This window comes from Corvus cornix, chromosome 1, assembly GCF_000738735.6.
Source record: "Corvus cornix cornix isolate S_Up_H32 chromosome 1, ASM73873v5, whole genome shotgun sequence".
Taxonomy (NCBI): Eukaryota; Metazoa; Chordata; class Aves; order Passeriformes; family Corvidae; genus Corvus; species Corvus cornix.
The window spans coordinates 86767133-86911311 of NC_046332.1; the positions used below are offsets into that span (position 1 = coordinate 86767133).

The following is a 144179-nucleotide window of genomic DNA, read 5'->3' on the forward strand; positions in this document are numbered from 1 at the left end:
GTGTTCAAGAGCATTATTAATGAATCTACTGTAAATCCTGAAAATAAAGCATAGACCTCTTCAAGAAGCTGTGTTTACAGAATTTTCTTCCTACAGACTGTCAACCAAGTCATTGAGGAGTGTGCCACTTACAGAAATAACTGGTTAATTATTTTCTGAAGATAATAAAACTATGCCAGAGACAGAAAATTCAGCAGGCAGATTTGGGAAAAAGAAAAATGAGGAAGGATCTTAAGGTTTCTGGCTATTATTCTGTCAACTACAATTTATGACTGGAATTATGGTGTTGTGTTCTTCAGCTTTAGACAAGACACACATTTACAATAAATACATGTATTCTAAATGACCACATATCAAGGCAGCATAAAATTCATCATGTTAACAAAGCTGCTACAGCTCTGTATTTATAAGTTTTCTAACCACAAGCTTAAACAACAGATACTGTTTACCACCTATATACTGCGGCTGCATTTTTAGATTATGACTTCATTTAATGCTCTTCTTATGAGTAAAAGGTGTCAATCTAGTTTGTTCCAGGCTTTCACTGAAAATATATTATTTTAAATGTTTTCTTTGGAAAAAAGCATCTCATCCAATCTGCTACTCTCCAGAAACTTTAAAAGTGAAGAGAGATTTATGCCACCCAGTGAATAATGAAGCTCTTTGTAATACAAATGCACCCATTCTGAAGCAGAAAATATTTCAAAATTGAGAGTTTTTTAAAGATGCTTTGTTTTCCTTTTGAGATGCACAACTGAAATACTAAGTGTGTGATACTTTTGAAACACCAACCCCTTTTCTTTCACTTTTCAACATATGTACACATGGGCCTTCGTTTAACAGACTCATATGCTTATTGCTCTGTACTAACTTGAAAGAACAGTTAACGGCATAAAAGATTTTCAGAGTAAATGACCGTAGCCTATTTTTTATTATCATAAACATGTGAGCAGGTCTGCAATATGTGTTTACAGCTCTGTAAATACAACTGTGTTTGCAGGATTGGACCACAGAGAGAACATTTTAATTGTTGAAACGAGATGTTGTAACACAGAGATGCCCTAACACTGATAGAGCCACAGCCTGTGAAGTCAGTCTCAACAGCATTTAGGACTCTGACTCTCCATCATGGAAAACAAATGGGAGGAACAAGAGCAGCAGTGAAAGGTCTTTGCAAACCATGCTCTTTACTTATTCAATACAAATTATTAGCACTACTTATATCTGTGATTCTAAAACCAGTACGAGCCTTTTGGTACCATGTCAACCATTTCTCCTCAACAACCCAATTTCACAGATTCCATCTTGAAAAATCTACCAAAAAATAGAAACGTGCACTTTTTTTTAGTAAAAGCCAGTAGTGTAGCATAAGGCACAAGACAAAAACATCAATATGTTTAAATAAAAACATTTTGTGTATTAGGGAAAAAGCTGTAATCAAATGCATAGGACTTAGGGCATTAGTGGAACAATTATTTTTCCCAAAGGAAGCATTAATATCTCTCAAGTAGGACAGCACTCAAAGTCCGAAGATAATTATATAATTACTTATCTTAGACAGAGTATTATGTTACACTATATTGGAATTGAATAATAGTCCCTTGAGCAAATCAGTATTTTGATACCTTTACAGTATTTTCACACTGTCCTAGGTAGTTTAGTGAACCATTAGGAAGTTTTGACACTAACATTCTATTGGATCAAATAATACACGTGTTCTGTTAATTATTACATCCTTAAATATCCAGTAGATTTCATTTTAACGCTTGATCTCCACTGGACCAAGCCAATTGCTAAAAATAACTACGTGCTGTCTACGATGTAGCAATCTTCCTGCTCCCTTCCAAAAGGAGTTGATGCAGCACCATTACCTGAGGCTTAGTGATTGTGGCTGAGAAAGGAATAATTATCACTTGAACCATCAACCTACAAACCCCCGCAGTAGGGCAGACCATGGAAGAGTCCTTGACTACCAAACCCCTGTATCATTTCCACTCTTCTAACTGACATTTAAATACCTGCCATGTGGCTTTATATTTATTTTTAGTTCCTTTTAAATTTTTTTGCCCCATGGAAAAGGCTTGTGAGTAATACTTTGGAATTAGAGTGTAAAGTTAAAGAGACTCTTATAGACATCAATTATCATTTTAGTGTATGTAAAGAGATAATATGGTAACTAAGTTGTGGAAAACAAAGGATGCTTACAGCACTTGAACAAATGAACTAGCTTCCATAGGATCAAGAGAACACAAAAATGTGAAATCAGAGTTATTTAGATGGCAAAAATAAAGTCCTACACATACAAGAAATATAAACATTCTCTGACTCATTACAGAACAGTTGCTTAAGACAGAACTAAATAGTCAACGTGTGCTCATTCACTGAAGTAATCAATTTTAGAAACAATAAGTGTTGCATGCATCTGTTCAAACTGAATGTAAATCAGACACTTGACTATAAGCTTCAGCCAAGAAAAGAAGTTACTACAGCTCTCTCCTCTCTCAGTATTTCCTCATCTTCTTTCTAATCAGCTTGTCTGAAGTTATTTGAGTTTCCACGTGTAAGAGTTACACTACATTTATTTCTTAAAGGCTTGTAGAGGCAGGGACACTGGAGGAAGAAAAAGGAAATGCTCCTCTGGAAAAACAGTTCTTAAACAGAACCAGTTAACATTGACCACAGTCATGGTTTAAGCACTACATAATGCTTCTTACTCCCATAAATCCCACTTCCTTACCAGTGGGGGACTGAAAAACATTACCATTCCCATCTATTACAGATTAATTGGGTAGAAAACCTACCGGAGAGGAAGCAGCTTGCACACACATTTTACAACCTTGGTCAACTCCTCATCTCTGAAAACAGTTCTGTTCTGAGGAACCGTTTGAAATACCCATCTACTAACGAAACTCTTCCTCAACACATCAAGTGAACTCTCAGTTCCATACCTTGTATTATTTCTAATAGTAAAAGATGATCAGAATTTACAGTAAAGTCACAAAAGACCACTTCAAAACAGAATGACACTCTGCAGCTTGTTCTGGATTTCACATTTTTATTGTAATTACATAACAAGTACCCAGAACTTGCAGCTTTATGCTTGCCTTCTTTTTAACATTTAAATGCACATTGAGGTCAATCTGTTGGAATACTCAGGAGCAGATACCTTCCACAAAAACACTGCATGAAAGGATGCAGCAGGTACCATCTTCTTACTTTAATCTCTGGTTTGTGTAGAGAGTTGATGAATCCCGAATTCCCATGGCTAGGTCTCTTGATGAGGACTTCAGTATCCCTTCCTTCCTCTGAATCTTGCCCTGGTATCCAACTGAAAATTGAAGTCAATATATTAAGAGCAGGTATTTTCCAAAAGAAGTATTGTTGAGTGTTCGTGCTACCTTGGCACTTCGTACCATCAGAACAAAGGCCAGAAGAAAGCTGAAGAAAACTAGTGATACAGCCAACAAGCTACAGGGGATTCCAATGAAAGAGACATTATATGATCTTAAACCTCACACAAAATGAAAATTATGTGATAAGCTTCCTGTGCATTCTGAAATAAACAATCTAACAACATAAATGACAGAGCAGCAAAGTAGGATAGAAAGGAATACATAAAAAACAAAGTAGTGTAACTCTGCTTAGATCAGCTTTACAAATGTAACTGATAAACTGAAGGAGGAAAATTCAGATTTGGTTTAAGTGGGAGTCACTGTAAATGTCCGTGAGGAGAGGGATAACTTAAATATACAAAGTTTCTGGAAAAAATAGAAATAAATCAGTAAAAACAGAAATAATATTCAGCTTGTAAAATCTGCAAGTTTATTCTTGGCAATTACAGGAAAAGCATTTCATGAAAGGCTGAAGATGAATGTAAAGCTAAAATAAAAGCCACAGAACTTACAGAAGCTAAACTGCAAGTTCTTTCTCAATGCAGCAGAAAAACATACTTTGATCTTGGGAGAAATCTTCTGAATTTAGATAGCCAGTCTTGAAGATGGCAGTAACAGATTGCAACTCAGCCATATTCTGATATTAGACTGAGAAGGTTTCTTCTACCACCATTAACCAACCTTCCAGAATTTAGAACTGCAGCAAAATTTGTAAAGAGCTAGACTCATGATGACACAGCTTGTCCAATAACCAAGCAGCTTTCACTTTAAACTTTGGCCCTACTTCGACATGTCAAGTGCACTAAAATTTACTCCTCTGGTAAGACTTTCTCCTTCCTTGAAAAGAAAACAGCATCTAGGCAAAACCCCTGATGATTTTAGCATACTGTAAATTGTATCTGCTTTTAGCATCTAACGTGGTTTTGCACACTCTTTAAGTTTCACTATTATAACAAATAACAAATTTGACTGAGCATGATTATTGAAATTTACAGAATTAACAGGACAAGAAAAACATCACTCATCAGCCTTAAAATTTGGGAGAGTTAAATAAAATCATTTAAGAGCCAGGCTTCTTCCTGCATGACTGGAGACATGTAGCTAGAAACTTCGTTTCATTAGGCTCCCTTAACAATCCATAGACAGCAAAATACAGGCACATCACCGGGAGATACATATGTTGCTACTGCAGCTTTACGGAGGTATTTCAAACTTTGAATACACAGCATTTTCCCATCCACAGAAATAATAATTTGTCACTTTGTGGATTATTATGGTTCATATAGGAGAGGTACAAAAGCTGCTATGACTAATACAAAATGGAAGAAAAATTTAAGGTACCATTTCAGCTGTACATTCTTCATTATGTATCACATCAGCTAAAAATATAAATAAGCCCTGCACTTCCCATGCTTAGAAAGTTTGAATGCCATCTTTACCGCGTCTTAAATATGTTTTAAATGTTATGGAAACACAAGCAAAAAAACTCTGGACAAGAAACTCCTATCAAAATAGGGAAAACTTTATCTAATTACAATTTTAAAAATTACTTGTCATTACCCTATGGGATAGTTCATCATATAAAAACACAAACTGTTATTTATCATGAATTCTAGGACTCCAAGAAAATTAATGATTAAATATGAACTCAATGCAAGACCCTGTTTCAATAGTAAAAGTCTCACTTCATTTCATTGAAACGTTCTCTATATAGATGCTTTTCAATGACCTTACAGACAAGAAATAATTTGTTGATATTCTTCCAATTACCTGATCTACTACTACTTTTTAACACAAAACTTTACTAAAAACAATAGTGAAAATACCTACCTCACTGTTACCTGTGACATTCTAAGCCTAAGCCAATCTAAACATGCCTTTTTTTCAATTTCTCCTACTCTCCAGCTTCTTCATGAGAACTGAGTACAACACCCATAATTTAATCAGGATTCAAAGGCAAGAGCTGTTCTGCTTAATGACACCTGCCTTACTGAAATAGTGTTTTCCTTCAAAAGAGGGGGAAAAGGACAGGAAACATCCAGGCCAGTAGCAGAAGATGCATCACGCTTACCATTGATCTTTTGCATGCAAAGAATGTCACTTGCAAACTCCTACAGTGTCCTTCCCTCAAGCATTGTTTAGGGCTTTTGTTCTCCTAGTAGACGAAAAAAGAAGTGATTAAAATTTTGATTTCTGCAGCTCGTCAAAGAAACATCAAAATACTTCACAGAATGATAGAACAGAGTTGCCGAATATTCTGAGTTGGAAGGCACCCACAAGGATTATCTAGTCCAACTCTTAAGGGAAGGCCAATACAGGGATCGGACCCACGACCTTGGCGTTATTAGCACCACGCTCTGGCCAACTGAGCTGATTTGGGTTGGAAGGGGCCTTTGAGGATCATTTAGTTCCAACTTCAGAGAAGTTCACTGGGGATTTCGCTTCGGTACGGTGACTTGCACTCTCCTCTCAGCTGTAATTCCCTAAGCTGCTGCAAAAACGAGGTAAGAGGCCGTAAAAAAGCGACCTGCGGGTGCCTGCCCCGGGAGGGCAACCGCGCTCACCTGCAGGACGCAGGGGCTCTCCAGGAGGCACTGCCGCAGGTCCTCCCTCACGCCGCCGCAGGCACGCCCGTCCTCCTCCTTATCCTCGTAGTACTTGGGCATGGCGGCGAGCCCGGCGCTACGCCCCGCTGCCGCCCGCCCTGCGGCCACCGCCAGCCGCGGCCTCCATCCCCAGCGCTGCGGCCGCTTCCGGCGGGGGCAGGAAGGGACGGGGCGGCTCCGGGAAGGATCCCGAGCGCCTGCGCCGCGGACGGTGCCGGAAGGCTGCGGGACGCGGCCGTGGTGGCGGTGCCGGGCGGGGCGGGGGTCGCGCTGCGGACCGGGGCAGCAGGTGAGACCCGTAGCGCGGGGCGGGGCTCGGGGTTGCGGCGCTGCCCGGCCCGGCGCTGAACGCGGGCCCCGCTGAGGGGGGGCGGGTGTTTGTCAGCAGCGACGGCCGGGCCGCTCCTAAGTCACGGAGTCGTACACTGTTAAGGACTGGAAGGTACCGTAAAGATTATCTGGTTCCAATCCCCCCACCATGGGCAGGGATGCCTCCCACTAGACCAGGTTGTTCTAAGCCCCGTCTAAACTGGCCTTGAACGCTGCCAGGGTTGGGGCATCCACAGCCTCCTGGGCAGCCTGTGCCAGTGCCTCACCACCCCCACAGTAAAGAATTTCTTCCTTATATCTAACCTAAACTTCCCCTGTTTCAGTTTGTACCCATTACTCCTTGTCCTATCGCTACAGTTCCTGATTAAGTATCCCAGGTTCCCTGTTTTCCCCCTTCAGATACTGGAAGGTACTAGGAGGCCTCCACGCAACCTTCTCTTCTCTCTCTAGGGCTGAATTGCCCCAGCTTTCTCAGCCTGTCTTCATAAGGGAGGTTGTCCAGGCCTCCCGTCAACTCCATGGCCTCCTCTGGACTTGCTCCAGCAAATGTCATTGTTTATACTTGTGCTCAGTTTTTGTCACTTCAGCATTGTGGCCTTCGTCACGTGATTTTATTTGTAGCCTTTATTATGTGCAAAATCAAATACATCTTCTGAAATTCCTTCTTTAGCAAGATGCTGCCAACCACGCTGGTTAATTCTGGGAGCCAGGGCAATGGTGTGCTGAGCCCCCGAGATGCTGCGAGGCACACGGCCGGAGCAAAACGCTACAAGTACCTCCGGAGGCTCTTCCACTTCCGGCAGATGGACTTCGAGTTTGCGCTTTGGCAGATGCTTTACCTGTTCACGTCGCCCCAGAGGGTGTACAGGAACTTTCACTACAGAAAACAGACAAAGGACCAATGGGCGAGAGATGATCCTGCTTTCCTAGTGCTGCTCAGTATCTGGCTCTGTGGTGAGTGCAGGAGAACAGACAGCATAAGGAAGAGGGAGGGAAAGTTTAGGGATGAATGTTTATTTTCCTTCTAGTAACACACACAGAGAAAAGGCCAATTTTTATGGATGATCTTTTAATCAAGGTAGAACAGAAGAAAAAGGCCTAGCCTTTTTGAAGTTAAGGTGGGAAGTAGAAATCAGAGTAGGCTTAAGTAGTACTCTGCAGTTTTGAATTGATCTCTCTGTTGCAACTCATTTTTTGTTGCATTTAAAACTGCATAGTTCACTGTAACTTTACAGACAGTAAGAAAACCCTATGCCACACGGCAGTGTTTTTGTTAAAAAATACTGAATATTTGGTTTACCTGAATATTATGGATAAAACACTGTATTTACCATAAAGGCCCTGATGAGATTCTGTATATTGCAGAATAAAGCAATAAAAAAAGGAGCTCATATAAATGACTGAACTACAAATTAAATAAGTATTGTCTCAGTTGCCTTCTATTAAATAGTGTATTGCTGTTCGTAATAGAAAAACTCTTAACTGAAATAGAATTACACATGTGGTTTGGGTTAACAAGGAACTTTTATAAAACAATGTTCTATTGTAGCATTGTGTGAATTTAAAAAAAAATAGTTTGGGTGGAGCATTACAATTAGACCCAAGTACAGATGAGCATTCATATTATGAATAAATTGCATTATATCTAGTTTTTGGTGGAAAAAAGTGAGCTGTTGGACTGAAAATCTCAGGGGAAAAATAAAAAGGAAACTGGAGATTTTGTAACAGGATGCTCAAAAAAAACCCCATCAGTTTAAGATCTGATGCTTTCTTTTCCACAGCTGACTTTAATAATCTTTCTCTGCTTTCAGTGTCTACTGTAGGATTTGGATTTGTGCTGGACATGGGTTTTTTTGAAACAATAAAACTGCTACTTTGGGTTGTATTCATAGACTGCGTAGGCGTTGGCCTCCTGATTGCAACTCTAATGTGGTAAGTAGTGATTTCTGAAGCCAAATTCACTATTGCTGTTCAGACACAGAGAGTCCTCTGCTGTTTGTGAGACACTTGGTTCTTTCTTGGGGTAAACTTATACACAGGTATTGACCATAGGTTTTATGCTGTTGTAGTAATTGTTTCAAAATGATACCTTAAAAAAGAACACACCTCTTTCTTTACTATTTCCTACAAAGATAAATGGTCAGAAGGTCTGTATTATGATGAACATTCCAGCTTTTTTTCTTTCTTCTTGAGCTGGTTCAGTAGTAATGCCAATTAAAAAAAAGGTGGTTAAAAAAAAAAAGCTGTTTAATCAAAATAATGAGTGAAAAAGTCACGTAGCATGAGCCTGAGGATGATTCTGTTTATGTAGGGCGATATACACATGGCCCATGCTTCTTGCTGAAGATTGTAGCTAGTGCCACTACAGCCACATCTGTTCTGTCTTGTGCTTGGCAGCTTTTTGCTTTGTTGGTAGTTGCTGCTAGTTTTATCCTCTGCTGTCCAGAGACTTGCAGAAGTAGAGAGGCAGGAGCAGGTCATTTCACAACCCAGGCCTCATCAGCACCATAGATGTGTCCTGCAGCAGTGAGGGAACCATGAAGTGACAGGAAGCCTGTGTTTCTGGGGCAAGGGGAGGGCACCAAAGAAAGAATTTTTATTTTACAAGGAACTTCAGAAAGCAAGGGCATTTAAGAGTTCTTAGTGATGGAGCTGACATCTTAAAGTGATGATAGTTGGAAAAGGGATAGATCCTGACAGTGGCCTCAGGAACTCCTGCTTGTAATTGCAAAATTGAGAATGAGGCACATAAAAGAAATATAACTGATAGACGAAAGGTCCACCTGACCTATGCTCCTGTCTGGGACAGCAACCCATAAATTGCTTGGGCTAGAGCTTATAGTGATGCTCCCTGCCACCATCCTCAGCAATTTGTGCTTCAGGATGCAGTCTCCTAAGCCATGAAGACTTCAGCATCTGCTAATTTTCCTCTGTCTTTTAATCAGCCTCAATACCAGTCACCTGGCTCAAGTTTGGTTCAAGTCCTTTCTTCCAGTACAGGCTCACCTTTTTTCCCAAAAGCTCCCCCCATTCCTAATGAGTCTAAACCCCTTCTTGCCTCACCTCTCCTCACCTTGCACCCAGGCTCTGCCTCTTCGCAACCCCACCCTTGGCACAAAGAGTAGGTCAGAGGAAGCTTCCATGAAAACTCTGGTCTCTTATTTCTGAGCATCTATTGACTTCTTGTTCCTCTTCTAAATGGGATAAATATTTTGATGTCAGCAGAACTTAAGCTGAAGGAAAGAACCTTGAGGTTCATTCAGTAGCCTGTAATACTGGGCAGTGCACATTGCATTTTGCACTTATTTTCAGTAAGAACAGGCACGTTATGACCACTCTCCTGGCCTCCTCCTGTCCTTGCAGTGCATCAGTTCTGTAGAGATGAAATAAACCATCTCTGTGTGAGGTGTGCTGATCCTGTACAAGCACTTCACTGGTCATCTCCCTGTGTGTACAGAGAGAATGAGCTTGTGGCTGCACTGATAAATTGTAGCACTGATCTCTTCTTTATAAAGAGTTTTGTTTCTGTATTACCCGCAGGGTATTTCAGCTGCCTGTAGCATGCAGGGGATGTGATGATAGTTTTAACAAAACCATTTTAACCGTAGTCTGGTCTGCATGATTCTTGCATGTTTTTTCTCCCAGACAGCAGAAACTTTGTGGTGGAGAGTTGGGATCACATACAACTTACTACATCAAACCTATGTTTTGTCAGTCAGCTTTATAGCTTCATATTAACAACAGTCTCAAATATCTTTTCATGTAGGTTCATTTCAAATAAGTACTTAGTGAAGCAGCAGAACAGAGATTATGATGTGGAGTGGGGATATGCCTTTGATGTACATCTGAATGCTTTTTACCCACTTCTAGTCATTCTGCATTTTATCCAGCTGTTCTTCATCAACTGTAAGTAGAATACTTTGAGCTCTGCTTCAAAATGGTACACTATCAAAACAGCTGAAAGCAGTTATCTCTTGCAGATGTCATCATATCTGATTCTGTCATTGGGTATTTTGTTGGGAATACGTTATGGCTGATTGCAATCGGCTATTACATCTACGTGACGTTCCTAGGATACAGTGGTGAGTAACATCAACTTATTTTGTATTTGTTTGACTAAAAAGAAGAGCATGTTTCCAGGCTATTGATTTGATCTTAGCATATTATTTGTAAAGCAGAGGCTTAGCTAAATGTTGAAGTAATTATTTCTTTGTGGTAAATGAAGTTTGACAGAAATGTACCAATCCATGGTTGCAGGTGGGTGGACATATTAACCAAAGAATTTATATTCTCCACCTCACCTTCTTTTGTTAGACCTGTAGCACCACAACTTGGTTTTCTTGTTCCTCTGTAAATCCACTTGAAGATGTTTGCATTAGATAAAAATTCTGTGATGAGTTTAAGACCATAGTTTTAGGTAAAGCAGTTCCCCAAAGCATTTTGTGGTAACAATAGGACTTGCAGGGCAGAGATGTCAGAGGAGGAGAACAGAGCAGAACTATTTTTTATTGCTGCCTTGCCCCAAGGCTACTCTACATGAAGCACATTTTTAAAGAGCACTACTTTATACTTGCTTCAATATTGCTTCTGTTTCAGCATTGCCCTTTTTGAAGAACACAGCCATTCTTTTGTATCCATTTGCACTTCTCATCATGCTCTATTTGATCTCATTAGCATGTGGATGGAACTTCACCAAGATGCTTTGTTCCTTTTATAAATACAGAGTGAAATAAAACCAGGACTTCATGTATCTAATGTTTATTTTGTTTCTACCTTAGCCATTTTGACAGTAAAGAAAAAATTAGGAACATTTTGTAAATGGTTGTAAATTTCTCTTTATTGTAGATAACTGTGTAAAAAAGTTTGAAGTGTCCTTTTTTATTAAAATATTTACAACAGTAAACATGTTAGCAATTTTGTTCAAATACTTTCGCAGTACATTCCTAAAAACAAGTTACTTGTACGTTTCTGTAGCTTAAATTTAACTGCAACAAGTCTATGTAGCATAACTCTTACTGCAGATACTTTGCACATACTGGCATAAGCTCTACATTATGAGGGGTTTAAGTGACATCAAATAGCAGTTTTATTGAAGAGTAATACTGGAATACCTTGCCCTGGGACTGTGTGAAAGTATAGATCTTAATAGTGTTGCGATGGTAAAGCAACAACTGTCTCTAGATACAGAGAGAGGACAGGAGACAAGAGATCTGTCCTTTCCTTGTATGAAAAATTGTGAGAACAGATTCACTTTAGTGACTACTTCAAATATACATGGACAATTCTGGCACACAGAAAAAACAGTGATGAAAGGCACAATTAACATGACCCTTATCAGGTTTCCAAAGATAGCAGCAAGTTTTTAAACCCAATCTCTAGCAGTCCGGTGGGTATTACTACATCCACCATTTGGAGTGGCAGGTCAATGAATATGGAAGGGAAGTACAAGTTGGTTTGGCTACAAGGGTGGGCTCATGGCAATGCCTGCAGCTGTGAAGTCCACAAGGCAGAAGTATAAACTGACCATTACAAACAATACCTTATGGAAAGTGAAGATGACAGCTTTCCAATGCAGTGTTCAGCATGAAACATGAGCACTAGGATTCAATTTCCAAAACAACACAAGAGTAAACTGGTTACAGTAAGACAATTTCAATACTAGAATCTGATCTCTAAGGAAAAACTATAATTTATCTTAAAATACCAAATATGCTGGCAGTGCATCTTACAGTACTGTGTGTTTCAGCCACTGTTAAGGCTTGAAGAGATTCATGTTTCCCTCTCAGCAGATACTGAGCAATGTTCTCCTTTAAACAAGGAAAGCCACTGAACTGCTGATCCATGGAAGGTGAAGGATTCCGGTCAGGATCTGCTCCGTCCCTGGCTAACAGCACGAGCTCCTGTCCTGCAGGCAGCTGCAGCCTAACTGTACATCTTTTCCCTAACAGGAATCCGAGCATCAGTGATCACCCACTTCAGTTCAACAGTAAAAAATACTTCATATTTAGTGCCCTGTGATGTGATACCATTGAAGGACTCAGGGCCTGTGTACCTTCCCTTTAGAAATATCGAAGTTTTTCCCATGGAAAGAAGGTTTCATCATTCTCAAGATTAAGCTACTTTAACTTCCAGTAGCTCACTGTTCACAGCAGAAATCAGCAAAACCCTTTAGTGACCACTAAGGTCGGAAAGGTGACACTCAAGGACTAATTCACCAGGTCTCCATGGGCTGTGTGTTTTACATCAGCAATCCATGCTAGCCTGAAAACACCAGTTGTTTAATAGCTTTTCAGCCTTATGCTGGTGATTGTAAAGATGATTTAAAAACACAAGGACTTCTTTTTTCCCCTTTCTAGCTACAGTTACTTGTTCTAGCTTTTTCAGAATACATCCTTCCTATTTTAGGGGAGCAAGGTTGGAAAAGATTCCATTTTTCTTTTCCCCCACAAGACTAAAATAATACTTTCCAAGTTGGAGGCAAACTACAAATTACTAGGATACTTCATCTGGAGGAAATATTTCCAACAAAATACAGAGATTACTGAAATTATAATATATTTGGGGGAAAAAAAAAAAGAAGGAAACTGTTACACAGTTGTTTAATTTTTCCAAAGACTAATTAACTCCAGGTCATTCAAGGAACTGTGTTTCACACAGGCAAAGTATAAATTGCTTTGCTCTAATCTGACTCAAGGTATTTAAAAACTGCTTTGAAACAGCTAGACAAGCAGTGATACAACAGAAGACTCCAGTCTTTTCTTGATCCATGAATCACATCTATCTGAATTTTTCTAAGCCATCATTAAGTACAGAAAAAATGAATATATCTATAGGAATTTTTTCCATCAATGAAAACACACAGTTGAGATGCCTGCAAAAGCTCAAAGCCTTATACAGTGCTTTAGAAACACTCTTTAATTATCACATCCTGTTCACATTATTTACAAAGTTTTCAGTAGGATGACCCACTGAATGAGCAAAGCAAGATTATACTGACAGTCTTGTGTTTCCTTGGTCCCAAGCAATCCTTATCAGCTCAGAAAAGCAAGTGTTAGCATCAGCCAGTCTGTTTGGCATCCAGTGTAAGAAGTTCATTTGCCCAGATAATGAAGGTTTCTGGCTATGCCTTTGATTTCACAAAAATTTGCTTTTCTGAAGCTTTAACAGCATCAGAATGAGCTAACAGGAGCATAGGATAGTGCAGTTCATTTTGAAACACTTTCCATTATTGGATAACTGTAAGATTCAGCGGTCTCAAGGGGATTTTTAAGGTCACAACAAAAATAACTTGAAACTGAATACATGTAGGGAAAAACTCCCCCAAAACAGTAATAGGCTTAAGATGCTGTTTAAGATCTCTTATGGTAATACTGTCCCTTACAATGGAGACGTGCAGGAGACACCGGCCCCACTGGTGCAGGCCCAGTCACAAAGAGTGCCCGGGCTAGAGGCTGATGAGCCAAACAGCCCAAGTGTTCTTACTTCACTATACTTCCAGGAAGGAGACTTGCACTACTTTAGCCTGACTCGGGAATTGGAATTTAAAGGTACAAAGCCCAAAATAGCTGTCTGCAGAAATAATTAAGATAGAAAATATTTTCCTTGCTTTTTTCTATTTCTCAGCAAAATTTCCAAGCAAATTTGCGGAAGTAACTGATTACACCAGCTCTGAATTTACCTGGATCTATGAAATACAATTTTTATTAATGTGGCACATTTATCCAGAGAGCCTATAAGCTCAGGAACATTGAAAATATTAAAGCAGCCCAGAGTATTTTCAACTCCTGCTACTACGACGTAATAAAAATGCACCAATCTTTAGAAAACAACCCACATTTTACCATGCACTAGTTAATTTGTTATCTTGGATAAATTTCTTCTCAACGTTTTTGAAAACTAAATATACTACTAACCAGAGTCTTGCAGTCAACGTGGTACAGATTCTATGTATTTAAATATATTAACAGTGATTAATCTTAACTGCTGTGAAATACAGGAACAGTGATGCTTTGAGAATAAGCACACAGTGTTCTTAAACAAGTGGTACCAGTAAACTTCTGGACTCATGGAAAAATGGAAAAGGTCACTGTCAGCAAAACTAATTATATTAAGAAACTGCAGTATCTAATGTATTTCTGCAGTCTGGATTGTAATAAATAACCCTCGTTTAAGTAACTTGCAGCATTCATTCACAGACTCAGCTGAGAAGAAAACCTAAATACTTTTCTCAGACCTTTGCTAGTTAATGTGTGATAAAAAGCCATCGCATGTTGATAATTTGATGGCAGGGCATTATACAGGGAACCAACAGGGCTGTAGCACCACAATAGGCTAAAAGTCACACAGGATTCAGAGCCTCGTGACCCACATTCCAAAATCCAAGAATAAGCTCCATTTATGTGACCAGTGCTTAGCTTATGCCCACAGTCTTTATGGGCAACACAAGCTTTCCAAGTAGCATTTTATTTACATCACCTGATGCAATCAGGAAAAGTAAACAAGGCTGCCTGGTATCTAACTTTTCTTGAACTTACACCAGTCGGTCTAAAGAGAAGGTCTTACCTCTGTGTACAAATCTTGACTTCCTGTGTCCCCAGACAACACAGATAATCTGTACAACAATCTGTAGAAGTAGTTAAGTTCTTCAACTTGAATATTGCTAAACTGTCAAAGCTATGGCACAATTCTCCAACAAGGCAGAAGAGAAGACAGGTTGATGCTATAACCCAGTGAAGGCTTGCAGTGCTAGAGAGGCAGGTTTAGGCTCCTGCTCCTTATAAACATATCATGAAAGAGGCCAAATCTATCAGCTGAACTTTAATGGGGAATTCAAGACCCCTGCTCTAGATCAGGGAGCATGCAACAGGTTTTGTGCATCTGTGCCCTGATCACAAAGACATTAAAGGTCTTTTCCAACTTAACTGATTCTATGATTCTGTGTTGGGGGTAGCAGTGTTGTTTTTTCCACAGAGAAAGCTGGCCAGGTTTTGAAATGTCAATTCCAGTAGGCTGGTTCACAGCACAACTGAGAGTACCTAAGCCAGCGTGGATGCCTCCCTCCAATGACAGTCAGGTACTTCATTCCTATTAAAGGAAGGAATTCCTGCCTCTTTTTCCAGGCCATTTCTGACTAATTGAAATCTTGCCATGCCTGAGTCCTTACACATAAGCACCTAAGCAGAAAGACTCTTAAGAAAAGCAGCAGCATTAGTACTGCAACAATTCCACTCTGACTGTAGTCCAGATCGTGTTCTGTTCCTGACTGAATTTCTGATTCATTTAAGATCACTGCTGTTTCCCTTGAAACAAAAAGGCAGGGTACTAACTTGAGGCCAAATTCAGTTCCTACTATAAAGTTAGTGCAAGTTACCATACTGATCCATAAAGGAGTCAAACTAAGACCTTGTTCTTGAACAAAGGAAGAAAAAAAACTGTAACTACTCACTAACGTGTCCAAACTAAACACTGCAATAACAGAACTTTTTAAAAGGAGACTCCTGTAGGTCAAATATATCTACTGTTCATTCTTTTGATAAAAGGTAACCTCTTGTCACTCCAAAGCAAAGCTGGAGAATGATTTTCTTCAGTACAGAAAATGAATTTGTTCAGCCTAGGAAATGTTTACAAATATTTTTAGAAAGAACTGGTCTGGAGTAAAAAAAAATTATTCTAAAATGCAATGGAATCAAATCTAAAATCACTGCAGATTTAGTACATAATATGAAACAAGACATTTCAACATGCTTTTTATGTGGCTACAAACTGTACATACTGGAATTTCATAGCCCCAAAGAATAATGCTCTTCAGAACTCTGTTTATGCCTCTGAACATCATTCAGATTCTGTGTATAAAACTACATAATTTAGAAACTTAATCTTGTTTTTTTTAAACATGGCAGTATATTTGAAACATGGTATTAATTTATGTTTGCATCTCCAAAGAAAAATGTAGAAAGATAACTTAAACTAGAGAATTCATAAAAAAACTATATCAATTTAAAATTTTACTGCATAAAAATATGTACTTTTCAAATTATTTTAATAAATTAAATATCCCTAACATTTTTAATATATATCCCTGACAGTCTATAAAAGAGGGTTCTTGTTATAGAAAATAAATGGAACTCCGAAAGGACCCCCTTCATAAAACTTATTTAACAATAATTATATTTTTTTCTTCTTCAAGGAATGTAATAATATGTACAACTCTATATTACTATACTATCAAAATAGTACAGGTTAAGCGTAGCAGGGTTCTGTAATCATAAGATGGTAAAGTCACATTACAGTGGAGGACAACTTGGGCCTCGGACGAACGTTATCAGTGTGGAGCATCAGTTTCTGGATGGATCAGATAAGAAGGGGTAAATACAATCTTCTCATCTACAGTAGATTTCACAAGAGGTAGAGTTCAAGTGAAAAAGAATGACATTTGGAATAAGGTGCATGCTCAGTATTTTCAATGTGTGACTTGCTAAGGATGTCAGATTTCATAGGAAGAGTTTTCAAGGATTCTTTTTTTTTCCTCTAAAGCAGATTTCCACGATCAGTTTGTAATCTTTTTAATATGAATCTGAAATAGAAATCAGAAAACATAAGTCATGGTTTAGTGTATTACATTTCTGAGTAATAAGAAGTAACTAGTGTTAGCCAAAAGTCTGAGCTTCAAAACAGAATGAAGAAATCTCCCATTCACCAGTTATGTTTTCAAATGTTCTACCACTTCTTACCTCGTTCAGAATTGCCCACACCGCTGAATTTTGTATCACTGAAAGCCGGAATGATGAAATAGGATTTAGGCTGGGGTCAACTGTTCCTTCAGCTACACCATTCTCAAACTTCCCTACAAAAGAAGCAAAAGTACATTCAGTTCAGTCCTGTTCAACAAACTGAAGTATGAAATCCAGAAGATGTATCTGTAGTATCATAATTCACAGGTGAAACCAGTATCATTCCTGAAACAAAAGGCAGTGAGTGATTTTGACATCAGATCCAGTTCTGCAGCAGCAAACAATATGGGGCACATCATCAGCACACACCAATCTGAACAGGATTGCACAAGAATAAAAGCTTTGAAACTGTCTAAAGGCATTGACACCTCAAACTCTGTGAAGATTTTGGCACAGGTATTCATTTAATATCATGGAACTAAACATGATGCCTTTGGCTTATGGGTTTTCAAGGAGGATTAAGGACAAGGAATATCATTAATGTGTAACATATTCCTATTTAAAGCATCTTCAATTATATTAGGGTGAGTAAGAATTCAATTTAAAAGCCCAGTTAGACTTCACAGTTAAACCATATAGACAACAACTGTAATTTATTATGACCAAAAAATGTGCTTCCAATATAACAGGATTGCCCAAGCTGTGTCCAGCAACTAATTAAAATCCATGAGTAAAATTTCTCTTCCTTGACAACATGTATCCAGGCACCTTCCCCAACAGCCACTTGGCTGTTGAAATGCCAGTCTCATCCTACGATGAGACAGCTGATTGTCTGTAGGGTGGATTCACATCCAGGCCAAGCACACAGCTCACACCAAAGTACTTGTGCAGTCACAGGACAGAGGAGGTGATCTTACACAACCTGGAAATGCCTCTACTATAATCCAGGTGATCAGTCCTGGCAGAAAAGTTGGATGTAGCTGCACTACAACTAAGAGTCACAAGAGATCTCTGTTTAGTACATCAGTCTCTGAAAAGAAATAGTGGACACAATACTAAGTAAAGCCTACAGGGTCACATACCCAAAAATGAGTGATCAAAACTCAGGTTTAGGTTTGTTTTACTTTTAATGAAGATGTCTTTAACAGTTGCAATAGTAAGAATACACTTTTTTTTCTACTGTTACATACCTATCCTGAAGTAACCATCCTCTAAGCGTTTGTCTTTGGTTTCTTTGCTTAATACCAGTTCTTCATTCTGGAACAAAAAAGCATAAATGAGATAATTTATTTTGACATATGACTTTGCCAGAGAAAGACAAATGTGTGTGCACTTTTCTTATATATTCAGCATCCATTTTTTCCAAATAATTAAAAACCAGCGTGGAATATAGTTATTTATAGCCTTAGACAAGCCAACACAAAAAAATTAAGAAAGAGCAGCAGTGTTCCAGAACTGAACAATACTTGGCTTCAAGGGAGAAAAAAGAAGTACTCCAAGTGCCCCATGTAACTTGCATGGTAAGTGCCCTGTGAACAGAATACTTAGCAGATACTGGCATACACAGTAGGAGAAAAGCAAAGGCAGGATCCTGCCTTGTTTTTCTATGACTTAACAAGAGCTTTCTCTCAGACAAATGAAAACTTGCAGCTTACTTTTTGATCTAAGACTTTGGGTGAGATGGAAAGCATCAGACCAGTGAGGGAAGCACTGCAATTATCAGTGCCTCACTAATATGGATGGGGATTTTTTTAATAAGCACAAAAAAAAAAGTAGAGTAGAGCTTGAGAGACAGCTTGAAAATTACAGCCATGATCCAATACTGAAAGACCCACTCCAAGAATTGCCCAGGAATTAACTAAAAATGCTTGACAAAACAGAGATTAAATTGATCAGCTTTTTTTTTTTTTTTCCTGTTTTGAAGTGAGGCAGCTGAAAAAGTGGTCGGGATTTTTTTTTATTTATTTGGAGGACAGGTGTTTTAGTTTTCTTTTGTTGTTGCTGTTGTTGTTGTTTGGGTGTTTGGGGAAGTTTTTTCTTACAGGTTATCTTGAGGGTTTTTTTAGTGTGCTGCTTGAGTCCCAGGCAAATCCAGTCTGGGGGCACTCTGGTTTCTAAGGGTTGCTTTTTGTTTTTCTGAATTCTGCTCAAGGAAGATCAGGGTTAAAATACCTGAATGGACTTCTAGCTCTACTGATGTCCAGGAAGGAGAAACAGGGCCCTCAGGAGCTGCTGTCCTCCCACTGGCAATATTTTCTGCTGTCATCAGTGGCTTAGGAACAGGCCAGCTGCAGAAATTTCTGTTTACCTTTTCCACAAATTGCATCAATAGCAATACAACCTCTGTAGCATTACTTCCTTAAGGGATGCTCCAGTTTGATGGACATTTAACAGCCAAGTAAAGCCAAAAACGATGATGCCTGATGCCATTTTTGCTCATTACCTTGTGCATTCTTGTATCTTGGGCTTAGATGAAGTGAGGGCTGCTGCTGTTTTTGTGGTTGAATGTATTTCCAGAGGTCTTGGGAAACAAACCCCTCAGATCTTATAATATCACACATCATGTTGTATGATTACAATTAAACTAACAAATTTCTTTTTAAGTCTGGGAATACTAAGAATTTCCTATTTTTGCCTGCTCCAAGGAAGGCAGACTGGGAAAATGGAGATGTGAACTTCTCCATGATTCTTTACTTTAAGAAAATAAATTAAAAGGAAGTGGGAAAAAAAAAAAGATTCAACACATGGCAATTTTGGCATAGATTTCACGATTCCTATACCGCATATATGGGAGAAGATAGAAATACTTTGCTGTTTTAATACTAAATAAAATAAACTTGTCTGAAGTAGTATCATAATCCTCTCAGACTTTTGTGATATATATAGTTAGCTGTAATACCTAGATGAAGAAAAAGAACCCATACCATCTGACTTCAAACAAGAATATACTTTAGATAGTGTAGTGCTCTCCTGTGGTAAAACTGACTGATTTATGGGGGAAAAAAATCAGAAATCAGAGGAACGGTACAAATTCTGTTTAACAATCTACATATTTCAGTATCTAATGGGTTTGGATGTGTGTCAATCCCTGAACTAAGACTTTCTTACTAAATCAAAAAGCAGATTGATTTAGGTTTCCCATTTCCCAAAATACACAGGAGAGGGAAGACTATTTTTTTTTTTAAATAGTAGCAATGAACTAGAAGAAAATTACCTTTTTCACCTCCAAATTACCAACAGCACTTGTGCAGACTGCACCCTGAATGAACATCTGAATAGTTACAATAGTGTTCTGTGAACATATCCACTTAGAAGAAGGAAAAGTATGAGACCATCAAAACATCAAGTTCATACAGTTAAAAGAAGCATTTATGTCTCCTCACCCTGTTAAAAAAGTCAATAAATAGACTTTGCTTTTATCCTGTAATGGAGAAGACACTAATCAAAAAATTCATACCTGAAAAGGCAAAACTTCTACAGTTGTGTTTAGAAGTATGTCTCCTGGATGCTCTGGATTGCCACTGTGAAACAAGTACCTATAAATGAAAAGGGAAAAAAAGACAGTCTACACACATCAGTCAGAATCAGCTGTGTTACTGTCTTACATGTTAATTGTCACATACAGATGTTACAAGGATAAACATTATTTTTATACTGGGCCTACCTCAGCTGGGGCTAAGATGGTTTCACACGTTACTGTAATTGGAAGGGGTCAGGTTTTTCAGTTGCTAAAGAATAGTTGGGCAATGTTGTACAGAGGAAGGGAGTTTGCATCATCTGCTCTTCCCAGATTGCATTACACAAAGCTGTAGTCATTACTGCCTGGCACACACTGGTATCAACTCCAGAAGCAGGAGGCCTGCCTTCCTTCAGCCTCTCCCCAGCACACGTCACCTTCTCCCTGTGCCCACAGGATGAACTCTGCAGATCCATTCTGAAACAGTTCTGGGAACTTAGCCAAGTCAATATTTTGCCAGGTGAGTGTTCCCCAAATGCATCTCTCCACCATAGTTCATTGCAAAATCCCATTGATGATTGTGCCAGGAATTCCCAACCCACATCCACACCCTTAATGTTACCTGAATTCAAACTTCTATTCCAAAGACAGATTTAAGAAAAAAAAATTCCTCAAAAAAACAAACCAAACAAAAAAACCCCAAACCACAAAAGCCTGTTTTTGACATGTATACACACATAAAAAGGAATTTTTAAAACCTGTACAAAGACCCTCACTCAGTTGTACAATTAATTTTTTTTTTTTAATTGGACAGAGTAAGTATGTTTGAACCATTATCTAAACCATCCCTGTCAGTATTAATCAGTGAAGTGTTCAAATTCTAGCTGCCTACTCTGAACAGCTTTTGCAGGACTGCACATGTGTAGATAATTTTACAAAAGAGACAGTTTAATTCCTCTTTTTTTATATATAACAGGAACTTCATGTTATTCTGAACACATAGTATGTAAACCAGTAATAATTTTTTTTACCACTAGGTGGAATCAATGCTTGAAAATTTTTCACTGCTTACCATTTTTTCTAGTGGACTAGAGTTAATTCAGATTACTGTCATAAACTAATTAGATCCTACACCTACTCAGATACCACTTTTAAGAAGACTATTTTACTTTTATTATGTTTGAATGAATATTTAAAAATCTATCAACACATTTCAAACCTTTCTTCAATTGGAACTTAGATGGTGCTTACTGTTAATTTCTCTTCGACATTAACTATGTCACCAGCCAGAGACAAAATTAGTTCAGAAATTATAACTTGATTAAAATTACAAACATTAGCTCAATTTGGAATTTATTAAGATGCAGTTAGAGATGTAAATTCCAGTTTGTCTTTATCCAATATATCTGAAGCCAGGTTAAGTACCTACCATTAATCCATACTCCATACCTACAAGACAAGTAGAAGAAAACTGCGCTCTAACCCTGCCTCAGAAATGTCTGTGATGATAGAAGTATTTTAAGAAACTGCACGCACACGTAGAACATTTTTTTTATCAAGGCTCAGGAAAGGAGTAACACCCCACATTGTGATACAAGAAAGCCACACTGATTTCTATTGCATGGGTTTCAGCAGAACCACACAACTGTACTGCAAAACAGAACTGGACTGAATAAGCCTCAGCAAAGTATGTGTTTCAAGAAAAACAATTTCCACACTGTAGGGTAATGTAAAGGTTAGTCAATTCCAAAGTACACAAGCTACCTAAAACATCCACAGTTCTTCCAAGACAAACCTTGTGACCTTTTCTAGACATTAAAGACATCCAGAAAACCCCAATGCATTATTTTTTCTAGGAACAAGTGTTCATTGTACATTTCAATAGTAAGCAAAACAAAACTCTCAGGAAAGCTGACCGGAAAACTAAAAGTACATTCTGCTGTCTTTTGACCTAAGAGATCTAACCAGCCATTCCTTAGTCTGTCAGTTATCCTAAGCAGTACTGGACATTTTTTCTCTTGAAAACACTGAAAATTCTAAGGAGACTTAATTTAAGATGAAAAGTGATCAAACATTCACCATCTAAGGTACTCCCATCAAATGCTCCACCCAAACCACAGACATGCTGCTTTTCCTTAGCACTTCGTTCTGAGAAGACACACCTAAAAATCCACAAAGAAACTCCCTGTGATCACTGTGCTCTCAATGAACAGTAATTGGTTTTGAAGGTTTGGATGGGTTTTTTTGGGGGAAGTTGGGCAGGAGGGAGGCAGTAGCAGTGGGGGCTTCATTTGTTTGTTTGTGAGGGGTTGTCATTTATTTATTTGGGTTTGTTTGCTTGTTTTTAAAAACAACCCTGCAAGCACACAACCACAGCCAACCATTTTTCCTACTGTGCTATCTTGAGACTGAGACACAGCTTCCTCCCCTCAGCAGTTGTCACTCCATTAGAGCAATGCACTCATGAGTTGGCACAATGCCAAAACAATTTACAGCAGTAATTAATCAAACCCAATTTCCAGATTTCCATGTAATCAAACCTGTTATTTTAGTGTGTTTTCTATAGCTATCTGTTAATCCATATGCAAACACAAATGTAACACATGCACATGTCACTTTTTAAATTATGTTTAGAAAGGAAGGGATATTTTTATATCTGAGTCTTGCTTCAACACTTGACAGATAACACCTCCTTAGACATTAAAAGTTACACAGATTGAAAACAGAAGCCTAAATACACATACACAGTCAATCCACAGCTATGATAAATATTTTGTTTAGAGATAAAATTTACCAATTAGAAAATTTAATTTAAAATAAAATTTACCTTACAATCAAACAGATATTGTACAGCTCCTAAAGTAAGTGTCATTGGCTATATTCTGTCGTAAAACTTGCTTTCCTGACAGGGGAGATTTTCCATGGAGATTCACTGGAAATGGGTTGAGAGAGTAAAACTCATCTTGAAACAAAGGTCAGTTAAACCTCCCATCCCCAAATCCTTGAAATGGCTTTTAGGGAATCTGTCTTTACCTCCCTAAACCTTCTGGGTTTGCACTCTATATATTCCAAGACCACTTTTACATGACTTGCTGTCATGCTAGATATTTAACTAGACAAGAGAGTATTATGGGTTTCTCCCTCCCAGGTGGGGGAAAGACTCTTATGTCCTCTAACTAATGAACTGATTTATTCATCTGATATTTCTTAAGTAAAACAGACTTTTCTAAAAACCACGGAGTCATTTGCAGGACATTTATGGTCCTCATTAAATCACTAATGTAGAGTAATCCAGCTGATAGCCATAGTATTACAAGGTTGGGGTTGTTTATTTAATTCCTGCACCAGTAGTAAGATGTCTGGCCCATTCCTTTTTTCTTTCAAGAGAAACACTGGTTTATAATTGGACTGAATGATCTTAAATGCCTTTTCCAACCTAAATGATTCTATGATTCTAAGGTTTTCAGACTATGATAGGTATTTCTCAATACAGATACTGAAAGACTTGGAAATAGCTTTGCTTTCAACTGTTGAATTATTTTGACACCTGTCCTGGGATTTACACATGACAGTCCATGTAAACAGTAAAAACATGCTTTTTTTCTTCCTAATTACTTGACATTTTTCTTTGGGTAGAGTCACTAAGATTTCCTTGTCTATCTGCTGCTTAAACGTAACACCTTCTGAACCATTCCTTCAAATAAAAATTCTGAAAGCCATGGATCTCTACATATAGTAATTCCAACCAAACACATTCACCTCAAGTTAAAAGAAACAAACCATACTATTGCCTTATGGAATATTACTTCACTGCTTTCTTAATTACAAAATACAAACGTGAACACAATTGAACATTTTTGATCAAAGTCATCAGAGAAAACTAACTTACAACTTTTACGTATAATACTAATGTATCTGAATCTAAGAGAACCTTTTCTGCTGGCAGGTTCTTTTTGAAGAGTCACAGGTCAAAGATAATAACCAGCTACTCTAGATATTCAAACACAGACAAACCTCCCCTCTACCACAAAATACTTAAATGTATGAACTCACATACATTCTGCTCGTGACCTTAATGTGGTTTGAGAGTAAGAGGATGCTAAGCATTAATATTTCATGTAGCATTAAAAAATACACAAAATTTCAAGAGCACTGAAGGTTTAAAAACAAACAAACACAGAAACAGAAAAAACCAACACCAATCACCAAACTAAATGGAGCAAAGTCAAAGCTGCAAAGAAAACTTCTGTTTCCATACTCAGTGACTTCAGTATTTATCCAAGTTGAGAGGTTGACTTGTTGCCATGGAGCTAGATACACATATAAAATCAAGACAAATAGAGGGGGAAAACCCCCCAGCCAATAACCTGAAACAAATATTCATACCTTCCACGCACGTCCTAACACACAAAGGGAGGGGAAGGCAGAAGTGTGATTATCGTTAATACACTGACAGAAGATCCCATTAGTTTGCCAATGCAGTTAACTCTTAGGGTGCTTCAAAAGCCTACACTCAGGTTCAGAACTCCTCCAATAGTGAGCACCCAGAAAGATTCTCACCTTTTGTAACATGCCCCAGAAAACGTATAAATTAATATTACTAATCTGATCTGTTATCTTTAATATACTTTTAATAGCTAAATTTTTTCATTACCTGGGCTTTCAAAAAAACAAAACCAAAATAACTATACCCATTTCTACCCTTCTCCTATCTTGCTTATAAAGGGATGTATATGTATCTCTCTTCTTTCTGTCACATCAAAGCAAATTTAGGCCTAAAAAACTATTATTCTCTCTATTACCCAATTTTATTTTTTTCAGGTGTTAAAAAAACTTTAGTATTTTATTTAAATAAAGTGACAATTATTTTTTAATCTATAGAAAGTGTTTTAATTAAGTGTTCTAATTAAAAAATAGAACTCAATACACAATAATTTTCTTAGTAAATTATGGCCGCTTTATAAAAGGAAATAGTATACAAAAATTCTATAAACAGCATAATTCACATCCACTGTCAATATATCTGCATTTTGTTTTGAAGGAAACAAGTTATCTCACCTGATACTAAACACAAATATTCTAAGAATATAAGAATGCAGGTCTTTGTGCTCTGTAAACATTACAAATCAAATTCTTTGCTTCACATTTTCTCCTTACATCTCTTTTTAGCAATCTGATGTATTTTAGTATATCCCATTTTCAGAAAAGGAAAATAGGTAGGAAGGCAGAGAGGAAATGTTTCCTTCCACATTTGAACAAATTATCCATAGCAACATGCAGCCTAAGAGTTTTTAATTCTGCACAACATGAATTTTTATAAAAGCAATATTAAGTCAGCAATTTTTTTGCTCTCTACAGATGCCATCATCCACTGTAAGAGTCATTATTCACCAATTCTATCCAGCATTTTTGATCACTGGATGCAAATGTGGAAAAAGAAAACTAATCTACCTCCCTTGTCTCACTTTCTCAGAATCCTAATTAGGAAGTGTTATTCTACTGTCACTGGAAACCAGTATGAACCATGCACTATGTCCTCATGCAAAATACAAACAGAAGATGAATAATTTCTTGTCCTTGTCTCAAGCTCAATTTATTCTCCTATTCTTCACCTCTTACTGAGTCATTTGAAAAAATTGCTTATAATTCCAAAAAAAGTGTAATTCCTCCAGTCTCCATATATATGCATCTGCCAAATACTCACAGTAGGTAAGCAACATAGTGGGAGCTTTTCCATCTTGTTATAATTCCCAATTTGGGAAAAACTTTTCTGTGTTTGTTTGGGTTTTTTGCTAGGGGTGATTGATTGTTTTTTTACAAGGTTATTTCTGCTGAATTTTTAATCCAGTGAGATGCAGAAAGGCTTTGTTGGGGTTTTGGGTTTAGTATGTGTGCGAGTTTATATGTGGGTGTATGTACATGAACATTTTTTACCCGTCCAGCTTGGCTGGGGAAGCACAGATAACTCCATTCAATTTTATTACACCATTTGAGATTGCACTTGGGTGTGTGACCTCATCACAGGCCAGAAAGATGCAGTTATGACATCTCAGAGACTCCAGTCCTTCTGGAAGTCACGTGAAGTATTTTAGAGTATCTCAAGTGGCATTAGAGAGCTAACATTTTGGCAACAGCATTAAGCCTCCAAGATTTCTGACTAAGAACTATAAAGCCAGGAACACTGCCAAATACACAAATCTTGGATATTAGTACCATTAAGGAAGAAGCAGCATGTCCTTGGCTTAGGCAGCTCTTTTCTTCTGTCTCTGATCCATACTTTGAGGTTTTTTTCCCTTTTCATATAAAGTCCTTGCCTCATTGTTATGGGCAGAATTCCATGCCCGGAGCAAACAACATCAGTGCCTGGGAGCTTGCCTGCCAAATCCCTGCTGTCAGTGCATCCATTTGAGGATGCTCTACTCATCAGTACAGAAGTTTATGTAAACAGAGAAACCAAAGTCCTCAAATTCTCTTTTATGTACACTAAAAATATTATCCCGCCTGAAATGTACTGACAAACAGCAAAACATTTAAACAGAGATTTTCAAATATTTCCTATCAGCTGACATGACCATTACAAGCTTAATAAAATGGCATTGCACTTTAATAGCATATATATTTAGAATCAGAATCAAAGATTACTTCTAAATCATACACTCTGTGTATGTGCACTTCTATGGTTCTTGAGCTAAAACTGCCCCTAAAAGGTTTAATGTATTGGACTGAAGGGGAGATTCTACACTGAATAGTGATTATGAACGAAGAACAGCTTATACATCAGTCAAGTCACTGCTGTACTCATCTAAAACCAAAACAATTTTGCAGTTCCCTACGTTTTGAGTGGTTGTTACTGCAAAAGCAAATGATGAGGAAGTTCCATTTCCAGTTTTGGAAAGCTGTTAGAAAGCCTTTTTTTGGTTGTAATGCATTTGACCTTGTATCTCTCTAGCCACAGGAGGACTTGCATCCCATAGGATGGATAATTTATTACATTTTGGATACATACAAGACTGACTGCTATAATACTTAATTGTAACTTTTTTTTTACTTAAAAAAAGTTCATTTTATTTTTCACTGCTACAGAACCTGTTTAAAAAGCTGCCTTTATTTTCCTTTCCAAAATATCAGCTGCCCATCTGTCACTTTTTATGCAGCTGTTTTTCAGCACTGTCACAATAATTTCAAAGCAGGCAAAATAATGTATATGTTTAGTTACCAGTAGCCCAACAAGACACTCAATACATTGATTTTCTAGCTTAAATAGTCAAATATATATTTTCTTGCATGACTATTAATTTTGTGTTGTGAGAAGATGCCATATAATGTAAGTGAGGTTAACATCATGTATTCCCTGCAATTCTAATGCCAACAATATAGAAAATTAGATGAATAGTCTCAAATACTGCACATCCAGTATCTACGCCAATATCAGAGCAGAAGCTAGTAAATGTAATCTACAAGCTGGTTTGTCAAGGTATTAAGTTTTCACTTTAAAACTGACATTCCAGTCAGCAAGTTGTACCTTATAAAATCACTTTATTAATAGTCAATGTCACATTAGGATGACTACTCAGTAAGTTGCTAAAAGAAGAGACCAACCAAAGATGGGGCAACTACAGAGTTCAAAGCAGTGATGGGGGAGAAGGGGAAGGAAAAAAACCCAACACCACAAACAAAACCACATGGCCCCTCCCCTAAAAAAAGCAAACTGCTAATCCTTTTGAAAATATTCAAAGTAACACTACAAAGCAGTATTGCAGAAGAGTCTGGAGCACGAGTCCTGTGAGGAGCAGCTGAGGAGCTGGGGGTGTTTAGCCTGGAGAAAAGGAGGCTCAAACTCTCTGCAAATGCCTGAAACGTGATTGGAGCCAGGTGAGGGTCAGTCTCTTCTACCATGTCTCAGTGGAAAGAACATGAGGAAACGGCCTTGAGTTGCATCAGAGGAGGTTCAGATTAGATACTAGAAATACTCTTTTCACTGAAAGAACAGTCAGGCATTGGAATAATGCCCAGAGAGGTGATGGAGTCACCATATCTGGAAATTTCCAAGAGGCAACTGTATGTGGCACTTAGGAATGTGGTTGAAGGGGTGCTGGGTTGATGGTTGGACGAGATGACCTTGAAGGTCTCTTCTAACTTTGATGATTCTGTGAAGCAGTTACATACAAGAAACAATGAGCCTTATATTTTAAAAATATAAAGCAAATTTATATATGTATACTAGTGAGGTTGGGGTGAGTTTTGGTTTTTAGTGATTCTTTTTTTTCCACAGTATAAATACATGCTTGTCTTTTCCTGCAGCTTTTTTCTTTTAAAATAAAGATCAGCATTGAAATCCATTTATACTGAAGCAAACCTGAAGCTCTTTTTAAACATATCCATTCTAAATTCCTATTGCAGAAAAGCTGACAAGTGTAAACATAGTCTAATTGAAACAGCCATAGGTTATGCACTTCCAAGGGCTTTCTCAAAGTAATTAGTGCATATGTTCTTTGAAAACAACATCAGATTTGTGTCAGTCATACCTATAGAGAAACTTAGTCAAAAAAGAAATGATTGTGATGATGATGGACACCAGTACACTTAACTGCTGCAATGGAATGTCTTTCTCAGATGTGCTTTGACTGGTTCATAAAGAAACTCTTAAATATAACTGTCAGTTTTAATAGTTAAATCTGTGCTTGGAACAGCAGTGTACATACCAAAACAGCAAAGTGAATTTCAGTAATTATGTAACAACCTGAGGAAACAGAAATTCATATTTCTTATCTTTACAATGTAGGCTGTTCTGAGCATTTAGAGAACACTCCATCCCTTTATTTAAAAAAAAACCCAAACAAACCAACAAACCAAAACCAAACCATACCTTCAACACTGTTGTGCAATTTGTTTTTGAGAGGAATATCCTTCAATCTACCTTCCTTCCCAAGGATCTTCTACTGAAAGAAATGTATGTATTTTCTTATTGCAAAGGATGAGACCCTAGATTACTTTTCAGGGACTTTAGTGTTTTGGCTGGAGAACTTTTGCTTGGAAAAAACCTAGAAAGCTTCAGTACAAGAGCTGTTACTAAAGTAAGCATTAGAATGTTTCAATTTACACATCCCTGTTCTCCAGGTATTATTCAGAACAAGCACCATCTATTTCACTGTTCAATATTCAGCAGGAATCTGCCAGCCAGGTCTTGCATAAAATAGGCACAAATGTACTTTCTGCTCAGTGAAGTGAGTTCAGTTCTCACTTTAAGTTATTAAGAGATCCTTGCCAGTGTTACCCCTGACAATATTCTCAGATCTCAAAAATTAAATATCTAAAGACTTAATGAAAGCTAATTACTGAACTGCAGAAAACTCAAATTCAGTCCAGCAAAACATTTGGTGTGGAAAAATAAACTACAGGAACAAGTCAGTGCTCTGTCACAGTGTAATAGATGTGCCATTTATTCAGTCAGAGCTGTGGTCAGTATTTCCATTAAAAACCTTCTTCATCAAGAATTTATTATGGGAGTTACTAAGCAGTTACACCTCAAATTGACTTGGCAGACAAAATTTCCTTTAAATTCAAAGAGCTTTTCTTTTACTTAAAAGAGAAAAAAAAAAGAAAAAAGCTTGTTGCATCTTTTCACAGACACAAGATCACTATGAAAAGTGTATTTTCTACTATTAATTCCCACCATCAGATGCATTTCCCCACCAGGTTAGTCTTCCTAATGCTCAGTCCATTTTCCCTTTTCTGTGTTACAACCTGCCACTCACAGTTTTATTTTTGACTGCCTCAGGAAGCATCCTTGAAATATCAGGAAACTCTACTGCTCTACTAGACCTCCAGTTGCCAAATTCTGCAGCTGCTGCTCAATTTACACAAACAAAAACAAGTCCCCAACAATTTGAAATTACAACATCTGTAAATCTAATCAGTCACTGACTTCAGAAAGGCAAAATACTGTATTTTTGAGGACCCTGTGGCAACAAAAGCTAAAATTCATAATAAACTTTGAAATGGCTTACAATGATAGCTGAATAGGTAGCATCATTCTAACTTGTGGACTTCCCTTGAGGAAGCAACAGAATGCAAGATGTTTCCTTACTTCTAAAATTAATATGTATTTCTTCAATAAATAAAAATAACAAAACAAAACAAAGAAGGAAAAACCAAGAACAACAAAAAACCAAACAACCACGCAAAAAAACAAACCAAACAAAAAATCCCCAAACAACAAAGAAAAAAAATCCCACAAAACCAAAAAACCTCCACAAAAAACACACAACCACAAAACCCTCCAAAACAACAAAGAAAACAAACAAACAAAAAAACCCTAAAAACCAACATTCCCCCTCAAAAAACAAAACAAACCCCCACAAACAAAAAAACCCAAACCAAACAAGACCTTGAAAACCCCCACTTCTTCCCCCAAAAAACCCAAACATATAATCCGTTACTGCTGAGACTATTAACACAGCAGGTAGACATAACTACCTTAGGCCGGGTCACAGTTTTCCAGGGCACAACAGTGAACATTATTTTCCCACCTTTTACACAGATAATTAGTACTTTCTCATTCCCCTAGTTCCCTTCAGCATTAAGGCAACAGGTATCAAAAAATGTATTTTTTAAACTATTGGCACAGAATAAGTATTTTGCCTTTAATCTAAAGAAATATGGCAGTTATGTTCCTCAACACATACACCTCGGGAAGCTAACCAGGAAAGTCTTAAAGCATAGCAAGCAACTGAAAGAGTAATCTGACATCTGTAACAACAGCCTTAAGTTTCATAGGTCAGACTAGTTTGGAACAACATAGTAATAAGGGAACTACTGATCCTCACTGTTGTGCTAAGCCAAGGTGAAGACTTAGCCTTTGATTATGTACCAAGGTACATGAGTTGACTTATTGGATTCAGTTCAGGACAGCAAAATGGGCTCCTTCACAAGAAAAACATCCAGTCAAATTAATTCAAAGAAACTTTGTTCTACCAGGCTATAGGTACTGGCCTAAAAAGAACACATAAGGTGTGTGAAGTAAGGAGAAAAGGAATCCACTAGCATAACAACACTTAAATAGACATTAAATAAACCATGTATTTTATACATCTTGGATTACTATGTTGGCAAGACAGTAGCCAGCAAAGCAGCAAATGAGTCTCATTAAAACTAAAGGATGACTACTCTCTACAGTGCTAACTCTATGATCCTTAATTAATCTGACCAGTAGTTAAAAAGAAGTCACCTTTAGTCCTCCAACAGATCTCAGATATTTGTATTTTGAAAGCACGCACCCCCCTTTCTTTTTTGTTGCATTTTAGTATCTTTTAAATAGGTCAACTTGGAATCTTAGCACAGTGACTTTTTTCAAGCCCTAAAGCTACATCTTAAAATTATTACCCTTCAGAGTTCCCAGCTTTCAGGTCTGGAGACATCCTTACATGCTCCAGCAAGATTTCCAATATGGACAACCAAGGAACCAAGGCCACAGGGCACAACATACTGTACCACATACCATGCTGTACAATTGCTCTGTAATTAGAAGCAGACTAACCAAATACAAATAGAATCAAATTGGCTTATTTTAAGTTCTCTGTGTCAGAGAAGCACTGGTTTTCCACTGCATTTTTCAAAAAGGCTCCAGATTAAATGAAAAAAAAATTTTAAAAGCAAGACAAAATTTACCATAGTAAAAGAATTAGAGGAAGTAATGATCACAGTTTCAGCTGAACTCCAAAGGTCCTACACCGTTTCACTTTAGGTTATGACGACAGCCCCAAATTCTGTCTTCAAGCATTCTTGGCACAAGCAACTTCATATGAGACCAACAGCAAGTATTTACTAACCTTTCTACATTGACTGGCTTGTCAAATTTAAAGAGAATATAATCTCCAGCAACTGGTGTGACAGCCCAGAAAAAATCTTCCCCTACGTAGGTTTTTTCTAGCGTATGCCCCTGGTAGACTTTTAAAGATGTCGAAACCTCTGCAGGTGGATTCACGTGGATTTTATGCAGTAATGGTTTCAGGAAGTCTTTATCCTAATTGAAAGACAGACAAACATGATGCTGGTCAGAAAACCTTGTTTATTATGTTCTTTTCCTAAGTGGTTACACTTAAAACAAACATTGGCATAAAATGGAAAATGAATGCATTACTCATTTTAGGTGCACCAGATCTTGTACTGATTAGTAAGATGGACATGCCATTAAAGTAAAAAAAATTAAAAAAAATATCCCCTAGCAAAAATCCACATAAATAAGCTTGACTAGCACTTCTTCTACTTTATAGTAACCAGTCTGTATCAGATTTAATTCCAGCTGGAGAAAGGTACATCATGCTTGAAAATGCAAGACAACAAGAAAAGGCAGGCCTGTTTTCTTCATTGCCACAATGTTTTTCATTTAATCAGCCTGCTCTGTAAAGGAAGGGAAATACTGTCTACTAACTGTGAGTTTCTGGATCTTCCCTGCTAGAGAAGAGTGGAGGCCAACATGCTGGAAAAGAGAAGGCCTGAAGCGTATCCGTAGGTTAGATTTCTGTCGATCACAATGTTTCTGAAATAGTGGGGGGAAGAGGTAAGGGTGGGATAAAAAACAAAAACAAAACAACACATTAGTATAAACCAACACAAGGTAAGAACCTAGGCCTATTTATCCAGTTTTTCTTGTTTTCTTTCCAGAAATCTACCAAGATTGCTGTACAAATATAATACCGTTCAGGGTTCTTGCACAGAATCCATTTATTCAGTCTTTCAGCAATGGTGTTACTTGAGAAATGAAGGACCAAAATCTGAAGTTTATTCCCCATTTGGAACCTTCTCCAAGACTGCTATCCAAGCAGTGGCATTTTGCAGACCTCACTGGTGATTACATGTGTAAGTTTATTTTAGGACTGTTACACACAGAATCTAACTAGACTTTTGCTTTTCATCCTTACTGCACCCATCTCCAAAATCTTAAGCAATAACAGTTATGATGCACCTGAGAATTGTCTCTCTAAAGTTCTTTTTAAGATAAAAATCTTGGCAGGAAGAAAGACTCTTCCAGAACATGCAGTAACCATAATGTACACTTATGCTGGCTTTCAGTTCACAAAAATCAACTCATTCATCATCGTGAAAACATTTTAGAAGCTTTATAATAAAAACAAACTTACAGCATCTTTCTCAGGGTTACACACTTTCACCCAGAGAATATGGTCCAGAAGCCAATCAATAGGTTTCTCCTTATAAAACATAAATATGAACTCTACAATAAGAGTGATATCTGGAGACTGGAACATTTTACCTGTGGGTGACATTAAGAATAACTGGAGTTACTTTAGATTAGAGATAACATTGTCTTTTGAAATTAATGAGATAGCAGATGATACCTTTGTGCCAAGACAAGAAATGTTAGCAATCAACAACTTGAAATTTCAATGTTATTTGAAATTCCATACCTTTCAATTAAATAAAATAACTACTCGAACAGAACTTGTTGTCATATATCTTGATGCTATCAAAATATTCAGTGTATATTCAATGTACCACAACACAGTCTCCTTAAGAATAGAAATTATCAGTTTGAAAAAATAGAGAAAGAAGAGTTATGGATTGGCATCTATTATTCCCCATGTCATGTGTAAGCTCAAGCACCTGAGATGAGGAGCTGTTGCAAGTGTTATCTGCCCAGTCATACAATTTCAGCTTCTGCAGGTACAAAAAGCAGGGATGGAACACCTACCACTAATTTCAGATTCTTTTGGGCAGAAAATCAAAGGGAAAGAAGGAAGCTACCAGAACATATACAGAGACAATGCAACTCAAAAGGAGACATCCCAGAGTGACCAGTTTTTTTCTGCAGTGCACAGGCCATCAGCAGGACTTCTGTGTGGCACCGTGCAAAAGGATTCTCTGGAATCCTGCAGACTTCTTTGCAAAAGAAGGAAACTGACTGTTGATGAAGAGAGTCTATTTAATATCAACATGAGCAATCACCTGCATGGTTGTGGAATACACTTCTCTACCAGCTGAGGTCTCTGAAGAGAAAGGTGGCCAATACACCAGGCTATTGTGTCAAATTGAATGCAGCACTTGAAAAAGGTGCCTTGTATGAAGACATGGTTACCAGGAGCAACACAGCTGGGAGTGGGGCAGTCCAGGGCTGAAGACAGACTGACAAGTGCTTGTACCAGGGACTGCACTGAAGCACTGAAACAGGCTGCTGAGGGGAATGCTTAAGGCACCATCCCTGGAGGTATTTAAAAGACGTGTAGATGTGGCACTTGGGGACATTGTTTAGCAGTAGATTTGGCAGCGCCAAGTTAATGGTTTGACTCTATAATCTTTGAGGTCTTTTCCAACCAAACTGATTCTACAACCACATGCCAGCTAAAATCCCAAAGGCAGTTGCAGATTTCAAGGCAGATTCAGAAAACACCAGGTTTGCAGATGAAGTCTGAAGTCTTTGCTGGGTTACAAGGGAGAAGGCAAGGAAGAAAGACATTATGTAACAATGGATCTCTCAGGAAGACACTGGCTGAAGTGATTCAGTTCTGCAGATGTTGCTGAGATGTGAGCAGCGCTGGACTAAACAGGGATGGGTTCTTTGGACATGTGTGCATCAATGGATCCGAGTCCAACAGAAGCTCTTCTCCAATGCAAGTCTTCGGTCCTTCCACATTTTGGAGTCCTGTACAACACACTAACACACAGCACTCAGGCACAGGAAATGTTTTGGGCTTTTTTTCCCACTTGTGAAGAGGCCTTCATAGGCTTTCTAAATAACAAGTTCCACAAGTGGTAGATGTTCTAATCTTTTCTCCTACTCTTAGGAAAACCAGCTGCAGTAGACGTTAAGAGGAGATCACTTAAAGAACCTTGCCCTTTTCAGAAAGCAGGTCTGATGAAATCTCTTTTTGACTTGTGTGAAATTGGATAAGAACAAAGCCAGTGAAAGAATACTCAATGGGAATTCTGAGATGAGTTTGGAGGTGTCTGAGTGAGACTACATCATTATGCCATGCAACAAATATGGAAGAAGCATCTCATTAAAGTACCAATTATTTCACCCATTAGAATGATGCTAATACTCATTATAGTAGACCATTTACACACTGGGACGGAAAAGTAAATGTGGTAAAACATTAACTGATTTGACATTACTATATCAAAGTTGTTCCTTACAGAAACTTTTCATCCAGCTCTTTATAAAGCAAAAATATCATCATCACTTTTAAGTGGCTGTTGCAATGAGGTCCTCAAATGGGTATCTCCACATGAAAATACTCAGTAACTAAAATTTGAAACTCCCACTACTAAAGGGACAACTCCTACTAAGCTAGGGATAATTTCAAAGCTTTATTCTTTAAAAACATAAGAAAGATGTTATTATTTTTATTAGTACATTGTTAGTATTTACACAGTATATTGCCACATTGTTTAACATTATTTGTGGAAGTAAATATTTAAAAATGGGTAGGAAACAATCATATGATTAGTTAAATGTTGTGTAAAATAGTCATGCAGAATAACAGCTTTCAGCTTGTCACACTTGGAACTAAACAGACCCCAATTTTCCTGATGATTCATCTCTGCCTACTGCTTTCAGTGGCATAGGGCAGGAGAAGAGAAAAATATGGTAAACTCTAATAAAAGACCAGCTAAAAATGGGACTAAGCAGATGTTTCTGGGATTTTTATGGGACTGAAACCATCATTCATAGGTGACACCTGCTGAGGCAGTCTGTCAGTCACATCTGTTTCCACAGGAAGTGCACTTTTCCATGTGGTGTCAGAGAGAGGCACAATACGGTGAGAGTCAGAAGACAAATATTCCCACAATATTTCTCTAATCTCAGTGCAAGCAGACTGAAGAGACAGTTTATCCTCTTCCAGGATCTATACACAGCCATGATGCTCTAGAATCTTTATCCTTTTCTACTCAAAGACAGAGCAGAAGAATCACACTGACATTTCTTCCTTTGACTAGCTCATCTTCTGAAGAACACAAGGATTATCATCTTTACTTGTTCCCACTCACAGACCATGTCACTTAGAACTTGGCACAAAGACACAGGATCCTACAATTAAGTAAGCTGAGAACAAGACTGAAGGTAAGAGTAAGAATTTAGTCTTATCCCTAATTTAAGTTATCCTAATTTTATCTAAAATAGAAACAGGATATCAACAAATTATTTACTTCCACATGGCAGACTTGTCTAGGCCCAGAGGCAGTTTCCTCTAGGCCAGCACTCTACTGTCCACCATGCAGTCAACCACCCCAGACTTGGGAAATAGTCTAATTTCCATGGTGATGTCACAGGGCACACCAAGGAAAAACAAACAAGCAAACAAAACCCAATCAAAGCCCAAGCCACGCTGATACATCCAACTACAGCTAGTCAGCATAAGTGAGGTAAGCCGGCTGTACCTGCATTGGCATCTTTGGACCCAAGTGGCCTCTCTGCATTACACTGCCCAGCACCATGGAAGTGTTCAACAGTGGAGACAAAGTCTTCTCACATTAATTCTAATGAACACTGGAGCAAAGATGAACAGGAAACACCCTGATCCCAAGACAAGCCCTTGTGTTCCTTCAGTAACCAAGGACAGACACCCACACAATCACTTTCTGAAATGCTGTCACCACCTTCCACACACAGCTTGGCACAGTTTGGCCCCAGCCCCTTGTTCCTCTGTATAACATTGCCTCATTCATCTGTCATTTCTGTCTCAGGACACCACCAGCACAGCAGTTCTGCTGTGGATCCATGTCCCCCTTTTTTCCATCAGAACAGTCTTCCTAGAGCAACTCCAAACCAGAGCTCTGCAGTGAAGTCTCTGGTAAAACAGGTCTTCAAAGCTCTGGATCCCTGACTGTCCACACCTCATCCTTGTAATGGACATCAGCCCAGTACAACTCCTGCTGCACTGATCCAACACCCAGCCCCTCTGAAACCAAATCAGTCAAGTCCTTGCCTAGTCTCTCCTAAGCAAGAGCAGCAGCAGCAGCCTGGTTTCCCTAGGGCACAGCCACAGTCCAAGAAGTGGCAGCATTTGCCAAGGTCCTTCTGTCCTGCAGCTCCCATGCAGCAGCATATGAGGAAAGTGCTGTGAGCCACAGAAATACTGAGATGCTGCCTAAATCCAGCCTACAGATTGCCTGCTGGCCATCCCCAATATGCGCTCAAAAATTGTCAAGCCAAAGAGACCTAAGCAAAAAGCTGCACTCAACACACACTGCCGCAAACTGAAAACTCTGAAAGAACTGAAGCAATGGCTCATCTTGCACCATGTTCATGCACTTGGTATAGTACATGGGAACAGACATAAAACAGACATAATTTGCTGACAAAACTTCAGAGCTTTCAGATTCTGGGTGCTTACAACCTACCATTGTGAAGAAACGTCAAAATCTGAAAGAATTAAGAGTCAAGAAGCAAAGCAAAATCTTGCTCCATAAAACCCCAGAGATACAAAATGTAGACTTTCTCCATATTATTGATCTATATTGATAAAATTGACAGTCAGCACTGAAAAAAAAAACCCACCTGTGGAACACTTTCTGCTATTTACTGTGCCCTGTCAAGACTTCTATTCATTTTTCAGTCCTTTTAAAAACCATCCTTAGTGAATCACTCTGGCCCTCGCAGTATTTTGCTGGCAAATACAGGGCACACACAAAATGAAACACTTTGTTTTCTAGTTCTTTGAACTGCAAATATCTAAATCATTCATTTTAATTCTTCCACATGAGCATCACTAATACTGAGTCTACACCAACAATAATTTTACACCTGCAAGCACATATTCTAGCTGTAGTTGATGTTTTCAATGCTTTCCCTGTTAATGATATGCAAATTACTGGCATTAAAACCAGAACCTTTTGAAGTTATTTAAAGCTCAAATGTTTGACTTGATCTATTCTTTCCCAAACTTCAACTATGTGCACAGCTTCAGCAAAACTGCAACCAGAACAACTTAAATAATCAGAACAACAGGCCTTTAAAACATCAGGGCACAATAAGACTCAGAGAAACTGTATAAGACAACCAAAAGGCCATTTCAGACCACTCCATTAAATGCTTGTGACAGCTGGCATTATAGCTACAGTGCAAGGATTGCAGTTCCTCTGGAAAACACTTCAGCTCACAGGCAGTTAGAAGACAAATCATTATTCCTCATGAAAAGCTAGTAGGACTTTCCTACATTATGTCACAGGGCTCGCAGTGCAAACCAGAATCCACAAGAGCGAAAGATACATCTCCTTCCAGAGAGCTTCTTAAGAAAACAGCATACATCTCACCCATTATTTATTAGATACTTGACAGCACTTAAGACTATGCTTTCAGTATTAAAAAAAACCCAAAGGAACAACGTCTGTTCTGTGGCAGAGGTGACAGAATTCTATAATCCTGCTGTCAGCCTAAATAGCTACATTTGCCACTTCCTCATGTAGCACTTGCATAAATTAAATTTTCAGTTCAGAAATACACTACAACAAAAAATCCCACATTTTTACCTCACAAACTTTCAAGCTAATCAAGGTTTCCAACAGCTAACAGTGAATCAGCCACATCTCTCTTTTTATTAATAATTTAATAATTAGAGATTATTTCTAAATCAGTAGCATCTAGACAATAGTTGCCCAGGGAAGCTGTGGATGTTCCACCCCTGGAACTGTTCAAAGCCAGATTGGATGGAGCTCTGAGCAACCTGGTCTTGTGGAAAGTATCCCTACCCTTGGCAGGGGAGTTGGAACTGGATGATCTTTAAGGTCCTTTCCAAACCAGGCCATTCTATGATTCTGTGAATTGAGTGCTCTAGATTCTCTCTTGGACATCTACACATAAAACTCACCCTCAGTTACAAACTCCTGTTGCTCTTCCCAAAGCTGTCTGCATTACCAAATTACCACACTATCAGTCTGCATCAAGATCCATAAAGGGATAGCAGAGATGAGGCAAATCTACATTACTTGCATAAAATTTCCATGCAATATATGGTTATAGCACACCAATGTGTCTCAGAGCCAAAAGTTTTAGTTGCTTTCATGAATACTAATTTTTCTCTCAAAACTTAAGAGCAGGATAAGTAGCTAAATTGGGAGAAGAAAAAAAAATCTAATTTAATTTTCTAGGTAGAAAAGCAACATAAAGATGTGTAGCCATAGCAAAATGCATCTGAAATCCCACTGATATCATCTAGTTAAAATGAGGCAAACAAATATGATACAAGGAACAAAGAACAGACATGCAAGCAGCAGGAGCTAACAACTAAATTTAACTACAGCTACTTTCAGAGCCCACACTGACCAGAAGTACACAGACAGTATAGAAAAACAAGATATTTTTAAACAGTTGTGCTTTTGATTAAGCCAAGTCTCAGTATTAAGAACTATCTACCTACCCTACCAGGCTTAAACACTGTGCCCTCTATAACAGCAAGAGAACACAAAACGGAGGGTGAAATACACAAATACTAAAATACACAAATAAGCAAGTTAAGTGACCTGAAATACAACTGCACTGCGTACACAGTGTTTGTCCTAAAGTGTAAGTTGGTTTTATGCACATTTGATGTGTCATTCTTACGAAGTGGCAATTTGTAAGTAAGCACACTCTACTACTAAATCAGGCAAATGTAGAATAAATGTAAATTCTGTAGCCCCAGAAATGCCATACAGAATTTACACTTAACGTGCAATTAGACTGGAGCTAAAACTCAAATTGTGGGCTTAGTCTGGGTTAGTGTTTAACTGTTCAACAGTAGAAACAAAGTCTTATCAGATGCTGTATTCAACCGGTCCCTGTTAACATACAATGTTGTGAGGGGTTCCCCAACCAAAGAGACAAGTTTACTTAGGGCAAGATGTCAGTAAACTACTTAAATTCTTATTTTTCCATGTTAGGCAGCACAATTTCCTATTTCTCCCCCCTCTGAGGCCACAGAACCAACCCCATAATGATTTCAGCAACAGTGTATTTCTGACAGTAGCCCAAAGCAGTTACACGATGGCCAGGTGTATAAGGAGACTTCACTCAGCCCACTTCCTTTTCTCCTCCCCATTGTTTCCGTAGGTTAAACTGGCAGACAAGTCTATGAAGTACTATTCTGTACCATAACACAGCATGTATGGAGGATAATTACTGTCTGCCTTTCTACTCCAGGAACCTCTGAGACCCCGAAAGTCAGGGAACTATTGCACACCTGATGCTGAGCTGGAAACGGGACAGCACTTAATCGAGTAGTGCCAACATTCTCAGTTCTCAGTATGACCATTATGGGTGACTGAGCTAAAAATGAAGCCATTCTCTGGCAAGTAGATCCAAAGGAAAGAGAACAACAAGAATTTCCAAGAGAATGATAGCATTCAGGGCTGCACTTTTATCCATTACACATAGGATTTCCTTTCTGTTCTGAACTCAACTTACAGCCTTCATATTGGAATTGTTTGTGTTGACCACAGGAATCTCCAAAGTCTGCCCCAGCTTTTGATTTTTCCTTGCATATCTCCAGCTTGTCACTTTTAAAAAGATCATGACACATCACTGCAGCAATGAAATAACCTTTTGATTTGTAAAATCCCTTCAGAACTTCTCTTTCATTGCTTTTCTGTTAAGTCTAGTATCTCTCAATGAAAAGATATTAGTGTAAGAGCAAAGAATTGTAATTTCCACAGCACCCTGGCAGTCAATCCACAACAACCCGAGATCCTGCATTAACTCCTCTCACTGTTGCTCACTGCAAATGACAGACTCTGACTGCATCTAGGAAGGAGCAGATTGTCATAACTTCTTCATAAAGTAGAAAGATGGAGATAGAATAGGCTTTGCAACAAACTGATGCCTGCTAATTCTTGGAAATTTTGGCACAAACACCAATGAAGTTATTTTAGGTGGAGTTAATTTTCATGGTTTTTCTTTACTTCAGTCAGTTGTGTTTTAATTACACTTTCATTTTAACAGCAGCTAAATTAAAAATAAGACATGCCTTGCAGTTTGATTGTTAGTATTTTTATAAATTAACTTTTGGTTATAAAAATGCCCTCTTTTCCAACAGTTTGAGTTTGCTTCAGTCATACAAAATTATATTAAACAAATGAGGGGCAAAAGCAACAACCATGAGCTAAACCAGAGTTCCTAAAAAAAGGCCATTAATTTCTACTTCTTGGCCTATTTCCAGTACAAAGAAGATAGCTTTGAAGTCAGATCACTATTAATTCACAGTCTGAGGATGACTCAAACTGCAAAAGTGAACATTTTCTTACCAATGAAACCCAGCTGAGAAAATTCTAGAATCATCCAATCTTCAGAAGCGAGCTGAAGTGCAAAATTTTTTATTGTGCTGAAATAATTCTGCTTGACAACAATGTCATCTTCGAGCTAGAGGAAAGTAGAAGTGATATCAAAATAAATAAATAAATAAATAAATAAAAGCACTAGCAAAGCAATAGAAGAAAGTACAGCTAGGAAATACTGACTTATAATATATTGCGAAGACATAGCCATATATTTCTAATGCTAGCACTGATATAAAACATAGATGTCATAGCCTGGAATAACTATTGTAGGGATCAGTCTGTCTATTTGTGGAGAACTAATCGAGTCCTTCTGTAGTAAGACTCCACAAACATATCTCAACTTCTTACTTTAGAATATTGCTTTTCCAGCTTCTTTCTTCAGAGGAAAATCATTCATGAAATAATGTTAGTCTAAGTGACATCATCAGAACAAGTAGAATATCTGCATTATTTGTACACAAACATGTCTGTTTACTCACAAAAGAGCACTGAAAGAGTTTCTCCTCTGAGACAAGAGGCTAAGAGACACAATGTCTGCAGAGGTGGGATTCATTTCATCTGTCCAGCAAAAGCACAGGTGCATAGTCCATAACCACCGAGTCCAGGCAGCAGAACTGCCAACATGGGGTGCTACAATCCCTTTAATTCATAGTAAGTGCAGGCTATTGCTGCATTAAGGATCCTGCTTCTCCTGTCCCTTCTAACAATGCATTCATGCCCTCCCCCTTGTGCTGACACTAGTATTTGTGCAACTTCCTGGTATCAAACCAGACTGTCACATGTTATTGGCTCTGCAGCTTCCCAGAGAGCTGAGACTCCAATACGCTCAGAGAGGAGTCAGCATAGCTTTGTGAAAACTAGATGAGATGTGTGGGACTTTACACCCCAAGGACAGAGGCACAAAATCTAAATAAAGATCATTAGCGCAGTTACTACATCTGCAATACCTGTAGGTAAGACTTCTACTTCAAAGCAGAAACACATGATAGAACAATTCTGAACTAAACTAAAGAAGAACTGCTTAACTCTGTAGTTGAAAACCTCTTCTAAAAAAAAGAAAAAAAAATACAACGTCTATACACAACAGTCATATTAAAGTGACACTGCACTTTCAAAAGAAAATAGATTTTTGCTTCATTTCCACTCAAAATTAAGCTGGCTTTTTTTTGCCAAGGCAACTCAACAATAATTAATTTGGGGGACAAGGAAAAAACAGTAGTTAAGCTGCTTGGATTCCTTCACTTTTTTTGCTAAGCATCTTAAGATATGTGACATAAGACAAATTACTTTCTACTTCAGAGACAGTGAGAGTGTCCTGCTCAAATTACTTCCCCATGTACCATAACCACCATATTTAATGCTCCCTTTAAATTATAGGATCAAGTTATCTCTGTTCTGTGTAGGTCCTTTGGATGTGTCCAACAACATAATTTCTAGAGACTCATTTGAAAACTTGTCTCAAAATAAAGAAGAGAAATTTACCTGAATGTAATAAACCCCCTTTTTCTGGGCATACATCATAAGAAAACAATAATCCAAGTTTTGTTTTGTTCTCCATCTGAAATTAAATTGAAAGCTTAAGGTTTATGAAAAAAGGTTATTTCAATACATGCTGGCAATATAAAGTAAATTTTACTATGAAGAATGATGCATACTAGTGAAATGTTAGAACAGCTGCTTTTGGCACTGTTCCCTCAGGAAATCCACTGTCTGAAAAAAAAGGAACAAAGCTTTCACCTTAGGCTTTAAAACAAACATGAAACTGGTTTAATTTGAACCTGACTTTGTGACAGCTACCTGACATTTCAATAAAAACACATGTGCATTTAAAATGCTAATTCAAAAAGAACTAGTTGGTTTTACCCCGTATTTCATGAAGAAAAACAGTAAACAAAAGAGTCCACATACAAGAATAAAAGTATATCAAGTCTCAGTTCTCCTCCCAAAATTTAACCCTAAATGGATTCAACCAAGCATAGGTGCTGATCATGCACAGACCAGCATGTAGCTAGGAATGAGATGGATTCACAGAGCACTTTTAGCATCCCCACACTTGCAAGAATTACAGTACGAAAACATTTCAAGAATTCACATCCCACTTGCTGTTTTATAAACAACGAAAGTGTGGGTGTGGGAGGAGATGGGAAAAGATCTGGGGGAATAAACCTACCTCACTCTCTCTTTTGAGTCTCCAAATGTTTCTTTCAAGTTTGTCAAGTCGGGATAATAAGTTGCAGGAGGGGCTATTACTTCCACCAAGCCAGAATTGATCTCTGTAGAAAACCTGTCAATAGAAACATCCTGAAGTCACATGAGAGATTCTGAGTTCTGTAGACTTCCTGCTCGCTTGCTGTTGGAACAGTTATTGTGTCTGGTTATGAGGACTTGTTCAAATGAGGCATATAAAAGAATAGTAGTATAGAAAAAAGTATTGTTTTCCTTAGCATGTCCTTCCACTGTTGCCTCTTGCCAATCAGAATCAAACTAGATTCTAAACATTTTTTTGCCTTTTTCCCAGAACCTAGTGATTTTTTTCTGCAGTTCTCTTTGAACATACAGAATACAAGGCGCTAACACAGATGTCACAAATTTCCGTTCATGTTTAAACAATTCCATCTGTTTATGCTGCATCAAATAATTTAATCCCACTTAGTGTTTTACAGTTTAACTGACTGAATCACTGCCTCTTAATTTGTCATCTCTTACTTTTTTGTTCAAAAGTCCAAAGCCCCAGGAAACAAAAAGGCATGATCTCTTATTTCCAAAATATTTTTTAATTGCTTATTACAACCTGATTTAGTTTATCATCAATAAAAAAAGAAATCCCCAGTTAAAACTACAACTTACTCTCTTTCCAGGCTTGCAACAACACTGTTAACATAATCAAGATCAGTCTGCAAAAAAAAAGAAACAAACAGAAAAAATTAATAGACAGTTCTGAACTTATATGTCAATAGAATGATGTAAAATAAAACATCACAGGTAGCTGTCCTTGAAAATCACTTTCATTGCATAAGGTATTGGAGCAATACAAGAATGCATCACACATGTAACTGTGTCTTACCTCTAATATGATAATTTTTTGGGAAATAATTTTCTCAAGACATGCACTTAACAGAAAATTGTTAAAACTCATGCTCTTGATGACAAAATGATCACTGAGTGTTTGTGTAGGAAGAACTTATTATTATACAATAATAATAATATGTAAGAAAATATTACCAAAGAAACCTTTCTGGAAAACAGTGCATTGAACACACACACACACACACACACACATACACACACTCCCTTCTTTCAAAAGTACATCTCCTAAACTTTGGATTTACAGCAAATTCCCTAACCACGGACAGCAGTGAACCTGCTGCCTTTCTGACCAAGGTTGCTTTTTTGCATCAGAGACTAAACCTGAGGGACTACCAATCCTATCAATCACTCAGTTCTCATAGATGCAACGATTCTAAAAATTACTTGTTGGTGAAAATACAAATAGTGACATTCTGGAAAAGTCTAGATCATCTAAATTGCCAGCACTGGACAATTATTCAACCTGGCTGTACACACGCATTCCAAGAAAAGAGTTTGTGAACTCATAAATGACTGAAAACCCTGGTCTTTGTTATATTGTTAATCTAATGATTTGACATACTGTTTACATTTTTGAAAAGAATAGTCTAATCAACTAAATCAACCCAGATTCTGGCTCACAAGGATTCTGGAGAAAGAGTTGTCTTTGAAATGCCAGAAACAAAGGAACAGTTCATATTTTTTCTGATGAATTTGTAACTTAGGATATCATTAAAGGATTATACACAGAGAATAAATCCCTCCCAAGCATTTCTATAGAACTGTTAATCTTGTTTGATAAAGGTGCTTACCCTTTGATCTTAAAAAAAATCACCATTTCTATATTTTAAAGACTTATTTTTATGAAATCAAACATAATGCCAGTGATGCACGCTTTTCAAAAAGGACACCAACAGAAGTAGACTTCTTCCAAAAGCAGGTTTTAAATACCACAAGAACATGTGAGTAGAAAGTATTTCTCATAATTTTGTCATATGTATTTTCTTCCTAAGTGCTATGCCTAGTGCTGGGCAGAAGTTCTGGTAAGCTGGTAAGGTGTTCACAATTTAAACCTCATCTTGCACTGAGTTCCACACAAAGAGACTCACAAGTCCATATGGACCTTGATATATCATTGTTTAAATACTTTATGGATTCTTCATACACATTTAATTAATAGAATGGAGTTAGACATAACTTTTTCTGGTTCGTGTAACAGTTGCAAATCACAGTAACCTAGTGACTACCTAAAAATAATTTTAGTATATCCATCTTTAACTGAAGCATCTTTTTCTCTTTTCAAAACCCTTTAAACATCAAAAATACAGAAACTGCAATTCAATCACCATGTGAAAAGAAAAATTTGCATTTCAGTTGGCATGCCAAACTTCAATTACCCAGTTCAGCATTAAGAACTCCAACACATCCAACAGAGTCCATACCGTAATTGCATAGAGAGATACAGGATTTGTATATATCTACATACACACACTCAGCAGAAACACAGCTAGTTTCTATTCAGTTTTTCAGAGATTAAAATAAATGCCAAACTTCATGCCAACTGGAATCATATATTTGATCACAAGCCTGTGCCTCAGTGCACATCTCCTTAGCAGGAACATAGTTTTGACCTATTTTCCACACTACCATGAAGCCTTGCTACTGCTTGTAAAACCTTACACTCTTACACAGAAAACCGTCACCATCAGAAAAAAAAGTCTGGAATAAGGGTTTTTTCCCTACTTCCCACTATTTGTTTGTGTGCTTCACATGAAAGGCTGGCAGTTTCCCAGACAGAGCTGCAATCACAATAGAATGACATTAAAAAGATGGTGCTTGTAGTCTTCCAGCCTCATACTGTAGTCTTGGCTGCTGTCACACAAAGTCAAGAAGGTCTGGTCTAGCTGCTATGAACATGAAATACAGCAAATACCACTCCTGCTTAGTAGGTAACCTCTCCTTCTGAATCAGCAATCACTGCATCACTGCAATGCAAAAGCAGATGACACTTTTAGAATGAAAAAGAACATGTAGATTAGAAGAGTTGATGCCATTTTTCACATGATCAAATGCATTAAAACACTGGTATTCTGCCATCATTTTTAAATAAGCAGTTGTATTTATATCTACCAGCAGCATACAAGATTCAGAACCAGGATTTCAACACAAAACCCTTCCCCTCAGAACAGCAGGTTGACTGTCCTCTTTCCACATCAGAGCTTCAAGAGACAACTCCTCTCATTGCCCAGTCTAACACTAAGTAGGATCTTTGCCAACACCCTTTGCTATGGACATGTCCCAGAAAGATGGCAATTCTAAGTTAATTCACACCACGTCATGAAATAAGCATGAGAATATGCAGTTAATGTGACCAAGCTGTGACTACACCCAAGGGAAGAGTTAAGTAGACAGAAGACTTTGCAGGGTAGCAATGGAGGGAAATCTGGAATAGCTAAATTAAATCTAAGGATCTTTCAAGCAGTATCAACAAATTTAGTCAGCAATTTAAAAGCAACAGAAAAAAAATGCATTATTAATCAAAATCTATTCCCCATTTTCGAGGAATAAAGTGCTTACTGCCTTGACAAAATAAGACACAGGGTCCTCTTTATCAGTCTGAAGGACACAAGACTGCTTGCCTCCAAGAACCTTAAACTGGACAAGATAAAGCCAGATTAATAAAAAGAAGTCACCCATGAAAGAAAATGTGTAACTGTTCTTTGGGCTTCCAGCGAAAATCATCTGGTAGATACTAGATCAACTTTGGAGTACACATGATGAACTTAAAATCTGTTTCATGGTATCAGTGCTGCTTGTAACTATTGAAATGAAATGTTGCTGGTGATCCCAATGATACAGTTATGAATGCTTTTTGTCTATCAAATCCAAAGCCATTACTAAAACTGTAATTTTTTCTTACTAAAACTCCTAAGGTTGAAGATCCAAAAAAATCCCTAGGAATTTTGGACCCATAAAAAAGAAGCACAAATGAATATTTTAAGAACAAATCTCTTTAAAGCAATTAAGTGCAAAATTGCGTTAGGCCCCAACCAAAGCGTTAGCACCGCCAGCCACAAAGATGCATCTTATCAATGAATTACATGAAGCCTTACAAACAACTTTGTCCTGGTGAGTGGATCTCTGACAACTTCATAATAAAAGGCATAAGTAGGGATGGTTATTTTAGTATCAGCAGATCAAATCTTTCGGTCTGTTCTTTCTTCCTAGTCATATGAAATTACTGATCTTCAAAAGAATGCAAAACACTTGAAGTGAGACATCTTCCTTTAACTATTCATACCAGATCAACGATTGATCCCCCATCAGCATCTTGCTTCCAGCAGAGGCAGCCATGAAAAGATACACAGCAAAGAATAAGAACAAGACACACAACACTCCCCCCGACTATCATCCACGTTCCAACTACCTTCAGTTCAGGTTGCTTCCTGAGACAGATGCGATTTTGTGTATTTAATATTCCTCAGTAGACTCATGTTCAAGCTACCTCATTAGCATCCCCCTGAGCCTATGTAAACTTTCAACAAGAAAAGAAGATTTTTAGCTTGTGAGATCTATGGAGTTTCATAAGCCTGTGAACATGGCTGTATCTAAGGTTTAACTCTGCATCAACAATTTTGATGACAAATGCATATAGAGTGCTTTGATGAATCTCTCTTTAAAAAAAGCCTCACAGTCTGTTGCAGAACAAACTAAAGTTGCAGATTGTCAGTGAAATAAGTTTTACATTTCCTCTGTTTTTGTAAAATGCTGTACTCCAATTCTCTAAAGCACTTTTCTGTAGTGCAGGTGAGGCTGCACATCAAGTTTGTGATTATTCCAACATCTGTCTGAACAGACATCATTATTCACAACAAACACAGAAAGAACCAGAGAAGCAGTGAAATTTCCAATCTTCTTTACTGACTTTTAGGAGTGTGTGCACAGCAGAGCAGCAGAATACATTAGCTATCAGACAAAACAAGAGGTTAGAAAGTTCTGATGAACAGCTAGCCAAACATCATACAAAAAAAAGATTTCTACTTTTAAGAATCAACCCTTTCATATTGTTAAATCCTAACTTCATACCCTCAAAAATGACAGAAGGTAGACTGTTTCTCAAAATGTAAGAAAAACCATGGCATTTAAGACCAAAAGGTTCATTTACTGTCCTAAGTGGCAGATGCATAGAAAAAAAAAATGCAATCATAGAAACTCTCAAGTTAAAAAGGACCCAAAAGGATCATCAGGATCAACACCCAGCTCCTCACAGGACTACCTAAAACTAAACCATATGACTAAAGCATCACCCAAATGCTTCTTGAACTCTGACAAGCATGGTGCCCTGACCACTTCCACAGGGAGCCTATTCCCATCACTGACCGCTCAGTGAAGAACATTTTCCTAATGTCCAGTCTGAACTTCCCCAGTTCACACAGCTTCACACCATTTCCATGTGTCCTGTCACTGGTCACCAGAGAAAGGACATCAGCATCTCCTTCTCCACTGACCACCTCAAGGAAGCTGTCACCTGATGAAGTCACCTCTCAGTCTTCTCTTCTAAATTTAACAAACCAAGTGACCTCAGCTGCTCCTCCAAAGTCTTGCCCTTGAGATTTTTCACCATCTTGGGAATTTATCTAGTCTGTTAGATTATCCAGATCTCAATTCTTAAATTAAATCTATTAGAAGTAAGTCTTAAAGTTCAAGAACACCTTTCAAAGAATGAGAAAAGTATCTGAGAAACAAGCATGCTAATCTACATAGTGTGGTCATTTCATTGCTTACTAATTACCATTTTATTTGATCTTTCATCATCCCCATAGAATAGGAGTGGGATAATTTTATCACATATTTCATATAATAACAAGCAATATAAAATTACAGCCTTCAGAAAAGGCAAAGTAAATGTTTATTTGCCTTGAAAGAGTGAAAGTACATACGAGTATCATTACCTATATACAAGGCACTAAAATTTACATAGGAAAAATCAGCCACTAATGTGGCATTTGGACCTATTTTGGGATATTTATGCAGTGAAGACAAAGCCCTAAGGAATAAAAGTGCAGCAGTGGCTTCAGTGGTTGCAGTAGTGTGTGTATATAAACAAAGCCTGTGGAAAAAGGCAGTATCGTCTTTTAGAGTTCAACAAATGCAGCTGAAAAAAAAATTATTTTCAGGAATACAGTGCCTTCTTTCAAATCTGAAGCAGTGAGTTCAAGTTAAATACAGAGAACTTGAGACCAAGATGCAAAGCGAAGAACTGGAATGAGAATACTGTCATAACATAACCAGCTAATGTTACATAAGCAAAATGCAGCCTGTGTCCTACATGAGTTAATGACTTCATCTTTCCCTTACTGAAATTCCCCGCTCTACCACATAGGCAAGAAATTTCTTTCTGTCTCCAGTAATTTCTAAGATTAACCCAACTCAGTTCAGGACAGGGTTTCACCACACAAGTCTTTGGCAGCAATAGCAGGAATACAAGTATAGTCTTGTACCACTCCACTCTTGTTTCTCCCTACCCTTGTGCCCTGCCTGTCAGATCCTCAACCATGAGGGCACACGTCCATATGGATTGTGCTATGAACCACAAAGCTGTGTCAAAGAACGAGCTGAGTTTTTAAGAAGGCCAGCCAGAGAAGAAAAACATCACGGGACAATTCAAGACCAGACATTCAGATGCAAGTTATGCTAGTGTCATGTAGCCACTACTAGTTTTGTGCATGTTGCAGATGAAGTCTGGTTTGTGGAGACTGAAAGAAAGCAGCATATACTGCCTTGAAGAATGGGAAACCTTTTGTTGTCCTTGGGGAAGCCTGTAAATTGTTGAAACAGTCTAGACAGCTTATCTTCCAGAAGACAGGCAGTTGCTGTGTACAGTCTGAAGCACCCTTCTACAATTTGTGCTCTTTATTTGGAGGACAGAAGGAATTTTTAGGTCAAGGCAGACCACTGTAGCAAAATTTGATAGTGTTGTCCAAAATTCAGTGTCAGTTCACTCCACCATACAAGTATGAAGTCACCTGCTACAACGCTTCTGAAATAAGATTATTACCTCCCACCTCACAAATACCCTAGATGTCACCAGAGAGATCAGACATAACTCTGGCTGTCAATACGGATGTACCCTTACCAGAAGCATCAGGTAGTTACTGTGGCCCAGCTGCACCTCAGCAAGTATCTCAAGAAGCACTTCAGTCATTCAAGCCTGGGCTTGAGGAAAGAGCACAATCCTGGATTTTATCTTTGTGCTGAGATACTAAATTTGTCTCAGGTACACTGAAGTTTTCAAATCCTGTCAAGGATCTTTTCTTAGAACTAAGAAGGATTTTTATCACTGGTTTAATTCCTTATAAAAACTTTGCCGGCCATTGACATGAAAAGAGGAGCATAAAATCCTATGTTGGTGCCCAGTATTAGCAGTCCATACTTCTGTGTACCAAAGCTTAGGTGACAAAGAAGCAGGGACTGCAAAAACAACATAAATATCTCAAATTCTCACGGACAGGTCAAGCTACCTTTTCAGATACAAGAGCTGCCAGTGTATCTAGAAGGTGTGTTCATCCTGATGAGTTTTGAGTGAGACGTCCAAAACAAAGATTCCCATCTGTGTAGGCCTTTAATATTATTTGGTGTAGATCATGTATCTTGACACAACAGCTTTGATTTTTTAAAAATATATATACATTACAGACATACATATGTATGTACACACTAAGATCTACCAGATTTTCTCCAACCCAAGATGCACAGTCAGATCTTTTAAGGACTAGGAATACACTCTCCAGAGCAGTTCCAAGAAGGGGCAGCTCACAAGTTTTCAACAATTAGCAGAAAGCACAAACATCTCTGTAGCTGGGGTAATGCTAACACATCCAGGTTGAGAGCAAGACAGTCAAAATACTCTTTTGTTTTCTATCAAGAGAGCTGCTGATCAGAGAGAACTATAATTCAGGCCCAGAGCAAGAAGAGATGAAAATACAGACTCATTTATTTTGTGGAGAAGGTTTACATATTGCACTACAGTGTTAATAACTACAAAACAGGTTCAGCAAGGTTTGACCCAGTATGTGGGCATGACCCAGTCCTTAATTTGCTGAGGCTTTGTTCATACCAGTGCACAGGATGGTACCTTGCTGGGTGCTTGTGTCACACTGACCCAACCAGGACAGAAACTTTTCCAAAGAAATAATAAAGATTCTCTAAAGAAGGAGCACAGAGAAAACACTATTAAACATCTTTTAATTTAGCAGTCACTGTAACATAAAGACATAACACAGTGACAGAAAAGATAATCAACATATGCAAATTTTTCCAGCTTAAGTGAACTGTATATACATGAAACAAGAGTAAGATTTAAAGAAGCAATACGTAAGAAACTATAACTTGTGGCCTAAAAGCAAATGGCTGGTCAATTACTGCCTAGTCAGATGTAGTCAGCAGCACACAGAAATAGCAAAATGTTTTTGCATACCTGTAGTGTCTTCCAATTCTTCCTGAAATGATTTGTCCTTCTGATTTTTTTCATCAAATCAAGGGCTTATAGTCTTTCCAGCATGCACTGATTACTGTTTGTACAAAAGACTGTGCTAAGTGCAGTCTCTGATTAACGGACTGACAATAATTTCTGATATATTTAGAACAAGTCTAAGATACATTTTCTTCATTGTAAATGAGATCTCCCCACACAAAAAACCCAACATTTTGTTTAGATACCAGGAGAGTAGTCTAATTTCTCTCATATTCAGTAGTGTGTATATGTATGTCTGTTGTTCCACTATGATCATTTAAAATACTTCAAAATGATGTTTCCCATGTTTATTACAAACCCTATTAAATAAAAATACTAGACAACAATTTTAACCCAGAGTTTATGGTTTCTTAAACCTAGAGTCTATGGTTTATTCTGAAAACAAGTTCTCATACAAAGCAGGTTGAGATTTGAATCGTTTGTTTTCAACTCATATGAGCTAGAAACTAGCTACATAGTGAGGGGGAATAAAAAGATTTTGAAGTACTAAGGTAAAATGAATCATACCTATTTATTAGTCATCCTAATGAATACCTGCAAATTATTCTGCCATAAAGTTATTTTAACAAATTAGAGAACACAGACATATGTCAGTAACTAGCACAGTTTACTGTCAAGCAATTCTAGTAATTACTTAAATTGGTGATTAGTTATCACATCATCTGAGATATTTCAGAGTTTCTTGAACTTCCAGTATGGAAATTTACTGTGTATAATTATACTACTGAGAAATATCCATACAGTAAATGAATATGCAGATCTCTTTATTTAGCAACCATAATGCATCTATATTTACTAGCTCATCTGTTTACACTGTTGATGCTGTTTGCAGAAGTCCATTAGCCTTCTAATTTGTTTTCTAGTAAAAAATGAAATTGCAAGAAATGAGTGAGATTGAACTACTAAAAAAATAGCAGTATTAGAAGAGTTTTGTAGGGTGCTTAGCACAAAGAGATTACAGTCCATGACTATGGCTCCCACCAATGCTCTTAAACACTAAATTTGATTTCTCGAATAAAGATAGCAAGAAATGTACTAAAATCCTTTTAAAATACTACTTTTCCTATAATTTTCTTGTAAAATCATTTTTGCAGTCTTGTGCTTCTTTTTTGGGTTGTTGCTACAAGCTATAGACAAGACACAAATAGTAATTTTAAGCTTATTAGCAAAATTACATAACCTCACCCTATGACCATTTCTGGCTGTACTTAAACTGCACATATGTTTGAGCAGAGGCCATACCTTTTTTTAGACACTTTTGCCATCATTTTTAATACAAGCATAGTTGGTCCAAGTTCTAATGTACTTAAAAATAAGCCTTTATTATGGCACGTGTTAATGACAGCAATAGCCTAATGCATTTTAAAAGACACAGCTTTTTGGTTAAGGAGAAACAGAAGTCTACCAGAGGAGTAGGCCTTCCTTTACACAGCCAGAGGAAATGCTTAATAAACCTACACTTTTCATCTTGCAGAAGAAAACTGAAATACCCAGAATAACTCAGAAAAAACACAGCATAATTCAGGGTGAAGCATTTCGTGCACCATATTAATCATTTAGAGAGTTCCCTGTAGCAATTACAAAGCAAACCATAAGATACTGAGCTTAAGAAAATAAAAAAACATGGTCCAAGAATAAAGAAGGAAAGATAAACTGGATGTAGTAAAGAAATGCAAATCTAACAAATGATTACAACAGAACAAAAATTTAAACTTTGTTTTTTCAAATATTCCCATACATTCATGACTTGCAGTGCCCAAAACAGGTACCCGAGTAAGCACACAGAACTGCTCTCAAGGAGATGGGATAAAGAAGTAAGACACAGAGGGTAACTGTACCCCACTCCAGAGCCAACCACACAATTCTCCATGGGTACAGGAGCAGTAGCTCCCATGTTAAAATGTTCACTTCACCTGCGGTCACTTCTGTGAAATCACTCCTAAGGTGAGGGAATTCCACACTACCTCGAAGGAAGAAAGTTATTCAGCTATGCAAAACCCAGCTACAGCAATACAGCTTGTCTAAGGCAACAAAAACATTGTGCAGATGGGGACACTTCACTCCTATTCCAAACTTTGCAGAAGACAGGGAATCCAATGACAACAGACAGTCTTCATAGCTCGGACCTCCTTAAGGAAAACAAGTGAAACTTCAGTTTTAAACCTTGAAAAGAAGCCACACTAACAGGCAAAGAAATTTCTCCAACTAATACAGTGAGGAAAAACACAGCATTCCAGTAATTCAGAAAGAATTCTGTTCCCCTGATATTCTCCACCAAGAGATGTTTTAAAAGCACTTTTTTTTCAGAAAAACAGTATCTACCCAGAGAGATAATTTTTGACTGGCTGTCAAGAAAAAGAAAATAGAGCAATTTGCATTGAAGAACACTAAGAAATTATTTTATTTAAAGGAACACTTTTATAATAATAAAAATATAATAAAAGAAACACTTTTATTCTCAGATAAAAGCAAAATGTTTACAAACTTTCCAAGGAAAGTTTTAAAATATGTTGATAATAGAACCAGAAGTATTAAAATGCCTGGTTTTCCACTGATTCCATCCCTGAATGGACACTGGCTCACTGAATTAAAACCACTTTCAGTTATAACTGGGGACTTGAATTTTCCTCTGTGAGACTTATAAAAGACTATTTCAGCAGACCACTACAGTTAGATGGATGAAGGTCAAACATAAATATAAATTTCCCACTGCCCAAGTCAGACTTCCGAGAAAAGCATAGAGAACAAAATAGGTACATGCAATTCCCAGCATCCAACAGAATTATTTCTGAAAGTACTCTATCATTTTCCTAAATTTGATTTCCACTAAATCAGAGCCAAGCTGAACAAACAGTCCAACTGAACACTGAATTAATCCATTAAAAAGGTCTGGGCTTCAAACATCCACATTGTTCGGAAAATTAATTCGGTAACAATCTGTGCCTCACATCTCAAACTGCAGCACTCGTTTGACAGAGGACTAAGCAGTAGCATAAAAAAAATGGGAGGAATCCTCCCCCACAAGAGAGTTCCTTAGCCATTATTCTTATGTTGAAGGAATTAGCACATCTTTGTCACTGTGTATAAACATAAGAAGATTTGCAAAATAACCACTCCACTGAATCCATGTCCACTATTCCCCTGATAAACAGAAAAAGCTGGGCTCTTCAGGATTGTGTCTCAGAAACCCAAGACTCCCTTCTCCCGGAAGAAGAGAGTCATCTCTCTACATCTTGAAGAAAAAGTAGATCCTCATCAGTTCCTGAAAGGAGTGTTACTTGTGATTAAAGGCAGGTTAGAAATTGTATAAAAAAATTTAAGTGATTACCTCTCCTATAAAGACAACCATAACACAATCCAGTTTTTCTTCAGGGGACAGCTTATCAATAAGGGAGTGGAGAGTTTCTGTAAGGTAAGACTTGACTTTTCTTTTCACTGTAGGTATTCCCATTACAATGGAAACTGAAATCAAACAAACCAGAAAGGTACTTTCAGTGATTTCATACACAAGACAGAAAACAAAAATCTTGCAATAAGGCACTGCTTAAGAAATGCAAAGGATTAAAAGGTGAAGATAACAGTAATTAAAAATTGTTTAAAAATATGCCACCCAGCATCAGGAGCATGACTAACAATCACCACCAATGCTCAGAACAAACACAGCAGCCAAAAAAAAAAATCCTAGACCTGCCAGACTATTGGGTAGGGCTGATCCTGACTGGACACCAGGTACACACCAAAGCTGCTCTATTGCTCACCTCCTCAGCTGGACAGGGAGGAGAAAATGTAACAAGAGGCTCATGGGTAGAAATAAGGGCAGGGAGAGATCACTTGCCAGTTACTGTCACAGGCAAAGCAGACTCGAGGAAGTTAATTTATTACTGATCAAATGAACATAGGGTAATGAGAAATAAACCCAAATCTTAAAGCACCTTCCCCTCACCCTTCCCTTCTTCCTGGGCTCAACTTCACACCTGATTTCTCTACCTCCTCCCTACCAGGAGCACAGGGAATGGAGGCTGGAATTCAGTTCATCACACATAATCTCCCACCCCTCTTTCTCCTCAGTGGAAGGACTCCTCAGACTCTTCCCCTGATCCAACATGGGGTCCCTCCCATGGCAGATGGTCCTCCATGAACATCTCCAATATAAGTCCTTCCCTCAGGAGGCAGTTCTTCATAAACTGCTCCAGCATGGGTCCCTTTCATGAGCTGCAGTCCTTCAGGAACAGACTGCTCCAGTGTGGGTCCCCTGCAGGGTCACAGATCCTGCCAGCAAACCTGCTCCTCTGTGGGCTCCTCTCTCCATAGGTCCACAGGTCCTGCCAGGAGCCTGGTCCCATGTGAGCTTCCCATGGGGTCACAGCCTCCTTTGGACATTCACCTGCTGTAACATGGGATCCTCCAGAGGCTGTAGGTGGATTTCTGCTCCATTTCTGCAGGGACACAGCTGCCTCACCATGCTCTTCACCACGGGTTGCAGGGGTCTCTCTGCCCCAACACCTGGAGCACCTCTTTCCCCCTCCTTCTGCACTGACCTTGATGCTTACAGTGCTCTTGCATGTTCTCACTCCTCTCTCCAGCTGCAATTGCCCTTGAGCAGCTTTCCCCCCCTTCTTCAATCTGTTATTCCAGTGGCACTGGTCTGGCTACTGGTTCTACTGGACACAGGGAAAGCTGCTGGCACCCTCCAACAGAAGCCACCCCTGCAGCCTCCTTGTTGCCAAAACACTGTCACACAAACCCCAATACAATAGGAAATAATCATCAACCACGGTATTAATCGGGTAAGATACACCAAGAATGATTAAACTCCCTAATTTAAGTTTTATTTTAAACTGATATAACCATTCTTCATAACTCAAGTACTTAACATCTCAGAAGTCATCTTTGAAAACAATACTGCTGAAAAACTCTGTTACTTTCCTTGCACCTGGTTTTGGTTCTTCTAAAAAACCAAATCCATGACATCAGAATTGCATGGAAGTTCCTCAACAAAATTTCTTATCTCTGACAACAGCACCACAAATGCAAAGTAATATGTCCCCAGCGACAATGTTAACAACACCATGTTTCAGCAGGCCATTTCACTCCTGTGTTCCGTAACTTTTCCACAGTTTTTCTTCTGCACTGTTCCCAGGGCTGGTTACCAACTGGGAACACCACACATAGCAGCAGGAATGCAGTGAAAGGATAAAGCAAACTTCATGAAGTCCTGAAACCCTGAATTTCCTCCCTCTGTTTAATTAAATAAACCTGATTCCAATTTCTATTTTGTAATTCCAAATTTCTGACATATATTCCCAGGGGGACATAATACAGACCTCACTTATAACAATAACAGATTATTAGATTTTTCCTCCCTTAATAACAACATTGAAATAAAAGGTATTTATAGTCAGAAAAATACACCTGTGGCCTAAGCCCACACACCTATCATGCACGCATACTTTCTGTTAAAAGAAGGAGCAATCAAACTTACTGAAGTAATGAGCCAGGAATAACTACAACACTGAATTTTTTTCCCCCTCCAATGACTGTCCAGATTTTATTAATGCAATTATATCTGATTATCTTAGTTCTCTCCACTTTTAATTTATACCTTGAAATACACTGTTCAGAACAACAGAAACATCAACGCTAAAATAAATATATCCATGCACGGTTACCCCGCAAATTTGAAAAGCCAAAGGGGTATATATCCATTGGCAGTTCAGAATCCGAAATGCTGGAGCTTTGTTTCCTTTAAGTTACAAAAAATTGATCCAAACTAAATGCTTCTTAATGTGTACCTTAACACAGCATGGGGTGTGACTGAGATTATGCAGAAAAGAGCAAAGCTGAAACCAAGCTCCTTTCATCTCAGATTCAGTGCAAATTCAAAGGATATCAATATCACACAAGTTAAATGAGATGTCCTTGATCTACCAAGAAATGAAGCAAATTCTGTGTCTGAGCCTAGAAGGTCCTCCAGATATAAAACATGAAATCAACATCATATCAGCATACCTCCTGTCCTTCCAAGGCCAACCTGCACAGAAGGTTGAAGGCTTCCTTCATTTTTCAACAAATGAGGCAAATGGTAATAGATATTTGGCACTTGAAGAGATTTTCTACTTGTTAGCTCTTTTAACAATTTCAGCGTCTCATCTGCAAACATACAGGAAATCAGTAATGCAGAAAACAAATAATATGAGTTTTAAGCAACAGTAAACAGAATAAAATTCCAAGCTTGGTCCTAAATGAAAGCCAGAACAAACCTTTCTGAGGCATTGTATCTTGTCTACAAAGGAAGCCTTTTCTTATTTTGATTCTTTTTAATAAACGATGGCCAAGACTATTTTGCACCTATAACCTTGTTACAGATACAGTGAATACTTACCTGATCACATCAGATTTAGTGTGGACTTTCAGAAGTAAGAATGCTCCATTCATCTGGCGTGTTGGTGGTTTTGTTGGATTTTTTTCCAGTTAATCAAATGGGAGGCTTATTTACCTAGATAATCTTTTACTTTTGCTAACAAAGGTCATCACCATCCAGCAAATTTGCAGCATCACTGCAAATAACATTTCAGACCTACGAATACGTATTGGAATATACTGCACATACAGATACAAAATAAAATAGCATTAAATATACAGCTGATATTTTGGGTATTCCTGCAAAAAAATAAATTTTAACGTGAATTTAATTTAGTCCATTAGAATAAAATTATCCTATTAGATTCCATTAGACTCATTCTTGCTCTTTCTGGTACAACTGCCTCTCAGTATGTCCAGGTGGCTCTGAAAGTTGCAAGTAACAGTTTTTAAAATTACCCTGCTGTGCGTGTTGATTTTCTTGCATCAAGTGTGAAAACAACTCATTTCAAATGACAAATATGATAGCATATGGATCTTTGAAAACTTATGGGCTTTATAACATCAAGTTAAGTAAAAACTGCACACAAGGTTTCTTGAGATAAAATTGAGAAGAAGTAAGAAAAATAATGCCGTAAGTGTAATTTCTCTCAGATTCTGAGCAGAGCTTCTGCAAAGATAGATGTGTTTTGTTGTGGATTTTGGTTCTGTATGTTTGGGGAGTTTTAAAATATTTATTTTTAGGTGAAACTAAATTCCTAACCACCTCAAACTTTGCAAAAAGCTTTGTAAATAGATGCCATAAGTAGATATGTCTATTTTGATAGATTCCAATACAGGCACATTTTACTTTTCCTGCTAACATTTCTTTAATTTCAGCTGCAAACCTGGACTAAATTCTGTCCAAGTATGACAGCTCTTTGTCTGAATGAATAAGGATCTACACAAAACAATCTGGAATACTTTCAGCTTCAAAGAGACCAAATAATATTATGTATACTTAAGTGTATTAAGCTAAATAAAAATCTATCTAATACTACATTCTGAGCACAAAAGCTCAGTAATTCAGCTGGCTTCCTGTTATGGCTCTACATGGAAAAACATGGATGCCCATCCCAGCTGGGATCCTGACATGGTAGAATATTAAATGAATTAGTACTTTCAGCTACATCAGAAGAGAGTAACTCCCTATAATTATATTGCCTATAAGCAAACTAAGTCCATTTTAGAAACAAATGTGGTAAGAACTTAATCCTAAATCCAGAATCAAAATTATTTGACCTCCTCCACAGCTTACTTTAAAAGCAAAAACACACACATGAAATAGGAAGACAAGATTTATAGACCATGCTAAATGTAACCTTTATCTGTGCAATTCCTGGAGATCCAGGGGACTATTGAGACCAGGCCATTAAGTGTCAGACAGCAATTCATGATTAGCATCAGCTCTGGGGCCTATAATTATAACCACTTCCCCACAAAAAAAAAAAAAACAACACAACAAAACAAAACCTATTGAAAATAGTAAATCATAGCACAAATGCAAGTAGACAACAAATTCAAAAATCTTGTTCCAGGTTTCTGATTTGCAGAACACTTTGCGTTTCAACTCCTTATTAGAACAATACAGTGAGATTTCTGCAACCTACCAAGTCAGACCTCTTGACAGAAAATTTGTACTTATTCCTTATTCATTTTCCATCCACAAAAATCAGAGCAACTAAAGCAGTAACACTGTGATTTTAAAAGTTAACATCAGTAGTCTGGTGAGTATTGCAGTGTCTTTCTCTAATATTGCCAAACAGCTTTTTATAAACCTGAGCACCAGTCTCCAAAATGGGTAAAAACTTTTGGAAGACTTTAGCAGTTTAATCACTAGTTATTGAAAAGGCCACTACCTGTACTTTATACAAATCATAACCAGTACTTTAGTCTATATGATTTTTACCTTCCATTTGACTTTTAAACATATTTTAACTGCTTCAAGTTCAGCCATTTCTTCTGTTTGCTTACTTTTCCCCTCTAACTATTTAAAAAGCGATGTAAATTAATTGTCAAAATACATTCAATGTATTAAATAAGTAACCAGAAGCTCCAAACTTTGGGAGCTAGGTGTGGAGTAAGTAATTCTTACCACTTTAGGGACTGAATAAAGGTGGATGAATCATTAAGAACAACAACTGGAAAAAACAAACCAAAAATACCCACACCAGATATAACATATTACACGTTCTTTATTCATACTGCTGAACAGTTTCGTTTGGCTTTCCTGGTAGCAATTTCTTTTTCTATAGTAATAAGAAGAGATACTGGCATTGCAGAGGTATAAAAAAATATCTCAGTCAGAGTGTGTACCTGAAAAATTATTCATGGCATTCTTACTGCCGTTTGTCTCTGCCACCGCCCGCCTGAACTGCTCCAGGATCGCGTTGAGCTCGGACGAGCGCTGCAGAGTGCGGTGCTCAGCAATGCGCAGACGCTCCTTCAAAGCGTGAAATTCCCGCTGATATGCAATCAGCTTTTCTAGGGAGAAAAAACGTGATCCAGGTTATTTTCAGAAACAAACAGTACTGACAGATCTGACACTGCTCAGCTCTGCAGCACCTGGAACCCACCTGGGAGGGCAGAGCCCAGCACGGTCTCACCCGCGGAGCTGGGCGCATCAGCACCCACACAGCACAGCGAGGGCAGAGCGAGCTGCACCACACTGGGATGCAGGGCAGGCACTGAGCAGGGGATGCCCCTCACCACAGCCACACACCAGGGCAACACTGAGTCCCCAGCACTCAGCACCACAAGGCAGCTCTGAACCATTTCTTGGAACAGATGCCCACAAACCATTTCTTTTAAGAAGCCACACAAGAGTGGCCCCTTACAAGAGCGGCCCCTTACAAGAGCACAGGTTACGTCTTCTAGGAGACCTCTCTGAATACTTTGCAAGAATGAGTGGAATGAGACAATATTTCAGACATACCAATTTTAAACCCAAGTTTTAACTTAATGATATGGTCAAGTGCCTGACAACTGAAGAACAAAACTTTTTTTCTAAATTCTGCTAATGTTGATACATACACATACTCTTGAAAGGGGACCAAAAGGAGATGGAAACACCAAAACTGATTTGCTGATACATCCCCTTTGCCCTTGACATCCAGCAAAGTAAGTGTGCCTAGATGTTGTATCCTTCCTTCTTCCTATTGGTAATTTCCTCAAATCTGCTCACCATCATCACTCTCACCCTCCTTCAACCAATCCACAGATACCAACTGGATAAGTGAATTTGTAACTCATAATCAATACTCCAACCACTCAGCTGACATCCATGGACATATCTCTTTTGTTATTTACCTATCCATTCCTGGTATTTTCACATTGCAATGGTAGGGAAGCAGAAGTTTAGCAAGCAATTTGAAACTCTTCCTGTTGCTATATTAGTCAACTTCCCTTGTTAATAAGGCTGGTTTTCTTCCAAATTCTTTCAATTTCCTTTTTTTTTTTTTTTTGTAGTTGAGATATACTGCTCTGATTATGTTTAGAAAACATAATTAACTAAAATGCCCTCTGTTTTAAAGATGGAAAAATAAAAACATAGTTCACTACCTCTTAAAAACATTCCCCTTGCCAGCTTTATTTTCCTTCTTTCATTAAAACCAAATGGTTATTGCTTTTGTGCAGATCCTGGCCCACAACACAATGCTAGGCACACTACACACTGCTGACTGAATCCAGACTGTTATTTGAAATAGGAATTGATACTTTAGTCAGCAGCACTTAGAAGACCAGGAAAATTTTTTGGAGTTTCTGGCAAGAAGGACATTCTTACTTGCCAATGATAACTAAAAAAGTAGTTCAGTCCTGATGCTTCCAGTGAACTGTACTGGTATTGCATTTATGGTACTTGAGAGCTCAAACGCATTAACTCCTTTAAGAAATACTAGACAAGTAGTCAACTTGTCACAGTTCCTTCAGCCAGACTTATCTGGGTTAAGGAGGCTGCTCTAAAAGATACATAAACTCCTGGCAACTATCCTTCAAAAATATATGGCGGATTTTTTTTTTGTTAGGCGCAATATTATTCATTCAAGTAAAACTAGAAAATCCTGACATTATAAATACAGTAATATTTTAAGTCTACTACCCTATGAGTATTTTTCTAGTTATTTATGCAAAATGACATTAAAAAATAATTCTTTGCTTAAGTGAACTTAGGTGATCTAAAACATTTACATCTCTAACACTGTTAGAGCTAGCACTTTTCATGTTTTTGGAGATTAAAGTGTAATTTGGCATTTTTGTACTTGCTTTATGATATGGCTGGCTGTACTTTTAAACTAAACAAATTAAATTTAAATGTCTAACACTTATATCTTTAGCATACTTTCAGTACCTCAAAGATCATCTCGTCAGATATTTATTACTTACAAACAAACAAAAAACACACCAAAATTTATCTCATACTGAAAGGAACTTGCAAAGGAGAAAATACTTCTTAGACTCTTACAGTACCACCATCAGTACTGATCAAATGTCCCAGACTTTAGAAAAGCATCCCTTAAGGCATCAGGAGCTTATAAATGCTCGAATTTGATTTTTCAGAGTTCCTAACTAAGTACTTGGGAATGAGCCTACAAGATTACATTTAAGAATCTATTTTTATTTAAACTTTGACTGAGCTCAAGTTTGGTAGAGAAAGTCCTATTTAACTAATTTGGTATCATTCTATGATAAAATCGCCCTCCTCATGGATGAAAGCAAGATGAAGGAAAGGCAGTGGATGCTTTTTTCCTTTTTAAATTCTTAATAAGGATTTTGATACTGTTCCTCACAGCATGCCTCTGGACACGCTGTCCAGCTGTGGGATGAGCAGGTTCACAGTGCACTGGGTGAAGACTTGGCTGAATGGCAGAGCCCAAAGGGCTGCAGAGCTGACTGGTGTAAGCTGGGGTTACAGCTGACTGGTAACCAGGCACGAGCAATGTTCCTCAGGGTTCCTCAGGTGATAGGACACATGGGAATGGTCCTAAGCTGTGCCAGGGGAGGTTCAGATTGGACATTAGAAAGCATTTCTTTACTGCGAGGGTGGTAAAACACTGGAACGGGCTTCCTAGAAAGCATAAAGTATTTAGGAGGCATCTGGACAATGCCCTTAATAATATGCTTTAGCTTTTGGTCAGCCCTGAAGTGGTCAGGCAGTTGGACTAAATGATTGTTGCTAGGTCCCTTCCAACTGAGACATCCTATTCTGTAAGCATTGTATATACAAAAAAGTCAACAGTGTACCTGATATTTTCAAAATACATTTGACCATTTAGTGTTTTATTGTTCAAAGAGTTCTCCAAAACCGAAAGAAACTGAATTGCTTTCTTGTCCAAAAGTATGAAAACACTTTTTTTTGATTGCTATTACAGTAAAAAGGAAAGTACTGAGCCTAAAATCACAGAGGAAACAGAGGTCAGTAACCACCATCATGAAAAAAAGTTTCTTTTTCTACAGGATTACAAATTACTGTTCTTATTTTCATGCTGAAATCTAGTGTTATTTAAGAAGACAGAGGAAGGAATTCAGACAGTAAGTTATTGCCCTTACAACACTGATGAAAGAACCCCAAACGTATCTGTTCTCTGACAAAAAAAAAAAAAAAAAAAAAAATCCCCTCTAACAGCAGCTATAGCCAATATCAAAGACATTTGGTGTCCAATAATTTCAGCATATTTTTATTTAAGCATATTTTTATTTAAGAATAATATACTATTTTACATTGAAATGAGAAGGTGATGTTTTTCCATACTTTTCTCTGGAAGCCAGAAAGATCGAATAAAATAAATATCTTGTTAAGAAATTACTTGAGAATTGAAAACATTAATTCTTCATCATTTTTCTCTTAAATTCTAGTTGGTTTAGCAGAACTCCAGAAGCTAAAACCTAAATATTTTAGCGGGCTGAATGCTGTGCAGTTCTCCCAATACTATGTCAACTGTATCAGTACCTTTTCAACTTTCTTTCCTTTGTTGCATTATGTTCTCTTTAATATGCAGAATCTAGAATTTAGACAAACTCACTTGAAAGTTGATGCAGTATCTTGAAAAGTGAAAATTCAAATAAAACTCTGGAGATTTGCAAGTTCTTGACCAGAGATGAAATCTCAGCTCTCAGCTGAGATTTTACGTTATTTACGGTTCTCCTACTAAATAACTGCTAAAAAAAAAAAGTTATTCCAAAAAGACACCACTAGCCCAGAAGCACAAACTCAGTCCATTCTCCTCAGCCACAGACAATCTTGACTACATAACTTGTTTAAGAGTTGTCTAAATTTGAAGAAAAATTCAAAGTTTGAAAACATGGAGCTTCTGAACATCTTAGCATGCATCTACTTTCTTAGTCTGGGCTTTTGTACTTCTTGAAAAATCTGTTTATGTACTTCAATGTCTGCTTTTTTTAACAGCAAAGAGCTTTCCCTTGGGATAAAAAGGGACATCAAAGTAAAGGAGTAAGAAAATATGCTGTAGTTTGAGTTTAGAAAAACATTGTGCAGAGTATTTCAGCTCAACTGAAATAGCCTGTCTGAACTGCAGGTAAATTACCAGCACTATCAGAACACTTGCTGTATTGTAATTCCAAATGAAATATCTACTAAACAACAAAACAGAAAAAATACTGTGGAAACTCAATCAAAGCAATTTTAAGGCTACACAGCTTCAATATCAATAAAAATCATCAACAGCTCAGTTTTTTGCTCATGCTACTTTTCTATCAAAGTTAGATTTTTTTAATGCCCCAAGCCTGTCAGTGTTTAAGGGGCATTTGGACAATGACCTTAACAACACATCAGGCAGCTGCACTAGATGACCATTGTAGTTCCCTTCCAATTGAAACAGTCTATTCTCTAGCATGAAAAGTTTTTGAAGAAACTATTTGAGTGCACTTCTAAACTGAGTGGAGTGCACACATCTATACAATCACCAAACTGCTTACATTGCACCAGGGAAAGGAGGTACAGGCAGCATGTAACCAGAGATGTATTCAGCCCCTGTAGAAACAAGCTGAATGGTGCACATAGAAAAAGGGCTAGAAACCATCTAAAAAGGGAAGCTGTCATTCCTGGCAATCTCTGTGAAGTCTGACTCCATGTAGCCTGCACCAGCCATACTATGATACCTTGTGAACACAGCCAAAGCCCCGCCAATCTCTAATTCAAAAAAAATAATAATAACCTGTGGCTGCTGTGTTATATACACACACCCCTTTTTTTTTGGGGGGGGGGGGGGGGTATGTAAAAGGAAACAGAATTGCCTGAAGACCCTTTCACAGCCCAAGAATGTTTCAGCGATTCTCAGTTAGTATTGCCATTATTCCTCAAGGAAAGCCTTGACTGTCTGCTAAAAGAACTACAGTCTACAACATAAAAAGCTGTATGAAAGCTTTGGGAGCTGTTATTTACCTTATCAATCAAGCAAGTTCACAAATACATTAAATCATGGGCCGCTTTCACAACTGGAAATTGAACGTGTTGAACTAAGATCACTGGACTAAGGCAGCTGTATTCACATAAATAAATAATTACATAAATAAAAGACAAGCTATCATTTACTCAAGAGCTCTGTGTTTGTATGGCTGATTGTACCCAAAGGCAGATGCATCAGACAAGATTAGGAAAAGCTTTATGACCTTCCCATATCACAAGCAGGCAGTTGAGTCTTCCTTCAAACTCCAAACCAGCTAAACACTCAAAGTGATGGATCTGCCACACAGACACAAGGTAACCAGCCACAGACTTGGCACTCAAAAAACACAGCAAGCCAAGCACAGAGGGCTTAGCTTTGCCAATTAATTGTAGGCCTGATTTATATTTTCTGCTCTTACCCAACTGAACCATAGCAACTTCACCCCCTTTTTTCATTAAACAACAACAGGAAGGGTTGACTGTGTCTGACACACAGACAAAGGGCTCTGGTTGACAACAAAGCATTGTACACAAATACTCAATGAGTAAAACACGTAGAGAAGGCACAGATACCTGGTAAAACACGACTTTTCCTCTATCCAAGGGGGGAAACTTTAAATCAATATTCAAATCAACACTGTATTACTGGCAACATTCCTAAATTCACCAATGTAACAGTTTATGGCCCACCCTAATGACAACCCTTTCAGCTTTTACAAGTTAAAGGTGCCACAGCAGATATCTCATTTTTCTGTACACCCTGTTGAAGAGTTATTAAAATGCCATTAAATAAATGTTTGAGTCTGTGAGAACACACTGTAGTAAGTGCTAATTCAGGTATTTCTGTGATTAGTTATTCTACAACTCATTTACTCCCATTATAAAAACCCTACAGTAGTTACCATCATGCCATGGGTAAGAGACACTAACAAGCTTCATGTATTAATTCATTACACTCCCATCAAGGATGTTGATCGGTTTACAGGTTGATAACAGAATGGTCTTAATTGGCAGCGAGCTTCCACACTGGGTTTCATCCAGAGTCAGCGGTGAGGCAAGAGGAGGTCACTCTTGAGTGAATTCGGGATTTGTCAACATGCCAGCCAATTCACTCTGGCACGGCTCTTACAGGAACATTTCTTTGTTCAAGCTACAGGAGGTATAAAAATCAAGTACTGCATTTCCCATAAAATCAGTTCAGACGCTTTATGTGATTCATGAAGTGGTAGTATCAAGTAAATCAGTATCCAGTAAGTCACGATGATACCTGCACGGTCCTCCACTTCAATCCCACAGATGTAAGCAACATGTATTTTTAGACCATGCTTGGTTCATAATACCCAAGTACCTTACAAGCCATCCTATTTTTAATATTACTGATAAAATACTCATCTTCATGTCATAAAAGCAGATATCATTTTAAATTAAAATCCTGCTATGCTAATATGTGGCAGACTAAATTATTTCAACTGTCAGCCAAAAAAAAAGTGAATTCCTCTAGTAAATAAAATAAAATTCTTACTATGCTAGCACTTAAGTAATTCTAAACTTCATCTTAAAACTGACACTTTTTTTGACATAGGCTACACTTCCTCTTTAGCACAAGTTTTGCAAAATATAACTGCAAATACAATTACCCAATACTGTGATACAAAATTCTGTTCCTATTGCACTGTACACTCATCCAATATCCACATAGTGATGCACAGACAAAAAATGCAAACATTGCTTCCGTTGCCCTTTGGAAGTGACTCCAGAGCTCAGGAGATATTCACAAGGCACAAATGAAGCACTGAATTCTCAAATGTCCGACCAATGGGAGGCAAGCAGAGGAATTGTCAAACCTACCACACAGGCACAGACAAAAAGCTACGTCCACACAAGACAGATATTAAAGATGTTCCAGAATCCTCCTGTGACATTTAGACTTACAAAAACAGTGAAACCTTGTAGCAAGCTGAGCTAATTACCAAGTGTCAAAACCTGCACATAGGCACAAATTATATTTATAACCAGCAACGTCAAACAGTGAAGAGTAAAGAGGGTGTTAACAAAATTTTCCCCCAAAATTTTAACCTCAAGTGTGCTTACAAATCAGATACTGACTTATCTCAAAACTGGCAAAAAGCTGATACATGGTGTCCTTGAAATGTTACAATATATTACCATGGATGACTACTCAACAAAAGCTAATTAGCTTCCCTGCTCTTAAAGTGAAATTAAAACCTTTTATAAACAAGTTATCATGAGTTATAAAATCCAAAGCAGAAAAGCAATCAACCATGCAAACACAAATAAAGCAGTATACTGTAAAGGCTAACAACAAGACATGCTATAAATAAAAGCTCTTAAGAAAACTGCTCAAGGTCAAATTTTATTAGTCCTCTTCGAACACTTGATTCTGTGGGCCTTTCTAGTTACAGAGTTTGTAGCTATTCATATTCATAAAGCTATTTCATTATTTTGAAGGGATCAGAGAATATGCAATTTTTTTAAAGTATAATACTCTGTGAAATTAAAGACAGGAAAATACGGTAGATGATTTACAAAAAAATACATCCTACTAATCATGACAAAACATCTTCTGCATCAGGAAACAAACAAAATCAAGATGCAGGAAAACAAGTGGGCAAGTCATTTTTTTATCCCTAATCTTGTTACTCAAATTGATGGGTCATTTCAGCAATTCACTATTTCAATCTACCAAAACAATCCAGCACAACTACTGTTTATTGCCCTTGTTTTCCACATAGGATTGTACTTATTAGGACTGTAACTATTTTAAAAAATGCTTATTCAAGTAAGCATCTTCATTGTGAAGAACAGCTTGTTTTTGAGGGAAGGTTCTGCAGGTTTTCCTAGTTTTGTTAGAAAAAAAAACAAACCTCAATAATTCTAATTACTTAATTTCTCATTGCAATCTTTTCACATTTTGCACTTCAAGGATCTCTATACAGTGTTTTTTGTTCTCTCCAATTTTAGAGCACTAGCACAAGTCTGAAGTGCTTGCTTTGAAACTTTCAGGGCCTGATCCAATCTCAGTCTAGATACTTTTGTTTAAACATTCCTTTGCAGCAGGAGCTGAAGTTGTTTTCTCAAAAATTTTTAAAGCAATCTGAATACGATCCTTTGTCATATCAACTGGTAAAACCTTTCTATTTTGAAATGTAAATTTCAGAATCCATTTTCTTGTAAACAGTCCTTTGAAAAAATAAAGCCCCCTGCCTTCTCACAGATTCCACATACACAAAGCAGAAAAATGGGAGTACAAAAGAGATCAGACTCTGAGAATCTGCTTCCCCTCCATTTTTCCATCTTTAATATAAATACCCTAAAAATGATGTAGCTTACCAATCAAAATGGAAGCATGAAATGGTACATCGTGTTTGTTTGATTTTTTTTTTTTTCTAAAAAGCCACAGAATACAACATTTTTCTAGAGGAAAAACAATTGTAAGAAATTAAAAAGCCAAAGAAGCCAAACAGAATTGTGACAACTGATGAATGATTTACTTAATGAGTATTTTCATAGCTGGATAGAACAGCCAGGAACAGTTTTAAATGTCTCCAGATGCAATTGCACACCTTTGCCTCTAGATATAATTTTTTCACTAGAGAAAGGTCACAATTCAGAAGATTTCCAAAACCATTATAAAATCTAGTATGACACCACATCCAAATCTCCCCTGATGAGGGCTGACAGAGAGTCTGAATTCCTTGTTCCTTTGGACACAAGGAATAAAAAGAATACTATAACAGAAAATCCAGACACCCACAAATAAGGAGGTCAAGTCAACAGAAGCATATGGTGTTCTGTCTGTGCACTGGCTTCAGACAATAAGGATAATTAAACACATGATTTGTTTGAGAAGAGTTATTGGCAGCAGTTGAGCTGAAGGTCTTCTTCTAAAGCAGAGAACAGCAAGCTACAGTAACGGGGAAAAAGCAAACAAACAAACAAAAAAAGAAATCACACATTTGCAAATTATTTGTCCTGATCTGACTGTTAACTTTACTAGGATTCACACTTCCATGACTAGTAAACAGCACTGCCCAAGACTCTTTGGATAAATATAAACCTCCGGGCTTTTTAGGTTCCAGCTATTCGGTTCTGATTTTATTCCCAGTGCTAAGAAGTACAGACACCTCTACTGGCATTTCTTCTTTAAGGGGAAAGTGATATAAAAAGGTCACTGAAATCATATGCTAAACCTGTCCCACAATAAGCAATCAGTATTTAACACATCTCTATCTCTGAATAGAAACACTAAGGAATAAATAAAAGCTTCATATATTCTATTCTCCAAAAAGCAAAGCAGTACAACAACTATTGCAACTTCTGTTGTAGAAATTCATTGCATAAAGAGTTCAGTTTAAGAAATTGATAAAAGAAAAGCTCAGCCGAGTATACAAACCACTGAATTCATGTAACCTGAACAGTAACTCTTCACAGTGAAAAAAAATTACCTTCAAGTAATTGTCATAAAAACCTCCCACTTTGACATTTCTGACATGTCTTGCACAAGATTTAAAGTGTACAACAGTATAAAAGAAACTAGGAAGCCTTCAACAACATCACAGTATTACCTCAAAACCACAATTTACAGCGACACCTTTTACAAAGATCATTATGTCACAATTATTTTTTCAAACTAACTGCCAAATAAAGAGCAAGACTGTAACTATACTGCTCAAGCAGGCACAAAGCTCCAGTTTAAGCAAACATTACAACCATAACACTGAAATACAAGATACAGGACAGGTCAATAGCTAGCCTGCATTCTTGGCAACACTGAAGGACTGAAGCATATAAGGCAAAAGAAAGCATTTCTACTGCATTTTTTAACATATTAAAATAAAAAAATCCATTCTACCCTTCTGCAGAAACACATGTATTAAGCATACACGCTGCATTCATTTATTATGTTCGCTTCCATCATTTAGTTTTGATGTGTGTCTATACATACATTTTATTGTTACCAATGAACAAGAGTATCTTCTAAAAATCACAGAGCAGCTAATTACACTCATCCCTAACACGACATATCAAAGAAGTCGTAACTGTTGATCTGATCTGAGCAGTGTGGCTTTATAATCAGCATCTCTGTGGGGTATCATAATTTCAGCATTAAAATAAAAACAAAATCTAAACTTGATATAACACATTTCTTTCACATCTGTTAAAAGAGCACAAGAAACAACACCTTCACCTGAAATACTTACAGATTTACTGACCATGTAAACAAATGTAATTACCCTGTAGGTAACTCGACCTCTTACAGTCAGTTTGACTACAAGTCATCTGTGACATCTCGTGTTTCTCCTCAGATCTCAATCAGACAATAATACTTTCAGCTACTTTCTACAAACAAGCACATATACCTATATTAAGATACCAAAATATTTGTGCTATCTAGTGGTCTCAAATTCCTAGGCAGTTCTTTTGTGTTTTTTTTTTATTTTAAGGAAAAATATTTCTCTGCATACCACTTTTAATAACCTACTGAACTTCTAATTCCATTTACTAATATAGCATGCTCTGCTGTAACAGAATTCACAGAAGCAGGGGGTTTGATTCTCCTTGTTACTGACTTGGTAAGTTAAAACTGGAAAAGGGATCTGAAAGAGAAAACAAGTTACCATAAAACTACCAATTTGATAATCATTCAAGCTCCCTCTCATCCTCTAACTCTCACCTCTTGCAAATAGCCAGACTTGTGCAAAACATTTGACACTGTCCTGCACAACATCCCTGTCTCCAAACTGTAGAGGCATGGATTTAACACATGAACCACTCAGTGAGTAAGGAATTTAGCTGGATGGTTGCAGTCAAAGTCTCAATGTCCAAGTGGAGACCACTGATGCATGGTACCCCCAGGAGTAAATATGGGGACCAGCACTTTTTACCATCTTTGTCAGTGACACGGGCAGTGGGACTGATGGCACCCTCAGCAAGTTTGCCAACACCACCAAGCTGTGTGGTGTCTGATGCACTGGAGGGAAGGGATGCCATCTAGAGGGACCTGGACAGGCTTGAGACACGGAACCAAGTGAACTTCATGAACTACACAACCCCTAATGTTGTTCCCTGTGTATGTCTTCCCACACAGACCTTCTACCCATGAGCAGCATCTGCCTTCAACCCCAGCAGCAGCAGTGCTGCAGCAGTTCTGCACCCACTCAGTCAGCAGAACGTGAGCAGTGGCTGCACAGACAGCGAACCCCCACACTGCTGCTGAGCTCCAGACATTCTCCCTTTGCCTGACCAAGAAGATGCTCTGTCCTCGTCCTAACAGCCTGTGACAGAGGGAAAAAGAGGATACAGCAGCATGTTTTAATGCAAAAGAAGCTGCAGTGACATTTTGAATTTTGAAAAAAAGCCATCCTATGCTCATTATCCAAGACATTAGGTTATCTTATGACTGCACTTAAAACAACTTAAAGCACTTACTACAGTATATACATACTGTAAATGCCCTAGCATCAATTTTTTCCTGCGTAAATACAAATTCTCAGCTTCACCCAATTCAAACCTTTGATCACTTTAATCTGTAGCTAAAATACCACAAAACTCAATTCAACTAATTGCTGGATCCCCAAAATACAAGAGAAGTCTTCCATTCAGTTACAGTTAAACACTTTCCTGAGTTAAATACCATCAGGTCTAAAGCAACATACTACAAATACAGAGTAAAGCATTAATCCCTTTTTCAGGGTCTTTGTGCAATATAAAATTGCATTCTATACAACTGCCTTCTCAGTAAATCAGGGTGGAGGAGAACAAGGGAAAATGAGCCCTGACCTGAGGGAGTCATCTCTACCTATGAGAAAGCAGTTTTCTACCAGCATGTGTGTACACACGTGAATTCCAGAAAGGTCTCCCCTATTTCTTCCAGAGCCTCTCTCATCAACAGAGAGTGCAAACAACCTTTGTGCAAGGCAAAAATGTTTAACCCTGATGCTTCCACACAAACAAACTCTACAACACACGCACCTCTAAACATCCTCCAGATACAATGCCAGTATCTCACAGCACATAAAGCAACCAACTGCACAGTAACTGAGTGGCTGACCCCTCTCAGACATCCCAAAAGCACATGGACTTGAGCACTATTGTATAATTGCTCAGCAACTACTTATCACAACTATGCACTTACATAAAACTTCCCAAAGGTGTCACTTACTGTGCACACTTGATCTGTGTGTACACAACTGGAATTTCTGGTCATGCAGTAACCTTGTGACTAACAGGATGCCTGTGCAGCAGCATCCACCCATCCAGGCTGCAGGCTCTGCATCTGAAGGATTTCTGCCCAGGCAAAATTTCCGTTAAGAAATTGACGTCATGTCCAGGAAAAGCCAGGTATATCTGTCTCAAACCTTGTCCAAGAATTATCACATTAATATGCTCACATACTCTTGAACATTCAGGGCTCAAGATTTTTGAGGGTTAAGATGCTGAATAATCTCAGTATAATTAACTTAAGAGTCCAATGTGGCAAGGAAACAAAGTACACAGCAAAGCAGAACGCTAGCACGCAGAAAAAGCAACTACTTCTGACAACAGGAAAGCTTCCAAACACTTTAACATGATTTGTTTCTACTACAGAATTGTCAGTAAATCAGTGAGTTTCTGTACATGTAAATCAAGATGCTCTTACTTCAAACTACTCCCTTCCCTCCCCTCAGAAAAAAAACATACACATACAAGGCAGGAACTACAGCAAGAAAACGCAGCTTCCTAAACTAAAAAGAGATAAGTAATGATTGATCTACAGCCAAACATTTAACATATTAATACATTAGAAGAAAATTCACCTAGTAAAAATAACTAGTCAGAAGAGTGCTACAACCTCACAACTAATGGCGCTATTTTAAGAGCTGAAACTTTTAGAAACTCTTAATAGCCTGGGCACAAAGTTCAAGCCACCACAGAAGTCTGGTTATTGTTTCCATACATGCTAGCAGGTTGAGGTTGCTGATGCTCCTTGTTTCTTTGTGCCTTGACAACTGTGTTGAACAAACTGACTCTGAGAACATATTCTTTCTAACTTGTCCTCCTTGCAAGCAACTCAGGATCAAAGCTTCATCATGCTCACACATTGCTGCAAATTAACAACAACCTTGTAAGTCAAATATAATCCCATCACTTTTGTTTTATTCAAATCTTTAACAGTACCTCTACAGTGTGTCTCCAGGGGCTGTCCAACCAAGTATGAGGGCTGTTTATTGGCACAAGTACTTCACTAGTAATTTGTAACAGAAAAAAGATTTAGTTCAGCCTATCTCTGAACTGTCTGAAGAAACTTACACATTCATGGCATTGATATGTGTCTGCAAGCTACTATAGCAAAATTTATGCTTGATAAGCACTGAAAACTTTTAAATTCTTTTTGAGCATTACATAGTAAAATTATATACTGTCACAAGCAAAAAAAAAAGGGGGATTCTGCTGTTTACAGTTAGATGGATTGGTGGCACATCTGTGAGAAGCATCCACAGGAATAGGCAGAAAGCTGCATGAAAGCTGAGGAGACTACCAGAAAAACAGCTGGAAGCACAGTTCTAAAATACTGTAGAGTAATTGCTTTTTAGGCAGAGACTAGCTGGAATAAAGCCTTGCACTGTGAGCAAGGAAACTGCTTTCTATTCACTTTCTGCCATGCTCAGGAAAACAAAATAAAGTGCATTATAAACAAAACTAAATTATAGACTTACCAGTGCCTCATCTTAAAAAGAAACAACTTTCAGGACTCTAATCCTAAAGATTGTATCAATAATGAAAAAAGCTTTTTTGTTATCACGGCAGCAAATAAAGTCATAATTACACAGCAGGGATACTGAGTCAGATACTACTCTAAACTGTGAGAGTGAGGGGAAAAAAAAGGAAAAAAAAAAAATCACACTTGAAAATAAAAGTAAGTCATTTTTTGATGTTTTTCTAACACTGTATGTTCATGGCTCCTAGCTATAGAAGTGGCTGTTTATTGTTAATAACAGTAAGAGATTAAAAATAAACAGATAAGGGAATCTGCTAAAATACAAGCAAATATTTTATGTATTTTAAGGGATCAAATTATATTATAATAAAGGGCAACTCTCACGTATCTCATGCAAATATCAATATTATTTAGTAATGAAACACACTGTCATGTTGCTCTTGGTATAAGGAGAGATAAACCTGGCAAATGTCAAGAATAATTTAGGTTAGAAGGGACTTCTGGGGGTCATCTAGCCCAATCACCCGCTCAAAACTAATTTCATCACAATTGCTACTTCAAAGCTGGAGCATTCCTGCCAGCTGTAGGTCTTCCCTAGCTAAGATTTATTTTGGAAGTGTCATATTGACTTTAAAAATCAGTGTAACTCACTCTTTTTGTGCTAGCGCAAATCTCTATTGGTACCAATTATGGTACATTTACTTGTCATTGCTGGTTTAACTTATTCTTGAAGCTGCCTACATGGAAATTCTTCACCATCAACCCCTCCCCAACGATCTACTCCAATATGTAACTATACTTACCATTACAAAAACTGTCCACTGTCTAACCTTCCTCTCCCACTCAATTTCAGTCCCTTATATCCTGTTATTCACTATGGCCACAAACAATAGATTATGCCTTTTTTTTTTTTTTCCTCTGTTGGCAAGAAATTCTTGGCAAGAATGTTTAAAGCATTTGAAAATTATCCTCCTGACTCTCTTCTCACACCTCTCCCTTAAAGTAAGGAATGTCAAGACACTGATCCTTCCCTTACAGGGTAGACCTTCTGGATCTTTGGTCACTTGTTGCTTCTTTGAACCCCATCTAATGAATGTATTTTCTCTCCAGTGCAGCATCCTGAATCAGACCCAGCACAAAGCAAAGCAAAAAGAACACTTCCTGTGTCATGCTGGAGCAGTAGACGTCACACTTATTTCCTTACACCTCTTTTTTTCAGCAATAATGTGATGAGTCACACTTAACATGACCATCATTCCTACCTATAATGCCAACATCAAATTTCTTCCCAATTCTTCGTGTATACATTTTATTTTCTTCTTCTTCTTTACTGAACCCCATGTTTTGACTGAGACACTTTCACCTACCTTCAAGCCACCATTCACCCTGCTTCCGGACTCAGTCTCCAATTTGCCTAATCTATTTTAAACTTCAACCTCTTTGTCTACCTTTGTTGCTCCTCCTATCGTGGTGCTGTTTGAAATCCAGTAAGAATTCTCTGCCTCTAATAATCTAGATTTACTAAGTATCAACTACTGTCAAAAAATGACAGATCATTGCAAAGCCCCTTTTACTCACTTAAAAATGTTACAGTAAGGTATGAGCAGCTGTGTCAGATGCAACTGTCTTTCCTGGCTTGGCTAAATTACCCCTATGATAGTCTCAATAGTCTCTGGTTGCGAGCAGCAACCAGCATTTTGGAGGAGTTGTTACCAAAAACTGGTAAAAATAAAACTCCTTAACACCAATGTAGCATTAAGAAGCAGGCAGTCTTTATTTGGCTGGGTGCACGAGAGGATATCTCATGGAAGCACAGAAGACTCAGGCTGAAGAAGAATTAAGAGAAGCCACACTGGGGAAAAGAATGGGCTTTCCCCAACTCTAACACTAGTCTGTAATCAAGAGCAGTACCTCAAGATGTTGGCTGAGCCAGATCCCATTAAATACTCTGGCAGCAACCAAGTTTTATAATCCCATAAACTGATGAGCTAACCTAGCTAGCAGGTTACAAAAAATGCAAGGAACAAGGCAGTGCTGCAAAACCCCTTTGGTAGCAATCCTTTTCACTGCAGTTCTCCAAAAATCACTGGTGCCAGATGTTATAAACGCGTATCATAATATTGGCTTCTCGCAAGTATTAAGGTGAATATTATACAATGTTAGAAATGCTTTTGCTGTTTGGATGTAATTTTCTATCTTTTCAGCAAGAATTTAGCAAGTGTGAGTGGGTAAGATAACCTCCAAGCAAACAGAGGATGAGGCCAAAGCAGCTATCAACACTCTGCCCAGAGAACAAAGAGGCCTAAAGCTGCTATCAACCCTGACTGTCTGGGGAATTAAGAGGCCCACTCTACTATCTACTCTCACCTATCGAGCCCAGGCCCAAGAATCAAAAGAAATAAAACCGCAAGGCAGAAGAATACGCATGCTCTAAAAAGGTGGAACCAAGGAGTGGCCATGCAGAACAGTTTCTGGAAAAGTTTGAATATGCATAAAGAACAGACAGTAAAAATGGTATAAAAAAGGACTATCCCCGAGCATCAGGCGTGCTTTTGGCAGAGTGCCAAGGCACCCGGCTGTTACCTCTTTGCTTTATTTTATGTGCCTCTTATTGTGTTTCTATTAAACTTTTAAATTCTCACAGGAGAGTGAACCTCGTTTTTCACACAGAGGAGATGTGCTGCAACAGTCATAAGACAGACACAAAGATGCTGCAGACTTAAACACTGTCCCACCTGAACAGCTATACAGCTTTTCTGCTTTATTCACCTAGGACAGGGTGCTCACTACATGTACAGGACTCCCAGTAACCATACCAAATCTACATCGGCTGATTGGCTTTAATGAAATTCAACTACTTTTAGTATCAGTAAGCTATAGGCCAATTTCTTGTTGAAAACAAGCTTAAAGTGTATTTTAGATAAAGAACAGAATAACATTCATGTACTAGTGTTAAAAAGAAAAAGGAAACTCTTACTTCCTTTAATTTCAGCTCCTGGAAGATCTGCAACAGAATTTCCAAAGGAAAACATTTCCCTTCTGTTTAATAGAAATGAAAGAGCTCTCTCTTCTCCAAACGGACGTAAATTGTTATAAGCACTTTCCACTTTAGCATCCCAGCCTGTCCCTTCCCTTCCCTTTGCCTGTCCTCACTCCTCCCAGTCTGTAGTCCCTTTAACTTTTTTGATTGGTTGCTCTTAACTCATATCAGTGGGAAATGAGTGTCTAACTCCAAAAATCAGAACACGCAGTCAGAAGGCTCTAGCAGCATTTACACACATAACAGCTTCTTTTAGGATCCATGTAAAAACTAAGGTGGGTTATGGATGCAAAATACTAACATGCAGCTCTCAGATTTCTCACCTTTTCTTAAAGAGAATATGCATAACTACTGCCAAGGGTGAAGACAGATAGATAGATAGACAGACATATAGACAGATAGATAGAAAGAACAAACAGATTCTGTCCTCCTTGCCTTGTTTCCTCTGTGGTTCTTCCTTTAGGACTCTTCTTCCTCCAAGGATAAATATTCCTGTTTCTTACTCCAAAATTAGCCACCACTGGCTGAGGCTTTTTGTTTTAGTCTCAGTTAGGTTTTGTTACCCTTGCTAAGTTTAGGTGCTTTTGAACACTTACGATTATTGTGGCTGAGAACCAGCATGGTAATTCTAATTTTGTGAAAACAGAGGAGAGAGAAGACATTTTTACTATAAAGTCCAGGCCATTTTCTCTCCAAACGAGAGACATCATGCTTAAAAGAAAACACGCTCAGCCTTCATTACTTAAGCATGAGTGAATGTTTCATGAACTAGGAAGCCAGACAAATATCTCAAAAAGTTCTCCTGGAGGTCTTCACATGGGAATTTGCACGGGTGCACCAAAATAAGCCATCCCCATGCAGTGAGGAAATCCTGCAGTTATGACAACACCCTTGGAGGAAGGGAAAACCAGAAGTTTTTCAACTAATTCTTCATCATTAAAGAAGAATGATGAAATACACTAATGGTTTCAGGGTGCTATGAAAACAACATTGTTTAGCTAATCTTGAAGCACTAAATTGCATCAGGTTTTCACAATACATATTGCATACCTGCTCTTACCACTTCAAGTAGCCAAACATCTTCTAAAAGTGATGCAAGACACTGCCAAAAACTGTCTTTGACTGAGAATAAAAGTCATATACTTAAAATGAAAAAATACTTGAATTTCATCCTACCATGCCTGACTAATTCAGTAAAGTTGTTTACCTTCCTTCCCAATTTCCACAGCCATCAAGAAGTTTGTTGATCCAAGAAGGGGAAGTTTTTTACCATTATGGAACATAGTGCTCCTCCTGGAACGTTACGTACTCAGACCAGTAGTCACATTAAAGATCAACGCACCAAGACTGCACACTTTACACAGCATACAACAGCTTTGATGTCATTTTTGTGACTGGTCTAATAGGTATACAGTACTGTTCTGTACTGGTTAGATCTTCTTAAGAGCAGTGTCTTTAGGGCAAAAAGCCCACCACATTTCTAGAGCTCACAAATGAGGTGGTGAAGACCTGTGACCCTGAGCAGGTCAGCAGTACCAGAAAACACGATTCAGTCAAAAGATATGGTATTAAGCACAAAGTTACTCCTTGCGTAAGAGCTCAGTTTTAGGAGGAACTCAAGGACATCTTACACTGAACTAACTGTGAATGTGAAGTGACTGCAGATCCTTTAAAAGTGTTTCTCCTGTGCACCACAGTAATCAACATTTTTAAGATTCCATTTCCAACATCTACTTCATACGTGCTAACCATAGCACAATTTTAATGCTAGAAAGTGGTCTTGAAACTGATGTGCAAGAACCCCCCAGGAGAGGTCTTTCCCAGGTGCATTCAGGGCTTGTACTGCTTCCTTACAAATACCAGTGCTTCTACACATGGCATAAAGTCCAGAAAGCCACAGAGATCTTGGACTGATTTTGAAGACTCTCTCCAATGCCCAAAGATATTTCAGTCAATCTTCTTCAAACACAGTTATATTAAAACCAAAACCATGTAATTGGTCATTTCATGCAAACAGCAATATCTGCCTTGTGAAATGTTATTCACATAATCAAACCTCTGGGTAAGATACAGCCATGCTCTTTCCAGCAATGGCACTTCAAACAGAGTATTTCCTTCAGCTCCTGACAACTTCTCAGCATATCTTAAAGTTTGTAAAGCATTGTTCTGCTGAGACAAACTTTTGTGCTTTAAGGTAGTACCACAGTCTGTATCACTTAGAAGTGTCTAAATCCTATCCTGCATAGACAAAGACTACATATATTTACTAGAGAAATATATGATCTACAAAAATATCACATCATCCCAGTCTAATTGGTATTCTACAAATGATGCTGCATTTTAAGTGACAATTATCCAAGATCTTAGTTTCAAATTAAAGTAAATCACTTGAAAACTGATTAGGGTTGTTAAAAAAAAGCATTATGCTTCTGCTTTTAAAAGCAGAATTTGTTTTAGTTATCGTTGAGCAATTTGAGGGGGGTTGCTTTTCCTTTAAGAAAGTGTAAAATGGCATTTTCTTTCTAACTGTAGATTTAACTTGCTGTCCAAAGATTAACAACTAGCTACAGGAACCTAAATGTAATATAAATCTAATGAACAATAAAATATGATGATCAAAGAATGTGACATCCCACAGCCTTCCAGTGAATAGGAACAGCAAGCTATGTCTGCTTCTAACTCAGCCACTCAAAAATTTGTAATGAAAACGTTATCAATGAATTAAAATATCATCCCACAAGGCTATAAAATTACATTCAATTGGAAAAAAAGCCTTAGCAAATATTTATCATCACATTCTGAAACTTTTCCATTGTGCATTGATTGGAAATGTGGTACTGAATTAACTCAAGTTTGTTTTGATTTTGAATAACCTGTGAAAAAAATAAAAGGAATGTTCTATGTACAAACTTCTCTTGTACAATATTATTTAGACTTTAGTTTCATAACTGTGATTTATGATTAATTAACACATTATCGATCTCATTACACTGATTTTTATTTCACAAATTATCATCTTAATGCTCAACAGCAAGATCTCAAAGAAGATAAACGCAGAACTTTCATACCAACATTAAGAAAGTATTGATTCTGAGCATTCAGATGGAAAACAAAAGTATAAAAAAAATAGAGCAGTCTAACTAACAAAAGCTTAAATTGTTGCAAAGTGCCATATATTGTATGCTCTCCAAATAGCAAGTTTTTGTTAATTTAGGAGCGACTTTTCTTTGTGTCATGCTTTACAAAAGAGAACAAGACTTGTATGTCATGTATCAAGTAAGAAAGAAAAAAAACTGAGAAAGAATGTCATAGATAAATATCTGCTGAAGTAAAAGAAAAACTCTTATCAGGTTCTGAAGCAAGAAATTAGTAAAAATGTAACTACTGAATTTGTCATTGGTCAAAATGAAGAAAGTACTACTTACAGTGCTATTCAGACACCCCTTTCTTCTCTGTCTTAGGCACATCTATGCTTTTGTTGTCCAATTAAAAAATCTATATATTACCATAACCTTGAGAACTTGGCATTTTTCCTGCTGCTTGCATTCAGAAGAGTAGCCTACCAACCAACTGCTACAGCAGAGATTGCACCACAAAGCATCTGCTTCTGCCACAAGTGCCCAATGGAAAAAAAAATTCAGCATGCCACAGAACTCAGCTGCTTCTGTTATACTTAAATAAGGGTTACAAGTTGGCCATGCTACAACAGACAGTATTCCTGGAAAACCTCAGCTTCCTCTAATTTGACCTGAAGCACACCTGAAAATATTTTCTGCAGAACAATCAGAAAAAAACAATCACTGAAGATGAAATTAGTTTTAAAATTACTTGATCTTTAAAGGACATAGTCTGCTATTTTTCAAGAGATCAGATGTTTATAAAATAAAAAAAACCAATCCTTTCTTCTTCTAGAAAGCATTGCTGAATGAGTTTATTTGTTTTACTGAAGGACAAGGACAAAACCAAATCATCTTATTATCATAAACAATCCCAACCCTTAGAAAAACTGAATTCTTCAGGGTTCACAGGGAGTGCAGTAAGATCAAAGATAGATGAACAGGTAAAAGTCTACTACACAAAACAGTTACTTAAGTATTTTATAAAATTGCTCATGTTATTTTAATAGATGCATTTCCTATTGCCTAGTACATTTGCTCATATTATTTAACTTCTTATACGGTACTTTGACAAAAAGTGTTTTAAATAATTTTCAAAGACAGCAAGAAAAGTCTTTCAACAGTGCTAATTGGCAGTTTGCCATTGCCATCAGTAAATCACCAGGGAAGACAGAAAGCAGCACCAAAAATAACATTCTCTAGTTCGGTCCATTGGCCATATGGTACATGTGAAAAAAAATAAATAAACCACCAACCAAAAACAAACATATGTTTCTCCAACAACCATAAACCAGGAAACAAAAAATAATAAAATCAAACCACAACTCTTCAGCCTTGACCAACCCCTTCCTCCAAGAGCAGCATTTGTTTTTATTCAGGTACTTTTTTTTGTTTCCTTTTTAAATCGGGACCACTCAAAGTTAATCTTCCTTAACTTACTAGCAAGTGTTTATTTCTCACCAAGGCAGTACCTTCTGTAGCAGAGCTAGCCAACAAGCAATTTACAGATCGCTAACATACAGCAGCAGCACACAGCCATATGCAGGTCAATTTGTTTTGGAGCTTTTTACTTACCTTTCCCATTTTGCCATGCAGTATACCAGGACAAACTGAGGAAAGTAGTGATGAATACTAACACGGTGGCCACAGTTCCATTTCGGAGCCTCATCTCATTTCAGCATCACACTTGTTTATGTTCTGTTAGTGATGAGGACCTATCTGTTGGGCTTGGTGCAATGAAGTCAGCTGAAGTACTCCAGCAGCAGCTGGACAACAGTGACACAAAATGTAGCTCTCATGTATCAGACATATCATAAATCAATCCATTCCAAACTGTTGTATGCTTTCTTATAGTTCTCATCAATCCAGCTTCTCTTTATTCTTCTAGTACTGTTTAAAGGAAACAAAATTTTAACAGATTATGCCAAAAATACTTAGAAGAGTCCCCCAAGAACCGAAATACACTACACCCTCATTGTGTCTTACACGCACCTCCCTCTCACTGGCTAAGAGAATAGAACTTGTTAGATTATTGTGTGCCTTTTCTAAGACTGCATCTGGGGGAGCTGTATTTCACAGGAATTTGGTCACTGAAGGACAAACATACCCATCACCAACACTACCATTTTATTCTCAACTCAAGGCAAGGTCATGTGTCACCTGGCAGGTGTCAAACTGACACAAGAGCTGCTCTCAGGATGCAGCAACTCAAGGCCCTACTCCTAAGACCTCACTTCAACAAAACCCCTCGGAAATCAGTGAGGCCTCATGTAACTGCAAAAGCAGAACTGCCTCCAGTGAGCTGGCAGACCAGAACTTTGAACACCATGTTCAGTTTTACCCCTGAGGAAGGTTCCATATGCTGGTATCAGAAAATCATCAACTGGCCGAACACAGCCAGCATCTAATCACATTGTCCTAAGCAAGACAAAGAGAGTATAGGGCAATAAATAAACCAACTTTAAAAGAGAGGGGAGAGGTTTTCAAAGTGTTAAATCATCCTTTACAGTAGTCAAACACTAGCAGTCAACATCCTTTCAAGGCACTGCCAGGTTCTTTCCCCCACTATAAACTGTATCTGAAACAAGTATGTTACTCAGCAATAAGTAACTTGCTCTGCATTTTCCTTGGAAGCAATCTCTGTCACCTTCTTGCCCTGCTGCATTCAGAACAGGGGAAAAAATAATTTTTATTATTATGGTACCAAGAGATTCCAGTCAAATCTGAACTACTCTTCCAAGCTTATATCACAGTACATATTACCTTTACCAAAGGGCTCGCAAAACAAGGCATAACCAACAGGCATGGTTAACAAAAGAAGAGAAGCAAACAATAAAGTTGCAGAACTATACGCTCTTGTGTTCAAACCTTGGTCACAACATCCAGGTTACAGGAAGTGTTTACCTTTGGACCACAGTTATCTCACGTATAATGCTAGTAACGTAGTCTGCTTTGAGGAATTTCATGCACAGATAAGTTTGTGGCTTTAACTCAGAAAGCCCAAAGTACCTACGAGGAAGGGAACAAATGCAAGTACACAGGAAGCAGACAGAATGGATGGTAAAATTCAGTGAGAAACAAAATAATCAACTGGAATAGAAAGAACTGCAAAAGGCCTTATGATATGAGAAACCCGAGCTCAACACAATGAGAGATAAAGACAACTGAGACACCTATAGAGAGCTAACACAGAAAGCAGAGTGCCAGGAAATATCATCAGTACCAGCACTCTGAATAGGAGATGGACATAATAAAAGCCAGAAGTGTTAGCAATAATTATCAGGTGATAAGATAAAAGTCTTGATGAACTTTAACAGCAAGGAGAGGCAAAGATCCCAAGTCCCAAAGTTTTATGAGGACTGTCTATGTGAATTTAGGAAGTTCATGTGATTCCCACACTACCAGAATAAGCAACTAGGATACTGACACTAACAGTTTAACTCAGATGAAGTGTCTCTGAAGCAAGGATGGCTAAATTCTTATCTACCTTCCCCATTATTTTAGCATCAGTCAGATCTCTCTGGAGCAGCTCAGGTGTGCACAAAGGACCAGGCTGCAAGCCAAAGGGATCATCCCAGTGGGGGCAACTGACAGCTGGTCCAATGTGCTAACAAGAGAGGGCAACCAGGCGAGTAGAAATATTATCTGATAATGCAAGGAAAGTGAACCATCTGCCTTGCCAGAAAATGTGGGCATAATTTTTACATTTGCTGCAACAAAATCAAGATGTTGCGATCAGGGCCTCTCACTGTGCTATCTGAATCTTCAAAAACACAGTCAGAAAAAATTCAGAAAGCAAAAAAGTAAAAAGAACAGTAGCAACATGATTCAACCAGCAGTCAGTATGCACAAAATTGTGTCAAATCAATAATTATCATGGGTTTGAGTTGGCTGGTTCTGCTTTCATCCTTCTCTTCGAGTGTTGTAACCATTCCTCTTAGCACAGGAACCAGCAGCTCAGCAGTACTTGGATGATTATTCAAGCATTTCGCTATATCAAACTGCGTACATCAAGGCCATGCATGAATCAGACACGTTTCAGCTTTTAAAAATGCATATACCTAAACCAGCAGAAATACATGTGTAGATGCACGTAAATTATTTAACTCCCAGGTGGTCACTTTAGGTTTGTTCAGTAATTTACAACACAATCTAAACAAATTTAACTGAGGGGTAATCCAGTTTGAGATGACAGTATGATAGGGTATAACTAGAGAGATGAAGCCTATGAAATTTGCCAGTGCCATTATGACCTGAACCTTTCCCACTGCAGACTGAAGGGAATGACCCGGCTGGATGCTGAAGGCCATGGGCGCTGAAGGTGCCGGCACCTCTCGGACGCTGAGCGGAACCCTACTGAATCACATCTTAAGTAAACTAAGAAGTTTCTGCTTGTATCCAGACATTCCCAAAATACATACAAAACACATTCCCAACCGCAAAGCATAAAAACTGATACACTCCAGCGCGCCTGCAAAGGCTCTTCACATAGTTGCTGAAGGGTTGGATGGCGCAGTAACGCAGCACAAAGAGTGCCAGACTTCCGAGAGGACGAGCCAGACCCCATCCTGCCGGGAGGGTGCGAAATCACCTACCGCGGTAGCACTGCTGCACTGAAAAGAGTGCTCTTGAAGGCACGGAAGAACGGTCCATGAGGAAACGGCAGCTAAAAGGTAAAGGCGGCGGGAACCTGCTACACAGGGGCTTTTCCACCTTATTTCCACTGACACGCTCCACAGCACAGCCCGCGGCGCGCAACCCGGCGCCGCCACCCGCTGCCCTGGCATCCCGCAGCCCTCAAAACCGGGGAAGAGGGATCGGCTGCCTCCGTGGAAACTGTCCCGAGTTAGTCAGGACCTTCCACGGTGTCCCTCCGCCCCCGGTCGCAGCTATCTCGCCGGGGAAGCGAAAAATCGGGGGGGTAGGGTACGGGCACCGCGCGCCGCCAGCTCTGCCGGGCGGCAGAGGGCGAGAGCTGACGGGGACGGAGAGAGGGAGGGAGAGAGGGAGGGAGAGAGGCGGGGAAGGAGAGCGCCGGTCCGGGAGGTGCGCGGCGCCCGGGGCATCGCGGCGAGGCTGCGGGGAAGGAACAGACACAGGAAACTGCAAACTCTGCCGAACGCCCCTGCGATCCCAGCGCGCGGGGAGGAGGAAGGGTGAGAAGAGGGCTATCCCCCAGGCACCCCAGCAAGAGAGGAAGAGGGCGCAGCGCCGCTCTGCCCCGGACCCCCGCGGGCAGCCCCGGGCAGCGGGCGAAGGGAGAGGGCGGCAGCAGGTCCTGCGGAGGAGCGGCGGGCGCTCCCCGCACCGCCACGCAGGTGCACGGGAGCGCAGAGGGGAGCGGGCGGGCAGATGACGGAGCAGGACGGCCCCCCAGCCTCCCTCCGGCGACACCGCAGAGACCCGCGGGGAGGCGAAGCGCCTCCGCCGCACTCCCGCTCCAGAGGGTGCGAAGAACCGCCCGTCCCTGGATCCCTCCGGAGCCGAGCCGGCGGTCCGCCAGCGGCGCGGAGCGCGCAGGGGCAGCGAGACGCGCTGACCGCCGCTGCCATCCTCACCTGTGCGCGGCGCTCCGGCACGGCGGACCCGCGGGGCACGGGGGATGTGCGGGCTCCGCCGGGGCTCTCGCTCCCCTTCCCCGCCCGCCCCCGCGTCAGCGGCGCACCCGGCCCCGGCGACCGCCCCCGCCCCGAGCACCATGGAGCGCGCGGAGCCCCGCCCCGCCCACCCGCCGGTGCCGCGGCAGCCAATGGGCGCCGCCGCGGATGGCGCCAGTCATTGGCTGGGCCGCCTGTCGCTCTCTCCGGCCGCGGCTATAAATGGCGCTGTCTCGCAAAGCCTCCCTCAGCGGCTGCGGCGGGAGCCGGCAGCGGGGGTGGTGTTCTTGAGTGGCGGTTTCGACAGCGTGTTCCCTTTTTTGGAGCCGCTTTTGGGGGTTTAGGGTTTCAGGAGAGCCCCAGGAAAGGCCTAGCTGTGTCACCGCTTGGGTGCTCATTGCTCCCTGGTCGGCTGCGGGTACCTTGAACTTTGGTCCGGGCTGAGCCCCTGGCCTGCTACGTGGGTGTTTCTCCATCTGCCTGTCAGTGCCACACAAGCCACATGTATCGGTGCCCCGTGTGACCTGCTTGCTCACGATTTACAAGAAGTCACAGTCTTGGATTTCACCGTTTGAGTTCATACCCTGCTAATAAACACCTCCCGGAGCTTAGATTGAGAGCTGTTGAAATTAAAGAGCAGCTTGTTTCTTCATGCCAGTAAAAGAAACCCTCTGTGCTTTGTCCCGCTCTGGGCAGAGTGTTCTCATGCAATGGCATGTGGACTGCCCACGAGGTGGTTACACAGGTACAGCCGTGTGAGTATGGAAATGTACTCGGTTTCCTCCAAAGGTTCCTGCACTGCGCAGTCACTGAGAGAAAGTCAGTGGCAGCTTTACTCTATGGGTTCACTATTGAGGGTCGTGATGTTGCTGTTCTGTAAGTAATCCCCTATCTTCAGTGGTTCGTTTAATGTGTTCCAGGAATTCCATGCATCTTTTAGGGTCTGAAAACTCCCATTCAAATCAGATGGCACCCTTAGCTTAGGGTAGGACCCTATCTACCTCACAAGAGCTCTGCTCTTGATGTGTGGTGCTAGCGGGTTGGTGATGTTCAGTCCTTTTCATGGACTTGATTTCTTCCCCTTCTCAGCTTATCTTCCCCCTACTTCAAAGTCCATAGTACACATTTTAATCTCCATAGAACTATAGAATCATATAATGGTTTGGATTGGGAGGGACTTTAAAGGTAATCTACATCCGATGCCCCTTGCCATGGGCAGGGATACCCATCACTAGACCATGTTGTTCAAAGTCCCATCCAACCTGGTCTTAAACACTGCCAGGGCTGGGGCATCCACAACTTCTCTGGGCAGCCTGTGGAGTTTTATTCTCCATTAAGGCTCTTAAGCTGGATATAGTGTGATAGCTCCCCACTAGAACTTTAGAAACTATGGAAAAATCTTGCAATTTATTCTGTCTGAAGAGTGACATTTAACAAGTTTCCATATGCTTTCATTTTTTCTTACCAGTGCTTCAACACATTACAGTATTTTTACACATTTGGGTACCTGCACAGTAGCCCTCAGTGATTTTTCTGTCTTTCTCAAAGATTTCAAAGAGGGTCTGGTGGCAATTCAGGCAGATCGCAATAAAGAAGCTCAGGAGAAGTTTGCAAGGTCTTGACACCCAGGCTGTTCTGTAATTTTACTCATTGAGTGGTGAGAATTTATTATGTAAATGAGTGCTTCAATCCTCCCTTTTACAAAGAAGTGGAATGAAGTGGATTTTTTATTGAAAAACAAATTTAGCACAATAACTTTCAAACAAAAATTAGAGCGTGCATGTCCTCATGCACATGGACACATCTATAGCAGAATTTTCTATAGAGATCCCAACGAGCTAAAAACATTAAAGGCACCATTGTTTGCATCTAATAGATTAGTGCTGCTTAGGGATATGAATTTTTGCATTTCTGTGCTGGAAAAAAACTGGCAGAGACATTTTCACATAAAAGTCCTTTTGTCAGGAGAGCTTAGTCTGCTGAAGAAAAGACTCTGTTACAAGATGAGTATAATGACAGTTATTTCACAAGGACTCTCTGAGCTTTCCTACTTTTTTGTCCTTTCACTGATTGAACGTTTGCATTAGGAAGGTTTACCGACTGGACCTTGACAGTATCCAATTAACTATTAACTACCCCAAACGATAGAGTATGTGTAATGTAGTTGTTTCTCTGACATCTTCCCCTCTAGTTAGTTTCCTGAGTTAGAAGGCAAAGTTCAAAATGGGAAAAAAAATCAACATTGCCCTCATCTGACCTACTACAGCAATAATCAAATGCCTCTTGGCGTATTCCACGGCTTGATGCATGGACAAAGTGCACAGTGAAGGAAATGCTGGAGATGCCAGTGGAAAGGAGTTGGGACAGGCACACTAAAATATCGCTTACTTCTGGTGAGGGTGGAAGCCCCCTTTTAGGCCTGAACAATATTTAGTGCCAGCAAATTTCTGAATTTGTTTTTCCTCCTGAGTTATTCTTTCCTCCTACAGCCGCTGCTGTTCAAGTGGAGAATCCATCTGAAATGGGAGATGATTAAGCAATCCCAAACTCCCAAAATTGTATTTAAATACAAGTGTAAGGTACATACACTATAACAACCTCAACAGGGGAGACTTGAGGGGAGAAAATAAAATTTTAAAAATACAGGAAGTTTAAATTCCTAGTGTTTCAGCTGTGGTTGCTGGAAAAAAATTTCCAAGGAGCTTGCTATTCTATATCAGCAGGAAATACAACAACACAAGAGAGAAATTAATAATAATATTTCAACAGAGGGAAGATTTCATGGTGAGAGATTTTTGCTAAGGTATTACCTAACTATTAGAGTAAGGACAAAGTAGTAAAAGATGCTCCAGGCCTGCCATAATTTTGTTTATACTGCAGTGGCTGCACACCTGGACTGCCAGCTTCTACAGAGCTGTGTGGTTGCTTCCATTCATCAGATCTGGAGCTTATTTTATCCAAGCATTTTCCTGACTCCTTCAGAATCACAACACTGTTGTTCTTGCATTTCACTGTGTTCATGTTCTGGCTTTCCCAGACACTGGGAAAGATGCAAAAAAGGTAGAGGTGGTTGGCAGTGGCAGCAAAAATCTTAATGGTTGTTTGGCTGAAAAATGGCCATCTGAAAATTGTCCGCATCTCCCAACCAAAAATCAAGCCCTCTCTTAGAGACAGGGTTTATTCCCAACCTGCCACTTACTCCTGTTTTTTAACAGAGCGAATTCCTCTCAGTGCTTCTACCTCCATTTCACCTCAGTTTTTCTTTTTTCAGCTGTAATGACCAAATCTTTTTTGCTTTATGTTAGCTGAGCACCTCACTCAGAGAAGCTGTATTTCTGCTGGGCCTTTTCTACACTCCCACATCAACAATGAACAAAAAGGGGCACAAATACACCCAGTGTGTATCTCAGAAGGACCGGCCATGGTTGCTCACTGCCCCTGCAACTGGTCTGGGCCCCAGGCTGGCTCCTGCTTAAGGCCACGTGCCATCCCTACAGTACATGGATGGGGGAAGTAAAAGCCAACTACCCTTCAACCACCTTCTTAAACCTGGTGTGCTGAGGAGCTGAGCGTCAAGTCATGGCACAGCACAGGAAGGATTTGAGGCCCTCACCTGGCACCATGGCAGGGCAGCAGAAGGCCAGGCTCGGGAAAGGAAGGCAAGGCAAGGCAAGGCAAGGCAAGGCAAGGCAAGGCAAGGCAAGGCAAGCTTTCCCATCCGCTTCCTATGATTAGGTTAAATGGTGTATGCATGACCATACAGAAGATTTTTCCATCTCACAGACCGATTTCATGCTCATGCAAATTCAGATCTCATTCCAGTTTTGTAGATGTAAATTGAAACGAATATCTCAGTTGCTGAGCTAGTTTGAAAATACAGTTTTTGGTTTGTAGTATTGTAAACTTACTTTATACACAAAGCTGCTGTAAAGTTCATGGCTTGTGTAGCACCTGTTGTAGTGCTAATAGTCAACAAGTAAACAGATGTAGAAAATCATATTAAATATGATTGTATATACAAATGCTTAGTAACCATAAAATGCCACATTTAGGTAATCTTTATTCTGTCTTTTCTGTGGCAACATTATGAAATAATCTTCTGTGTTGTGATGCCGCATTTCCGTACAGAGCTGTTTCACTCAGAAATCAGGTGTGATCCTTTCCAGTAGGTAAATTGTTGTTCCACTTTAACAAGATAAAACCTGAGGTGTGTGAGAGAGCAAATAATCTGTCTGAGAAGTCTTTTGGGAAGGTAGGAGCAGAGCTTGGTCTCCAAACTTACAGAATCATAGAATCATTTAGGTTGAAAAAAGACCTTTAAGATCATTGAGTCTGTGTTTCTTTACTCTCACCCCCACATCACTGTCATTTCCCTCTCTGTGGAGATTCTGTCTGAGCTACAAATGCCTCTGCCATATGCTCAAAGGTGAGGAACATTTACATTTATTCATCTCCTTCTGAAGGCAGAGGCTTTTAAACTCATTTGTACTGTTACATAAACATGAACCCGGAAACTGTGAAGTTCATATTGTGCCAATATTGCTGATGGTAGCTGAGGTCCAGTGTCTGGGTAAAGAGCAGTCAGATACACTTATATTGAAGAGGGAATGCAAGTGAAAGGAAATCACATTAGGAATTAAGAATTTTGACTGCCAACTCATTTTCCAGTTGCCTGCTTCATGGTACTGCTCTCCTACAATTAAAAGAAAAATTTTCAGAGAAATCTTGATAAATAGACTTCACACACTGGACATCTTCATTGTAAGCGAAATCCACTGTGAAGGTGCCTCCTTTAACTTACCTCAGGGTAACTTGGTGGATGATCCACTGATGGCCAGGAAGCTGCAGTTAAAGGGAAGTCTGAATTAGGTCCTCAGCAAGTGTGGGTTTCTGAAGCTCTTCTTCTTCTAAAGGTCTGTTTCACTCTTTCCTAGGTAAACTGAATATAGGTCTAGACAGCACGGCAAAAGAATCCAAGGCAACTTGCACAGGCAAAAATAAGATATTTTTGAAAGGTCTGTCAAAATCCAGCATATTGTCTCACTGATAGATGAGCTTTGAAAGAGAGAGTCTGTGTCTCCTGTATAACTCTTAATTATTTTGTGCAGAATTTTTACAAACGATATAGGTTTTCTAGCTCTACTCACTGCAAATGCCCAAATACCTACTTGAATAATGCACAGTTAAGGCTCTAGCATATTTTCCAAAGATGTGAAGATTTGTAAACCTGGATCTAAAATTTGCAAAAACAGTGCCAATCTAAACAACTGACTGCCAAGGGACACAAACTGAAACTTTATACTCCAGACTTCTGGCACAGGCTCCCCTGCCAAAGAGTGGGCTGGTTGCACATTAGTCTTTGCATCACTTTCTTCGTCTCACCTCTCTTCTTGTCTAACCCAGCCTGCCTCTTTATCACCGATCCTTCTTCCCACAGGAAGGTGGGGTTATTCAGGACATGGTTCAATCCACTTTGTTAGAATCAAATATTAGTGTCAAAACCAGGCACCAAGCTATTGGCTAAAATCTAACTCTGGGGCAAGTAGTTCCCTCCTACTCTTGCCCTGTCACCCAGATGTCTGGAGAGTGGACGTCTTTTCCTTCCGCTGCTGACTGAATGGCAGATCTGGACATCTCATGCAGACCAAACTGGAATAAAGCATTTGCTGCCACATCCCTTCACTTTATGTTCTGTTTCTGACGGGGGTTAATAGCCTGTGAAAAGCCTCATTATGACAAGAGCTCTACAGGTGGAGGAGCAAGGGAAAGCTTCCTGTGCTTCCTCTTGTTGACCTGACCTCTTTCTTTATGGAGAGGGAGCACTAGGATGAACATTTTCTGCTACTAGAGACAGCATGGGGCAGGGAATGAAGATCCCTTCTCACAGCAAAAGATTGACTGGGAGGTGGGTAGCAACAAGTTAATAATGGAATGTTTCCAAGGATAGAGCAGGCTGCATGTCCATAAATGACTCTAGCTGTATGGCTATATGCATTTGTGCCTAGTGACCTAATTCCCAGCCCTAAATGTGTGCGTGGAACCTGATGCTGGAGATGATGGTTGGGTGAAGATTTGCGCTAACCGCAGTGATCACCTGTGGCCCACCAGCACCTGAGTCTGTATCACCTCAAGGGGCAAAGCAGCAGAACCCTTCCTCTTGTGCCTTCCTTACCACACCTGCTGCTCTGATCCTGTGCCACTCTCCTGTCTTCCCCAACTGCTTTGCTTTCATGATGCTGTGCCAGTACTGTGAAGAACAGGCAGAAGTGGTTGATCCCATTAAAACTGGTATGAGTGGAAGAAGAGACAGATTCGTGAGCACCTTGACAAAGCATGACCCTGAAGCTTGCACTCTTCTAATCATGTCCAGCCCCATCCCATCAGATATGGATAAAAAGCTCAAATCCAGTTCATCCCTACTTGTTGGTAAGGGGTTTTTGGTCTCCCCATCAATCTGCCTGCTCTAAATTTCACCCTGAACAGTGTATTCACTGTGCAAGTCATTCCATACCACAGCAGGGCCATGGACCAGTGGGCTCAAATCCAGCCTGGAGAGGATGAGGTCTGTTGCTTGAACCTGAGGTTTATCTGGGGTGGGGGGAGAAGAAATAAAAGAATTTATACCTTTAGACCCCCTTGCTCAACCTGTAGTACATATTATTAACATTAACTTCTGTTCCTCCAAGACACATCAAGTGTCAAGATAATCACTGTGAGCCTGTGAACTACAGCACTGAAAATAATTATCAAAGCCACTCTCCATTTAAACTAGAAGAGCTGTTGCTCTGCTGTAGTGAAAAGATCTCATGCTTTGCCCTATCACAGCAGGGATCCAGGCTGTATTAAGTCATTCTTACTGGCCTTAAAAGCTTTAGTGATGTTTCTTTCATTTGAGCGTTATCTTTCTGCCAATTTAGAATCCCATCTCCTTCCCATAAAGCAAACCTGTAGTTATCCAAGCAGTAGTGGAGGATGGTACGTGGCAAGGAAAACATAGATAGCACAGGAGCATTCTTCATGGCATTTAGAAATAATGAGTGCAATTTCCCAGGTCTTAGGACTTTTTAGACCATGATTTTAGGAAAAGGAGAAGTGAACCTCAGTCAGACAGGAGCCCTAACTATATAGCTGTTAATACCATGTAAGAAGTAGCAAGCTAGGCACTGCTGCAGCTCCAACAGGCAACAAAAATTATAGTAATAATATAAGAGCTTTGGGACTATCAGGCAGCTCCCTCTCCCAGGAAGGACACTGAGGACATGCATTTTTTAATGAAGCAGTGTACTCCCTTTCTTCACTGATTTAAAAGAAGCTTTAGATTCCCATCTCCACTTGCAAAGTAGGTGTTCAGCCTCCTCTCAATTGCATGCAGATTACTCTCCTGGCACACAAAGGGAAAGCAGCAGTTTAAGAACAATGTATTGATATTGTATTTTATTCCCAAAAAGTACTTTTCATAATGACAGCTCCTAGTGTGATCCCACGTGCTGTGTAGCCACTTGGGCAAATGCTAATTCCACCCACCAAATGTGCAGGCAATGAGAGTGAATGGGACAGGGGTCAGGAGCAGACTCCAATCAAAGCTGTTGAGTACCACTGGCAGATGGAGCACACTGAGCAATTAATAAACCCTTTCTGAGGTTGGTACCATGTTGGTGATGACGAGTTTGATAACTGCAACAGCTGTATCACTGGTGTATTGCATGTCATGCGTAATACTGCTGTTCTCCCTATCCTGAGAGAAACAGAGCTGTAACAAATGACAAGACTGACACATGCAGAGTCCTTTGGTTTTTAAGGTGATTACAGGCAACAGAGTTAGGGCACATGTGCAGCAACGTGGTCCAAGGATGACTCCTGGTAATGGATAATTAAACTTTAAAACCATCAAGGACTGGGTGTTGTCCCTGGCTGCCAGAGCTGAAGCAGGGGAAACGCAAGGACAAAACAGAGAGCTTCACATTGGGCACAGGTGAAGTGGACTTGTCTGGAAAGCAGTGGCTTTCCTCCCCGTCTCTCCCATGCTGCAGGCTGTATCTCCTCTTCCCGCTGCATTTAGGTGAGGTTGCTAAGTGCAAGGGTGTGAGCCCGGGGCTGGTCTTGCTTCTCAGGGAGGACAGCTGAGATGGTATGTGGTCAATGGGGGAAACACATCTGACTTTCTTCTTGCAGAGCATGGCTGCAGCCTGGCTCTCAGTCTTACCATTGTGCCCATCCTGTTCCATTAGAACCTGTTTATATTTTTAATACTGTACCTGCTGCTAATTGCAGCCCAGCAATACTAACTCAGTGTGAAAACAAGGCCATCATCCAAATATTGTTTTGCATAACCAGAATGCTGGGGTTGCAAACATTTGCATAATGTTTAATTATTTAGTCAGAACATAAAATTTGTCTTCCTCTCACAAGCATTTTTGTGAAATGTCTCAATAATTAAACACCACTATGTTTATTAACAGCAGGGAAGATTCATGAAATATATTAGTCAGAAAAAAGCAAGTAGCTGCATCTACAGTAATCCAAATATGCCTTTCCAAAGTAGGTCCCCAAGCACGGCAAACACCAGCATGAACTCCTGTGTGCAACCAAGCAGAAGACAATTAAAAGCGTAACAGTTCAGCAGCTGTAACTTGGAGGGGTCAGGGAGCCAGAATTCAATGGCTTAATTCACTCTTTAATCAATATGTAACATTTTGAGAAGACTGGTTCAATTCTATTGAGCCAGCTGAAGTGAGCCTTTTGTCTATGAGAGGTAAAATCTGAGGTCATCTGGAGGCCCACACATGGTCCTGCAGCCTGGGAAAGGCGTTTGCAGGCTCCTGCTCTGACATGCTGCCCATTGGAAGGTGCCTGGGCCCATGCACCAGGTGACAGGCCCACATTTGTCCCACCCCAGTGGGACCTGGGACAGGGGGTGGTTCTTCATAGGGTTCCTCTAGGCACTTGCCTAACAGGCTGGAAAAAAGCAAAACAGGATCTAGTAAAGTAGCCAGAGGCACATAATAAAAAGATCAGCCTTGATGGCATAAGAAAGGGATTCCTTCTGCAGCGTTTTTGCACTATTGCTTGCTGACAGGGAAGAGGAACCAGTTTTGATCTCAGTCATTTTGGTGTGTAAATAGAAAAATTCCCCTAAAATGAATGGTTGGAGAAGGGGCTGAAGTTGACAAATATGTTGGGATATCCCAGCACCAGGCAAGACTCAGAGGTTCTTTCAAGCAAGTAAAATTTGCAGGCTGCAGAGGAAGAGACAGGCCCTGGCTGTCACCTACTGGACTCCAATTTGATCAAAATAGTTTCTTTTGCCCAAGTATAAAAGCTCCAAATTGTAATAAGCTGTTTGAAAGGAAAGCAGATTTCAGGACCAGAAATTGTGTCTCGGTTAAAGGAGCAACTGCCCACTAAATCAGGAGGAAGTATGTCTTATGTCCTGGAAACAAGCATTCACCTCCAAAATCAAATATTTTAATAATTTGAAAGGATGAGCTTGCATATAAGAGAAGCATAAAGTTAAAAGGTTATTTTATTTGAGCAAGATTGAGGTTTTTATCCTCTCTTTTAAATCTGACTTTATACTTCAGTTGTATTTCAATAATGTTATGCAAGAAACTAAGCTTGTGTCCTTCTGCCCTCTCTGAAACTCATCTGTAACTTGCTAACAAGAACTCTACATTACTCCAGCCAATTTCTGAGACATGCATATAGTTAAGAGGCTCCCTTTTTGCCCATCAATTACATAAAAGCAGCCAAGGAAACCACCTCTTCTCCAATACCCTTGGTGTAACTTCCAGGGCTCAGTCTGAACATTACTGTTTTGTAGCAGAAGGACGGAGTCCTGTCACCCAGGACGTGGTGAGGGGATGGCTTACTTTGGTAGGTGAATTTGGGGAGGTTTTTGTGCAAAAGGATAAAGCAATCAGGGAAACCAGCACAAGTCTACCTGCTGGAATAACCACCCTCTTCTTTCCCTGCATGAAAACCTGGGCCCACATAAACAGGCTCTGACAGCAAATGCTGTGTTTTTCCTAAGCCAAAGCAAAACTCTCCTTCCCATCCTGCTTTCAGGAAGTAGGTCACAAATCAAGATCTGCTTCCCCAATCTCTTGCCCATGACCGCAAGGTAAGATAAGATATATTCCCACATTAATTGGGGAAGTTGGGATGTGAGAAGGCAATTCAAGGGCTCTCTGGTGAGCAGCTGACAGCACCATCCACCATCAAAAGTCCCTCATAACCCTCTGCCCCATGCCTTGCACTCCGCTGGTGGACCAAGCTCAGTAGCTGGATCTGATGCTGCAGAAACACAGGCAACCTTGGGTGACAGGCAGCTCACTCTGGGCTGCTTCAGCACACATGGAAAACAAACAGAAAATCACAGAGGAGGAAGTAGCAAAGAAACTGGGCAGTCAGAATTCCTAGCTGAGGTGGAAAGGTTCCCTCTGTTACCTCTAGTTCAAACTTCTTTACTTTATATTGCTTTTCTTCCTTCCAAGATTGTAGCACCACTGTAGCCAAGCTGTGCGCACCACATTGCTGTGCTGCACAAAAGCACAGGCAGCATGTCAGGTGTTGGAGCACATCCTGTGAGCACTGGAGCTGGATTTAGTGAAGGAGCTTTGCAGTGCCACAAGGTTGGGGGCCAGGGAGTGACTGGTGCCATGACTTGTCGTACTTGGGACTCTCATTGCTGTGGTTCAACATAAAGGCATAAACCAATCTACAGGCTTCATTAAGCAAAAGCAATCCTTTCTGTGTACTTGAGGTGAGTGCTGCAGGAAGAGGCAAAGGAGTTAAAAGAAGGCAAGTCTTGTTTCAAGGAGTGGCTAGATGGGGAAGATGATGTCTGTTTTGCCTGGACAGGCTCAGGACCTTATTCTGCTGCCTTGTCTGCAGGCAGCCTGCCCATCAAAATTATCTCCTGTGCTGAGTGCAGAGAGGATGAGCCAACAGCTTATTAAATAGGAGTCTCTGTTATTTCTGCTGAGAAAGGTGGCTTTTATTTTCCTGGAGGGTTATTAACCTGAATTCTTCTCTTGTCATAACTCTGGTTGTTTTCCTCCACTTTTTCCAGACAGTTCTCCTTGGTTCTTCAATGTAGGCAATGACTTGGAGGGATTTACTGGTAGTCTTGTTAAATTTGGGGCAGGAGGAATAAAAATAATATGGAAATAGGATTTCTTTGGGAGACACAATCACCAGAGCCTGACTTCGAGGCAAACTTGGCTCTGCAGTTCAGCAACTGCCCATTTCTGATAGAGTGTTGAAATCTTCACAGCACCTTGGACTGCCACCTGCACAAACAGTCCCATGACTGGAGCTGGACCCTGGAGATATGTAAATAATGTTGGCCTCAGCGCAGTGTGGTCTGGGGTTGCTGGCTGGGGAGGGCAGCACAGATCGTGGTGGGCAATAGGAGGGTTTTGCCAGATTCCTCTGCCTCCTCACCAGCTCTGATGGGGCCATGGTTTTCCACTACTTGGCCCAAGAGCAGCATGGATGTTGTCCCAGAGCTGCCAGCATGGGTGACAAGTGACAGTGTAAAAACCATGTGCTGGTAATTGTAGCAGGACCCATTGGTGCAAAGTGTCATTTTTCAGTAGACAGTGAACAGAGAATTCTTTCTTTTTCCTTTTTTTAATTAGAGGTTTCTCAGGAAGAGCTGACTCTCAAAGGCAGGGTAATAATTTGCATGTCAATTCTAAACTTAAGAAATCAAGACATATTTGGGAAAAAATGGGGACTAGTTGTTACAATGAGTTAGGATACCACAGTACTTGGCTCAGCAACCTTGAATAGGCTTCAGTAGAATTATGAACCTGCAAAATGACACCATTTCACACTTATTTGCATAGGTAAATGAGCAAAGCAAAAATGAATCAACAATGAAAGTATTCAATGTGATGGTGTGTGAGATGGAAGGAAGGAAAATTGTCCTCAGTCACTTTGCTTCAGTAATATCTTATATGCTCTTAGCTGCATTCCTAACAATTCTTAAGAGAGAGATTTGGGATCCTGGAGAGGGAGATAGCTCAGCATTTCCCAGAATGATCTCCATTTAAGCTGCCTTAAGTGAGCTAGAGTGGTTTTCTTCTGGGAATACAGCCAGTGTACACAGAGAGTTAGAATCTGCAGCAAAGGTGCTGCAAGATACTGCAAAGGAAGGAGATCTGAATGGTCTGTGAATACATGTCCCATCAGTCCCCAGCTTCAAAGTGAATTATCTGGGAGTAATAATCCATTAAAAAATCTATACGTGGTTTTTATTTTGTGAAGTCAGACAGTAAAAGATCCCATGCTATAAAAACTCAGTGGTTTCTGTCACTTGTTGAGCATCTTGGCAAACATGGGGAGTACGTGAGCCTGAGTGAGACCTGTGCCCCATTGGAGCTGAAATGTCTTCTCCTGCAAGAGTTAATCCCATGCAGCCCCATTGTGCAGGATCACACAGGGTTACATTCCCCCCTGGGGTTTTTACAGACATGCAGCACTGCCCAGCATTCACATTAGGGTCTGGGGTTTTCTTTGACTCTCTAACAGTACAAAAAGTTATTTTCTAACCACAAACACAAAATCCTGTAATTAAACCTTTGTTACCCACAGCAGAGGGCTCATCATGTATACAAAGCAAACATTTTGGCAAGTTTATTGTGCTCCTTGAGACTAAGAGGGAATTAATAGCATGGCAAAATTACAGCAAGCTGCTTGCTATGCTGCTGCTGGATATTTTCACTGGCAACAAGATTTTGTGTTCCTCTTCATCTTGAAAAAAAATGCAACAGTTCTTACTGTCAAAGGCAGCACAGTGCAAAACACTGTATCAAAGTAAAGACTAAGGGGATATTTTGGCCTTAAAAATTTGCACTTCACTGTCCATTTAAAATCATTTAGTTGCAAATTTTTTACATACAATTACTAAACATTGGGAGGTAGCTGATTAGGGTAATCCAACTAGTAAACTCCATAAATCATCAAATTTAGGGGTTTTGTGCTCAAAGACGCCTGATAGATGATTTCATTTGCATTATATTAGGCCCTTCTCTGCTGGGAAGGCACCTTGCTCATTAAACAGAAAGCCAAAGGTGTCTCATGCAGCACTTCTGGGAGAGGAAACTTCTATTTTTTCAAGTCCATTTTGTTGTTGTTCTTTGACTGTAATTCCAACTCTTGTTAGTTTATGTGCATGAGTCATGAAGAAAAGGTGAATTTTTACACTTTATTTCCCTGTTAGATGTTATATTCCAACAGTGTATATTGCAGCTGCCTGAGCAAAATGGATCAGCCCAAGTTAGTCATATTGCCTCTCAGCTGGAAAAATATAATGATGTCCTCAGGAAAGCTGATTGGATCTGAAAGGCTTTTCTGGTGGCATCGAGTGTGAAACATAACTCACTGTTCATGCAGAGGAGAGAACTATATTTTTATTTGCATCTTTCTATTTCCACAAATGAGCCATTTCCCCAAAGAAAAATACATGAGTTCTAAAACTATTTTCTGCCTACCTGTTGCAGGACACCTATAGCAAGTTCTGCTTGCATGACCCTTTGTCTAAGAAATCTGGATACAGAGCAACACTGTGAGAAAATAAAAATTCCTCTGGCTGTCATATCAGAGGTGCAAGCAGCCAAGTGGCTTCTCTTGCACAAAGGCCAGGGCCATTTCAGTGGTAGGAGAATATGAAGAAGACCACTGATACTGCCTCCCAAAGACTTTCACAGGCTCCCAAACCAAGGCCTTGGCTTTTGTGTTGAGCAGCTTCAGGGATTTTTTTCTTCCACTGGTTTGTTTTTTGGAGCCAACTAAACCTTTGGTGTCTACAACCTCCTGTGGCAATCACTTCCATTGTAATTGTGCACCATGAGAAAAGAAGCACACAATATTAGTGATTCTCTGAAGCATATTTTGAGACACTTGAATTGGTCCATAATTATGGCAGAATTGGTCAAGATCCTGAATTTGTTTCAGGTAAGCCTGAGCAGCCTTCAGGGCTCCAGTCTTGCCTTGAAGGTCAGATGAAGGTTGCTCATAAGCTCATAGGAATCCACAATGCTGGTTGTCACCACACACAGCAGTCATTGTCACCCACTTGGCACTGGAAACTTGAAGGCGAGCAGAACCACTGGAAACCCTAAGGCAGCAATACCTGGATCATGTCACAGTCAAAGGCAAAGCAGAGGCTGATGTGCAGCCCATGCTTCCCGCCTCGGCATGCTCCCAAATCTAGATCCCAAATCACACAAGGAGGAGGCCTGTGTCCAGTGAAGAGCCGGTTGCTCCCTCACCTCCTCTCCTTGACACGTCCACAAGGCGGTTGGACACAGGCCTTGTTCCCCTCGAGGTGGTGCAGGTCTTGCCATGATACCTCCACCTTTCATCTCCATTATTCCTGAGCAAGAGATTTTGTACTCTTCCCCATACAGCTGCACAGATCATGCTCCAGGAATTCAGTCATGATTCAACACAGTTTTAATTGTTTTAAACAGGGAGGGAATTGTAAGAACACAGAATGTACCTTTAACTACATTTCCTGAAAACCTTTTCATGGGGTGGCAATAATTAGAGGGTACAAATTTGGTCTTTTTTTACATGTTATATTCCTTTAATAGAGAAACTGGGTTTTTTTCAAGACTCCTACAAAAGGTAATAGCATATCGTAACATTACACTTTATGCTAATTAGTTATTTGTTTCAGAAAGGGTGTTTTGGAAAGAGAGGGAGTTAAGATGGTTTTTATTGTATCTGAAAATGTGCCTGTTTCTACTGTAGGTCCTAGAATATGAATACCAAAAAAGAAAAAAATATTACTTGAGATTAAGGATTGTTCATGCTTGCTTATGGGGGAGAAGTGTGAAAGTTTTTTGCACAACCAACCTTCGGGCAATTGAGCCCAAGGTTGCAGATCCTGTAATTAAGTTACTATTTCTGGTGTGGATCTGGTGTGGACAGAGAGCTGTCTTGCCACTTCTGATTTCAGTGGGTATCTCACACTGCCTTTTACCATCTGCAGGAAGGAGAAAACCCTGCAACAGCTGGCAGAACCCTGTTTGGGTCGGGACTACTGGCAGCTCTGTGATGGGCTGCAGCAGGTCTGTGCACGGCCCCATCCAGGCCCCCAGCAGCCGTGCAGGCTGATCCCAGCAGGGATGCAGGCTGACTGGTTCTGTCCTAAGGCTCTGACAAACACAAAACTAGTTTTTCCTCCTCCTATTTTTAACAATGAAAGACAACCTGACTGAAAGCCTTTAACAGTGTCTTGGATATTCACGTGCCCAACTCTCTGTTTCTTTATTCATTGCAAAATGCAGTTGTCATGACTGAGAGGGCTCGGGTTTTCCTTCCCACGTCTTCAAAATTGCAAACGCAGGTGCTAGAAAATCCTACATTTCCTAAAGTCTCCCCACATATTTCCAAAGAGAATGTAATGTGACAAGAAAAACAAAACCACTAATATAAATATAAATAAACCTAGGGATTGCAGTGCTAAGGTAGTACTTCACCCATGCATACACAAAACGAAATGTTTGTCTTAGCAGTGGGGTATCACAGGGTTTGTCCTTTGCTTCTGTAACTCATAGGGAGGTCTTAAAATATGTTCAGAGTAGTTTCAGTCAATCAGCAGCAAATGATTTATCTTGTCAATCTTGTTAAATAAGCGAAGGTGAAGAGCCTAGGAGACTTCATGAGTGGGAGTCACAAGCTGGTGGGGGAGACTCAGGCCAATGAGCACGAGGATGTTACATAAAGGTAGTCAAGTACAGATGTGCTATCTGTATATTACTGGATTTTAATGAGAAGAATTAAGATTATGTGGGGGGTGATATGTGAAGCTGATGCTGTGATGAAATTCACAGTTTTCCCCAGCATTTCAGTTTGAACTTTAGCTCCAGGATTTTCAGTTCTTATTTTTTAATTAAATTCATATTGACCATTGTTATTAACACCATCCTCCTAACTGGGCCTGAGGTTTGACATAATGGAAAGCCAGTTGCAGCCAGATGAATTCAGGTAGGAAAGCAACTGTGAATGCATTGATGAGCTTCCAACTGCAGTTCAGTCTCCTTACTGCACTGTGCAGCCAAGGTTGCTCACAGAAAGAACTGAGGAATTTTTTTCATGGTCACACATAAATGTGTGTATTTGTGCCTCCTGAAAGGCAACCTAACCCCAGAAACTGTACCACTGGCAAACATGCAGCTCAAGCAACACATTTTAATGGAGTACTCACTAGCAGCTATTCAAGAATACCTCCATGGGCCTAACAGCTTTGGTAGAAAGTGTGTCATGTGATTCCAGTGAAACACATCAACAGAGTCAGGACGTTAATGCACAGTTTATAAATGTAAACAGAGAAAACCATAACAAGAATTTTCCAGCAACAACAGGAGTTCAGCAAAGTTTAGCAAAGATCCTGTTTGGATGCAAACATCATTAAAAGCAGAAAATGCAGGAAATACGTAAGGCAAAAGTTTTATTTTCCAAAGGGTAAGTATGTCCTTAGCATAATTTAAGTAATCCATTGCCATTGCAATTCTGATTGCTACAAAACTGAAGGTAAACTCTTTGACTGCACCTATTGCACACTTTCTCCACAGCTGTATAATAAAACCCTTCTGTATCAAGAGATTCTTCACTGTGATTAGCTGGTCTGTAGGAGTTCAGTTAAGTAGTTGACTTAATTATGAAAGATGCTACTTGTTTGCATCATTCTATTTTATAATCTGTGGCATATCACTCCAAGCTTGAGATTTCTTTTTGGCCAGCTCCATCCATGATGGCTGATCTGGAGCAGCATTACTGACTTTCTTCAAGTGGCTTATTTCCTCCTTATCCACCAGTGCAGGTGATGGAGCTACTGTGAATAAAACACATGGACATTTTACACTTACTTGCTGTGCAACTAAACACCCTCTTTTATTGAATACTTCCCATGCCTTGCCCTGTGGTAGAAAATCTTTACATTTCACATGGAAGCTGCTTCTGCAATAAGTTATTGAGGAAATTACCATTCTTTGCTCTAAATAATACAGTTTTTTCATCACTAATATCTTTTGATCCTTAAATTTACCAAAAGTCAACATGATGACTTGGATTCCTTACTGTGCCTTATGTTAACACCCAGGTCAAAGAAGAGAGTGTCTTTTCATTAGCTAAAGTATTCACTTGTGAATTCCTCCTTTACTCAGCCCCCACCTCACAGGAATTTTATTACTTCAAGACTTCCACCCTTCCTTGAAATTCTAATTTACCAAAGAGATTTACAACAAACTCATTGTGGGAGGACTGATGGTCAGACAGTTTGTGATCACATCATTCCAGCTTGCTTAGGAAGCCACATTTAAATTGAATGCTACGGAAAATATTCCTGCTTACATTTTACACTGGGATAGTGCATTTGGGCTTCTGTCCTGTGAAAGAGCCTGGAGTTCTTGATTCACATTTCTTTCAACACAAGTTTTTGGCTACCCTTTGTTACTCTTTTATTTGTAATCAAACTGGTCAAAAGAATATGCCACCAAATAAAACCCCAGACGTGAGTGCTGAGAAAACTCTTTGCCCTAGCTGATGTGGGGCTGAGGAAGAGATTAGGCTCTATCCCCTACTCCTTTTGCAGCACACTCAAGCAGGATTTCTTCTGACAAGGTTGTGAGATAACAGCCTACATTTTAAGCATTTTGTTTCTTACCAGGGGCATCATGTGACAGTGAATTGGTTCTCAGCAGGGACTTCGCTTCAGACTTTGTGTCTTTCCTCTGCTCTTCAGAAGTGGTTTTAGGTGCCAAGTATGAAGGTTTGCTCCATTGTGGCTTCACTGGCCCCTAGGCACAGAGAGGGATAAAATCCAAGTAATGCAGGGAGAATGAGTTCAGTTTGGAAGAACATGAGCAAAGGTAGCGGATGGGGTGCCTGCCACAGTTCAGCAGACATTGGTCCCAATCGTCTCCCGTGAGCTGATATCTGTTCAGAAAGTTACAGTGTTTTCATGTTAACATCCATGATATTCAATTTTACAAATTAAAACTATCCCTCTGTATATCTTATTCATAATGGTGTGAGTAGATAATGATAGTCTTCACTGCAAAATGTATTCCAAGTCCTTTGCACATCTCTACTAGCATACATAGGATTTGGAAAAAGCCTCATTCTCTCATGTTTTTCTTCCATCTCCCAAATTTTGTGGGCTGGGGCACTGTATTTTTGGACAGTTGATGGTAAATGGATTTTTCATAAAGAAGAAATCAAACACATCCTCCAATAGATTTTCTTGCCAGTATCAAAAGCTACCCTAAAGTGATAGTGCCTGGTGCCATGTGGGAGAAAGAGAAAGTGGGAGTAGTACAGTGGCACCAAGCCTCACATGCTGCAGTCAGAAGCATCTTGGCATGCTTCTCTGTTAGCTGCTATAAGGAAATAAAGTGCATGGCATGAATTTCAGGGATCATTGCCAGCTAAAATCTGGAGTTTCCTGTTCTGACATAGAAACTATTTTGGGATTATGTTGGGCATTACTGCAGTTCAGAAGTTTGCCTAGACATCTTATTAGGTATTACTTCTTGTTAATCTAACCACTGCTATTTTTCATCATCTAGAAATCTTCTCTTATTCCAGGATATAATACACCTGTCTGGGGTTCTAGCAGTACCACCTGAAGCAAGAAAGTAGGCCATTTGCTCTGGGTGTGCTGCACCGGTACAGGACACACATTCTCCTGCATCAGACCAGGGTTCTTACTTGTGCAGGACGCAAAACAGGCAGCAGGTTAGTGTTCTGGATTCATGCCAAGCACTTCTGCTGGCACAGCTTTGTCATCTGGGAAGATCATTTCCTACAGGTATCACCCTGTTTTGCATGGGATCTCTGAAGAGGCAGTGTCAGCCCATATTCCATGGTACCACATGGGCTTCTGAATTATCCATATACAGGGAACCAGAATTTATATCTTGGCACTCTCTGCAAGTGTGAAAGTTATTTTTATCCTATTTCACTTCTCAAGGCTCTAAAAATTCTTACCTAGGAGCTTCTGGGACCAAGCTGTTCATTCAGTGTTAAATCAGTCAGGAGGTATAAGAGGTTCAATGAAAGGCTGTGCTTAGAAGGATAGTTAGAGAGAACATATTTCCTCTGCATTGAGAAAGATCAGAGACTACAATTTAGCACCTCACTTTGGATATTTTAGCATGCAATACACATGTTAGATCTGGTAGGTATGCCAAGAAATATTACACACTTCACATAGTTCCAGGATTTCTTGGAGATACAAAATTACATATCTGAATAGTCAGAGAACTTTGAATCTGTAACACATTTATGAGAGCAGTGTCTTTGTTATTATAGTTGCACTCATTAAGTATCTGTAATCGCTATGGCATGACTGGTAACATAGCAGTAGATCCAAAGAGTACTACAGGAGGTGATACAAAAGCATCACAAATTTGTGCTGCAAGTACCTCTGTTTGTTCGTTTCCTTTATTCTGTTTCTCTGTATTCAATTTATTATTTGGAGCCCCAAGCTTTTCTCTGTCGAGTTCCTTCTCCTGATGCATGCCCCTCTGCTTTTGCCTTGCAATGGAAATCCAGGCTGGTTCTGTAGGAGTGTCAGGATCTCTTCCAGAGTCTCTGGCAGCCACGGGGGAAGGCATGCTTTTCTCTGTTGACAGATTATTTATGTACATGGTTATAGGAAAAAGAGTTGTAATCAGCTTCAGCTCATACTTTCTCAATATACTGATTGGTCCCAGGATATGAAATCAGCCTGGGTAAGTAGGAATTCCGTTTAGTTTGGTCTCCAGAGAGCAATTTTCCTGTGCTCACAGGTTTAAGTTATCATTCTACTGATGAGAAATGCTTTGCATCTTTCTTCAGCTGGAGTCACAGTGTCACTGCCCTCACATGCGGGAGATACAGAAACATTAATCAAACTTCACTAATCTACCTATTTCCCAAGGTCTGCCCCTTCTGCTCCCTCTTCCATGGCATCTTAGAGACAAGCAGTAGACAATTCAAAGGTGGACACAGAGGGACTGTGTTGTTGCAAAGGCAACCTCTTCCCCCCACTGTGGCTGCCCTTGGCTCCTGCTCTTCTGATGTCCACGCAGCAGCAGCCCATGCCTTAGTCTGGTTCCTGCTTTCCTTCCATCCCTTCAGGAGCAGCCTCCCTCCCCAGCTCCCGGGAGTCTGCATGTGCCATGGGTGCCTGTGCACAGCAGTCTGTGGTGTCTGAGCACACAGAAGTACTGCTAAAACCTCAGAGTGGCTTCCTGGTCTTTTGATGTGAGGTTTACGTTGATTTATCCCTGCTGATGCTGACCATGCTCTTCACTGGGGCCAGTAACTTCCATTGTGCTCTACCAGAACTGAGACTTCAATGACACACAAAAAAAGAGACAATTTCTGGAGAAGAAAGTTAAAAGTGTTACCCTGCTGACCTCACAACTGCTACCCAAGGACATGCAGAATCCAGGGTTATGGGAAAGAGAAATACTCTGTATTCAAATAGTCTGTGGCAGGAAATCCTGTCTATTCACTGAACAGAACTGGGTCAAGAGAAGAGCCTCAGCAGCTCCATTGGTTCCATCCCCCTGGTTCTCCATTTTTTGACTCACACTGAACACAAAATTAAGTTTCCCAGCTAATGGTAGAGCTTCTCTGTAGTTTAAATGAGGAACAAGAACAGGACTAACAACCTTAGACCCAAGAAGGTTGATTTTACCTTTCCCAGCCATTTCTGGCCACCAATGTACCAAAATTTACAGAAGGCTCTTTCAGAACAGAAGTTAAGCTTCTTGTCCTCAAATCATGTGTGGTCCTGCTCTTAGGAAAAGTTTGTTACTTAGTCAGCACCCTGTTCTGGGACCTGGGAGGAGGCAGACCCAGCCAGAAAGGATTACTGCCCTAGGGTCCCTTGGGGGCTCAGCTACTCTGCTGATGTAGAGCCAACCATGGGACGCTGTGGAGCTGTCAGACACATTTGTGGAGCGCTATGGGCTAGTTTGGCAGAATGTGGCCCTGATCAGGAGAGCAAGCAAATATCTCTGAAGGCACATTTGAGATGCTCCGGAAAGCATGGGAGATGAAAGGGATGATGCTCTCCCAAGAGCTGGAGTCTGCCAACACAGGCATATTATGAAAGCCCACAAACTTGCTTTGCTCAGGGATTTTCTCAAGTCATTTTTATACCTCACCAGAGACTAGTTATTTGAACAAGAATACATTGTAAAGCCTATGTCAGCTGAAAAATGAAAAAGAAAAAGCTCCATGCTTTAATGCCAAAGCAAGATGTTTTGCGAGCTGATGCCTGCATTTCCTTTCACATTCACCTCATGCCATCTTGCAGGAAAACCTCTGGAAGAAATAAACCAGAAGTCCAGCTGTGCAAATGTGGCACAGATAAAACAGAGGCCCTGAACACTGAAGGAGCTTCTCTCCCTCTTGCACAGCCCGTTACTCCAATTCTCTGCATCCCACCTAACCCCATCTTTGCATGACAATAGCTGCTCCTCCCATAATCTTTTTCCCATCACTGTATTTTTTTGCCTTCCATTGGCTCTCGTCACTTCATTGTTATCTCATTTTACAGGATGGTAAAGAATAAGGCTGGGAGAGATCTCAATATGTCATGTAGTCTGTCCCTCAACTGCAAGGCAAGATCAGCTGAAAAATCAGTTTCATAGAAACTGTTTCCTTACAAATATGTATCTATATAACTCTCCAAAAACAGGACAGGTCTCAGAGTCTCCCTAGGCAACCAATCCTATGGCACAGCTCTTTTTTTCTACTTTTTTTTTTTTTTTGCCTATTGGGTAAGTTAAATCTTCCTTGCTCTAATTCAAATCCTTAACTACTTCTCCTACACACTACGGACACGAGCAGATTACTCATAGTCTCCTTGCAACAGCCTGTTATGCATTTGAAGACTTAGACCATGTTTTCCGTATTTTTTTAACTTTTCTGATTAATCATATTCTCTAGATCAGTCTTTCTTTTGTAGGAATTGTCCTAGTTTGGTTCAAATCTTCTTCAAATATGATGGTCAGAACTGGCACTTGAGATGAAATGGTGTTAGCATCAGCTGACATGGAAGGACTACACCACTTCACCTGGAATGGTTTTTCTGACATCAGTCAGTTCCTCTTAACTTCCCCAGCTCTCCAAGACAACCACTAGTAAGTCAAGGTCTTCTAGCCCATCTTCTCTCAGTATCTTAGGACAAACCTCATTAGGATCTTCATAAATGAACACACACAGCTGAAATGATGTGATGTCTGCTAATGCATCTGCCATCACATTCCCTTCTTTGCTTGCAGCCATGCTTGTCATCTGCACGTTTTTAGGTGATGGGCAATTTGGGCAGGAGCTATTAGTGCACTGCCCAGTAAAACCAGGCACTACACTTCAGCAGCTCCCAAAGCACTGCTGTGGCACACGGATGAGCTGCCATGACTGAAGGTGATATCCAGAGTTCCTCAGAGCTGAGGAACAGCTCTCTGGCTGTACAGCTGCAGACACACCACCACATGCATCCTCTTCTACCACCTCTTCACCCTCCTTCACCGTCTGTAATGTCTTGGTGCTCAAAAACTCCAATGTCTTTATCCTGAAGGTCCTTTTAAATCCACCCACACTTTTTGATGATACTGGGAACCTGGCTTCTGCCTTGATGCTGCTAATGATGTACATCTTAGTTGCTGTGACTCCAAATCCCCCTTTGTGTTTTGTCCTATTTTCCCTGTCACACCACAGGAGCTTTATGTAAACATCAAGGTTGTTCCTCCTCTGCTTCCACCACACAATCCACACTGACAAAATGACTGTTATGCCCAGGCTCTATTTCTGACATGTAATGGTCTTACTGCTACCTGTGCTTCCATTTCTCTGTCATCCTCATGAACTTAGGATTCATCCTGCTGTTATTTCACTGTGCATTGCCTGGCACAACAGGGTTCCCAGTCCTACAGTGATGTCTGGAGGCTGGTATTATAACAATGTTTTTCATAAGGCAGACACTCTAATGAAGTCACCAAGCACCCTTACTCTTCAGGCAGTTCTCTCTCATGAGATGCCAGACATCCTAGTCATGCCTATTAGAAGGCAGTCAAATTAGAGCCAGGTATCATTCCATAGGAGATGGTATCCAAATGTCGCTTTGATAGTAGGGGACAAAAGCTCTTTATTATAATATTAAAGATTTTATATATATCTGTATGGGCCAACTTAGGACAGCAGAGTAGTATCATGTACAGAGGATCAAGACCTGATCTGCTGCTGGGAAGGGCTTTCTTGTGTCTTTAAGCAATTACATTCTGCCCTCATTCCTTTGAGAGTCTTTGCTGCAGAAAGCCAGACAGGCAGACAAGGCAGGGGAAATGCCTTATCTTCAGAAAAAAAACCATCAGATGCAACCCACGCAGGATTTGCTGCCTCATCTGGCAGCCAGAATTACTGTAAGGGGTAGAAGAGGCATATTCACTATTTATTATCTTTCCCATTGCCCACAGGTCCTTTACATCCTCCCACCTCCAATTAGATAAGGTTTCTTGGCAGCATATATGCACCATTGTTCCAGCCAGAAGGATGAAAGGTGGTGAAGTAATCCATGGTGAAGCGAGCTGGCAGTTTAAGGTGACCTGAGACTGTCCTAGGAAGCTCTTGGGACCCTAAGGGACACAAAGAGGCAAGAAGCTTTCTCAGGAAGTGACCGTTCCCAAGGGAAGTGCCATTCACACATCTTTCTTGGTTCATGACTGATCACCTTGAACAAGCTTTGTCTTATCTAGTCATGGGATAGTCCATGTGCCTTTATGGTTCACCACGTGGCAAAGCACAGCATTTAAGGAGCTGGGTAGCCAGAGTGGAACCAAAAGTACTCAAAAGGATGATTTTAATTCCTGCATCTGCTGCATGTCACATGCACAGCAGCTGGCACAGAAACTCCCAGCTGGTAAATGCCACTCTTAGGGAGATAACAAAGAAGTACAAAATGCAAGCATTGGCATCCTCCATCCAAAGCTGAGCCAGTTTTGGCAGATCACAGCCACCACAAATGCCCTGTGTTTCATTTCTCCTTTGTCGAAGCAGGGCTGTGCCTCATCCTTCCGTGTTACACTTGGGAGATTTTCTGAATAAAACTAAAGTCTAAATTATATTCTTAATTTCATATTACAACATGTTATTTTAAACATTGTGCTATTCAACTCCTTACTTAATAACTTCATAAGCTAATAAAGGATATTGCTGGCAGCAATTTGTCTCTCATTCATTCAGTTTTAACCTCATGATTGCTTCTTTCCCTGGTTTCCTTGGAGCTGGCTTGGCCTCAAGCTTTCTTGAAAGAGAAGAGTCCCTTCTTCCCCTTGGGATAAGCCACCAACAATGGAAAGATACCAGGTCCGAACTTGTCAAGCCAGTCTGTGCATAATGTCACTAGGTATTAAAACCAGCAATTAATGTAAGCTGCTGAGGTCTTTTGCTGCCACTTGAAACCACACCCAGAGGCTGCTGAAGCCTTCATGTCTTCCCCACAGCCACCCAACACACATGGGACAGTCACAAGATCAGCTGTTCTGTCTGCATTCTTCACCACTTCCACAGCTTCCAGATCAACCACTGAGGATAGGCTCTGAAGCCAAGTGAACCACAGCCACCTTCTCAATTCCCTCCTGCAGCTCAGAATCCCCTGAGCTCTCCTCCACAGGGTTGGACAGTAGCAGGGCTGGCTGCCTCAATGGTCCTCCAGAGGGGGGAAATTTCTCTGTTGCAACCCCATTTAATGCAGGTATCTGTTTCCCTTAGTATCCTACTAAAACTTTTTTTTAATTAAAACTTCTTTTTTTCCTCGGACTAAAGCTATGATCTTACAGATGAAATTTCTTCTGCATAAATATTCTGGAAATAAATGTGTACACTTCTCATTGATATTTGGATATTATCCTGTAATGTGGGTCAGACTGGTTGTATGAACAATAAGGTGAAGATAAAACATTAATCTTTATGTACAAAAGGAGCTATGATTGACTTGTTATTGTGCATGGGTTTATACACACACATAGAAAGTGAAAGAAAAGTATGCATCTGTTTCTGTCTATTGACAGACAGATATACTTCATGTATTCAAATGTACCTTTCTCTGTGTGCTGCTTATATGGATAAACACAGCAAAGAGATATTTAACCATTACCCTCAGATTTAGGGATTAACTTTGTCTTTTTTAGAGATGGCCTCAGGTTTCTTTGAAGCTGAGACATGTTTTCTTTAGATCTAAAAGCCTCTGTGCACACATTGTAGCAGAGGTTCTTTATGACATGTAAGTCTCATACCTGGAAAAGAACATCTTATGCCTTCAAGGACTGCAAAGAGTGGTTACTCTTGCTGTACATCTGTGCAGGCGAAAGGTCAGAGCCAGAATTTAAAGTATTTTGAAAGTCAAACCACTAACAGCAAGCAAAACTAGCTTGTGGATTCCCTGAGTGTTTTAAAAGCAAACATACTCAAAACTAATCCAAACAACGTTACACAGGGAGATAACACCCTCTGCATGTAAGTGTCATTGTTTCAGAACACTGCTTATGCATGCATATTTAATTCCACACTGTTGTATCTTTGCTCATTTATAAAACTCCAGTTATTTTAAGAAGGGCTTTACAAATGCATATAGCATTTAGAATATCCTGGCCTACGTATTTCCCTTGTTTATTAAAGCACTACATGCATTCATGTCAGTATACACACCCAATTCCTTAATTTCAAACAAAGCTATTCTAAAAGATTTGGTTAAGTATTTCTGACATTTCTTTCTTCCCTAAGCTGCTCTGTGAGGTATTTGACTTTTGATTGGATCTATACCACTGATGCCAAAAGAGGTTTTTTTACACAAGAAACTGCTGTTTGCATCAAAGTCTGTTTCACTGCTGGAAAACAGCCATGTTGCAAAATAGCCTGACACAACTGAGAAAGCAACTTCTTTTGGAAGGAAAAAAAAAAAAAAAAAAAACAAAAAAACGATGTCTTGTTTTTCAGCTGTAGCCAGGACAGCATTAAAGCAATGTCTTTTTGATGTAGAGAGAAACATTTTTCTTGACATTTCAGAGCCTGTATTTGCCAGACAATACACACCAATTTCTTTTACCATTACATCCATCATTCTTCCCTGCGATCTTTTTCTCTTTTTAGAGGATGTCTTCCCACTACAGCTCCTCAGTCACTGGTTTTTGTTTATCCCAACATGCAGATTCACACAAGAATTGCTTATGGTTTTGCTCTTGTAATAACCTGTTAACATATGGTAATTGTTTCTGCCCTTTATAGGATTTATAGCAAAGTGTATCAACTCCAAACAACACAGCTTAACCTTTTAAATCTTGCAAGGACTTGAGCCTTTAGCTCCAGAAACTTAAAAATGACTCCTCCTGGGGTGACTAATTTCACACAGACATTAAAGGGCCTCCTTGCAGCCTGACAGAGGTAAAGCAATCCCTCACTAATTCCCCAGAAAGCTCTGGGGAGCAGGAGTGCTGCTTTCACCTGGCATGGTAAGCCAGCATCCCATCAGCTCTCCTGTTCCTTTGGTACCAAGAGTGCTGAAAAGCTGAAATGTGAACTGAATGAACCACATTGCTCCTACTGACCTCATGATGCAGCAAACTGAGTTTTTTGAAATGAGTGTACATGAGAAGGGAACTGCATCCCCTTGTATCACCATTTCACAATTGTCTTCTTGTTCAGCATGGGGATTTCCTAACTGCGGGAATAAACTCCCTGACAGCATAAAGTGTCTCCTGATGGTGATTGCAGCTCTTTGAAAGGGCTGATGAACTCAAGGGCTAGGAGAGGGCTAGGTGGTTGTAGGGGGAAAAAAAAAGTGTGTGTCCATGCAGATCAGGAGGCCAGAGATGCCTGATAAGACACATGAGCCATGAAGGGCTATGTTGATTGTGTTCATCAGATTTCTCCTGTTTGCAGTTGCAAAGACACAGTCCTGACTCACCAAGCTGAGAGAAACTTTTCATAGATCTTAAGATGACGTTTGGGCAGGGCTATTGCCCTGCTAAGTCCTCACTGCATCCAATGTCTCTCCTATGCCTCACAGAGGGATATCACTTTCGGGGTGACTGTGCAATTTTTCCCAATAAAGCTGGTGTGGTGCCAGGGCACTCAGAGGAGGTGGGCACACCTCATTCACCCATGACTTCAGGTGGCCAGTTCAGGCTGATGTGGCAACTTAGAAAAAGGAGGTGCTTGGTCAGGTGTCTAAAGAGAGAGGTCTGCAGTGGGTCAGGTCAGCTTGGAGAAGACTGGTTTTTATTTAGAAAACTCTGAGTCCTGGCATGTGCTCATATCAAAACCCATTACCAAATAAACCAAAGCTGGAAATACATGGAAAACTGTCACAGCAAACCTTTTAGCAAAACTATTTGCTTAAGTTGATACAATAAGTGTGGCAGTAGATAAGGAAGAAAACTAATTGCCATCACAGACCAATCTGAACCATCATTTTAAGCAACCTCAGGCCAGACAGATTTGTTGTAAAACTCCCAGGTGGAGGGGAACAAAGCAGGGATTCTTAACCTTGTTTCAAATTCCAGGTGCAGGCATCCCTACCAGGGAGACCGAGACTCAATTCTCACCCACAGTTCCTATTTTGCAGAGGGCAGTCCTGCACCGCAGGGCAGGAGCCTCCTTCCTCCTAGGGCTGAGGAGCCACAGAAGAAGCCTGGAGGAGAAATGTGCTCCCCGGCTTCATTTCTTCCCCTCCTTCCTTCTCCAGCACTCATTGTCTTTCACTGCAGGAAGACACTCCAGTCCATCTGCAGGCACTCTGGGACTCAGCAAGAGGGATGTGATAACGGGCTGTGTGAGGGAGCACTGGTACTCCCACTGCTCTCCTCCATACCCTGCCAGAACAACCCTACTGTGCTAGGTCTTCTCCTCTCTTGTCCCACTATGACCCTCCCCAAAATCTCAATCCATCAGAGATGTGGGCATCACTACAAATAATCAACTACTCAGGACAGCACAGAGAGGAAAATGCCTTTAAAGGGAGTGTTGGGATTATATACACATATATATCTATATATCTATATATATCACCTGCCTTGCCTGCAGGGTGTGGGGAGGTTCTGGCTGGATGACTGTGGGGACCTCATCCAGCTGTGGATCTTAATGAATCCCCTCCTTTATGATGGCAGGGAGAGCAGGAAACTGTGGACGTGACCAAAGTCCTGCAAAAATGTCTGTGATGCTGCAGCAGAGGACTGCTGAAATCAGATGTCGCTCAGGGCATCAGCAAGTTGCCTCTGGGGCCAGGAAGAGACTTTTGTCACCCTAGAGGACAAGAGAGGGGAAGCACCTTCTGTCTTGGTCAGAGGTGCTGACCAGAGACTCTCAGAGAATGACCCCAATCAGAGAAGAGCAACCAGATGGGGGGAAGCTCTGCAATGACACAGAGAAACTTTATCATTTTCTTGGCCAGCATTATCTCACATTTTTAACATCAAACCCATGCCCAGACAGGTCCAGGACAGGGAAAACATTTCTTCCACGTATCAGAAGACCTAAAGATTCTTTTTCCATTCTTGGCTGTTCTCTGAAGTGAAGAGCAGAGGTCTTCTGCTAGAACTGCTTTAGTGTGTTTCACCTCACTTGTTTACTGTCACTGCAAAGAACTCAGCGGTGTCACTTCCAGCCTTTTCTGTTCTCTGCCTGTAACCCACAGTATATTAGTCTCCAGACGTCTGATCATTTTTTTAACTCTAACCCAATTATATAAGACAGACAACAGGGTGAAATATAACAGTCTGCAGTAGACACGATCTTGCGGTCTCTCCTGGCTTTAAACTCCAGGAAGCTTCAGGGTTGTTAATTTTTGTTTTAAACAAGGAATGACTAATGATAAAGATGGATAAACGAATAAGAAAAGCTCACAGGAGGCAATAAATAAATGGTGCGTTTACCATGGCAGGCAGTGACTGTCCTCATTGCATTTCTGCCTTAATGCTATGGTGAAAAAGAAGGTCTAGAGGTCTGAGTCACTTGTCCCACACAGGACACTTAATATGTGCTCTTGAAATTTGAATTGTCATACAGCAGCTCTAAATGGGGACACTTAGTGGCTTGATATTTCTGTTTTCCAATATTTGCTAGTGTACTTTATTTTTTGAGTGTCACTTTGAACATCCTTTAAACAATACCCTGAAATTTAAAAATCAGAGGTAAAAATATCTTATTCTGTCTGCTGTTTCTTCCCTGCTGACATTTTGATAATCTTTTCAGCAAGGGAAAATAAGGGAGCAACATCACTGAAGGCAGAGCCATCAGCTCATGCTCACCAGACAGATACAACAGTTCTGCCTCATGCTCTCGCACGGGTAAGGTCACTCTTTGCAAGTGAAGGTAACTTTATAAAGTTTTGGGAGTCTTACCAGGCACTTTACAAGCAGTTGACTCTTTCTCCAAGTCTCTGTCTTCATTTCTGGATTCAGGAGAGTGAACAGCTTTGTCCTGCTTATCCTTGCTTGCAGTAGTGTTTGGAATGGTTATGTTTTGCAACGCTGGCTTTTTAGGCAATGGAGGTTTGCTACTAAGCTGTTCAGAGGACTTTGCTTTGGGTTTGATCTTTTCATTAAAAGAATCACCAATATTTGTACTGGCTGTTTTTCTGATCTCTGCCTTATCACCTCTTAGAAAGGAAGTCAATCCCTCATTTTCTAAATTAAATTCTGCACTGTATCTTTTAATCCCTTTTGATTCTGGTGGTGAGTTGTCTCCATATTTCAAGGACAGTGAGGTGGATCTAAGTTTCACTTGTAAAGGACTTTTATCTTTACGACTTGGCTGATTCTGAGATACCACTGAAGAATTGCTTGGCATTGGTACTCCATCAACAGCCAGAGAAACATAACCAGCCAAAATTTCTGTAGGTTGGCCTGTGTTCTCAGAGTAGGACTCTGGCAGCAAAGTCTGCTTTTTGTTGCTACTTTTTTCCTCATCCAGATCTGAGCCTTTCTGGAAGTCTTCTTGCCACTTCTCATCTCTTGAGGAGACCTTTGCTTTGGACAAGAAGAATCCAGTATTTAATGAGCTTTCCAACTCTGATCGTTCTGGGAAATGCAGGCTTCTGGTGCTTGGCCTCTCCCGTGCAGAGGAAACAGAAAACTTTTTGAAGGCATTAAGTTCATTGGCTGCTTTTTCAGCTTTCTTCCCCAACTGTTCCTCCTTGTGGACCAGTGACTGACTGTTCTCCTTACCAGAAGCAGCTGCTTCCTCTGCAGTCTTTATTTTCTCTAGAGAGCAGAAAGTAGATGATCCCATCTGCACTGAGGAAGCAGGATGTGAAACATGGAATGAGTCTGTGGGCTGAGAAGAATCCATGAAAAACTCCTTGCTGGACTCTGACAATAGAGTAAACTCTTTCTTTGCCCCTTCATTACAGGGCATTTCCACAGGTACCTGATCATCCTTCTGTTTATTTTGTTCCACCCTTTCCAAGCAAACAATACTATTCTTACTAATTGAAATATTTTCTTCAGATGGTAATTTATTTAATGGAAACACAGTAGGAAGCTCCTTATTTTCTTGATTTAAAATATTGATTGACACATCCCCAGACAACAGAACCAGTGTTTCTGAAGAATCTTCTTGCTTTTGTACTTCCCTGTCTGAAATGGAGTAGGAAGAAGTTGCAGAGCCTTTGTCTTCTGTCAGCAGTGAGGACTCAGACTCCTCACATGTCATTTCCAGTGGTGGTTGGCAGTCCTCTGGCTTATTCTCTGGTAGCAGGGTTTCCTGTACAGCAGCAGACTCGGAAGCAGGCTGAGTCATCACTGGTCTCAAAGCAGGGGGGAGGTCCTCAGGCATTATGGGCTTTGGCCAGGAAGCCACATTCTGTGTTGCAGCTGTGCTGCATGGCAGTTCTTGATTGCTGGGTTTGAATACAGCATCATCTTCTTCTTCTTCCTCTGGGGTACAGCTCAAATCAGTCAGAGATTCAGACTCGGTCCTCTGTAAAACAGAAATTCAGAAAGCCCCGTCACCATGTACAGCTTCACTTTTTTTCTTATTCACCATTACATTTACAACTGAGATCTCAGAGAGAAAGGCAATACTTCCCTCCAATGCTGAGCTTGCAGTTTTCTTAACCTACTGACTGGATGCTTTTTTAATTAAGCAAATCCTGGAATAATGCATTTAACCAATATAAAGGCAATGAGTGACATTTCCTTCTGCACAACTAGTGCTTTCATGCCTTTGTAGATGGGAAGTGCATCAGAACAATGGCCATTCGACTGTCCTTGGCAATTGGTTCTCCAGAGCATACTGCCTATGTTGTGCTGCTCTTAGGCAAAAAACACCACTTGAAAGAGAAAAATCTGTCCCTTTGTATTTTGCTACTCCACACTAGCATTAAAAATAAAACAACCCATTCTTCCTAAAGCATGACTCTGAAGAGGAAAGAGTACATAGAAGGAAGAGCAAAAGCCTAACAATTCCATCTGGTTATGACACTCCATTCCAGCTGAGTATCTGACCCGTATGGCAGTCTTGTGTCTAATCCCATTGTCATACAACATTACCGCCTTGCCTCCTTTGTGTAAAAGTCTTTTTCTTTCAAGAGTTAAACTATCTGATAGAAGTTTATAAATTCATATGTAGTTAAAAAGTTTACAATTCATATGTAATTATCTGTGAGGTCTTGTGATTAAACTTGATGTGAGGACTGGCTAAATACACAGGATTATATGAAAGCACAGTACTGAGCTGCTGAATATGCCTTTTCGTATGGTGTCTGTATTAGCTCACTGTTTCACTGTAGTCTGTTGGGTAAATACATACTTTGGATGTGGGCCCTAATTCTAAGAACACAAAAACTGCACTTCAAAAATATTTTAAGGTGCTTGTGACTTCTTGTTTTGCAAATGCAACTGCAAAAAAACCAGTTGCAATGCCACCTGCATTCACAATCCATATACACAAGAACATAAAAGCAGAAGATATCAGTTAGCCAGAAGCAAGGTGCACAGGCAGAGTTGGGCAAGAAAATATTAAAAATTGTATTATCAAAATATGTGAACACTCTCTGTGGGAATCCAGATGGGCTCAGTCAGCTGGCAGTGTATAGGCAGCCTGGACAAAGCAATCGTATTTCAGTAACCACGTTAGAGTGGAAGAGGAGGATTGATCGGTGAATTGTTGCGTTACATGTTTTTCTAAATAACTGGCCTCATCATTGTGCTGCTCACAGCACTGCTCTACCGAGCTGAAAGGTCACTCACAGATTTGGAGAAATACAGAATATCAGCTGGGTAATATTTTGAGACAGAGGGAATAATATTTCTGGTAATAAGCAAGCCAAATTAATGGTTTTACCGTATTTAAAACATTGAAAAAACCCACAAACAATAAAATACAAATAGTGTAGTAAAAGCTGAAAACTTCAGTGCTAAAAGAGAGGAAGGAAAGAAAGAAAGAAGAAAAACTAAGGTATACCCTTCACAAAATATGACCAAGAATCAGATAAATGGTGTTTAAAAAGATGGTTTACAAAAAAAGATTTTTTTTTTTTAAGACTGTACACTTTTTAATAGCCTTTTAAAAATAGTTTTGATGACACTTTCATTTTTATTATGGGGTTTTTTTCCTGTTAAAACTTATTTAATATCACTGTAGGACACGTAAAGGATTTACAAGTTTTGGGGCAGGGAGAGGTCTGAATTTAAAACAGTCCTAATGTACAGAATTTGGCTCCAATTAATAGGCCAAAACTTGCTCTTTCTGTACTTTTTGAAAATACAAGACAAATTATATTTTGGAAGTCAAAACAGCTCCTCCATGAGTAGTCTCCCAAGGACTCAAGATTTTACAGGATATTCCAGACTAGGAAAAGTACACAAGTTGATCATAACACTTAAAAAAAATCTTTTAAGTAAGAAATGAAGCAGTCAGTCCAACTTGTGCATCACAAACAGGATACTAAATTGTATTGCACAGTGAATGCAAGAAGAAATTGTTATATAAACCACTGCATCAAGAGCTAACAGGTAAACTCATAATGTTTAATCTGTTCCTAGTGTCTAGTTCAGATACTCATCAGATAACAGCTATTAAAACCCAATGAAATATCCATGCTGCAAACTGACTTTATAATATCTGAGTTTGAAGTACAAAGTCCAGTAAGAGCTTTCTGGCTCTGTGTCAAAAGTGGCACTGTTTATTTTCACATGTACCTGAGAAAATTTTCTCATTCTACTGGATCTCTGGTTCCGGGGTTTTATTAAAAGCTTATGTTTAGCAGCAGAACTATCCAAGAAAGCAGAAAGCTCAGGTGGAGTGTCAAAATTGGCTGTAGGGGAGATGGTACTGTCAGATGTCCGGGGAGATCCAGTTTTGGTACTTCCATGTCTAGTGAACAGCTGACCATCTGTAGAGTGAGATCTAGAAGAAGAACCCAATGTAATCTGAAAAGAAAGAAAAAAAAATCCCCAAACGGAGAATCAAACAAAGAAACAAAGACACAAAAATAACAATTCTACAAATAAGTAGCCATGTTTAATACCATTTTAAGTTTGCCTCTTTTTCTTTTTGACATTTCTTTAAAATACATTGCATTTCCTAATGTTGCATGTGATGTACTGGTGTTAGCAATTCTGCATTTTTAGCTGCTTCAATATTATGATATACTGTCCAGTGGGAAGGAGCAAATCCCATCTAACTGGATGATTTAAAGCACACAAATACATGGCCAGAATGTTTTAGAAGACAGATTTATGAAGAGTGCTCAGTTACAGAACCTAAAGGGCCATTTTCCTTTCTGGGTCTGTCCTCCAGCATCTTTGTCTAGGCTCCTACCCACAGTTGTTTTGTGCTGAGCATCTTTAGCTTCTTATATGTCAACAGGTCCCTTCCAACTCTACAATACCTTCCTAAAGACAAAAGAATTAAGAATTAGTGGCATTGCCAATTAATTGTGTTTTCCCTTCATGTATTTATGTCTGCATTTACTGGAAATGTAAAGTTTCATTAGTAGACTATTCTGGGTAAGGAAGTGATGGAGAATTCCTACTAGAGGTCAATAACCCGTCCAGAAACAGCTCCTGAATGCTGCAAGGGTGTCGTACTTTCATGAAGTTGGAATTCAGCTTGCCTGTGAGCTTCACCAAAAACTACCGTAGTTCCAGGGATGATGCAAAGAGGACACTGGAAAATTTATTAAAAATTACTCTAAAAAGGGGTCTTCCTTTCTCTCAGATTCAGTTTTGCAAATAGGCAAAATGGTATTTCCAAACTCTGTCACAGCATTAACATGACCTTTGACAACTCATGACAGCACTCATTTTGTAGGCTCGAAATTCTGATTCATTTCATGGGAGGAGATTTCCTCCTTTGTCATGCTTTCTTCTGTGGGAATTTGTCTTTCTTATTCTTTCTTTTTTTTTTCTGGAATTGGTATTTTACTAAGGAGGTTGAATGGGAGAAGGGGAGGGCAGGTTGGTGTTAATTTTATTTTGAGAGGGAAAAGGCATCAGTATTTTCTGCAAGTAGAATACTGCAATATGCACTGCAGCCAAAAGATACTCTGTAGTGTAGTGAGGGCCTGCTACAGCTTGCTCAATGGCCAGGGGAAAAGTCCCATTCCTTTTAGCAGAGGCTGGATCCACACCTTCTACTCATACTTTCTACTTAAGACAAAGAAGGTAGCTCAGACATGCTGAATAATGGATGCTCTCATTAATTTTAACTCTACAATATCGGCAGTCTGGTAGTCAAACATGACTAATGTACAACAAACGATAGGTGGCTGCATTATACGTTAGTGCCTAACAGTGAATACATTGACATTTCAGCTCCATGATAAAGACACAGCACATGTTCTCTTTCAAGGCACGTCATTATTTGCCTGCCTTTCTTCTGGCTCCTGCTTTTCCTCGAAAACTTTGCATGTCTTCTTGTTGGCAGTGCGCAGAGTTGGCCATTACACTGGAAAATCCAAAATCTGGTTTGTTACTTAAATTTCAGCAGCCTTAGTGAATGCTAGCTCTGAGCCGGCTGCAGAAGTTGTTTGTCCCATGAAGTCTGGCTTTGACAAAGCCTACTGGAGAAGGAAAGAGCTGGCAGACCCCTTTCTCCAAATCATGGCTCAGTCATCCTTCAACTGGTCATGCGGGGTGGCACAAGGTGGGGGGCCATGAGGAAACCCCATCCCCAAAGCCCAGACAGGAGAGTTGTGATTCCTTTCTTCAATCCCAAAAGGCTGCCAAGATGCAGCAAGGTGTCACTGCTGCCCAAAACCTCAGGGCTGTGTTGTGAAAAATTCCTCAGCCCTGTTAACTGCTCTCCTCTGATTTCTAGAAGCAGGGCTAATTTCTCCGAAATGCCAGGTAGTAGATCCTGTGGTTTGGGAAGAAAGCCTTCAGATGGAGCTGCATTCTGGCTGCACTCTCAAACTGGCATGGGATGAAGAGAACTCTGAGCTAAATGATAGGGCATGTGGAAAAAGCTAAGCAACTGTGTAGTCAGCGCCACGACTCAGGAGTCAGCAAGTGAGTCAGAATGTAATGTTAATGGAACAACAGGGAGACATAAATCCTCTTTTAGCAAACATGCATCTGGACTGGACACAATTACAGTAAGACCATAACAACTTTCATGAAATACTTTCTTCATGTGTTCTGTTGTTTTTATTTTAAAAATATTAATATTGCACTGCATATAAGCAGTTTTTCAAGCAGCTTCATGTGGAATCTAAGAAGTAAGGCCAGAAATCTTTGCTGAGCCCTGCTGCAGCTGGTCCTGAAATACATTTTGCATAATTACCAAGAAATGGTCAGCTCGGGACTAGTTTCTCTATTTCATTTCTGCAATTTCCCTCCACTCCTCCTCCTATTTCTAGAACATGCTCTTCCCTCTACCCCCTGTGTTGTTTCCACCACGACTCCAGCTGCAGACAGCTAAAAGGGACTCTTCAGAGCTTTTCAAAACAGCCCTTTAATCAGCCAGAACGGCTGGCTGCTGATTGAAGAAAGCCATCCATGCGCCTATACTTGAGCTCTGAAAAACATCACTTCAGCAAAATTCACAGCCAGAATCCGACTGACGGCTGAACTCAGACTCCTAAGCAGCAGTGTCAGCCACTATCATCAGGCAAACACTTTCTGTGTCAGTGTGAGGTAACTTTGTACTTAAAGCAGGATCTGGGCAGATTTCAGAGGATCTAGAGCTTGTTCCCATCTCTTCAATAAGCTTTCTCCCTTATCCTATGCATATAAGTCAAGCAGCCTTTACTGCAATTTCCCGTCTTTCAAAAAATGGGCACTACTTCAGTGTCTAAATCTGGTTGGTTGTGCTTGGAGATTAAATCATGTCTATAAAGTTTGCTAAAGGATATGAGCTTTTCTAGAGACCTTAATTATTATCAATGGGAGATTACCTTGCATCAGAATTATGTGGATAAATAATCATAGTTTTTAAGTTAGACAGACAGGCATTAAAACAGCAAACAGACAGGCAGGCAATTACATGCATACAAAGCTGTTTTTTGCAGCAGACAGGCAACAAAATAGTATTTTTTCTATTTCTTTTAAAAACTGTTATGGATCATTGCTTGTCCCTTAATACATTTGGCAGAAGTTACCTGTTCTTCTTCTTCACTGCCTGTTCCAGCTAAACTCAAAGAGCTAAGGTGCTTGTGAGAGTCAGAGAACTGTGGGATGGAATGAGGAAGAGATTCAGTAAAAGATGACAAACAAGGTGGATATAATTGCAGAAACCATCTACACAAAGTGCACAAAGGTACTGACAATGTAAGTTGGTTTTCTCTATAGTCTTAAGGATTAGCAAGGACACTGCAAACATAAAGCATCAGACATGCAGATAAAGAATTAAATAATGTCTAACAAAACTATCATAAAAAACAATTCAGATTATTTTATGTTTCTTTTTCCAATGACAACCTAGAAGAACATTAGAGAGCTCTCTTATCAGCACACTCAAGGAGGAATACAGATTTTTCAGCTGTATTTTTTTTTATGCCTGGCAGCTCTTTGTAGGCTCTATAAAAAACACAGCATTGCCATGCATGCACACAAACACATACTCTTCTTCCTAGTTCTGCATTTTCTGGTGTGATACTTATATTTCAATAGGACACAGACTCTAAGTAGCTGTTTACATAGAGAGAGAGTGTTTTCCCAGTTGGAGCAAGGCATTTCTGAATTGCTCAGAGGTAAAACAGTGATACATAAAACCAAATACTTTATTCTACCTTCCACATATAGGTAAAAGAAGTCATTAAACACTCATTTTTGTCAACACTGGAACTACTCACTCTCGTTTTCACGCCTGAGTTTAGGCTTTCATGAAGCAAAGATATTTCTGGAGGGCTTCTGGGTAATCCATCATCTTCAGAACTGGTCCCAGCATCCTCTGTTCGCTTTGCATGAAGTCCAAATGGAGGTGGAGGTCCCAATTTCATGGTGGGCTGGAGTTTCAGCTTCAGCGTGGCATAAAAAACATTAGCTTATGATAGTGATGGAGTTTTTCCCACAACATTTTTTAAGCTGAGGTCAATGAGTTACCGTTATTTTTACTTCACAATTGAATGATTCAGGGCACAGGACATCTGCAGTTACATATTCTCTTAGGGAGCCAAATAAACTATCCATTTTCCAGCTATCATTTACGTAGAACCAAGACAGGATAGTGCTGTCTAATTAACAAATGCAATATTTGATGTAAGCTGCCGACAGATATTACTTACTAATCAAATGTTCAACCACAAATAACATTAAAAAAAAATCAAGCCTGGAAAGGCATTCCACTTCTTGCATTTAAAAAAAAATTATGTTGTGTAAATTACCTGTAAAGCTCTAATTCGATCAGAAACGTTTTCTTGAGAAAACACTCTTACTGGCCTTGCAGGCTCTTGCCCAGTCTCAAGGATAAAAATGCTATCATGTGACAAAGCTCTGCTTCCCATAATGCCTTTGTGTGTCCTAGAATAATACAACAAATGAGTGAAAACATGCAAACTTTTTTGCCATTTCTCTTAACTCACGTAGTCTATTGAGAGTGGAATGGGAGACAGGCATGCACAGCATACATCACAAACAAGATTGCAGACTTCTCCATGAATACAATACAGTCATTCAGGCTAATCTAAGTAACACCTTTAAAAACAACAAAAAAATTTGTAAATGCTGTTATCTGACACGTTAACAAACTGAATCAAGGTTAAAGGCAGTTTAACCCCAGAGGATGAGTTATATCTTATGGAAAAAGCTACTGCCCCTTGAGTGGAAGCCGGCAGCTGAGTGGTGTCAGGGTGCCACAGGCAAGCCCAGGTGCAAAATGAAGGGAGTTCACATAAACAAGCCTGTACTGAGAGTTCTTGCTAATCATCGGAAGAATAAATACCTTTTACTATCTAAATGTGGTACAGCATTTAATATATCTCTGCCATACAAATCATTAGCAAAAACATTTCAGGCAATGTAGTCCTCACATGGAATCATTTGCATATATCCTTAAAAGGTGCTATTCTCTATATCAAGATCCCTCGTATCTTCTCTTATGAGCCTGTGAGACACATTTTTTCATGGACAATCTTTGTGGCCTAGTTAGAGGAAGTGGGAGACGCTTTGTGGGCAGTTTCTCTCATATTCTGTTTCCTGCTTCTGATGCGTTAGGCAACTTCTTTTGCAAATGGTGCATGTGGGATATGAGCATCTTCTTTCCTTATGGGAATGGTAGAGAAGGCCCACAGACAGAGAGCTAGCTGCTAGGAAGTTTCTTGTGCTCATTTTCCTCAGCTTAGTTTGTACCCTGACTGAGCAGGGACAAGAAATGTGCACACAGAATTTTTTTTAAGAGTACCCTTTTAAAATTTTTTAAATCAGGGAGCTGTGAAATGGCAAATGAGCGCAGAATACAGAATTGTTCAGGTTCATGTAACTATCAAGTTAATTGAGCAGAAAAGAAAAAAGAACTGTATTTCTGGATCCTAGCTACTGTCATAGGGACATTGAGGACAAACATAAACAAACATGGCAGACAGTAGTATTTTTCTCATAAAGGCTGCTATAAATATATTTGATAAAACAATAGCAGGAAAGAGTTGATTTACATTCTTGCTGCAGAAGGAAGGAAGGCCTGCTACTTCTGCTTAATGCATTAGCGACATTAGAAGAACAATTTATCGAAGTGCAAATGTGATCTCTGCAATGCATCCAAGGTCAGACAGATCTATAGCAATTTGCAGAGCAGGTGCCAGTCAGGGCTGCAGTGGTGCCCAACGCACCAACATTTAACAAGGGCGGCAGCCACGCTGGCAGTGTCGTTGCATGGGCACATTTACCCCAGCATTCCATCCTCATTTCCCCTTTCTAGTAGATGCATCCCTCCCAGACACATAATGGAGGTACTCTACATGTCTCCTCAGATTAAGTGTGTTCGAATTAATTTTCCTTCCTTTCAAATACTTTCCTGGTCTTTGTCTATCTAAATAGATATTAAGAAACAATAATGTAACAACCCTTCAAGTTACAGCACAGGAATACGGCCAAAACAGCCAGAGATGGCACCTACTCAGACATGCCCTTATTGAGCCATACACGGGGAAGGAAAATCTCACCACCCATGTCTTGTAAGTAAGTTGTCAAACAACAACACTACACACCACCTGATGCTGCCAGCCCAGAACTCCTAGGGCTTCAAGATGGACTAACAAACTTTGCTATTGCCAATGCCATGAAAGCAAAAAGATGAAACCAAACCAAACCAAACCACCAAAGAAAAAAAAGGAAAAAAAAGAAAAAGTAGTTAATAATTTCTTTTGGTTGTTTGGCGCTGCCTGGTGGCCACATCGAATAATGTCGTTTTAAATGGCTGGGATGGTTTCCTTTCCCACTCCGGGGCACAGCAGCACCTCCTGCTTGAGGACCAGGAGGCTTGTTCTGAGAGGCACAACATCCACCAATGCAAAGAATTGCTTTTTAGTTAGCCAAGGGGCTCTTCAGTCCACCTCTCCATCCAGAGACATGTCTGAATGTTTAGACCGGGTTTCTCATGGTTACCTTTCATAGTGGGTAATGTTTTTGCAATGTCTGGATGAAGACAGGGTTTTCAGAGGCAAAGAGATACACAGGATGTGACTCATGTGGTCTAACTTCAGACACCAAATCACGCTATTTACATTGGAGTTGGTTATCCCAAGCTCCTGTTTACATTCAGTGGGGAGATACAGACACTTCCAGAGCCTATTTCATGCATAAGGATGATACAAGCTTTGTTAGCAATGCTGTCTTCTCTCTGATTATAAAAGGCAGCTGGTAAGTAACTATTCCTGTCCATGGCGAGAGGTTGGAACTGGATGATGTCTAAAGACCCTTGCAACTCAAACCATTCTATGAATCTGTGGTTCTATAACTCAAATGCAGACACTTTTCCTTTGGTCAGATGAATCCCATGTATACAGAGGAAAAAAAGGCTTCAGAGCCTCTGGATCCTACTGATTTCAGTTGCAGTCGTCCCATTAGTCCTTCCTTGCTTTCAAACTCTGGCATAAATGGCTACATTTCTCTAACAATCCTTAGCAGTTACATTTTAGGGGCATAAGACAATCCTGGTAGAATATAAACTGAGTATCTAATTCATTTTTGAAGATGTAAATGACATTTTTTTGAAATTATAACCCAAGGCTTATTTATGATTAAGTGAAAGCTTTTTTCATTACTAATTTCTTGCTACACCCCATCCAATTCCCTTCTGATTTGCCTTGCATCAGCCATTTTAATTTGTACTTTCCTAGGAAAAGCAACTATTTGGAAATACAGCATTCTGAACAAGGGGAGGAGGCAATTTTGGGGTGTCTTTAATCTCCAAACATTGTAGCAATTTTGTATTTGTTTACGAGACAGAGTCCAAAGACTTACTCAAGTTCATCTTCAGAATCGTAACTAACGCGCACGTCATGAGAGGCTGGGACATCACTTGTTGACTGGCACAACTTCAGACTGCTGCTCACAGAAGATGATGTCTCTTTCCTTTTCTTTTTACCAAAAAACTTTTTGAAAGACTTGAACTTTGACTTTTTCTTTCCTAAGTGAAGAAACATAAAGAAGATACAACCAGCAGCATGTGAAAATTTTTGAACAATAACATTTCTTTATAATTTTTTGCATAAGTGAATTTTTTTCCTGGAAAATGCAACACAGTCCACTCTTGCATTAATGCCTTTCAAGACTATACTGATAGCATGAAATTACCGTTATCTTGGAGAATGGATTGCAATGTTTATGAGACATAAGAAATAACCAATGGTGTAGAATCATTCCTAATAGAGTTTCTACTTGCCTCTTGAGGTAATTAAATTGTGAAGGAAAAATTTGGTCTTAACTGCCTAGGATACAAAAAAGAAATTATTACTTGGAAACCCACTGCCTTTGCTCAGCAAGCTAAGCAGTAATGATAAGAGCAATGCTACCAAAACCAATTTAAGTGTAGAAAAGGCATACACAGGTGAACGTGCAGTGTCGGGAGGCTAATGCCTTTTAAATGTTGGGTTTATAATACATCGAGAATATTTTGAATGCTAATTACAAGATTCAATAGATCACAAAGTATTCATCTAGGAATCAAATGCTAACCTTGAAAAGCAATTCTACTCTGCTCAGTAAGGGAAGACCTAAATTAGGATCAGTTGCAAGCTCTGTGAAGGAAACTCTTTAAAATTAAATCAGTGTTTTGCACAAGAATTCCAACAACTTGTGCCTGGTTTGTTTAAGCTGGTATGACAGCATTGTGAGGCATCCCTGTCAGCATTTCACCTACTCTTGGATCTTGTTGGGTAAAAAAGTTAGCCTGTTCACAAGATGCTACAAAAATCTTATTTCAAGCCTCTGAAAATACTGAAAACATGTAACAGCTTTTGGAAACAGGTGAAGAGAAAGGCAGAATGTGTTCTCTAAATGAACAAATTCACTTCTGTGATAGAGCAAAGGCATAGAAGCTCAAGAAGTCACAGCACTTTTCATTCACTGGGGAAGGAAGAAATTCTACCTGAATTGTCCTCTCCATCTCCTTCAGCCTCTCTCATCTTAGAGTCCATTATCCTTGAGGAACTCATGTGGCAATCACTAAAGGAGGTACAAAAAGGGTTAGTCATATCAACAAAATAACAGTACTTTACTAAATATATGTACACATACAGGCAAGTTACTAAAACAAAAAAATATAGAATAGAATATTATGTGTATGCTTACATAATATATGTCTCCAGATATGTCTAAATATATGTGTGTGTATATATAAATATACATAAAATATACATAATATATAAAAATATCCCATATGGTACTTAATAGGCTAAGATATAATAGATTCCACAGACTATTTCCACTTTCAGAAGACAATAGTACAGGACAGTTTAGTCGACCAGCCTCTCCTGTCTGAAGACTGAGTTTGGTGAATTCTTGAATGCTTCTAAAAACATGCATCAGAGGAAGTGGGCTTCTTTGATCTCCCTTTCTCAGCCCATTCAGGACCAGAGACAAAATGACAAAATTACAGCATTTGAGTAAGTGTACAAGTAACAATAGTAGAGAACCCCATGTATTTTCCCCTTATTTATATCCAATTTGAAGTATTCTACAGATTGTAGTTTTTCTCCCTTCTAAAGAAACATGCGAAAAGATAATGATTCTTTCTATTCCTTTTTTTATTTTTAATAGATAACAGTTAGGGAGAATTAGTGACAGAGAAATACAAGTAAAATATAAAACAACAGATTTTCTTATTTTCTTCTCTCTTCTTAACTTTTCGAAAGCAAAATATTACTTTGCTTATTAAGGTTCCTAAATTAAAAAATAATTGCTAAACTGTACATGTCCAAAGCCTGAAGATATTATATCTGTAATTTAAATTGCGTTTCCCATGCAGTAGTCTGTGCTCTCTTTTCTTCATCTGGAGAGCAAAATTCCATGGTCAAGGGAGAATAAAGTCACGGATGCCATTGATTGGATAGTGAGTTAAATGTTGTAGAGTCACTCTTTGGGCTGTAATGGTGACAGATGGTCATGCCACAACCCAGATGGGAGGGTGAGTAGATTGTGGCTCTTTTGATCCACTGAAGTACCAGGAGACTTAAGAAACAAGGCTCGTAAATTCAACAAGTTAGTGAAATGGAAACGAAACCCTTATTACTCAAATCTAAAACACAACATCCTGAACCATCCGCAGCCACCTGAGCCTGGCCACAGCACATGGCTGCAGGACAGCCACAGCAAAGGCACCTCTACTGCCTGGCAGCTCCGGGGCTTCTGCACCAGACAGAGCCACACCTTGGGTGTAAAACACCCCCTGCCACCACCCACCGGGTACCAAATCACAACATAAACATGAGAGTGAGCAACTTTTGGTCAAGGGCATCTGCCTTAAGTGTAGAGAATTAATGAGGAACCTACCCTACAAAAAAACACGGATGAGGGCGGTGAGGCACTGGAACAGGTTGCCCAGAGAAGCTGTGGATACTAAACCCCTGGAAGTGTTCAAGGTCAGGCTGGATGAGGCTTTGAGCAATCTGGTCTAGTGGAAGGTGTCCCTGCCTATGGCAGGGAGGTCGGAACTAGATGTTCTTTAAGGTCCATTCCAACACAAACAATTCTGTGATTCTAGGATACCTTTATTTTTAAAGTAAATGTCCACTGGGAGGTGACAGATAAATATGTATTGTGGGCTGTGGCTGTGTTAAACAGGGGGTCTCAGATTCCTGCTGTCACGTTGCAGTAGCAATGGCAGGAATGTAAATCAATACCTTTAAAGCTTCAGCTGTTATATGCATGCCCTGTAGCATCTATAAGCTACACACATCCAGAAGTGGGATCCTACAGTCTCTGTATAAATTATGGATGACATAACTCACATCCCTATCTGTGGCTCACTGGCATCACCCTGCTGCATCCAGCTGCACTCAGGTGAGGGTTTGGTTTTTTTTATCCAAATGTTTGTATGCCATACTTCATTAGTTCTCCATAGTAAAGCCACTGGGGGATAAATCCCCACACAGTGACAATATTTGTTTGAAACATGCAGGCAAGTATGAACATGTTCCCTCTGGCAAAATTCAATCAGACAGTATATTATATTCCCGACAAACCAGAATTGTGTCCCTGTCCCAAACCTTGGCAGACAAATTTCTAGAGAATAAAACCAATTAAAAAAGAAAAGTTAGCTCTGCCATAATGCATGCAAAGATTTGTGTGATTTATTTTGTGACATCTGAGGTCACAAAGAGTGTTTCCACTGGATGCCCCAAACATTGAGGAACACTAATACGTGACCAGGGTTGCAGCATAAATCTCCTGACTTAAGAGTAAACAGAAGGACACTTAACCTTAAAGGGCTCTCTCCTTGCCAGTCATGCATCTTGACGAAAGATACTCACTCCCCTTCTGCCCTCATGCAGCAATTCTTCAGACCCACCAAGTTTTTGCTGTTTCCTAACATATTTAAGAATTAGTGTCTTACCAAAAAGCTCCCAAAACCCAAGGAAGGCAGCCCTCCACTGCTGTGTCTCTTGCAAGGGTGCAGGGCTGGAGCCCTGGCTTGTGAGGAAGGAGGTGCTTGGCCACCGTGTGTGTGTGTGTGTGTGTGTGTGTGTGTGTGTGTGTATGTGGTACTCTTATTCCATCACCCCTGGAATCATGGGGATTTCATTATGAGGGGAAATCAAATTCCTAGGTTAAGGGAAGATGCAGGTCAATGTACATCATTATTTTATATTATTTGTTCTGGATATGACCCATCCTGGGCCAATGCTGGCCTGTTGCTGAAGGAGTTGTGCCATCCACATGAGCAAGATAAAACAATTGAAAAAAACATGTGCAGTTGACCCTACTGGCAAGGGGAAGTTGGGCTGTCTGACCTCAGACTGATCCTGGTTGGATCAGTCAGAGACAATAATCAGACAGAGATAATTGCCAAAGTGTGATTAGAGCTTGTGAGGAGATGAGTAAATTGAACTAAAGTACAGGAATGTAGACAGAGACCAGCATAACATCCAACAACTACTAGAAAAGATTGTAATGGGTTCTGTTGAGGTACAGGGGAATGGCTCTCCAGAATCTTAATAATACTTTACTATTATTTATTATGATAAAATATAATAGCAAGTGTATTTGTGGACCCAGCTGGCTCTGACATCTGCAACTATTTTAAGGATCACATGTCAGAGTGACAAAGAGAAAATTAGGAAGATATTATATTACCTGGAGGTTCTAAACCTGTCCAACACATAAATGATTTGTTCCTTGCCAGCAAAACACACAAAGATTGTTTGAAAGATACTGTTTGTCCATGTACTGCTTTAGCAGGTTAACCAAGGATTTCTTTTCAAGGACCCTCTTGAGAGATGCCCAACTCAGGCTGTAATGCTATTAATAAAAAGCACGTTTATAGAGGAATCTGTCTTTCAGCTTATTGATTCAGGTGAAACCCAGTCGAACCCAGGTATTGCGGCTGGCATGCGTAATTTCCGTAACACCAGGTTCCACCACTGCTGCCAGAGTCATCCCTAGACAGCTCAGTGTCACCTGGGGGAAAAACTGGCTGCTTTGCTGGGGGAGAGCTGCCCAAGAGACCTGGGCTGTGTGCAGGGAGGAAGGTTGTCCAGGTAGGATAACTTTGGAGTGAGGCAGAAAGCAACCCAAGGTGCAGGTCAGAGGCACCTGGGTGCAGGAGACACTGGGCACAAGTACCAGTGGCCTCTACCTCCTGTGCAGGAGCCCAGAGACTCTCTTATCCTCAGCAAGGAAATGGTTATTTTAAATTATGGCAAATAAATCCTATAAGTTTGGGTCAGGTAAGCAATACTGGGTTTGCAGCAGGGTGACTGTAAAGCTTTTATAAAAACTGCCTCTCAACTCATCATGCAACTATAAGGATTTGGTTTTCAGTTCAAAAGACAAGTTTCTAGCGCAAACCCAGAGTTTCATGTGACTGTCCCAGGCCAATGGTGGGTGACACAGAGTAGGAGTGACAGCAGCCCTCGCAGCAGTCACTATGTTGTGCAAACATACACTATGACGAGGGCAATGAGGTGCAGCCACCCACCCCATACCAAGGATGCAGAAGAGTTTTGTGCCTGCTGTTACCAAGGGGAGATTTGTTTGTATCAAGGGATGAATGGTCACATCCTTCCTTAACCTGAGAACAGAACAGGGAGGGGAATCAGCAGGTAGCAGAGGGGACTAGAAGAACTTGCAAAATGTTTCTAGGCAGTGTGCTGGTGTTCAGGTTTTCAGAAACATGCTCAAAAGTCAACAGATTCATTTTTAGCAAACCCTGGTTTTGAGCAAACACTGAAGCTGACACTTAGCCGCTTACTTGAGTGCTTTGCCAAGTGATGCTTTGCATTGGAGCAATATCCCAAGACAGTGTGAAGAGATACTGATCCTTGCTGAGCATCCAGCAGCTGCCAGAGATCCCTCTGTGATGCTCTGCAAGCCAGGCACTGCCTGGCTTAGTGTCTCACCAAACCTCGCTGTAGACAATCACATTCATTTCTACCTTAAAATTTACTATGATGTTTTTATTAACCTGGGGGAAGCTGGTTTTCCTTTTAAATGCTTCCTCTGCACTGTCAGAGAAACACTGGTGTTCACCACCAGGAGATAATCCTATTTTCTTTCCCAAATATATAAACTTGGAAAACCCTACTATCTATGTCTTCCCTTTTTCCTTCAGTGTAATGTATTTTAACGGTATCTTTCAAGACTTTTGCTCAACATCTGTAACAAACTTTCCAGTATTAATACATTCATCATAGGAAAGATTTGATTCAAACATGATACTTAGGAGGAGAAACAAAAAAATCCAGAGTTTACCCTTCATATGACTGTAACTGCTTGTCATTTCCCTGATGTAAGCAGAGATTGGAGTTTTTGCTCTGGAGCTAAATTTTTTCACCCTCAAAGCTTTGTTTAAAGTCTACAATGGCCTACAAGTTTAAGAGCTGTGCAACGAAATACTGACAAAATCCAGCAGCTTTGAATCAGCACCCACTGGGACGGGTGGTATTCATTGCGCAGTTATGCTTGGACCTAGAGGCTTGGCTGCTGAGCTTTCTCATTTCCAGTTTCCCCAAGGATTTACTGAAGCCCATCACTTAATTAAATCATCCTGTGGTCTGAAAACTCAGCAGGATTTTCATCCTAGAGAAGCAACCTTCCTTGGTTCTCCCTTGTTAGCAAGGGCAAGATTTGCCACACCACTGGCAGTCACACCTTTTTCCTCTTTCTTTATTGTATTTGTGGTTCTTTTCACAATGGAATACTAGAGGTACTTGGTTTATCAATTTATTATGAGCTTTATAAGCCAAAAATGTTGGATGACAAATTCCTAAATATTACCTCTTTATAACACTATTTTTGCTATATTGGACTTTTCCCAGCAGAAACTTCTTTCACTCCCCTTCTTCCTTCCTAGGTCCTTTCTAGATAAGCTATGATACAAGAAATACATCTAAGACTCTGCCACTGCAGAGAATAGAGATGGAATATAGCAGCACAACAGGTTTTTATTCCCCTTCCTATACCTTCCAAATGCCAGTACACTCAAAACTGTGTATCCAAAAACCAAGCAATAGCAATTAACACCTTTCATTTCTCTTTTGTATAAGAATATCTCTTTTCTAGTAGACAAATAAACATGAGGAGTTAAAAAAATCTGAATTGAGGGAAATTATTTCACATGAGAGGAAGAGCTGCCCTTTTCTCTGAACATCATGATATACACTAGCATTCCTACTAATATTACACAGCCTTGGAGACTTGGAGAGGGGAAAAAAAGGGAAGAAGAAAAAGCAGGGATTCTGGGGATATAAAGAAAACCCAAATACTCAAAGATACTCCTCTAGCTGAGAGAGTAACCAACTCAAAACCATCCCAAATGCCAGGGGCAAAGGCTGAGGCAGCTTTTTCTCATCCTCCCCCTCTCTGAGGACTCAGACCTGAAATGAAGGCACCATCCAGAGGCCACACAGCCTCTTCTCCTGTCACTTGGACTCAGAAATGGGACAGCTCAAAGTTTGCAGGGGGAGCAAGCCCAGGGTGCCTGCCATGGTCCTCGGCCATCCCAGGCACACCAGCAGTGCTTTCACAACCCTGGAGATGCTCCAGCTCTCTGGCATGTGCATTAACAAAAGCATCACCTGGACACAGCCCCAGGGTGCCATGCCTTGGTAAAGCACAGGCTCAAAAGTGTGTTGTGATCACCTGCCTCCCAAGCAAAGGTTTACCCCTGCAGCCAGGGGAGACCTCGTGCTGAAAACATTGTGCAATGGGGTGTGGCAGAAGGAAAAGTGTAGGGCAGCAGGCAGGTATTCACACAGCTCAAGAAACCCTGCTGTTCGACACACCTCTCTGCTCAGCCCTCCTCCTGCTAACAGAGATCATTGTCTCCTCCTTTCAAACTCCCAAGCAACTGTCAGTACTCCCAAGTGATAATGCTTGAGCCTAGCTAAAACTAAATCTCTCACAGTATGTCCAATTATAAAATCGTTTCCAAAAGGCATCCATCATCTTGAGCTTTTGTTTCTAAGATAAACCACCTGCAACAGGAGGTCTAAGAAGCATAGTGAAGTGCTGCCCCTGAGCTAGCACAGCACGTATGAGCCCGGGTATTAGGAATGTCCGTATGTGTGACGTGCAGGTCTCTGGGAATCTGATTTGTCTGTATAAACATATCCAAAAATCTCATAAAAAGGACAGGAGAATTTTGTAACAACTGCAACCTCCTTTCCAAAGCTATACATCTTCCTGCTTCAGACCTCTCATTAAGTCAAAGGAGTTTCACTTTTCATTTTTTATTTGGCCTCCAATTTTTGAATCAAGTGAACAAATGCACCTGAGTGCCTGCTTACGTACACACAGCCATCCTAGAAGCTTTATCCAGAGTCCCAGCACTGGGACTGAAGGGTCACACTGCCTTTCTACCATATGTCAGCATCTCTACAGTATCTGTACATATTCTGCCTGTGTCCTCATCATGTGTGAATTATTAAAAATAACTTACCCAGAGAAGACATTTTCTGAGAAAACTGCACTGGTTTCTACTACCAAGTCCATATAAAATATCAAAAATAAACTTCATACCAAACCAGAAAGAAAAACATCCTTTCAGTTTTTGTATACAACTTCGCATTTTGTTTTCAAAGTTGGGCAGACAATCATCTCCTTCAATTTTGTTCAAATGGTGTGAATCGGTAAACAAAAAGTATTGCTTTGCAAAGTCTATGACTTCATGTGTTCTTTGCTTGTTTTAATAATTTAGTGCAGATGCTGTTAGCACCTATTTGTTTACACTGACTGATGTCCACAGGAACATCATCAAAATGTGGTATTTTCACAAACAGTTCACTGTCTAAATGACAGTTTGCTATCCATTTTCATCTGTCTCCCACTGAAGCTCGTACACCTTCCCCATCTTTTCTTATCTGCATTATTGGCTGATAAAAGTGTTTGTTTCTTTGCTTGTGGCTAACATTTTTCTCCAGCTAATGCGATGTTTGTGGCATGCTCTTACATTAAAAGAAAATTTGCATATTGCACAACCACATTGGTGTGGTGAGAGCCTCTGAGCCACTCCTCATGCTCAGAGCAAGGCTGGCTCACATATCTTTGCTGCCAGCATCCTCTCCATGGCTGCATGGGTCCTAGGCCAGCATCCAGGTGAGAACACCCAACCTGAATACAAAGTCAATGTCCTTTTCTTTTAAAACTCTGCCAGTTGGGGATCCTCTGATCCTCTTCCCACCCACTGTCAAAATGAATAGAGCTAGCTGTGAGTGATTTGCCTTTTCTCTCAGAAATAACTAATAAAAGCCAGTTGCACCAGCACATACCTCTTCCAATGCTGTTCCTTGAGCCAGTTTGCTATTCTTCCACCCCCAGTGTGGGTGGAGGTGGAAGAATACCAAGCTGTCCCACACAGAGCAGCAACGTATAACTACTGTAGTGTGTATAACTACTATACACACTACTGCCCCTTTGCATCAGCCCTTGCCTTTGCAGTACTTCATCTATCACTCAAATTCCTGTTGCATACAATGTAAACATAAGGTGGGGCTGGATGTCCCTGGGATCACTGAGAAGAGACATCAAGGGATGTCATGTAATAAAATACCTGCTAAAAGGAAGATTGGAGAGAGGAGATAGGATAGAGTTTGCTGCATGGGCTTTGAGCGCAAGCCTTTGTGCAAACAAGGCAAGGTCTGCCATGAATAGCATGTGAGGCTTTATGGGCTACAACAGAAAAATCTTCCCAAGCCTTTCAGGGTTTTCTGGACATTCAGTTGTTTTCAGTCTTTCACTGCTGTTGGGCAGTGTGTTTTTTCCTTTGCCTAACCAGGCCAAACTACTCTCTGGTGCATCTGCCCCTGTTATTATTCCAAAGGCTGTGCAGATTCTCATCAGATCCTTCATCAGCCCTTCTGCCACAACCCTGCCAACAGCACATTCCTTTCTCTATTACAAGCACAGTGCATTTCCAAGGGATGGGAGGGAGAGGGGAAAACCTTCCTTTTCTACCTTTTTTCCCCCCAAGAATTAATAGTCCTTCCTTTCCTCAGCATTTCTGAGAGAAGTGAGAAACACTCCATGAAATAAACTTTCCTCCTAAGCAGCTTTTGAGGAGTGAACTTTTTGTTTTTTAAAATAGTGCATTGCTACAGAACACACAAACAGGCCAGAAGGCATAACTAGGACTGCCCAGTCTGGTGTCCTGGATAGTGCAGGGAATAGGCTGTTCCAGAAGGGTGAAGGGAACCTTCTTCCCTGATAGAGCCCAGTAACCTGAGGATGTACACCTTCACAAAGGTCATATTTTGTTCGTGGGAAAAGCCTTAGCTTGACTTGCATGCTTTCTTTAAACAAACAAGAAACCCCAACAAACCAAAACCAAAGCAAAGCAAAGAACCATATAAAAGAACTACAGGAAGGGGGGTGGGGGGAGGAGTCTGCATTGGCAGAATAAAGAATAAAGCAAACTCATGTGAAATGTCTTATTCCTATGCCGTAACCCTTTCCTTCTTGCTTTTGGTCCTTTATTTTTTGTGATTTAATAGAGCGGCCAGGAGATTTATTCTACCAACATGGAAAGAATTATTATTAAGAGAACTGTTAAAGTAAAAAAGCCACATTGGCTCTCCTTCTTCCTCAGCATGCAGGGATAATAAAGACATAGCTGTTTTACACAAATACACAAGATCTCCCCCAGCTAGCTGCCTACCAGAGATCCTCTGCTATATTTATGAGCACAAACAGCTCAATAGACTACCAGACTTTTAGGTTTGTACCAGCCATTTTTACTGATGGAAGAACAATCTGTATTTTTAACTTAAATAATATCAAGTGTTCACATAGAGTATTTTGCTAATAATGTTCTGAAGAAGTTCATACCTTTTTTTACAATAGCAAGCTAACATCACTCAGAGTCAAGGGTCAGTGAAGTATTAAAAATTCACTGTGCCTCTCCTTGAAAAGCAATGGAAAATAAAGTAAAATGTCTTTCTTCAGTTAGAACAAAATTACATTTGATTCTACATGTTGTGATTGCAATTACTGTTGAATTCAGCACTGGGAACATTCCTGAAGCTATTTCACAAAAATAATTATACCAGGTCTTTTGGTATTCAGAATGAGTAGAAATATCAACAGTGTTATAAAGTCTCCGTGCCTTTAAACTCACGGAAATATAACAGGGCTTTCATTGATCCTTTCTTGCTTTTTTGGAACCATGAATACAATAAATTGTCTATTCACCTACATACAGACACACACACTTCTTTTGTGGTAAAGAAAGAGCAAGTCTCCCCTGGAAGCACAGCAAGCCCTGAGCAACGGCTCACTGACACCTGCTGCCCCATCAATTAGCCTAATGTAAGGGTGTTCTTGTACAGTGCAGAGGTTAATGGGAGTTTAAGATACAGAAATGTTTAGCAGTACCCGGAATGAGATCCTTGTTCAGCTTTATCTGCTGTTCTGAAGGAGATTCGGTGAGCCAAGTTAACCAGACAAGGAAGTCAGTTGCTAACATCTAGAACTGAATTTGGCCCAGTTTTCACAGGTCCATAATGTGTGTTGTAGTCTATAGAGTAATTTCAACCATTTTGTTAAGTTTCTTTAAAAGTTAATGACAAATCTTTTAAAATGTTGCATTCAACTGAACACAGAATATAGTTATATCCTAGGCCTACTTCCAGATATTTTGCCATTAGAGCAATGAAAATTAGGCAAACTAAAGTAAGAAGGAAAGTGAATAAAATAAAGAGACTAAGCTGGGCTTTACCAGCTTCCTTGGGAATTCCTGTGCTGGAAGGATGAAATAATTATTGAGATCATCCATGAACCATGTGCAGAATAGTTTTAATATTGAACATTTAAAATAGACAGGAAAAAAAGAAAGTAGGAAATGCGAAATGAATGAAACAGGTATTTCTAGGAGAAGCCTGAGCCCATCCAGCTACCAGCCTACCAGCTGAGACCAGCCAGAACATAACATTTCCAGGACCTGCTCATGAAAGGTGCCATCAGGGGCCCTCAGTCCTCAGCTCTACCTCATTTCAGCCCAGACTGCTCTGCTGAACCAGCTGCAGCCATGTGCTAACCTGGAGTCCCCTCGGATGCAGGGATAACAAGAAGCCATGTCTCCAGCCCAAGGACCAGTTCACCTTCCTGGGTCATCCTAGCACGAACAAGCAGTGAGAATGGAGTGAGATCCAGCTGAAGCGACAGGATGGCAGCGGGACATGGTGGGGAAGGGGAGCACCATTCCCCGTGTTCCCTTTGTAGATTGTAAGCTTCAAGACCAGTTTCCTCCCCAAAATCCACACAGTCTGTCCAAAAGGTACAGCCACTGTCAGCACAGTCACAATCCTCTGAAATTTCCCCAGGCAACAGCACTCACATATTTCAGCAATAACTGCTACCTTGTAAACACATTCCACATTCCTGTTGCATTAAACCCCACAGGTCAAATGCAAAGCTGAACAGCCTCTTGTCCAATTGTTGTACAAGGCTTGCTCTGAGGTAGTACCTGTGGCAGACTTTTATTTGGAAAGGACCTTATTTAGCCTCTTTTGCCCCTTCCTAATTTAGGCTCTCTCAGCCTTCAAATTATAATTATTTTCTTGAGCCCTGATGGGAGACAGTTGAGCCATGGGCTCCTTTATCTTTCCTCCATACCAGTAACATTAGGATCACTTCAGGAAAAAAGAGCATGAGATTTTTAACACAAGGTGACAGTAATACGTGACTTCCTCAGAGGTCTCAGGTAGGAGTCCAGTTAAGCTGGATTTAATAATCCAGATAATTTCCTACACAAAAAGACTAGAAGATTGCTCTCTGTCCATGCCACAATAAACATCATGTCTCAGTCTTTTCATCGTTGCTTTGAACCCTTCTCCACAGTCTATAAGAAAAACAGTCAGGATTTCACAAATTTAAGAACCCTAATATTTTCATTTACTCCCTTCAAGACAGGAGTTTGCAAACTTTTCATTCCTACTATCCATTCAGGATGTAATTGCTATTTTATGTTTGAAAGAGAGGAAATATTTTTCTGTAGCTCTTATCTCATTTACTTGCAGGTCTATGCTCCAAACCACACTGTGCTCCAAAACAAGGACATGAGCAAATGGAAATAACTGCGACTTGCTCAGATTCTTGTTTTCTCCTTCACTCCTTCCCTGCAGCAATAATCTCAGCAAATATAACCTCTGGTGAGTCATTCTGCATGTATCACCTCCAGCTGCTGCTTCAGAATTGTAGACTTTTGAAAGTCAAAACTCTGAGTGCAGCCTAATAATTTTCCTGCCACCTTGTCAGAAATCCAGACCCAAGGCTCTAGTGTGCCCAATACCACCTGCACAAGCCTACTCATTCCCTTGGACTGGGAGGTAGAAAGCATATCACAGAATAACAGAATTGTTAGGGTTGGAAAGGACGTCTGGAGATCATCTGGCCCAAACCCCCCTGCCGAAGTAGGGTCACCTGGAGCAGTTGACATAGGAACATATCCAGGTGGGTTTTTGAATGTCTACAGAGAGAGCAACTCCACAACCTCCCTGGACAACCTGTTCCACTGCACTGTCATCTTCAAATGTAAAGAAGTTCTTCATGTTGAGGTGAAACTTCTTGTGTTTTAGTTTATAGCCATTGCTCTCATCCTGTCACTGGCCACCACTGGAAAGAGTCTGGCACCATCCTCCTGACATCCACCTTTGAGACATTTATATTCATTAATGAGATCCCCTCTCAGTCTTTTCTTTTCTATACTAAATAGGCCCAGCTCCCGCAGCCTCTCCTCACAAGAGAGATTAAACGCTTCTCCCAACGTTCTTCAAGCAGCAGCTCTCAGAGCAGGGACCAGAGTGAGGCTGTCACGCAGAAGCAATGCTCAGCTCCAGGCCTGTCCCCTGCTCCAGCTTTGCTGGAGCCAATGGCATAGACTGAGGTGCCCTCTCTGGCCTAGGACCCAGCTCCCCATGGCACCTTGTGGCATAGTGGAACTCAGGAGGCAAAGGGAACATATTTGTTCTCCCCAGGTCTTTGCTGGGAGGGGTTCCATGGACCACCGGTAGGGAATACACTGTGAGAAATGTCTCCCTTTTCCCGCATCACCGCTTGCCCTCAGTCTCTTCTCCTTTCTGCAACTGGGACAGAAGTTCTCCCTATCCCCCTCTGACATGATAAACACCTTCCTTGTGAAACTCCTCACTGCTTAAGATGTCTGTCAGAAATCTCTTGTGTGCACATTTGCCTCTGGCAGCATCTCCATCTTGGCAATGGAAAGAGGAAGACGTTTCAGGAATTAATAAGTCTAAATCACTTTACCTGAAAGAGACACACCTCTGCAGAGGAGATCTCTTCCTTTCTGCCTGTTCTAAACCTAATTTTCAGGTTCCTGTATAGCCTTCAGGGCTTACTTGGCATGGGGAATAGGATGGTGGGGATGGGAATGTAAAGCCATTTGGAGACATCCCATTTGTCTCCAGGCTCCCTTCTTTGAATATACCACAAATGTTTTACTTCAATTCTCAAAAGCCCAATGAGATGCAGGTTATTAATTCATGACTATGACAAGATTATTATGGTTAATTTAACATGTGCAGGCACTTAAGTAACTACTGTTGGGAAATATTTGTCATTAATTCAAAAATTTCCTGCCTGTAATTTGGCAAATATAAATGCAAGTGTGAAGCAGAAATCCAGCATGACATAAAGAGCACTCATCTGCCATCACCTTTACATGTGACTGTACAATGCTTGATCTCTGCTTGATTTAAATATGCACAACAAAATGTACTGCAGGATTCATAAATTAAATGCCATTGACATTCATTTGCTAGAAAGAGCCCAGATGTAGGAAGAGAAACAGAGAAGCAGACAATATCCCCATGGGTAGCAAAAGGGACACCATTAGGAGAGAGTGTGGCAGAGCAGTATTCTTAATCAAAGCTCAAAAAGCAAAGCTGTGCAAACAAAACCTACTTGTGTGGGCTTTTCTCCCACCTCCTGTGGGTCTGCAATAATTCCTACCAAGGCAGGTGGTGCAGAGTAAAACCACCAGAGTGGTTTCAGTCAGGAACAACTTGTGTCTGAGGCATGGCACAGACCCTGGAGGGTCATCCCATCGCTCCTGGGGAGGGAACTCCCTGCCTCAAACTGCTGTGCTTTGCTTGCTCCCCTACCAGGGAGGTAGGTGAAAATTCTGCGTGTACAAAGCTAGTTGCAGCAAAAAATCAAAAACTCAAGTCCAAAGTAACCAGTCTCATTGCACCTGAGAAGGGTCCCAGCATTTCTTGGCCTTTGCTCATCCCTTGGCCAGGTCCAAAGCCAGTGATGAGTCATTTTGCTCACAAAGGCTCTTTAGCTCTGTGGTTTTGCAAGATTTATCACTATGAGATGCATCCCACCTATCAGGTCCTTCTCACTGAGGAGCTCCATGCATTGCCTGAACTTTTTCAGTTCTCTCATATGGTAAAAACTCCTTAGGGAAATCCTGAGGAATGTTTTGGTACACTTATATCTTTGAGTTTCACATAGGTGTTTCAGAATAAAATTTGGAAACATACTACCAGAGGGAATTTCCTGAGCATTCAGTCCCTTGTTGCTGGCAAACACTTGATATAATCCCTTCACAGGCTGATTAAATTCTTATTTTGAAAACTATTCAAAATTCAAATGCTATTCCAGAACTTGGTAACTCTGATGGGTAGAAAATCCCAGACTATATGACCGGTGCTAATGTAATACTTTCCTTGAAGCAGCTTTTTTCTTTTGCCACAGGTATTTAGAGAAGATGTCCATCTCCCCTTTCAGCCTTCATCTTCAAAGCCAAACAAGCCATGGCATCTTAATTTCCTCACAGATATAAGCTCTCTATTATCCTGCCATCTTACTAACTTTTCTCTGCACCTGTCCTACTCCAAGCTCACCTCTTCTGGCAGCCGGATGCCCAGAGCCAGACACTGGGTCCCAGGCAGTCTCTATAGCTAAATGACACAAAGGTCACTCTTGGATTTAAGCTTCCCAGCTCCTAGTTAGACTTGCACATGTTGGCAGACAAATAGAGAGAAAGCATTCACCTGCCTCCTCTAGCCTGCTCTCTACTGCAGAGTCCAAGTACATGTTTGAGCTATCAAGAAATGTTTGTGCAAGGCCAGTGTTTCAATAACCTCTGCAGACTTGGCTCTTTCCTACGTCCAACCACCCAGATGCTGATGCTGGCTGCCAATACCAGACTTCAGGACTCATTCCAGCTTCTTTTCAAAGCCCGAAGTGCCAGCATACGCTCCCTTGGCTGGATTTGCAAGGGCCCAGCCATCTGTGTATCTACAGAGTGTCTCTGGTGTAGATACAATGGGAAAATATTTAGCCTTTTACATGAAGTTGGCAAATATACTGGCTCAAGCCTGAGGAAATTCTGATTGTCTTTGCTTAGGGGCCTGCTTTTCTTAAAAATTGTAAAAATATTTGTGAGTCACAGCAATGGGTAGGGAATGAGACATCTAGCAGAGCTCCCAGCTCTGGCAGAGGAGCATTACTAAGAGGACACTGCCCGACTTTGTGAACAGAGGAAAGATCAGGAGGTACTGGGTGACTTAATCTCTCGTGTCCCATGCTATGCTCTGAGGGTGCTATTTTACTGAAATAGCTAGATCAAAGCTACTAAAGAGGTTTCTGCCATTAACTGTCTCCTGAAAGTTGCTGACCTAGACACCAGAACAATTAAATGAAATGTGAAGCACCTCCTCAAACAGATATTTTTCCTACTCTGTCCTACATCACCTAATCAGACAGTAGTATGAAGTTACACACTTGGGAGAGCTTTTTGTAATAAAGGACATCCTGAACTGCATGAAGACACTGCCCTGGTATATATTTTTTCTATCTTCTTATGTGGACACACACCCTGTGAGTCCTAGGAATGAATGTATGAGCTCTCCCATAAGTACGATAGAGACAAAAAGTCTGGGATACCAAATTGGACATGTACACTTGAAAAGCAGCTGCTGTATCAGGTATGCAATGTGAGACTCTGGGAATTGT

General features: G+C 39.9%; 4 protein-coding genes across 12 annotated transcripts in view; 1 reads left to right on the plus strand and 3 right to left on the minus strand.

The window, feature by feature from the left end:
• Positions 1–912: 912 nt before the first annotated feature.
• Positions 913–6322, minus strand: LOC104686303 (cytochrome c oxidase assembly factor 5). Its single transcript, XM_010394680.4, has 3 exons — positions 5957–6322; positions 5464–5547; positions 913–3328 (listed from the first exon to the last, which is right to left on the minus strand). The coding sequence occupies exons 1-3, from the start codon at positions 6056–6058 to the stop codon at positions 3287–3289; spliced, it is 228 nt and encodes a 75-aa protein (XP_010392982.2). The 5' UTR covers positions 6059–6322; the 3' UTR covers positions 913–3286.
• UNC50 (unc-50 inner nuclear membrane RNA binding protein) lies at positions 6199–11231 on the plus strand. The gene is made up of 6 exons (XM_039548493.1): positions 6199–6287; positions 6999–7282; positions 8140–8260; positions 10095–10234; positions 10309–10410; positions 10925–11231. Exons 2-6 carry the CDS (start codon positions 7003–7005, stop codon positions 11059–11061), a joined length of 780 nt encoding a protein of 259 aa, XP_039404427.1. The 5' UTR covers positions 6199–6287; positions 6999–7002; the 3' UTR covers positions 11062–11231.
• Positions 11232–13228: 1997 nt separating this feature from the next.
• On the minus strand, positions 13229–86644 carry MGAT4A (alpha-1,3-mannosyl-glycoprotein 4-beta-N-acetylglucosaminyltransferase A). Of its 3 annotated transcripts, none has more exons than XM_039548470.1 (16): positions 86557–86644; positions 82574–82888; positions 61038–61205; positions 58332–58472; positions 55651–55784; positions 44570–44616; positions 43893–44006; positions 43205–43280; positions 41690–41804; positions 33595–33725; positions 32886–32993; positions 32284–32477; positions 20456–20534; positions 18189–18255; positions 17059–17171; positions 13229–16901 (listed from the first exon to the last, which is right to left on the minus strand). In XM_039548470.1, exons 2-16 carry the CDS (start codon positions 82665–82667, stop codon positions 16875–16877), a joined length of 1608 nt encoding a protein of 535 aa, XP_039404404.1. In that variant the 5' UTR covers positions 82668–82888; positions 86557–86644; the 3' UTR covers positions 13229–16874. The 3 variants fall into 3 exon arrangements, with proteins under 3 accessions (XP_039404404.1, XP_010392527.1, XP_019138315.1); XM_010394225.4 differs by lacking the exon at positions 86557–86644 and adding an exon at positions 85594–86029; XM_019282770.3 differs by lacking the exon at positions 86557–86644 and adding an exon at positions 83903–85560.
• A 14396-nt stretch (positions 86645–101040) lies between these two features.
• CRACDL (CRACD like) overlaps positions 101041–144179 on the minus strand; it is a 65588-nt gene continuing 22449 nt past the window's right edge. For 4 of the 7 annotated variants that reach the window (XM_039548510.1, XM_010394228.4, XM_010394227.4 and 1 more), the window contains 10 exons: positions 128632–128708; positions 127506–127671; positions 124433–124568; positions 123902–124066; positions 123209–123277; positions 119805–120035; positions 116004–117582; positions 106038–106237; positions 104276–104408; positions 101041–103444 (listed from right to left, as the gene is read on the minus strand). In XM_039548510.1, the coding sequence (XP_039404444.1) occupies positions 103299–103444; positions 104276–104408; positions 106038–106237; positions 116004–117582; positions 119805–120035; positions 123209–123277; positions 123902–124066; positions 124433–124568; positions 127506–127671; positions 128632–128698 (2892 nt within the window). In that variant the 5' untranslated portion in view covers positions 128699–128708 and the 3' untranslated portion in view covers positions 101041–103298. Of the gene's footprint in view, positions 103445–104275; positions 104409–106037; positions 106238–116003; positions 117583–119804; positions 120036–123208; positions 123278–123901; positions 124067–124432; positions 124569–127505; positions 127672–128631; positions 128709–144179 lie in introns of those variants that run through there. The other 3 variants (XM_010394229.4, XM_010394230.4, XM_019282768.3) reach the window with 3 other exon arrangements.

Excerpts from the sequence above, each read along its gene's own strand:
- LOC104686303 (XM_010394680.4), bottom strand. The coding sequence starts at position 6,058 with ATGCCCAAGTACTACGAGGATAAGGAGGAGGACGGGCGTGCCTGCGGC. Across the intron at positions 5,548-5,956 it reads AGAGCCCCTGCGTCCTGCAG|GAGAACAAAAGCCCTAAACA; the intron begins GTGAGCGCGGTT and ends TTCGTCTACTAG. Across the intron at positions 3,329-5,463 it reads TTGCATGCAAAAGATCAATG|TTGGATACCAGGGCAAGATT; the intron begins GTAAGCGTGATG and ends TTCAATTTTCAG.
- UNC50 (XM_039548493.1), top strand. The coding sequence starts at position 7,003 with ATGCTGCCAACCACGCTGGTTAATTCTGGGAGCCAGGGCAATGGTGTG. Across the intron at positions 7,283-8,139 it reads GCTCAGTATCTGGCTCTGTG|TGTCTACTGTAGGATTTGGA; the intron begins GTGAGTGCAGGA and ends CTCTGCTTTCAG. Across the intron at positions 10,235-10,308 it reads CCAGCTGTTCTTCATCAACT|ATGTCATCATATCTGATTCT; the intron begins GTAAGTAGAATA and ends TATCTCTTGCAG.
- MGAT4A (XM_039548470.1), bottom strand. The coding sequence starts at position 82,667 with ATGAGGCTCCGAAATGGAACTGTGGCCACCGTGTTAGTATTCATCACT. Across the intron at positions 44,007-44,569 it reads GTTGCAAGCCTGGAAAGAGA|GTTTTCTACAGAGATCAATT; the intron begins GTAAGTTGTAGT and ends TTCTATTGACAG. Across the intron at positions 33,726-41,689 it reads TTCTCAGCTGGGTTTCATTG|GTAAAATGTTCCAGTCTCCA; the intron begins GTAAGAAAATGT and ends TGTCACCCACAG.